Source organism: Narcine bancroftii, chromosome 6 (assembly GCF_036971445.1).
Source record: "Narcine bancroftii isolate sNarBan1 chromosome 6, sNarBan1.hap1, whole genome shotgun sequence".
In the NCBI taxonomy this organism is placed as follows: domain Eukaryota; kingdom Metazoa; phylum Chordata; class Chondrichthyes; order Torpediniformes; family Narcinidae; genus Narcine; species Narcine bancroftii.
Window position 1 is genome coordinate 62,539,887 of NC_091474.1, and position 120,985 is coordinate 62,660,871.

The 120,985-nt window shown below is 40.6% G+C and overlaps 3 protein-coding genes across 9 annotated transcripts in view; 1 reads left to right on the top strand and 2 right to left on the bottom strand.

Moving 5' to 3' along the window:
- The first annotated feature begins 357 nt into the window (after positions 1-357).
- Positions 358-61,520, top strand: tbp (TATA box binding protein). 2 transcript variants are annotated; one of them, XM_069885078.1, is made up of 8 exons: positions 358-464; positions 2,305-2,466; positions 16,364-16,695; positions 40,633-40,720; positions 41,819-41,910; positions 52,583-52,750; positions 54,443-54,537; positions 59,216-61,520. In XM_069885078.1, exons 2-8 carry the CDS (start codon positions 2,410-2,412, stop codon positions 59,293-59,295), a joined length of 912 nt encoding a protein of 303 aa, XP_069741179.1. In that variant the 5' UTR covers positions 358-464; positions 2,305-2,409; the 3' UTR covers positions 59,296-61,520. The 2 variants fall into 2 exon arrangements, with proteins under 2 accessions (XP_069741179.1, XP_069741180.1); XM_069885079.1 differs by lacking the exon at positions 358-464 and adding an exon at positions 478-631.
- On the bottom strand, positions 53,936-105,947 carry epm2a (EPM2A glucan phosphatase, laforin). 5 transcript variants are annotated; one of them, XM_069885074.1, is made up of 5 exons: positions 105,545-105,947; positions 97,046-97,220; positions 70,700-70,941; positions 62,117-62,207; positions 53,936-54,180 (listed from the first exon to the last, which is right to left on the bottom strand). In XM_069885074.1, exons 1-5 carry the CDS (start codon positions 105,783-105,785, stop codon positions 54,165-54,167), a joined length of 765 nt encoding a protein of 254 aa, XP_069741175.1. In that variant the 5' UTR covers positions 105,786-105,947; the 3' UTR covers positions 53,936-54,164. The 5 variants fall into 5 exon arrangements, with proteins under 5 accessions (XP_069741175.1, XP_069741174.1, XP_069741177.1 ...); XM_069885073.1 differs by lacking the exon at positions 53,936-54,180 and adding an exon at positions 57,371-57,962 and having other exon boundaries at positions 105,545-105,946; XM_069885076.1 differs by lacking the exon at positions 53,936-54,180 and having other exon boundaries at positions 62,098-62,207; positions 105,545-105,945.
- A 6,809-nt stretch (positions 105,948-112,756) lies between these two features.
- Positions 112,757-120,985, bottom strand: part of selenol (selenoprotein L) — a 12,741-nt gene continuing 4,512 nt past the window's right edge. For both annotated transcript variants that reach the window (XM_069885081.1, XM_069885080.1), the window contains 5 exons: positions 119,660-119,784; positions 118,985-119,099; positions 117,703-117,825; positions 114,799-114,936; positions 112,757-113,665 (listed from right to left, as the gene is read on the bottom strand). In XM_069885081.1, the coding sequence (XP_069741182.1) occupies positions 119,027-119,099; positions 119,660-119,784 (198 nt within the window). In that variant the 3' untranslated portion in view covers positions 112,757-113,665; positions 114,799-114,936; positions 117,703-117,825; positions 118,985-119,026. The remainder of the gene's footprint in view (positions 113,666-114,798; positions 114,937-117,702; positions 117,826-118,984; positions 119,100-119,659; positions 119,785-120,985) is intronic.

Here is a 120,985-nt window from a genome sequence, read left to right on the forward strand (position 1 = left end):
GAGCTGGAGCAGAGGGGAATCTGAGCACTTGGACTACTTCCCGTATCTCAGGAGCTATCTTTCAGTGAAGGCAACCCTGAAGATGAAATTCATTGTTTTTGACGCCCCTTTAGCCATCTAAAAAAAGGGTGGTCAAAAGGTGAAGACCTCATACCCAGCAAAAAGAAATCTACCAGACAACAGTGATTCTTGGCTCTTCTCATAGCTACAGGACTATGTCGTCCAGCATTTCCTACCCCACCGACGGCACGATCCTCGGACACAGCCTTGAATCCGCCCCCGAAGCAGGGAGAGTGGGATCGAGTTGCAACAGTCAGACCTTCCCGCTCCCGCGGCCAGCTGTGCGCAGGCGCGCACCCGGCATGCCCTGCCGCGCGGTGGCCGCCGGGAATTAATGGAGCGTGCGGGAACGGGAGCGGGTGATTGGTGTCAGGAGGTTGTCTGACGGCGCGGCGGGCGAACCGGTGAGTCGGGCGCGGTTTCCCTCCAGCGGCACATTGTGCCTGCGGCCTGCTCCCTACTGCGTTCGGATAGGCCCCGTCCCGTCCTCGGATCGGAAGTTCGCTGATTGAGGCAGCCTCGCCGTGGGAGGCCGGTGAGGCGAATGGAAGTGGCGCAGGTCGAGTCAACGGTTGGTTGCCTGCTCTGTGCTCTTCAGCATGCCCGGACTCGCCTACTGCAACCTCTGTTCGCCCCCCACCCCCCAGACGACTCTGTTCGCTCCCCCCACGCCCCCCCAGATGCCTCTGTTCGCTCCCCCCGCCCCCCAGATGCCTCTGTTCGATCCCCCGCCCCCCAGATGCCTCTGTTCGCTCCCCCGCCCCCCAGATGCCTCTGTTCGCTCCCCCCCCGCCCCCCAGATGCCTCTGTTCGCTCCCCCCCGCCCCTCAGATGCCTCTGTTCGCTCCCCCCGCCCCCCAGATGCCTCTGTTCGCTCCCCCGCCCCCCAGATGCCTCTTCGCTCCCCCGCCCCCCAGATGCCTCTGTTCGCTCCCCCCCGCCCCCCAGATGCCTCTGTTCGCTCCCCCCCGCCCCTCAGATGCCTCTGTTCGCTCCCCCCGCCCCCCAGATGCCTCTGTTCGCTCCCCCGCCCCCCAGATGCCTCTTCGCTCCCCCGCCCCCCAGATGCCTCTGTTCGCTCCCCCGCCACCCAGATGCCTCTGTTCGCTCCCCCGCCCCCCAGATGCCTCTGTTCTGTTCGCTCCCCCGCCCCCCAGATGCCTCTGTTCTGTTCGCTCCCCCGCCCCCCAGATGCCTCTGTTCGCTCCCCCGCCCCCCAGATGCCTCTGTTCGCTCACCCCCCGCCCCCCAGATGCCTCTGTTCGCTCCCCCCCGCCCCTCAGATGCCTCTGTTCGCTCCCCCCGCCCCACAGATGCCTCTGTTCGCTCCCCCGCCCCCCAGATGCCTCTTCGCTCCCCCGCCCCCCAGATGCCTCTGTTCGCTCCCCCGCCCCCCAGATGCCTCTGTTCGCTCCCCCGCCCCCCAGATGCCTCTGTTCGCTCTCCCGCCCCCCAGATGCCTCTGTTCGCTCCCCCGCCCCCCAGATGCCTCTGTTCGCTCCCCCGCCCCCCAGATGCCTCTGTTCGCTCCCCCGCCCCCCAGATGCCTCTGTTCGCTCCCCCGCCCCCCAGATGCCTCTGTTCGCTCCCCCGCCCCCCAGATGCCTCTGTTCGCTCCCCCGCCCCCCAGATGCCTCTGTTCGCTCCCCCGCCCCCCAGATGCCTCTGTTCGCTCCCCCGCCCCCCAGATGCCTCTGTTCGCTCCCCCGCCCCCCAGATGCCTCTGTTCGCTCCCCCGCCCCCCAGATGCCTCTGTTCGCTCCCCCGCCCCCCAGATGCCTCTGTTCGCTCCCCCGCCCCCCAGATGCCTCTGTTCGCTCCCCCGCCCCCCAGATGCCTCTGTTCGCTCCCCCGCCCCCCAGATGCCTCTGTTCGCTCCCCCGCCCCCCAGATGCCTCTGTTCGCTCCCCCGCCCCCCAGATGCCTCTGTTCGCTCCCCCGCCCCCCAGATGCCTCTGTTCGCTCCCCCGCCCCCCAGATGCCTCGGTTCGCTCCCCCACCCCCAGACGCCTCGGTTCTCTTCCCCCCCCCCGACGCCTCGGTTCTCTTCCCCCCCCCGACGCCTCGGTTCTCTTCCCCCCCCCCCCAGACGCCTCGGTTCGCGCCCCCCCCCCCCCCCCAGACGCCTCGGTTCTCTTCCCCCCCCCCCAGACACCTCGGTTCTCTTCCCCCCCGATGCCTCGGTTTGCCCCATCCCCCCCTACCATTCACTGGCTTATGTTTTCTCTGTGTTCCTTTTCACAGCAGTATGAGGTAGAACTAAAGCTACATTGGAATTATTGGGACGTGTTATTAAGGTGAAAATAAGGGGATCGACCTCTCCAGGAGTGTCAGCAACTAGCGTCAGCCATGGATCAGTCTAACAATGGCCTGCCCCCCTATGCTCAAGGCTTATCATCACCACAAGTAGGTTCATTAATTTACATTCCTCTTTCTCCTTTCTTCCAATACCAAGTTTATAATAAGATGAACAAAAAATAGATTTTGAAAGTGGGGTAGGAATGATTTTGGCACTATGGATGAAGATGAGGAGAAAGTTAGTAAATTTACAAAATCAGAGCAAGAAATAAAGGTGTTGGTAGAATGTATATCAGTTGAAGATTATGGTGAATAGAAACCATAAAGGAATTTGAGGATGAAACAAATATTTTGAGCTTGAGAAAGGTTATGCAATTTAGCAGTGCCATAGCAAACAAAATTGGAAACGTTCCATTCCCTTTGATGGATGCTGCCTGATCTGCTGATTTCTTCAGCAGTTTTTTTAAATAGGGACATTGTTTGGGATTCAATGGAGGTCACAAGATGTTATTTCCAGGATGAATTCTGATAAGTCAATTGGTAAAGCATGGAAGATGCTAAATCATTGTGCACACATTCTGTATTTTTTTTGCATTATACTTGAAGCTCACTCTTTGCTGTGGTCTATTCAGTGGGATTCTTTCACCTGAGTCTTCAGAAATTGGTACTCAAAATCCTGAAGTGATAGTTTACTACAGTTCTGAGGGAGATATATTCATACTTATTTTGAATTGTTAATTTGCATTGTTAGATAGTAAGATTTAAAGATACAGAATAAAACACGAAAACCTGCAGATGCCATGATTGAAGTAAAAACACAATGATGGAGAAACTTTTCAGTAAAGATACGTAACCAATGGTTTGGGTCAAAGTCTTTTATCAAGGTATAAGAAAAATGTTGGCAGGAACCTGAATAAAATGGTGGGTGAGGGGCAGGTGGTGGAGCACAGGCAAGAAGTAATAGGTGGATGAGAGAGGGCACAGCAGCAAACAGGGAAGGGAAGATGGTTCTGTGAATGCAGAGGGAAGGGGGTGGAGAGCTGAAGGAAAGGAGACAGTGGGATGGGGAAGAGGGAGAATGCGGAGTGGTCTAGTAGAAATTGAAGAAGTTGATTTTAATGCCATCTGGTTGGAGAGTGCCCAGACAGAATATTAGGTGTTGCTACACCAATTTATGGATGCCTTTGGTTTGGCAGTGCATGAAGCCATGGGCAAGAGGTGTTGGAGTGGTGTGCAGAATTGAAATGGTGTTATTGATGCGACAGATCAAAGGTGTTCTCCAACTTGGAGAAGCCCATAACGGGCTTGATTCTCTTGGAAGGGCTGTTTGGGTCCCCAAATAATGATGAGGGAAAAGATGTGGCACTTCTTGCAATCACAAGGGAATGTAAGGCTCTTCAACTCTTCATCCAGCTCATTGACAACTACATTGGTCCTGACTCATGCAACTTTATTCACTTTGCTGCTAACTTTCACCCCGATGTCAAATTCACTTGGTCCATCTCTGGCGACATTCTCCCCTTTCTTCATCTCTCTGTCTCCTTGATCTGTTTCTATCTTGGGAGACAAACTTTATATAGACATTTTTTTACAAACCTACCAACTTGCACACTACCTCGACTACTCTAAGAATTCTAGACCTTTCTCTCAATTCCTTCGTCTTCATTGTATCTGCTCTCAAAGTCTTGCAGTCTAGATCATTCGAGATGTCGTCCTTCATAAAAACATGGATTTTCCTGTATTACCATCAACTCAGCCTTACCCACATCTCCTCCATTTCTGGCACATCAGTCCTGCTTCCTTCTGTTCATAGATGCAACGAAAGCAGGATTTGCCTTGACCTCACCAGCCTCTCCTTCCAACATATTTTTATTGCTTACAACCTGATTCTACCACCAAGCACATAGTCCCCTCTCTGCCTTCCATAGAGAATGCTCCCTCTGTGACTCCCTCATCTACTAATCCCTTGCCATGAATCTCCACCTTGGCACCTTCCCATGTGAATGCAGTTAGTGCCACACTTGCACCCACATGTACTCCTTCCCCATCATTTGGGGACCCAACAGTCCTGGCATTGACATCAGGTTTTCTGGTTTCTGTTAGACAAGTGATTCTGAATCTTTTTCTTTCCATTCACATACCACTTTTTTAAAAAATTTTTTTATTTTTCACACTATAAACCATATTGACCAAGATGCATACAGACATTTTTCTTCTTAAATATATAGTGTCATTTTCTCCCCCTTTTTCCCCCCTCCCTTCCCTCACTCCCTTTCCCATTGATTTAAAGTTCAATCTATAAGATACATTAAACCCGTTAAACAATGTTGTCACTTAATAAAAATAAACAAGAAATTTTACTGAGTCAGTTCTTTTCGTTATCTTCTCCTTCTGTCATTTTAGGTGGTGGAAGTCCACGGTAGGATTTCTCTATTGTGTTTCATGTATGGCTCCCATATTTGTTCAAATATTGTAATGTTATTTCTTAAATTATATGTTAATTTTTCTAATGGAATACATTTATTAATTTCTATATACAATTGTTGTATTCTCAAGTTGTCTTCTAATTTCCAGGTTGACATAATACATTTTTTTGCTACAGCTAGGGCTATCATAACAAATCTTTTTTGTGCTCCATCCAAATCGAGTCCAAATTCTTTGTTTCTTATATTACTTAGGAGGAAGATCTGTCATTTTATTTAATATCTGGCTTAGATCTTCCCAAAATTTTTCTACTTCTCACATGTCCAAATTGCATGAATTGTTGAACCCGTTTCCTTTTTGCAGCGAAAACATGTGTCTGATATGGTTGGGTCCCATTTCTTTAACTTTTGAGGTGTGATGTATAGCCTGTGTATCCAGTTACATAACTGGGTTCTTTAGCATAAATTTATAACCTTTTTTCCATAGGGTCGTTTTTGCTGCATTAAACTCCTTCCTCTTCTTCAGGAGTTCAAAACTTGTATCTGGATAGAAGAAAATTTTTCCTTGTATTCCAGTGGTTTTTTTTTTATCTTCTCTTATTTTCTTCATTGCCTTCTCCAATATATTTTCTCTTGTTGTATATCTTAAGAATTTTACTAGAATGGATCTTGGTTTTTGTTGTGGTTGTGGTTTAGGGGCTAATGTTCTGTGTGCCCTTTCTACTTCCATTTCTTCCTGTAATTCTGGTCTTCCTAGGACCCTGGGGATCTATTCTTTTATAAATTCTTTCATATTTTTGCCTTCTTCGTCTTCCTTAAGGCCCACTATCTTTATATTGTTTCTTCTATTATAATTTTCCATTATATCTATCTTCTGAGCTAACAGCTCCTGTGTCTCTTTAACTTTTTTATCAGATTCTTCTAATTTCTTTTTTAAGTCATCTACTTCCATTTCTATGGCTGTTTCTCGTTCTTCCACCTTGTCTACTCTTTTTCCTATATCTGTCATGATCATCTCTAATCTATTCACTTTTTCTTCTGTACTTTTTATTCTTTTTATTTCACTGAATTCTTGTGTCTGCCATTCTTTTACTGTTTCCATATATTCTTTAAAAAATATATATATCCATGTACTTGCCCTTCCCTTCATCTTCCTTTTCTCTGTGTTCTTCCTCTTCTTCTGAGTCCACTTCAGGATCTGTATCCTTTACCTCTGTCTCTTCTGGTTTTCTTGTCGGGTTGTTTGTTTTATTTTGTTGGGTATTTTTGGTCTTATTTTCATTAGAAGTGTCTTGGTGTTGGTCTTCTTCTGGGTTGGTCATGTGTTGTTTCTTTGATTTCTTATTTTTACTCTCTTCTTTCTTGCTCTCGTTATTTTCTGTTTTCCTCTTGCTGTTGTGTTGTAGTTGTCAGTTTCAGCTGTGGAGATCTACTCCTCAGCTGGTCCCCCCTCCCGTCAGTGTTATTTTTGTCTTGCGCATCGCGCACTTTTGTTTGGCTCGGTGTGCCATTTTTGTAGTCCTGAGTTCGGGGCTTCGACTGACCTCAGGGAGCAGGCTTCTCTCCACGGCGGGCCTCCTCGTACAGGTAAGGCCTTCGCCTTCTTCTTCCGACTTTTCTTCTTCTTTTCTTCCCGTTGTCTTTGGTTTTTCTTTCTTCGCTGCCATTTTCTCCACACTTTTACTTTCACTTTATTTTGGTTTTTATGTTTGTGCCTTTGCTTTTTCTCTCTTTTTTTTAACTTTTCTGGAGAGGGCTGGAGTTCCCCTACCGGCCACTACTCCATCACGTGACTTTCTCCAGTCACATACCACTTTAAATATTCCTTCCCTTTGCCATAGGTGGTCTGTGATTAGTAAGGAATTGCTTAAGATGGGATGTGGGTGGAAAGAAAAAGTTTGAAAGCCACTGTTTTAATCGTCCCTCATTGACTCGTTATGTGCAGGGTTTCATAACTCCAAATGAATTGGGACAATGATGATTTTTCTCAAGCAAAGTATTTCAGTAACAATTGGGTCCAGAGCAGTGATTCTTAACCTTCCCTTTGCACTCATGTCCCACCTTAAGCAATCCCTTACTAATCACAGAGCAATTATGGCTAAGGGATTGCTTAAAGAGGCATGTGAGTGGAAAGAAAAAGGTTAGGAAACACTGTGCTAGACCACTCCCCATTCTCTCTCTTTTCCCCATTCCTCTGTCTCCTCCAGCTCTCCACCCCCTCATCCTCCATTCACAGAGCTATCCTCATACCCTGTATGTTGTTTCCCCTCCCCCTCCCCCCTCCCCCTCTCCCATTCACCTTTTATTTTTTGCCTGTGGGCCTGTACCCTTCCCTGTCCCCACCATTTTATTCAGGCACTTGCCTACATTTTACTCATACCTTGATGAAGGGCTCAGGCTGGAAATATTGGTTATGTATCTTTATTGTATAAAGTAAGCTGTGTGCTGAGCTTTTTCAGCATTGTGTTTTTAAAGATACAGAACCTATATATAGTAGATATTGGGATAAATTATTGACAGTATTTACAGTGTTAATAATGGTAATGAAAAATACATATGTTGATTGGTTTTCTATCTAAATGATATTTTGTCTAGATGAGGTCTTTGATTTTAAATTTAAATTTAGATATGCAGCACACTAACAGGCCATTTCGGCCATGAGTCTGTGCCGCCTAATTTACAGCCAATTAGCCTACACCTCTGGTATGTTTTGAACAGTTGGAGGAAACCAGAGCCCCCGGGGAAAACCTATGCAGCCACATGGAAAACGTACCAACTCCTTACAGATAGTGTTGGATTTGAACCCCGGTCCCGATCGCTGGTTCTGTAACAGCATTGCGCCAACTGCTGCACCTACCGAGCGGCCCTGTGGTTAGCATAGCAGTTAGTATTTATTATGTCATTGTATGTGTAGTGAATTAGGCCTAAAATTAACATAGTAATGACTAACAATGCATTAACTAAAGGATACAAATATTCAGGACAGGTTTACATTTTGGGTTGTAAAGCAAAGGTGAGGACATTGCAGAACCCTTAATTAAGAACTACCTTTTCAGAGCAACTTTTAAGCACTGGAGGTCTAAAGTAACTTGGCATCAATTGAATGTAAATCATCAAAAAGTCATGAGTCCTATTGAAAAGTCAGGTGGGGAGTGGTGGTGGAGGTGATTCTTTTAGTTAAAAAAAATGAAATCAAATCCTTGGCAATAAGGGACCTAGGATCAGAGGATGTAGAATCCTTATGAGTAGAGTTGAGAAACTACAAATGTAAAAAGACCCTGATGAAAGTTATATACAGGCCTCCAAAGAGCAGCTAGGATGTAGCAATGTAATAAAGGCATTGGGGGACTTCAATATGCAGGTAGACTGGGAAAATCAGGTTGGTGGAATGCCTACGAAATGCCTTTTTGTCTCAGTTTGTGCTCGCCCACAAAAGAAAAGGTAATTCTGGATTGGGTGTTGTGCAGTGAACTAGACTTGATAAGGGAGCTCAAGGTAAAGGAACCCTGAGGAAGTAATATAATGATCGCATTCACTCTGCAGTATGAGAGGGGAAAGCTAAAGTCAGATTCAGATTTATTGTCAGAGTACATACATGACATCACATACAACCTGAAGATTCTTTTTCCTTCGGGCAAGGCAGAATTACTACTTATTGGTAGTGTAAAAAAAAAACCTGACTCAAACAAATAAAGAAATGTAAACCAACTGTGCAATTCAGAGACGAAAAAAAAATCAATAAAGTGCAAAAGTAAGTCTTTAAATATGTCCTTAATTAGTTTGTTGAGGAGTCTGATGATGGAGGGATAACAGCTGTTACTGAACCTGGTGGTGCAAGTCTTGTGGCACCTATGGTAGAACCAAGAACATGTCGTGTGCTGGTTGGTGTGGATCCTTGATGATTGCTGCTGCTCTCTGATGACAATGTTCCCTGTAGATATTCTTGATGATGAGGGGGTGTGTCCACTATCTTTTGCACTATCTTAAAATGAATATTTTCTGCGGATACATTATTTTTTTCAAACTTTACTATTGTTTCCACAAAAAAAATTTCAAGAATTAAATAAACATCAGAACATTTCTTTGAAAAGGTAAAATATCAAGAATATCTATATAAAGATTAACATGGAAATATGAATTTGGAGGTTTGCAAGTTCCTAACTTTAAGAATTATTATCAAGTGTCTCTATTGAGATTTCCTACTTCCTTATTTGAGGGATCAGGAAAACAGGCATGGGTCAAAATAGAGATGGATAAAATAGAGGAGAGAAATTAGCAGAGGAATTTCCACCTGCATTGAATTCGCCCATCGTTATTGAATGAAGATCTACCGGGACCAATGCCTGAAGAGGGCGCATAAAATCAGTGAACCGGTGCGGACTCGAAAGGCCAACATGGCCTGTTTCCGCTCCGTAAATGGTTATATGGAATTTAAAGTTAATAACCAGCATGAAAGAAGCACCTTTGCTTAAACATTTGATTATTATCTGGAACAGGATTAATAATACAATGGGAACAAAAGGAAGTATATCACCAAGACACCTTTGATTCAAAATAATCTTAAACCTTTTACTAAAGACAACCAATTTTAAAATATTTGATTTCATAATGGTATTAAAATGTAGAAGATTGTTATGAATAAGGTCAATTAATGTCATTTCAACAATTAAGAAATAAAAATGGGATAACTCTGAATACACTTTTTCGTTATCTTGAGAGGATACTTGCAGGAAAAATTAGGTTTAACAGTGTACTTACCGGCTTGTTGTGAGCTGGAAGTTCTTATTAGGAGAGGTTATACTAAGAAATTTATTTCTGCAATGTATCTTTTATTGCAAGCAGGGTGTTCATAAAGATGGGCAGATCTTTGTCATGTTACAAGATCAAACCAGCAACCACAAAGAAGGCATATCACACAGTGGTAGAGATGAACAATTACTTCATTTACAAAAATTCACCTTGAAACTAATTCAAAATCCCCCCTTTTATAACAATGCCCACTGGTTACTATGCAAATTTCTATAACAGTGTAAAACTAATAAATTCCCCAGCCTTAATATAACATATGTAATTAAAGTCTAAGTTACATTTCCAACCAGCCCACAGAAAAACTTGGACACAAAACACACAAGACTCACAAAACTTCGATCTCAACTGATACAAAGATTATAAACAAAATTCAGTTTGTTTGGTAAACTGAAACCAAAAGATCTTTGAGAGAGAGCGCACAAAATTCGAAGTTGTCGTGTTGCTTGCAGAGAGAGGAACAACTGGCTTGGTCCAGATCCTTCTGCCTGCCTTTGGAATGTTCATCCTTTTTGAAATCCCAACATTCTAAACTGTCCTCCAGACCATGACTCATGCTCTGGACCTTCTTCCACTCCACAGCACACCCAGTGGTGGTTTATCATCCAAGTCCAGAAATTTTTAGATTATTTTCTGCAAATGCTCAATCCGTCTCCCACTCTCAGCAGTCCACCTTCACCTTGGCTCTCTAAGACAAATTCTCACTTTTCAACACAAAACCACACAACACATAAGCCAATGACTGTAACAGTCATGACAAGTATGATAAATGTTAGGTACATTTTAGTTCAATATAATTACATCCGTTATATTTAATGATGCAAAAATTGCATAAAATGAAATTGGATTTATCAGATAAATGTTTTGGATGTAGTGAAGAGATAGGAACCTTTTCTATTTGACCATGTTCTAAAGTTAGCACCTTCTGGGAAGATTTAGGGAAGTTTTTAGAACAGATTACTGGTGTTTTTATTGAAGAAACAAGACCTAAATTAAAATGATAATTTTATCAAGTGAAATTTATTTAAATAGCATTAGAGGTGACAAGGAAATGCATTGCAGTGACTTGGAAATCAGATGCATATTTAGGTATGTAAAGATGGAACACAGAAATTCAAAGTTGTATATCTTTGGAGAAAATTGCATAAAATTTAAGAAATAAATAAACTTTTTTTTACAAATTTGGACCCTGTATAGGTAAAAATATGTAAAAATGTATTTCTGGCCTCTTAAGACCTGTAATAATCTTCTTCCCTAAAATGGCTATATAAATACTGTAAGATCCCAATCTTACAGTGTGAGCTGATCCTTGGCGCAATCCAGAATAACATTCTTTTTCTTCTTTTAAAATTTTTCATATAACTATTATATGTATTTATATGTATTTTTTTTTAGTGGGAGGATGCAAGAGGGAGGGAGAGGAGGGTAAAGGGATTAAACCTTCATGTAATCATTGTAATTTTAAATTTAATCAAATTTTGCTCATGTAAAGTATATAATTGCTTGGATGGAAACATTTTAAATAAAATATTCAAAAAATCTGATGGCAGAGAAGCTATTTTTGTAATGTGTACATTCCTAATGGTAGCAGTGAGAAAGGAGCATGGCCTGAATAGTGAAGTTCCTTGATGATGGAGGCTGCTTTCATCAGACACCATCTCTAAAGATGTCCTTAATAGATTGAAGATTAATGCCCATGATAGCACTTGTCTTTTCGCGTTCTGTGTATTGGCACTTCCATAGCAGTGATGCAGCCAATCAGAATGCTCTCCTTGGTACACCTGTAGAAATTTTTGAGTGTCTTTGGTAACATACCAAATCTCAAACTCCTCATGAAATAAAGCTGTTGGTGAGCCTTAATTATGATTGCATCGACATGATGGCCCCAGTTCAGATCTTCAGAGATGTTGACACCCAGGAATTTGAAGTTATTTATCCTCTCCATTGAGGACTGGTTTGTGTTCTGGTTTCCCCTTCCTGAAGTCAATCAATTCCTTAATTTTGCTAATGATGAGTGCAAGGTTGTTGATGTGTCACCATTCAACTAACTGATCTACCTCACTCCTGTACACTTCCTCTTTGCCATCTGTGATTCTGCCGACAAGCGTGGTGTAATCAGCAAATCATTTGAATTGTACTAGCCCCCCCAGTCATGGGTGGGTGGAGAGTGAATAGAGCAGTGGGCCAAGCACTTAGCCTTAAGGTGCACCTGGGTCTTTTTACCTTTGTATCAGTGAGGAGAAAACGTTACTGATCTGCCTGAATGTGGTTTTCCAATGAGGAAATCGAGGATCCTGTTGCACAGGGAAGTGCAGAGGCCCAGGTTTTGAAGCTTACTGACCAGTACTGAGAGAGTGATAGTATTAAAACCTGCACTGAAATTGATGAAAAGCAGCCTGATGTGTGTATTGCTGTTCTGGTGATCCAGGGCTGAGAGGAGAGCATCTGCTATGGATTGATTATGGCAGTAGACAAAATTGCAGTGCATTCAGGTCTTTTCCTGGGTACTAGTTAATTTTGGCCATGACCAATCTCTCAAAGCAATTCATTACAGCAGATGTGAGTGCTACTGGGTGATCGTCTGTTCTGCCATTCAAATTATGACTGATGTATTCTGCCTTTCAACTCATTTTCCTGCATTCTCCCCATAACCTTCAACACCCTTACTAATCAAGAACCTATACAACCTCATTCCTGACCTGAACCCAAAACATTTATGGCCTTTTACTTCCTTTAGGTGCTTCATGAACATCTTAGTTTCTTTAACACTTTTTGCACTAGATCCCAGGCTCTGCAAATTTTCTTATTTAATACCTATCAACCTCAGCTTTAGGTCTACTAAATGATGGCTTCCATAACCATCTGTAGCAACAAATTCCACAGATTCTCCATTCTCTGGCAGAAGAAATTTCCCTTCTCTGTTCTAAAGGGATGTGCTTGGATTCTGAGGTTGTGCCCTCCGATCTTAGACTATCCCACTACTGGAAATACCTTTTCCACATACATTCTATCCTTTCAGTGTTCGGTATATTTTAATGAGATAACCTCCTCATCCTTCAAAACGCGAGTGAGTATAAGTTCAGAGCATCAAACTGTCCTTGTATGTTAACCCTCTCATCCCAGGATCATTCTTGTAATCCTGGACAATATCCAATGGTAGCACATTCTTCTGTTCATAAGCAGTAGAATGAGGGGTAAAAGGGAGGAGGAAAGTAGCATTACTAATCAGGGATTGTATCACGGCTGTAGAGGGAGTGTCTACTGAGTTGGTGTGCGTGGAAGTCGAAATAGAAAGGGAGTATTCACTCTGTTGGGAATGGTCTGTAGGCTCACAAATAGCCCTCGGGATATGAGGAACAGATTAGGAGGCAGATTTTGGAATGGAACAGAAATAACAGTCTTGTTGTTATGGGAGACTTCAACTTCCTAATTATTTACTGGAACTTCCTGACTGCAAGAGGGATAGATGGTGCAGAATTTATCATGAGTGTCTAAGAAAAATTCCTGACACAGTATGTGGACCAGCTGACTAGAAAAGAGGCCATACTGAATCTAGTACTGGGAAATGAACTTGTTCATGTGACAGACCTCTTGATGGGGAGCATTTCTATGATTGCATAGCTATGGATAAGGATAAAAGCATACAAAATGGGAAAGTGTTTAATTGGGGAAGGGCTAATTACGATGGGATGAGGCAGGAACTAGGGGTTTTTTTTGTAAGTAGGGAACAGATATTTTTGGGTAAAAACAGAAATAATGTGGAGGACCACTTATGCAGGGTTTTGGATTGGTTTGTCCCACTGACATAGACAAGATGATAGGAAAAGGAAACCGTGGTTGACAAAACAGGTGAGGGATCTAGTTAAGAAGAAGAAGGCAGCATAGATTAGATTTAGGATGCAAAATATAGGAAGGGCTCATGAGAATTGTATGGTAGCTAGGAAGGAACTTAAGAAAGGATTTAGGAGAGCTAGGTGGGGACATGAGAAAGCCTTGGCAAGTAGGATTAAGGAAAATTCTACGGCATTCTACGTATACATGAAGAATAGAAGGATGACAAGAGTGAATGTAGGATCGCTTGAGGATAAAGGAAGCAACATGTGCTTGGAGGCAGACGAGGTTAGGGAGGTCCTAAATTAATTATTTGCTTCAGTATTCACCAGCAAGACTCATCTTAGTGAACATGAGGCCAGAATAGAGCAAGCCTATGTGTTGGACCATGTTGAGATTAAAAAGATCCAGAACCACCTCTTAAATCCAATAACTCCACTGCTGAGTTATTGACATGTAGTGGAGGGTGGTGTTCCTGGACGTCCTGAAGTCCAGGACCATTTCCTTCATCTTGTCCACATTGATACTCGGGTTGTTATTTATCAGATTTTTCCCCCTCTTTATAGTGTGATTCATCGTTATTGCTGATAAGGCCAACTGGTGATGTGTCATCTGCAAACTTATTGACTCTGTTGGTGATGCAGTCATGGGTCAGTAGCGTGAACAGGAGCGGGCTGAGCGTGACATTCGACTTTCTGTTGCGGACAAATTGTGTCTTTCCTTGAGGTAATAGGGAGCATCCAGGGAATTATAGACAAAAGAGTTTTGAGCAGGTGGTAGGCATACTATTGGAGAGGATTCTTAAGGATAGGATTTACAAGCATTTAGAGAATGTCTTTTCAGGGATAGTTAGCATAGATTTGTGTAGGTATCGACGTGCCTCACAAGCCTTAATGAGGTTTTTGAGGAGGTAACAAAAAGAAAATGATGAAGGTAGGGTGGTAGATAATGTTTATATGGATTTTAGATAGGCATTTAACAAGGTCCCCCATGGGAGACTCGTTCAGAAACTCATGAGGCATGGAACATTGGTAGTGTGGATGCAGAATTGACTTCCTTGCAGAAAGCAGAGAATCGTAGTGGATAGAAGGTCTTCTGCCTGGAGGTAGGTGACTAGTGGAGTTCTGCAGGGATCTGTTCTGGGACCCTTGCTCTGTGATTTTCTTTCAATAAATGACCTGAACAAAGAAGTAGAAGGTTGGGTCAGTAAGTTTGCAGATGATATGAGGGTTGAAGGTGTTGTGGATAGTGTTGAAGGCTGCTATAGGTTACAACAAGATATAGACAGAATATAGTTAGACAGAAAAGTGGCAGGTGGAATTCATTCAGGATTAGTGTGGTGATGTATTTTGGTAGGTCAAACGAAGTTAATGGTAGGATACTTAATAGTGTGGATGAACAGAGGAACCTTGGGGTCCAAATCCATAGATCTCTTAAGGTTGCCGTGCAGGTTGATAGGACAGTTAAGAAGGCTTATGTATGCTGGGCTTCATTAATTGGGGGATTGAATACAGAAGTCATGAGGTAACTTTGCAGAGTATAAATTTTGTTCATTTATTTCTTTTTTTTTTGCCGGTTGTTTGAGTTTCAAGTTGATTGAATGCAGGATAATGGGGGTTCCCTATATCTGCAAAGCCATAAATTCTATCATCTAAATAATTTATATACAATGTGGTCATTGGCAGCCAGCCAGTAAAGATCCCATTATTTTCCACTTTATGCCTTCTGTCAGTTTGCCAGAACTCGTTCTCGTAAACCTTTTTGGAAGTTAGAGAAAATTATGTCTGATGAAATATTGGCCTTTACTTAGATGACCAGAATACAAGGACACAGAAGTCATTCAACAGGTAGACAAAGACCAGGTTCTGTAAAATTGAAATATCTATATTCTTGTTTTAGCAAATACCAGCACACCTTGGGGAGAATATATTGGCTTCAGGAAGACTGTGGTGTATATCTGTATTTGTACATCTAATTGTAAGCTCCTCATTATCATCTACCAGCTGTAATCTTTCATCCCTTCATGACTACTTCTGCCCAGGCAAAACAATTTCCTCATTAGCTTAGCGCCTTGTTTCTGGAATCAATCCAGTGAACTTCCTGTGCATTGGCTCCAATATCACTATATCCCTTCTCAGGTAAAGAGATCAGAATTGCACATAATACTTCAGGTGTCCCCCCACCAATAATCATACAAATGCAGTCAAATCTCCTTTCTCTTAAATACAATCACTCTTTATTAAATGTTCTGTGAATTTTACCATCATCTTACCATTGAGAAATTCTGAAAATTAGATCAGTCAGCTATGGTTAAGCTAGGAGAGTTCAAAAGCAGAACTCCACCTGATTCCCTTGTAATCAAAAATCAATGAGAGTATTCCTTGTCAAGCTGATTTATGAATAATGATCACAGGGTAACTTAGTGGAGGATGGCTTGTTATATGAAAATACCTCAGCAAACAGTTTGCACATTCAAAAGATTAGAGAACAAAGAATTAAAACAATGCGTTCAGCCTGATTTTTTTTTGGTCTAAAATAAAATGCTAGAAGAAATCTTTGGGTTAAGCAGTGCTTGTGGGGGAAAAAAAGGTGCAAGTTGATGCCTTGGGACGCCCCTCACAAGGTACTTCTATATACTGACAATCTTTCCTGTTCCATCCCTGTCCTGAGGTAGGATCACAATCCAAACATCAACCTGCATCTTTTATTTCTACAGATACTGTTTGGCTCACTGATCATCATTCTTGTATCAATTGGTCATAGCCTATAAAAGCATCTATGGTCTGCATTTCCCTTTTAGCAGTGTGCAAGAGACCATTGCCTTCTGTCAAGTTTGTCAGGTAGTTCTATCGTGATCCAGATTTTAGCTTCAACATAGCTGTGCTAAATTTTATAATTTGCCTGCAATAACAGTAAGTTTAATTCTCAGTTATCTTTCCACCTAGGGTATCATGACACCTGGAAACACCATATTTAGTCCGATGATGCCATATGGCACTGGCTTGACTCCACAGCCTGTCCAAAGCTCTAATAGCATATCTCTTTTGGAAGAGCAGCAAAGGCAGCAACAACAACAAGCAGCACAGCAGTCCACAACAACTCAACTCGCAACACAGGTTTCTTCCAATCAACCGCCACAGCTCTTTCATTCACAGACAATGACCACCACAAATTTGCCCGGCATCACATCTCACTATGCTTCACCAATGACTCCCATGACGCCTATAACTCCAGCTACTCCTGCTTCTGAAAGTTCTGGAATTGTTCCGCAGCTACAGTAAGTACATTTCATTACCTTTTTTTGTAGAAGGAATTTTCTCATCAACTTCGTTTATTTATCAACTGATGGCACAAGACAACCTGACGAAACAGTGAACTCGCAAAAACACGCAAACGCACAAGACATAGCACACATACAGTCAAGTGATACATATGCAGAACAAATATACATATATAAATAAATATTGTTAAAGAATTAGAATTTTCAAGGGTTAATGTGAGCAGTTCAATCAGTTGTTCAGTGGTCTCAATGTCTGTGGGAAGAAGATGTTTCTCACCCAGTGATACTGGCTCTGATACTACTGTATCTCTTTCCCAATGAGATCAGCTGAAATGCAATGTGCGGGGTGAAAGGGGTCCTCAACGATTTGTATGCCCTCTTCAGACAACGATCCTGGAAGATTACGTCACTGGGGAGGCAGGGAGATCCCAATGATGCTTTCAGCCGCTCTTGTGGTCCTGTGGACTGACTTCCAATCCAATTCTCTACAGCAACTGTACCACACTGTGATGCAGTCAGCCAGGACACTCTCAATAGAGTTCCTGTAGAAAGTTGACATGATTGTGGCTGGAAACTTTGCTCACTTCATTCTTCTCAGAAAGTGCAGCTGCTGATGCACCTTCCTAACAAGTGAGGAGATGCTGTGTGTCCAGAATAGGTTACTTGTTAAGTAGAATCCGAGGAACTTGGTGCTCTCTATTCTCTCCACTGCTGAGTTATTGACATGTAGTGGAGGGTGGTGTTCCTGGATGTCCTGAAGTCCAGGGCTATTTCCTTCATCTTGTCCACATTGATACTCGGGTTGTTATTTATCAGATTTTTCCCCCTCTTTATAGTGTGATTCATCGTTATTGCTGATAAGGCCAACTGGTGATGTGTCATCTGCAAACTTATTGACTCTGTTGGTGATGCAGTCATGGGTCAGTAGCGTGAACAGGAGCGGGCTGAGCGTGACATTCGACTTTCTGTTGCGGACAAATTGTGTCTTTCCTTGAGGAAGTTCAGAATACAGTTACAGAGCGGGGTGTTGAGTCCCAGTGAAAACAGCTTCTTCACCAGCCTCTGGGAAATGATTGTATTAAATGCCTAGCTTAAGTCAATGAACAGTAGCCTGGCATATGAGGCATCATTCTCTGGGATGTTCAAGATGGAGTGGAAGGACAAGGTGATAGGCAATTTGAAATGGGTCCAGTGTCTCTACATCTTGGATTCGTTCCATCACCGAATGCTCAAAGCATTTGGTGAAGGTCAGTCCCATGGGGCCATAGTCATTAAGCCCTTTCAAATTGCTATGTAAAATGGGGTTAACCAGACAATTTGCTCAGTTGATGACCCAGGCTATTTGAAAGGGTCCAACCGGGTCAACCTAGTCAAAGACCTACCTCAGAGGTGGTCAGGGGACCCAGTAAAACTTAGCTGGGCATCCTGCTCTGGTGAATTGAAAGTGGAAATGGCCAACCTGGTGATGTCAGATCTTGTGTGCATGTGTCATGGGGAAACCCCTGGCTGAAGTGCCACTGCTGCGAAGTGGAATGGGGAGCAGTTGCTTCTGCGATGGGGCTGGAGTCCATGATGCTCCGCTGCCGTAAACAGGGGAAGAGTGGTTGCTGCCATGATCAGTGGGAGGGGGGTGCGCAATGTGCCGCTACCGCGAATGCCGCTCCAGTTCACGGCGATGGCTGAATGCGGATGTGTGGGAACAAAGGCCATCTTCCTTATCCATACAGCCCTATGCCTCTAGAACCTCTCTGGCATATGGGTGGTATGGGTAAAGAAGAAAGCCATTGCGTCAGCAACCACTCCCTCCCTCCCCCCCACATCCCGTTTGTGGCAGCGGCACATTAGCACATCATTGAGGTGGAGGAGAAACTGATGGCCAGGGGGGTGGAGTGGTCATAAAAGTGAAATTATGCCATTAATGGAAGGGGACTATGCTCAATGCTAAAGTTTAAATAGCCGAAAGATGGCAATCCATGCAGGTAATAATTTGAAGAATTTGTATCAATTGAGCTATTGTTACTTTAAAAGGTTGAGGAAGATTTTAAAATTGATTAATTTACCTATAACTTTAGTAGGAAGAGTTAATTGTGTTAAGATGAATATGTTCCCAAGAATACAGTATCTTTTTCAAATATTGCGCATTTCAATACCTCAAAAATGTTTTTAAGAATTGAATAAATATGTAAGGAAATTCCTCCAGAAAGGTAAAATGTTAAGAGTTGCTATAAAAAGGTTAACATGGACATATGAATTAGGCAATTTGCAGCTTCTAATTTCAAAAATTATTACTATGCGGCCCAAATGAAGGTTTGTTTTGTAAGAAGAAAAATCAGCATGGGTTAAAATAGAAATGAATAAAATTGGAGAGAGAAAAGCAGAAGAATTTATATATAAATGGGATACAAAATTATTGGTTGGAGAAAAAGAAACATCATTGTTAAAAAATCTGATTTATATATGGAATAAAATAAATGATGAAATTGGTGTAAGAAGACATTTATCGCCTAAGATGTATTTGACCCAAAATTCCCTTATATCTTTTTCAAAAGACAATCAATTTTTAGATATTTGGTTTTGTAAGGGGATTATAAATGTTGAAGATTGTTATGAAAGAGGTCAATTATTGACATTTGAACAATTGAGAAATAAATACAGAATACCCCAAAATACTCTTTTTTTATCATTTCCAATTGAGAGCATATTTGAGAGACATTTGGGACCAACTGTGTTGCTACCTGGTTGTAGTGAAGTAGAATTTTTTATTGGGAGAGGAATTGTTAAGAAATTTACTTTTACAATATATTCTTTATTACAATTAGGAACTCCAGAACGTCAAGTTCATAAATCTAGACAGAGGTAGGAACTGGATTTAAATATCACAATTGAGGAGCAAAGATGAGCAGATCTCTGTAGAGATTGTATGACTAACACTATTAATGTAGGATATAGATTAGTCCAGTATAATTTTTTGCATCAGTTCTATCTTACACCACAAAAATAGGAACTTTTACATTCAACTTGGTCCTGTTCCAAGGTAAGATGTTTTTGGTTGGACTTGGGAAACTTTTTGGAACAAGTTAAAGTATTTCAACAAAACCCAGATTTTTTTTTAGAAAATATTGTAGGAACAAGATCTAAACTAAAATTGTCAATACACCAATTAGAATTTGTTAAAATTGCATTAGCAGTGGCAAGGAAATTTATTGCATTTACTTGGAAATCAGATACACATTTTGGTATGGGACGATGGAATGCAGAAGTGCAGTTGTATTTCTTTGGAAAAAAATTACATATAATTTAAGAAATGAATGCTGTTTTTACAAATTTGGCACCCGTATACTCAAATGTTAGGTTTAAATTTCTAATATTGTATTTCTTGTGTCTTTAAACCTGCGAGAATCTCCTCTGAAATATATTAAAGGATTTTGTTTAAGTATGTATGTTAGATGATATTTCTCTGTGCAATCCTGAAAGTTTTGTTTTTCTTTAATTTTATATAACTACCTTATTTTCATATTAACTATTCTGAGTTTTAGGTTGTTTTTCTATTTGTAATTTGTATTAATATGTTAAATTTGAATACTACATGTATGGAGAAAATTTTAAGTATATTCAAAAAAGAACAGAGGAGGAACTGACTGCGTGATGTGTAACACGTCAGCACAGGGCCAGGATCCCCCTTAAATTGCCAGCATGGTGACTTAATAGGAAGGTCTGGCTGTGATTTGAAAGGTGCATCCTGCACTCGGGTCCCAGGAGGGCTACTCAGGTGCTGCAATTGGAAAGTACGTATTGAGGCCTGTTACTGAGGCCCTCTTTGTTACCAGGATGACATGTGAAACACAAAAGTCTGCAGACACTCTGATGTAGTAATAACACAGAGATGGTAGAGGACCTCAGCCAGTCTCACAGCATCCATTGCTGGTCAAGATACATTACCACCGTTTTGGGCCCGAGGCCTTCCTCAAGGTGTGTGTAAATTTTTTTTTAAAAGAGAGAGACATGTGTTTTTATTCTAAGGCTGGGGGGTAAGGGGAAGAATGGTAGGGGGAAGAGTACAGAACAACAGACAAAAGACATTATTTGGATATGGTAAGAGGACAGGAATGAGGAAAGTTGAGAATTGATTTTGACTCTGAAAGGAGAGAGAGGGAAAAGGAAAGGGAGTTATGATTTTTTTTTACACAGACTTTGTGAGATTTTACCATTATGAAGAGTCTCCAAATTCCTGGTATTGATTGTTCACACAGGAATGACCAAAACTGCAAATCTCCGTTCTGTCCACTATTTTAGATAGCATTCTACGAACAAAAGGAGTGGGATGTGTAACTCAACAGGATCTACGTCTGATGTCACGTATAGCATACCTTATTTGACGTGTAACGGTAGCTACAGAGAGGGGAGCAAAAGAATGAGACTACACACTGTGGGTCAGTTTCGCTTCTAATGGTTTAATTTGAAAAACCCGCGTTGCGCCTTAAAAGGTGGCTGGAAAGTCCCGCCTCTGCGTTGGCGGTGACGTAACGACGCAGCCAAGTGTGCGGCCCCTCTGACCACGAGAGAAGCAAAACCCAGGGGCGCCATCTCGACGCGGTTGCTCTGCTGCTGCGGCCGTGACAAACGCTGAGCTGGTTCGCGCGCTGCCCACTTGTTTTTCCCAAAAAATGGCTCAAAAATATTTCCCTGGTTTTGTGCCAAGTTGAAATTAGGGTGATAATGGTGAGTAATGCCAACAGTAACGCTGTTGGTCCCTGCACTGGTCATTGTTATTGTCAGGTCCATGAGAGATTAACCTCAACACAAGGGTTTGCTATTAAAACACAACAATTAAGAGAAGAGCATGGGAATAAAACACATGCCCACATGATATGAAAGAATGTGGAGAAGAATGCACACAATATAATAAGACATAAGCACACAATGTGTAAAGGAGAGCGGGGAAAACGTGAACAATTTAATAAAACAGGCACACAATGTATAAGAGAGTATGGGAAAATACACGGTCAAGTAAATACAAGCACAATTTATGAAAGAGTGTGGAAAAATCAAAAGAAGTGGATGTTAAACTTTCTTTCCTCTCGCATAACACCTTAAGTAATCCTTTACTAATCACCATTATCTATCATTGGGGACTGGTGGCAGGCTATCGGTGGGGGAGCTGGGCAATGGGCTTCAGACTGTTCAAAGAGGACATACCCACAGAGCAACTTGCTCACAATCTGGCAGACCAAGTGTCAAATCTCGGGTTATGGTTCAGGTTAGCTTGTCAATTTTGCAGGCAGCAGAATAATCACCCCTCTTGTGTTCACTGGTCTTCTATATCCGAGGTTTTGTGACACCACGGGTATACAATCCTTTATCCGGACATCTAAAATAGAAAGCTCTAAAATCTGGCAAGTGGGGAGAGAGACGGCAGCACGAATCAGGCGGGTAAGAGACTGGTGGGCGTGAGTCAGTCGGGCGAGGGGGAGAGACGAGCAGCGCTGGACGGGCGGGCGAGGGAGATGGGCAGCGCGAGTCGGGCGGGCGAGGGGGAGATGGGCAGCGCGAGTCGGGCGGGCGAGGGGGAGAGAATACCTTTTTTCCTTCCCAGGAAATAGGTGACGGGAGTATCACTGCTGACATGGCTGACGTCTCTGCCACCAGTCCTCCTCCATAAACGCACGAGGACTCACAAATCTGACCCCCTGGTCGAGCAGGTGCAGTCCCTCCATGCCAACCCACATTATGCCTATGTGGTGTTCGCCAATGGACACAAGGACACAGTCTCGACTCGGGACCTGGAACCGACAGGAGCCCAGCTCCCCCAATTCCATGTACGCCTGGCACCTCCAGAACCCTCCTGGAGCTGACATCCTCCCTCTGTCCACCATCAACCATGGGACCCCACAGCCCACGGATCCACCCCTGCCCCAGGCAATCTCGCTGCCATGCACCACCCCACCCACCCTGCTGGCCACACCTGACCCAACCAACCTTCAGGTGGCCTCATCTCCACCACTGACCAGGAGCTGTCCTGCGACAGTTCCAGAGGCAGTGGCAGCCACCAGATCGGCTGAGTTTGTAAACTTGAAAATGATTTACAACCACTGGACTGTGATTGCCTGTGCCTGTCTGCACTCCTGCACTGCCTACTACAAAGAGCAACCCATTGTACCTGCAGGGAGGTAACCTGGGGGAATGGCTCCACTTACTCCCCTACCAATCACTGGCTCCATATAAAGGCTCTTGCTGGTCCTTGGGCAGAAGCAGAGCACCCAGAGCCAGAAAGGATACAGAACATTTTCGATAGAGGAGTGCCCATCTCTGAGCCATAGAGGGTTCAGGAGAAAAAGGCCTCAGGTCTGCTCCTTTGGTTGAGGGTGGCAGTGAGGGCAATGTCAGAGGAATTGGCACGCCTTGTGGCGTTGGTGATATCCTTTTTTATGCAGGCAAAGGCCGCTTGCACCTCTGCTTGGAGGGGGGAAGGTGATGGCTTGAGCCAGTGGGTTAACCCTATCTGAGAACTGGGGGACCCACTGAGAACAGTAAGAAAACCTGCACAGGGCCTTGAGCGTGTGAGGGAGGGGAAGTTCCAACAGAGGGTGTGTGCATTTGGGGTCAGGACCGATGACACACTGATCCATGATGCACCCAAGAATGGTGAGGCGGGTGGTACTGAACATGCACTTCTCCCTATTGTAGGAAAGATGTAGTGCATCTGCCTTCCGGAGGAATTTCTCTCAGGTTAGCATCGTGGTCCGGCTGGTCGTGGCCGTAGATGGAGACATTGTCCAGGTATGGGAAGGTTGCTCTTAGATTGTGTCTGTCTACCATATGATCCATCTCCCTTTGGAACACAGACTCCATTTGTGACCCCAAAAGGGACTGGCGGAACTGGTAAAGTTCCCGTCAGCCTCGATGGCGATATAGGGCTTATCCCAGGCATGGAAGGGGAGCTGATGATAGATTAACTTTAGGTCAGTGGTGGAGAAAGCTCTGTACTGGGCTCTCGTTGACCATGTCGGCAATACGGGGTAGTGGGTAGGCATCCAGCTGGGTGTACCGGTTGATGGTCTGACTATAGTCAATTACTATCCTCGGTTTACTGCCCCCTTTGACCACCCAGAATCTGGGCTCGCTAGGGGCTACTGCTGGGCTCTATTACCCTTTCTGCCAGAATCTGTTGCACCTCCGCCTTGATGAAGGCCCTGTCAGCTGCACAGCAACACTTGCTCTTGGCCGCAATGGGCTTGCAGTCTGGCATCAGGTGGTTGAAGAGGGAAGGATGGGATGCCCAGAGGGTAAACAGTCTGCAGGTGGAGCAGTGGCGGTCGCTAGGTTTTGCATTGTGGATGGTAAATGGGGGGAGTGGACCTCCGAAAGCCAGAGTGACACTGCGCCAATGGCACTGGAGATCAAGATCTAAGGTAATCAGGGCACAGAGCTCTGGCATAATCAGGAGCCTGAACCCTTTGTACATTTTCCCCTCCCACAGTCGAATTTACAGAACAGCACCCTAACGCTGTGAATGAGTGGTCCTGGGCCTCAGAGGCAATGGAAAAGTTCACTGGGTGTACTTTGAGCATCAGCGTATGGACCACGTGTGGGTGCACAAAGTTCTCTACTACCTCTATCAAACAGGCATTTTATTACCTTCCCGTTGACACCGATATTCATCACTGAGTGCCCGAGTCCATGGGGGATGTTGTCTGACAGCGTGGTGGACGCCAGGACCGACTCTAGGTCTGAGTCGGTGCTCCAAGCTAGCGGCAGCAAGTAGTGGTTTGTAGATGCTGTCCCAATTAGCCAGGGTGGTGGAGGCATCATCATCTGTGCAACGTGGTAGGTCCGGTACGCTGTGTGTGCTGGCGTGGGGTACGATGAGTGCACAGTCCGGGGCTAGCTGTACACACATGCGTTGACCACGTTGTTGGGTCATTGGGACAGGAGTGATGTGTTCGATGCGGGCAGAAGTCGGCTGGTCCAAGATGGCGGTGCCCATGGAGATCATATGGCGGCAATGTGGTTCGTTGACCGGGCCAGAAGTGATGTTACTGGTGCAGGTGGAAGTAACGAGCGGAGCAGTGATGCTGCCCAGTACTCACGTGGAAGCACCTGGAGGGTCAAAGGGGGCTTATGACTAGTCACAGAGGGCCGCGCTGCACTCCCGGTGGGTTTGGAGAGGCACACTTTGGTAAGGTGGCCTTTCTTACTTCATTGGGAGCAATTCACGTTCCTCACAGGGCAGTTCTTCCAGGAGTGTCTATCAGACCCACACCAGGTTCCAATCGCTTCTCCATAGAAGGGACTCTCGGTGGCGGCGGACATTTGTGTTGGCTAAGCTGAGGTGGGGGTGCAGCAGGTGAGCATCAAAAGTTTATGCGTGGTAGGTTGCTGCTTCCAGGGAGTGGACCACATCAATGACCCTCATAAGGGAAGCATTGCTTTCTTCCAGCAGTCTGTCGGGTCACTCGATTGCAGGCCTTGCGCGCACACACATCCCGGATGAGTCATTCCACTTTCCCAGTGGTCACACCAGTCTTGACCATGCATGGACCGCTAGTTCACACAATCCCCCAAGGTAGGCCTTTACTGTCTCACCCAGATGTAGCCTGATACTAAGCAGGTACCTGGAGCAGAGTAAGTTTGCTGGAGGCTGGTATATGCTTTCCAGGATGGCCATCGCCGGTTTGTACACGGGGCAGTCACAGATCACCTAGAACGCGAAAAGGCCCAGTTTTGTGCACTATCAAGAGTTTCTTTTGGTCTGTGTTGATGACCTCAGCCTGAGTGCAGATGATTGCCCTGATCGCATACTTCCAGATCTCAAAGTGTGCTGGGAGTGGGGGTGGGGGGGGGGGGGTTCGATGTCCATTTTTTCTATGCTGAGAAACTTCTCCATGGTTCTTTAAGATTAAGCTAATTGTGGTGCACTGCAGTGTAAACAAAACAAGCACAAACTAGGAAAGCTGTAGTATAGGCTTTAATTAACTTAAAACTTGCACACAAGGTTCTGTATCCCTTCTTGCTCTGTGTACTCTGTTCCTGCCCAAGGGCTGGCTGTAATGGAAGATTTAAACCGTGTTTCTTACTTTTGCAGCCTTTGCTTCTGCAAGGCTGAGAGCCTGCTTGGTGTTTTTAGAATCAGCAGACATAATCTAATTTACACCATGAGGCCCAGGATGCATATGAATGAAGTAGCACACCTAAATTCCACTACTACTGGGTCCAGGATGCAGTTGAATCAGAAGACAATGATCTAATTTACACTATGGGGCCCAGGGATGCATATGAATCAGTAGACTTCCACCATGAGGCCCAGAGATGCAGTTGTCTTTTGTTGGTCGCAGACTGTCAGGAGACCTTGAAGATAATTAAATCATTTGTTCAAAGAGATAAGATCTGAAGTAAACAACTTAGACTCTCCAAGAGGTAGCAACATCTCTCAACAAGAAGAACTTCAAGAGTCCAGCTGCTACTAGCGCCCTGACAACCTACTAAAAGTGTGCAGTCATTGCCTCACTTCGGCAGTTGGGACCAGTCCAGGCGTTGATAAGTATAATTGGGAAGGGCTTGCATATTGTAGTGTGAATTTAGATTTAGTAATAAAGACTTGTATAAACTGAACTGCTCTCGGTGTGTGTGTCTATTTTCTTTCGGTAGCTCAAACACTGTGACCAATCTAAAACTAACAAAATGAGAGGTATAAGTTTACCCAAGACACTGGCTTAAGCCTTTATATGAGGTTGGTGATTGGCGGGGAGTAGGTGGAGCCAGTCTCCCAGGTTACCTTCTTGCAGGTACAATGGGTTGCCCCCTGCATTAGACAGTGCAGGAGTGTGGACAGGTGCAGGCAGTCATTGACAGTCCAATGGTGTGTCACTGCAGTGACCTTGTATTCACATGTTAGGTGTGGGATTTGGGATAGGGTATATTATATTATGGATTGGGTTAATAAATTTATGATTTTTTTAAATGATATAGATTGTGGGGGTATAGTTTAAGTACACTTCACAAACAGACATTAACATTTCACAAAAGACATCTAATTTAAAATGCAAGAGCTATGGCTAAGATGGAGCCTACAAGTCTACAGTGTCCTTGCAGGGACAATGGAACTGCTTTGGAGAAGGACTTCACATGTTGATGGTAATTGGGCTGATGTTGTGGAATAAATGGACTATTGTCTTTAAAGGAAAAATATATCCAGGCTCAGAAACTGATTCCAGTGCCAGCGATCCAAGTCAGGTTGAAATTTGCAGTTCTAATAGGGATCATGTGGTTTTTGGAAACTAAGAGAGGAATAAACAAACGTGATTCTCTTTGGAGAGAGGGAGAGAAGTCAGTTTACAGCAGGAGTTGGTGTGGAGGCTGCAAATTTTGCACTCCTGCATTTGAAGATGGTTTTGAATTCTGAATTCAGCCTATTCTAAACGCTTGTGGTTAATTACAAGAGGAAGTGGCTGGTTAATGTGTTTCTCCTGAAATAGGGGAAAAAGAAGAATTCTGTGGTGACCTGGAAGAAGTTATCTTTTGGAAAACCCATGAGGGAGGTGTTTCTTTGGCAAGACACTGAAGTGGCTGATTGAAGGAGATTAGTTTGTTTGTGGGTCCAACAAACAATGAATAGCTCTCTCTCTCTCTCTGAAACCAGCAAAGACTTTCCTCGGCAGTAACAAATTAAAGCACCAGAGTCTGGTGAAGATCATAAATGTTAAATTCTGTGCACAGTATGAAAATTACCTGATACCAGTGAATTTAGAGAAGTGAATGACTGGTCAGTGAAACAAGATTGATCCTATTATGTTTGAAGAAAATTAAAAACAACTTTTGTTTAAGTAACCATTGTCTTGGTGAATTTCTGTTCCTGCTGGTTTTTGGAGTCCTCTGGGCTCATAACAGTCATTACTTACATGCTTTAGTAAATTCACAGGGTATAAACAATCTGCATAAGAGTGAACTATTACCACTAAAAGGTCCTCATACTCTATATACTAATTTTCCTTTCAAAATAGTGAGAGATCAATTTAAATATCTAGGTATTATGATAACTAAAAATTTTAAATATCTCTTTAAAGAAAACTAGTTTTATTTAATCAAACTAAGACAATACTCTCTGATGGTCACCACTTTCTCTAACTATGATAGGGTATATTAATGCAATTAAAATGAATATTTCACCAAAATGTTTATTTTTATTTCTAAGTCTTCCTTTGATACATTAGAATCATCTATTATGTCATATATTTGGCAATGAAAGAAAAGTTATCTCCAGAACACAAGAAATGATGGAGGACTGTCATTATATAATTTTAGATTGTATTATTGGGCAATGAACATAAGGTTACTGGATATTATATCCTTTCTAAGTTTGGAAAAATCAAACATAATGTTAGGAAGATTAAGATCTCTTTCAATGAGCTTACTTTCATAATTGGAACGATCAAGGTGTGGGTAAGCAGTAAATGGGCATGTTTCGTTGGATCTCCGGAGGCCATGCTCGATTTCGTCTGCTTGAATACTAATTTCAACCTTGGTGGATGGCGTTAGATCTTTATAATCAACCCTTTTTCTGTTTTTTTTTCTTTTTCCTTTTTATTTACTATTCACTATATGTTTAGATTGGAGTATGAGTCCATGTATTATTATTTTGATATGATACCATATAGCAATTACAGCACTGAAACAAACCAACTTGGCCCTTCTTGTTCATGCCGAACATTTTCTCCCACCTAACCCCACTGACCTACATTCAACCCATAACCCTCCATTCCTTTCTCGTCCATATATGTATCCAACTTCTTCTTAAATGCTAATACGAGCCTGCCTCCAACACTTCATCCGGAAGCTCATTCCACACTGTGACAGAGTATATAGATATGTTTTTGGGAGATAAATTTGGAAAGGTTTGTTAGACTAGGTTACATACAAACATTTTAAAACTAATCTTATTTGAAATACTGGAGCTCTGCCCCATGCTAGGCACATCAGCTCCACAGCTTTTCAAAAAACTTTGAAAAGTGCTCAAGCGACTTCACTAATAGATGGTTGTTTACAAAAGGCAACAGATGAGAGATCTTGTTGGAGCCACAGATTGCCTGGAAGAGAACTTGTTTTTCTAAGAGGGTCATGTGGTGAGGAGTCACGTGATGGAGTAGTAGCTGGTCGAGTAGAACCAGTCCTCTCCAGAGAAAAGGAAAAAAAGTCCGAAAAAAAAAATCCTAATAGACACAAAACACAGGAAAAAGAAGATAAAGTTACAAGGAAGATCCAGGAGATGGCGCCGAAAAGAGAGAAAGCAAGAATGACAGAGAAAAGAGAAGAAAGAAAATCCCCGAAAAGGAAAGAAGACTGCCTAACCTGCACATGGGAGCAGAGACCCACCGTGAAGAGGATTGACTAACCCCAGAAGCTGGTAGGTGCCCGGAAGAGCAGTGACCTCCCAACCGGCGGACTACAAAAATGGGTCACGGGGCCAGACAAAGATGCGCAGTATGCAAACAAAAGAAAAAGAAAATGCTGGCGGAAGGGGGGCCCAGCTGAGATGAGAGATGGACAGCAGCGGGGCACCCAGCTGGGGGACACCCAGAGTCAGGAAGAGCAGGAGAGGACAGAATAAGGGGACAAAGAGCTGGAAGGGGGCGATCGGTGGCAGGGCGTCCAGCAACGGGATGTCCTGTGGCAGGAGACCCAGCAGTGAAAGGCCCTGCAACTGGAGGCCTAACAAAGAGACAGAAGTGGCTCACCAGAAAGAGCGGAAGAGACACAGAGATGAGAGGAAGAAGACAGAAAAAGAGAAGGAAGAAGACCAAGATCTACACAGGAAAGAAGGTGGTAAAGCAAATAGACTAAAAGACTTTTTTGAAGACCAAATGAGCCCTTTAAGAGAAATGCTAACACTTGAATTTAATACAATTTTAAAAAAAATGGAAAGAGCAGAAGACAAAATGCAAGGTTTCGAGTTGGCCATGACAGAAATAGGGAAAAGAGTAGAAAATGTGGAAGAATGAGAAACAGCTGTAAAAATGGAAATAAATGAATTGAGGAAAATTGGAAGAAAGAGACAAAGAAATCAAGGAGTCACAAGAAAATTGACATGTTGGAAAACTACAGTAGGTGCAATAACATAAAAATAGTGGGCCTGAAAGAAAGTGAAGAAGGGACAGACATGAAGGAATTTATAAAAAGATGGATCCCGAAGGTGTTGGGAGCGACAGACCTACAAGAAGAAATAGAAAGAGCAACCACACCAAAAGCAGAGATCCATTTTAATAAAGCTAATTGATCTAGTTAATAACAAGAGAGAACATACTGGAGCAGGCAAGAAATAAAAAGTAAGAGAAAACAAGCAGCCGTTGGAATATAAGGGACAAAAAAAATCATTTTTTTTACAAGGATATAAGTTTTGAACTTATTAAGAAGGGGAAGGAATTTAATACAGCGAAAACGGTTTTATGGAAGAAAGGCTATAACTTTGTGCTGTGACATCCAGCAATACTTAAAATATTCATCCCTGGGGAACAGAATAGACTGTTCTTGGATCCAAAGTAAGTCCAAGGATTCGCAGAACGTTTGCAGGACAAGAGACGAGATGAGGAGGAGTAACTAAAAAGAAGACTGGCAAGAAAATGTATAAAAATATTTAATAATATAAAAGACAATGTATATACAGAGGTTTAAAGATGAAAAAGAGAAGGAAAAGGAAGGAAAGAAGCAACAAAAAAGAGCTTATAGGTACAGAAAATGAATAGTGTTTCTGTAGGGGGGGGCTGGAGACGGAGGGGGGGGAGAACCGTCACTGCAAAATCGCTTGACGGTTGCAAGTATTATTGCAAACCAAATGGAGAGGGGAGTTGTGGTTGCCCAGCAAGTGACTCGGGGCCACCCAAAGAGGGGGGATTTGTCATTTGGGATAAAAATGTTATTGGTTGTGGGGATTTTTGGGGTATTTTATGTTTTAAGCGTGCTGTCATATATTGAGATAAATAAGGAAAACTTAAAAAACAATAATGGAAGAAAGGGGATGGGGTGTTGAGGAGGCAAAAAAGAAGTGAAAATAAAGATATAAGATGGCTATGTTGAATTATATGACCATAAACATTAATGGAATACATAACCAAATTAAAAGGAAGAGGCTACTAACACTACTCAAAAAGGAAAAAATAGATATAGCATATGTCCAGGAAATGCATCTAGCTGAGGCGGAACATAGCAAATTGAAGAGAGACTGGGTTGAACACTTAGTGGCACCATCATATAATTCAAAAGATAGGGGTGTAGCCATTAGAGTTAATAAAAATGTACTAATTAAGATAAAGGAGGAAATAGCAGACCTAGCGGGAAGGTATGTAATGATAAAGTGTCAGATATACTCAGAATTTTGGAATTTGCTCGATTATATATGCGCCTAATGATGAAGATTAAGAGTTTATGCAAGATATTTTTTTTGAAGATAGCAGTACACAGGGAAACATTCCGATAGGGGGAGATTTAAACCTTAATTTGGATCCAGTGCTGAATAAAACTGGAAAGATAACAAACAAAAAGAATAAAGTATCTAAATTTATGGTTAAATCGATGCAAGAAATGAAACTAATGGATATATAGAGGAGGCAACATCCAAAAGAGAGGGAATATTCTTACTACTCAAGTAGGCACAGGACATACTCAAGGATTGATATGTTTTTGTTGTTGGCCCAAATTCAAGGGAGAGTCAGGAAAACTGAGTATAAAGCTAGACTACTTTCAGATCATTCAATCCTGCTATTAGCAGTAGAACTGGAGGACATCCCATCAAGAGCATTTAGATGGAGGTTAAACCCCATGCTACTTAAAAGACAGGAATTAAGGGAATTTATTGAATGCCAAATTAAAACATTCTTTGAGATAAGCACAGAGTCCATAAAAAATGTTTATACTATGAGATGCAATGAAAGCCTTCATTAGAGGCAGACAATAAGCTATGTAACCAAGATGAAAAAGGAATACAACCGTGAAGTAGAACAGTTTGAAAGGGAGATAGCAATTACAGAAAAGGAATTAGTGAAAAGGGAGGATATAAAGGAAAAGAGAGTTGACGGACAAAAAAACAAAATACAAAATATTACAAACGTACAAGGTGGAGAAGAACATAATGAAAACAAAACAAAGGTATTACGAATTGGGAGAAAAAATGCATAAAATATTGGCCTGGCAACTTAAAACTGAGCAAGCTAAAAGATCTTTATTGACGACAAGGAAAAAGGATAAACAAATCACATACAACCCAATAGAGATCAATGAAAACTTTAAAGAATTTTATAAGCAACTATACCAAACCAAGAATGAAGGAAAAAATGATAAAATAGATGAGTTTTTAAGCTAAAATTGAATTGCCGCAACTGCAAGTAAAGGACCAAAGTAAACTGATAAAATTGTTTGAAATAGAGGAAGTACAGGACAAATTAAGAAAGCTACCAAACAATAAAACACCAGGGGGGGAGGATAGATTTCCAATAGAATTTTATAAAACATTTAAAGAGTTATTAAACCCACCCCTTCTGGAAGTAATGAAGCAGGTGGAAGAAGCATAAAACTTGCAAGAAAGCAATAATCACAGTAATACCAAAAGCGGGGGAGGACACATTAACACCAGCATCATACAGACCAATATCCTTACTAAATGCAGATTATAAGATAATAGCAAAATTATTAGCAAACAGATTGACCGACTGTGTACTAAAATTAGTAAAACAAGAACAAACTGGATTTGTCAAGAAAAGATGAAAGCAGATAATGTTTGTAAATTTATTAATTTAATTCATGCAGCTCAAGGGATTAAAAGACCAATGGTGGCGTTTGCATTAGACGCTGAAAAAGCCTTTGACAGGGTAGAGTGGAACTACTTATTTAAAGTGTTACAGAAATTTAATCTTCTGGAAAAATATATTAATTGGATTAGGGCATTATATAATGAGCCGTTGGCAAAAGTAGTGGTAAATGGATATGTATCAAGCCAGTTCAAACTAAGCAGATCAACTAGGCAGGGATTCCCATTGTCTCCCTCATTGTTTGCCTTGGCAATAGAACACAATAAGCACAAGGCTATGTATGATACAATATAATTGGTTACACAGGCTATATATTACCCCTCAGAAATTAAAGGAGTGAGACCCAACAATATCAGATAGATGCTTTCGCTGTAAACAAGAAATTGGAACAACAATACACACAATTTGTGCATGCACAAAAGTGAATACTTATTGGGAAGAACTAAATCAGATATTAAGCAAAAATTACAAAAAAAAACAACATACCAAAAAGTCCAGAAAATTTTCTTTTAAATAATATGAGGTAAAGAACTAGTTCTCAAATTGGATAGAGCCCAATAAAGATTCATTATGATAGCCCTAGCAGTAGCAAAAAAACATATAATTTCAACCTGGAAAATGGAAGAGAGCTTGAAAATACAACAATGGTACATGGAAATGAAGAAGTGTATTCCATTGGAACAAAATACATTGTTCAAACAAATTTGGGAACCTACATGAAATATAACAGAAAATGCTGGCCTCGGACCTCCATCTCCTAAAGTAATAAGAAGATAAACATGATCAGATTTAATGTGTAAAAGTAGATGACACGTCTTTCATTTTTGTTTTTATTTTGTATGAAGATGTTGTTTTATTGTATTTTATATGTATAATATTGGTTTTGGAGGGGATGGGAAGGGGGGAGAAAAGAGGGAAAATATCACTGTTTATTTAATGAGAAACATTTATACATATTTTGGTTGATATGGTTCAATATGCATTAAGTAAAAAGTTACCAAAAAGAATGATAGTCATGTGGTTTGGCAAACAAAAAGGGTTAAACAGGCTTTTTCTCTGTGTGAGAGAGAGACACACAGAAATCACTTGTACAGTGTTACAGCCAGTAACAGCAGCTGGGACTGGAACAGGACAAGCTGGCAAGCTTGTGGAAAGCCCCATTTGGAAGACTGGTTTGTAAGTGCTTTGTTCAGCCTGGTCAAAGCCCTTGTGATTCATGCAAGAGAAAAGGACTGGCCGTCTAATGTTTCACTTGAAATAAGAGAAATAAAAAGGAACTCTGTGGTGACCTGAAAGAAAGAGGAGAACCCTGAAGGGGGAAAGTTTTGTCAGCAAGACACTGGAGTGGCTGATTAAAAAGGAATTAGTTGTGGATGTCCTGGAACAACAAATCTCTCTGTAAACCGACAAGAACCTTTCTGAGCGGTAACCATTTACCTGTCAAGCACCAAAGCCTGGTGAACTTTATAAATGTTAAATTCTGTGCACAGTTTTAGAATTGCCTGCAACCAGTGAACTTGGAAAAATGAGAAGTGAGATTGAACTGTGAACCAAAGAACTTTCCTGAACTTACACACACATTACATACACGGTGCTTCGGATGTGGGGGGGGTTAAGTTAGGTTAGTTAAGTAAAAGTGTGATTCTGTTGTCATGTTTAAAGATAATTAAAAGCAACTTTTGTTTAAGTAACCATTTGTCTTGTTGAATACCTATTGCTGCTGGATTTTGGGGTTCTCTGGCCTCGTAACAATACATCCACCACTCTCTGAGTAAAGAAGTCCCCCGTCCTGTTTCCCCTAAACTTTTGCCCCCTAACTCTCAGTTCATGTCCTCTTGTTTGAATCTCCCCCTTTCTTAAAAAGCCTCTCCACGCCAACTCCACTATACTCCTAATACCAATGCAAATGTATGTCAAATTAAAATTGAAAAGAAAGGATTTGGTATATGATTATGGTTGTGGTTAGGCTTGAGGTTCAGGTTTGGGTTAGGTATGGGGTTGGGTTAGGGCAGGAGTGGCCAACCCTTTAATTTTTAATTTAGACATACAGCACAGTAGCAGGCTATTTCAGTCCACGAGTCTGTGCCGCCCAATTAACCTACACCCCCTTACTTGTGGGCCGAAATGGCCTGTTACTGTGCTGTATGTCTAAATTAAAAGGTTGGCCACTGCTGGGTTAGGGTTAGCAGTCCACAGCCATAGAGCAAGCCACAGTCCAGCAGGACAGCAGACCGGAGGAGAGAGCAGTCAGTGGGAAGCACTAAAAAAAAACTACAGTACACAATACATTTTGATCTGAGTTGGTCCCAGAATATCTGCAGTGTGGTTTAAACTACAGACGTTCTGGGAAAATGACAAGGGGTCTAGGTGGAAAAAAGTCAGAACTAGAATAGTGGCCCCATTTACGGGAAAATGGTAACAATTTCCAGGAAGGAAGGGAACAGTTGAGTAAAAAAAAACACAAGTTGGAGGACAGGACAGTTGGGGGTATGATCTAACAGAAAGTGGAGAAGTCAGTGTTAATGCCATCATGTTGGAAGGTGCCCAGGCAGTTTGTTCCTCCAATTTGTGAGTGGTCTCTGCCTGGCAGTGCATGAGGCCATGGACAGACCTGCAAGGGAATAGGTCAGAGAATTGAAATGGGTGGCCACTGGGTGATCCTCGCAATTGTGGCGGACAGAGCAAAGGGGGTTAATGAAGCAATCTCTCAGTCTACATCAGATTCTCTGATGGAGAGGAGACCACAATGGGAGCACCCAATAAAGTAGATGACCCATGAAGATTCATAAGTGAAGCAACACTTGGAAGGATTGTTTGGGGCCCCAAATGATGGTGGGGGCGGAAGTATGAGCGCAAGTGGAGCATCTCCTGCAGTCACAGGGTCATTGCCAAGGGAGCAATTCGTGGGGAGGGAGGAGTAGACAAGGAAGTCATGGAAGGAGCAGTCCCTACAGAATGGGGAGAGGCAAGGGGAATGTTTTGGTCATGAGATCGCAAGGTAGGTGGCAGAAATAGCAGAGGTTGATATGTTGGATGTGGAGACTGGTGGGGTTATAGGTGAGGAGAGGAATCCTGTCCTTGTTGTGCTTGGGGGCGGAGAGGGCCAGGGCAGATGTCCAGGTAATGGAGGATACACTGGTGAGGGCTTAGTTGGTGGTGGTAGAAGGGAAGCCATGTTATTTGAAGAAGGAGCACATTTAAGTCCAGAGATCCAGATCACTGCAGAAAGAGAAGGTATGTCCTGCGAAAAGCCATCTCCAGGGTGAAGTGGACTTTCCGGATGAAAATGGAATCCACAGCAGATACCCGACAGCTGTGGCAGGACCTAAATGACATCCCATTGAAGATCCTCTCCTGTCAAAATCTGAGGATGGTGTATGAGTGAATCCAAGGAAAGCATCTGATTCGGTCTGTGTACCCAGCTGAGTATTAAAAATCTGTGCTGACCATTTTACCAACATATTCACAGATATCTTCAACATCTCACTCGGGAAGGGTGTGGTTTCAAACAGAGTGTGGTAATCTGCCTGAAATACTATCAACCAGTTTCACTCACGTTAACAATGAAGAAATGTTTTGAAAAGCTGGTGTTGAACCATATCAGCTGCTGTCTGAGCAGTGAAATGGTTTTGTTCCAAATTGCATATCGTAGCAACAGGTCTACAGTGGATACTATCTAACTGGCTCTACACAAATCCCTGGAACACTTGGAGAGCAAAGATGCATACATCAGAATGCACTTTATCGACTACAGTTTGGCATTTAACACCATCGTCCCCTCAAAAATGATCAGCAAATTCTAAGGCCTGGAACTTAACGCCCCACTGTGTAATTGGATCCTTGATTTCCTCACCTCCAGACCAGAATCAGTGAGGACTGGTATGAATATCTCCACAATCTTCTCTACCGGAGCACCACAGGGCTTCATTCTTAGCTCCCTCCTCTACTCACTTTATACCTACGACTGTGTGGCTCAGTACGACAACACCAACACCATCGTCTACAAATTTGCTGATGATACCGTGGCAGTGGGTTGTATAAAAACGGGTGATAAATGAGCATACAGGAGGAAGTTTGAAAACTTGGCTGAATGATGTATTGCATTCAACGACTCCAAAACCAAGGAGCTGATTGTTGATTTCAGGAATGGAAGGGCAGATGTGTTCAATCCAGTTATCATTACATGATCATAGGTGGAGAGGGTAAGCAAATTTAAGTTCTCGGAGGACCCAACACACTAATGGCATCTTGAAGAAAGCATGTCCGTGCTTCTCAGGAGTTTTCGGAGGTTTGGTATGACACCAGAAACCCTGACAAATTTCTACAGATGTGTAGTGGAAAGTGTGCTGACCGGCTGCATCACGGTCTGGAATGGGGTCACCAGTACCCCCGAGCATAAATCCCTGCAAAAGTAGTGGACACAGCCCAGAACATCAAATCAAGTTGTCCCCCCAGCACCACCAACGAGAACATTTAAGGGGGTTGCTTCTATTGGAGAGCAGCAGCCATCATCAAAGATCCACACCACCCAGCATATGCTCTGTTCTCGCTGCTGCCAGTGGGAAAGAGGTACCGGTGCCACAAGACTCAGACCACCAGGTTACTTGTGAACTTTATTGTTTGTTTTTTCCTCTCTGTATTGCATAGTCTGTTGTTTACAAGGGTACATTGTATACAGTTTTTATTGCACTACCAATAAGTGGTAATTCTGCCTCATCACAGGAAAAAGAATCTTAGGGTTGTATGTGATGACATGTATGTACCCTGACAATAAATCTGAAAATCTAATAATCTGGCATGGCTGCCTCTTCACACCCTGTCCCCTGTAAAGATTCCATTCCTTTCTCTCGATTGCATTTGCTCCAAGGACAAGGACTTCCCTGCCAGTTTATTAGTGATGCACTCCTCCCCCTCCCATTCATCCTTTTTTACCTCAGCCATTGAATAAAGATGTCTGTCTCTTTGTTTTTACACATACCTTGAGGAAGGGCTCAGGCCCAAAACGTCAGTAATGTATCTCTATCTCCTATGGATGTTCCTCCAGTATCTTGGATTTTACTGGGATGATGTTGACTGAATTGAAACCCTTGGGGATGCTGGACTGCTGTAGATGTGTTGAAGATATCAATTAGTCTGCGCAGTCTTTCAGTACCCAACCAGGTATGTTGCCCAGTCCCACTAACTTGTGTGGGTTCACTTTGGATCAGGTTCTCCTCACCTTGGCCAAGGTTATGCAGGGGGCCCATTCATCAGGGAGATGCAAAGCTTTCTTCAGTCTGTACTTCTCATTGAACCGTGCATAAAAGGTGTTTTATCTATCCGGAAAGGAGGCGTCGTCATCTTTAACTCACAAGTTTGTCTTGTGGTCTGTGGTGGTCTCGATGCCTTGCCGCATGCGCTTTGTTTTGCCAGTGTCACACAGCTATCTGTGGATCTTCTGTGCTTACCCATGCTTAGCGTTCCAAGTTGCATGGGAGAGTTCAGCCCTTGCTGATCTTAGTGCCTTCTTGTCTCCTGTCCTGAAGGCAACATCATGAGCTTTGAGAGGTGCCTGGACCTCTGCATTCAACCATGTTTCTGGCTAACCTTAGTTATGAAGCATTTGATCTCAGTGTCACTGAGCTTATGTACTTGATGTTTACATGGCCATGATAGGTGGCCACCTCCATGAAACAGTGGTGGTCTCAAAGCATTCCTGTAGCACTGCTGTGGCCCCCACCCCATCCATGTCCTGATCTCCATGCGAACTGGCTTAGTTCTGAATGATGGGATTACCAGAATGGATATATGATCTGAGTAACTAAGGTGGGGAACCGGAGGGGCAGTCTTGTACGCACCAGGGACATCAGTGTATACCCGATCCAGGGTGTTCTCTCTAGTGGTAAAGTTAAAATGCTACATCTACTGATTCAATTGTTAACATTAAGTAGTCTGAGATGGTGCATAAGAATTGTTAAATACCCACACATTAGTAAAGATTTCTTTATCTCGAGTAATGGATGTGCTTTAATCGGTCTTTGAAGAGAACTTTTAACTTTAGTGCTGTGATCTCACTGATGCGTTTATAGCACTAATATGTGCTGAATATTACTATCTGTGATTACATATTGTGGATTGCTGCATAAGTAATATCCATAATTGCTTAGCATTTTAAAACTCAAATTATAAGTTAAACATGTATGCATCTCTAACTTGAATTTTCAGAATCCCTGACTTTTGAAAATCTGATTTGAATTTGTTACAGTGATGGATTTTAACCACACTATCATGGATTTGCTCCTATATTTTTATATAGTAAATCTTTGATGACTTCATTTAAGTTTTATTTTATGATGGAACACATTTAAAGTAACTTTGCAATAAGGAATCGGGTTTATTCAGAGCAATTACTGTTAAACTCTGTGGGGGGGGGGAGATTAAGTGTGTGGAACTACTTTAATATTTCAAAAGGCCTTTGAGGTGTTAGATTAGAACCATAGAACATTACAGCACAGAAACCGGCCTCTTCGGTCCTTCTAGTCTGTGCTGAACCATTTTTTTGCCTAGTCCCACTGCCCTGCACCCAGTCCATAGACCCCCCCCCATACCTCTCCCATCCATGTACCTGTTCAAATTCCTCTTAAATGTTAAAATTGAGCACACATTCGCCACTTCAGCTGGAAGCTCATTCCACCACTCTCTGTGTGAAGAAGTTCCCCCTAAACTTTACCCCTTTCACTCTTGTCCTCTGGTTTGTATCTCACCTTCCCTCAGTGGAAAAGCCTATCTAGATTTACTCTGTCTATCCCCCTCAAATTTAAATACCTCTATCAGATCTCCCCTCATTCTTCTATGCTCCAGGGAATAAAGTCCTAACCTGTTTAACCTTGCCCTGTAACTCAGTTCCTAAAGTCTGGGCAACATCCTAGTAAATCTGCACTTTTTCTATCTTATTGATATCTTTCTTGTACACTGCACACAATGCTCCAAATTTTGCCTCACCAATGTCATATATAACTTTAACATAACATCCCAACTCTTGTACTCAATACTTTGATGTATTCAGGCCAATATGCCAAAAGCTCTCTTTAACCCTATCCACCTGTGAAGCCACTTTCAGGGAATTATATATCTGTATTCCCCAATTCCGCTGTTCTGCCACATTATTTAGTGCCCTACCATTTACCGTGTCTGACCTTTCTTGGTTTGTCTTTCCAAAATGCAACACCTCACACTTTAAATTCCACCTGCCATTTCTCAGCCCAGTTTTCCAGCTGGTCCAGATCCCTCTGCAACCTTGTTCGCTGTCCACCACGCCTCCAATCTTGGTGTCATTTACAAACTTGCTGATCCAATTTACCACATTGTCATCCAGATCATTGATATAGATGACAAACAACAATGGTCCCAGCACTGATCCCTGAGGCACACCACTAGTCGCAGACCTCCAGTCTGAGGAGCAATCGTCCACCACCACTCTCTGACTTCTCCCATCCAGTCATTGTTAAATCCAATTCACTACTTCTCCATGAATACCTAGCATCTGAACCTTCCTGGCTAATCTCCCATGTGAGACCTTGTCAAAGGCCTTACTAAAGTCCATGTAGACAATATCCACAGCCTTGCCTTCATCAACTTTTTTGGTAACCTCCTTGGAAAGCTCTATAAGATTGGTTAAACACTACCTACCACACATAAAGCCATGTTGACTATCCCTAATCAGTCCTTGGCTATCCAAATAATTGTATATCCAATCTCATAAAACACCTTCCAATAATTTACTTACTACTGCCATAATTTCCAGGGTTATTTTTGGGGCCTTTTTTAATCAATGTGAGCTACCCTCCAATCCTTTGGCACCACACTCGTGGCCACATTTTGTCTGATAATGATCTGAGAAGAACCTCAGGAAGTTTTTATTGATTATGTAATAGAAATGTAAAATGTTAAAATAACTAGAATTATTAAATCTAATAAATGGTTGGGTGATTTTTGTACTTGAAAGAATCATATTTCACTGAGCTGCTCTTCCTTCAAGCATATTTCCTTAGAATATAGTTAAATCTTAAGTATACTATCAGTATTCTTGTCATTTTCAAAGTGGTGCTAAGTTAATAAATTGCTCTGGCTTCCATAAAAATGTAAAATACTTTTTTGTGTCTAGAAATATTGTGTCCACGGTCAATCTGGGTTGCAAACTGGATCTGAAGACGATAGCTCTTCGAGCAAGGAATGCTGAATATAATCCAAAGGTGAGTGTTATGTCAATTCATTGGATGGGATACTACTTCCAGTGTAATGTGGGTTGATAATGATTTTGTTGTATTAAGTTATTTCACTGAACCTCAAGATTTTGGTTGAATCATTGCAGTTGAGAGAAAGCCATCTCTTTTTAAATATTTCTTTGTGTTAAGTGAAAATGTTTATTATTTCATCAATGTATGTGGGTAGGTGGGATTAAGAGAGCCAAGAATAACTGTTTTGACTACTTTTTCCACCCTGCGTTTGAAAGTTCTGGTTTTGTATCTTTATTCTTTTCACATTTCATCTCAAGTTGATACAATGCCACAGTTGGTAGAGCTGCTGCTTCATAGCTCCAGCAATTTAGTTTTGATCTTGACTTTTGTTCCTGAATCTGCATCCTCTCTGGTATTCCAATTTCCTCCTACATCAAAAGAGTATCTGGGTTTTTGGGTTAATTGGCCCCAGTAACTTATTCCTAATGTGTATATGATCAATAGAATCATGAAAATGGGTGAGGGGTAGTTGATGGGAAGTGTGGCAAGAACAAAATGGGTTAACATAGGATTAGTGGAAATTCATGGATTGCTAAGGAGGCAGTGAGTCAAAGGCCCTGTTTCCTTGTTAGATCTCTATAATTCTGAGGCCAGTTCGCATTTATATCATGGGGACCAGGTACAATTTGGCTTGGGATCTACAAAATGTGAAGTTCTGGCAAAGAAATTCATGATTTTACATAACTCATCAATTAAGCACTCTCATACCTCCCCCACAAATGGTATTTTGGAATATAAAAGATATATTTGAAGGTGAAGGTTATTGTGAATGGAACAATTTTAACTTGAAGTTGTCCAATTTTAGTATAAAGTGCTCAATGACCAGAAAAATGTGAAAGAATCTCAGGGTTGTATGTGATGTCATGCATGTACACCGACAATAAATTTGAGCTTGATCAATGAAATCAAGTTACCCTGAACTCTGCTCCTTATCCTCTATCTTTTCTAGGTCTGTCTAACATTCTGCCATATCCTGAGATTCTCAGTAATAATAGACCATATAAGAAAGTTGTAGTATTGGCATCAATGTAACAGTGTTTAAATCTTTTTTAGCGATTTGCTGCTGTCATCATGAGAATTCGGGAACCTCGCACAACTGCGCTTATTTTCAGCTCAGGGAAAATGGTGTGTACAGGTGCAAAAAGGTATGGTCATTGGTTTTAATCATATTATTGACAAAGGTATTGATTTGCAAAAATAGTAGTCCCATTGTGAATCTTTTCAGTGCTTTTAAAGTTTTTTCTCCGACTTGCTAATCAAATGAACATTAATGTGTGTTTTGGGAGGAGTCACGTGATGGAGTAGTGGCCGGACGGTGAACTCCAGCCCTCTCCAGAAAAGTCGGGAAAAACGAGAGAAAATACAAAGGCACAGAAATACAAGTTAAAGAAAAGTGAATATAAAGGTGGAAAGAAGATGGAGACAAAAGGAGAAAAATCAAAATCAACGGAAAGAAGAGAGGAAGAGAAGACAACAGAGGAAAAAGGTGAAGGCCTTACCTGTCCGAAGAGGCCCGCTGCGGAGAGAAGACCCCACTACCTCAGGTCGGTAGAAAGAGAACTACAACAATGGCTCACAGAGCCGAGTAAAAGTGCGCAACCGCGCATGCGCGACTCCTCGCGCATGCGCGATGCGCATACAAAAAAACACACCGACGGGAGGGGGGACCAGCTGGGGAGTCGATCTCCACAGCCGGCAACGACAGCTGCAGAACACCTGCAGCAAGAAGACACCACAGAAGACAATGGAAACAAGAAAGAAGAGGAGGAAAGGGCAGCAAAGAAACAACAGATGGTCAACCTAGAGGAAGAAGAAGAGGAAGAGGAAGAGTACAGGGAAATAGAAGAAGAAAAGATAGGCAAGGTAAAGGAGGTACTTGCTCTTGTTAGAGGATACATGGAGTCATTTAAAGAATGGCAAACACAGGAATTCAATGATTTAAGAAGAAGAATAAACAACACAGAAAAGAAAATAAATAAAATGGATATGACCTTAACAGAAATGGGGAAAAAAATGGACAAGATGGAAGAACGGGCAATAGCAGCAGAAATGGAGGTAGAAGACTTAAAAAAGAAATTGGAGGAATCTAATAAAAAAACTAAAGAGACACAAGAATTACTAGCCCAAAAAATAGATATAATGGAAAATTATAACAGAAGAAATAACATAAAGATAGTGGGCCTTAAGGAAGATGTAGAAGGCAAGAATATGAGGGAGTTTATAAAAGAATGGATCCCTAAGGCCCTAGGATGTCCAGAACTACAGCAAGAAATGGAAATAGAAAGGGCACATAGAGCATTGGCCCCTAAACCACAACCACAACAAAAACCAAGATCTATTGTAGTAAAATTCCTAAGATATACTACAAGAGAAAAGGTGCTGGAGAAGACAATGGAAAAAGTAAGAGAGGGCAACAAACCACTGGAGTATAAAGGGCAAAAAATCTTCATTTATCCAGATATAAGCTTTGAACTCCTAAAGAAGAGAAAAGAGTTCAATGCAGCAAAAGCGATTTTATGGAAGAAAGGATATAAATTTACACTGAAGCATCCTGCGGTATTGAAAATATTTATTCCAGGACAACAAAACAGACTATTCTCGGATCCAGAAGAAGCACGAAAATTTGCAGAACAATTACAAAAATAGACTGAGGGATGAAGACGGGTAATGAGAGCAAAAATTATCACGATTGATATGTATGTGGGTAAAGACAAAAATAGACTGAGGGATGAAGACGGGTAAGGAGGGTAAAAATGACCACGATTGATATGTATGCGGGTAAAGAGGTATAAGAGTGAATAGAGACAACGGGCATATGTGAAAGTATCTGTAATTAGAGGAAAACATAGAAAGTATAGACAAGAATTAATAAGGGAAGGTAATGGAATAGAGAGAATAAGGAGGGAACTAAAAGAGTGACCTTTGTGACATATAAAAAACGAAATCTTTTCTGGGGGGGGCTGGGTGGGGGGAAAAGAGCGGTCACTGCAAAATCAGTTGACGCTTGCGAGTGGATTCGCAAATCCAAATGGAGAGGGGAGATGTGGTTGTCCGACAAGGGATAAAGGGCAACTCAGGAGGGGAAGGGGAGATTGGGGATAAAGAAGATAGAAATAGGAGAATAAGGAAAATGTTGGATGTTGTAGGAATGTTGTCTGGTAAAGAGTTGAAAATAAGAAAACAGAAATGGAAAAGGAGGAAAGGTAATGATGGAAAAACGGAAAGAGAAGATAAACAAAATATAAAATGGCTACGCTGAACTATATGACTCTAAATATTAATGGAATACATAACCAAATTAAAAGGAAGAAACTACTAAATTTACTGAAAAAGGAAAAAATAGATATAGCATTTGTCCAAGAAACACATTTAACTGAATTGGAGCACAAGAAATTAAAGAGAGATTGGGTAGGACATGTAACAGCAGCATCGTATAATTCAAAAGCAAGAGGAGTGGCTATATTAATTAGCAAAAATGTGCCATTTAAAATAGAAGAGGAAATAATAGATCCAGCAGGGAGATATGTTATGATAAAATGTCAGATATATTCAGAGCTTTGGAATCTACTTAATATATATTCACCTAACGAAGAAGATCAAAAGTTTATGCAAGATATCTTTTTGAAGGTAGCTAATACGCAAGGGAACATACTAATAGGAGGGGATTTCAATCTGAATTTGGATCCAAATATGGATAAAACGGGGAAAAAAATTAACAGGAAGAACAAAGTAACCAAATTTATAATTAAATCAATGCAAGAAATGAAACTTGTGGACATATGGAGGAAACAAAACCCAAAAGAAAAGGAATACTCATACTACTCGACTAGACATAAAACATACTCAAGGATAGACCTATTCCTGTTATCAGCCCACATACAAGGGAGAGTTAGGAAAACGGAATATAAAGCTAGACTATTATCGGACCACTCACCCCTGTTATTGGCAATAGAGCTAGAAGACATCCCTCCAAGAATGTATAGATGGAGATTAAACCCCATGCTACTTAAAAGACAGGATTTTAGAGAATTTATTGAAAAACAATTAAAAATGTACTTTGAAGTAAATACGGAATCAGTGGAAGATAAGTTTATACTATGGGACGCAATGAAAGCATTCATTAGAGGGCAAATAATAAGTTATGCAACCAAGATGAAGAAGGACTATAATCAGGAAACAGAGCAGTTGGAAAGGGAAATAATAAACATAGAAAAAAAATTAGCAATAAAGGAAGATACAACCAAAAGAAGAGAATTGGCGGATAAAAAAATAAAATATGAAACATTACAAACATATAAGGTGGAGAAGAATATAATGAAGACAAAACAGAAATATTATGAACTAGGGGAAAAAACACACAAAATCCTAGCATGGCAGCTTAAGACAGAGCAAACTAAGAAAACGGTATTGGCAACAAGGAAAAAAGACAAACAAATTACATATAATCCAAAAGAAATTAAGGAAAACTTCAGAGAATTCTATGAACAATTATACCGAACCGAAAACGAAGGGAAAGAAGGGAAAATAGATGAATTTTTGACTAAAATTGAACTACCAAAACTACAAATAGAGGAACAAAATAAATTAACAGAACCATTTGGAACAGTAGAAATACAAGAGATAATAAAAAATTTACCAAATAATAAGACACCAGGAGAGGATGGACTCCCAATAGAATTCTACAAAACATTTAAAGACCTAATAATACCGCCCCTCCTGGATGTAATCAACCAGATTGATGAGACACAAAACTTACCAGATTCATGTAAAACAGCAATAATTACAGTGATACTAAAACAAGGGAAAGATCCACTCTCACCAGCGTCATATAGACCAATATCTTTGCTAAACACAGATTATAAGATAATAGCTAAACTATTAGCGAACAGATTAGCAGAACAGGTACCGAAAATGGTAAATTTAGACCAAACTGGATTTATCAAAAAAAGACGCACAACAGACAATATTTGTAAATTTATTAACTTAATTCATGCAGTAGAAGGAAATAAAGCACCGGCAGTAGCAGTTGCTTTAGACGCAGAGAAGGCCTTCGACAGAGTAGAATGGAATTACTTGTTCAAAGTATTGCAAAAATTCAGTTTACCGGAGAAGTATATTAATTGGATTAAAGCATTATATAAGGGACCGTTAGCGAAAGTGACAGTAAATGGACATGTATCAAAGCAATTTAACTTAAGCAGGTCAACGCGGCAGGGATGCCCACTATCACCATTATTGTTTGCGCTAGCTATAGAACCACTAGCAGAATCGATAAGAAGAGATAATAATATAAAAGGAATAAAAATAAAAGACAGGGAATATAAAATCAGTCTGTTTGCGGATGATGTGATAGTGTACTTAACAGAACCAGAACTATCAATAAAAGAACTATATAAGAAATTGAAGGAATATGGAGAAGTGTCGGGATACAAGATAAACGTAAATAAAAGTGAAGCAATGCCTATGAATAACGCGGATTTCTCAAAATTTAAGGAGGAATCCCCATTCAGATGGCAAACGCAGGCAATAAGATACCTAGGTGTGCAAATAAACAAAAATCTAGGCCAATTATATAAACTCAATTACAATCCACTAATGAAAAAACTACAGGATGATTTAGAGCATTGGAAAGAGCTACCACTAACACTGATAGGAAGGATAAACTGTATTAAAATGAACATTTTTCCAAGGATACTATACTTATTTCAGGCATTGCCAATACAACTGACAGAAAAATTCTTCAAAGAGTTAAAGAAAATAATAAGGAGATTTTTATGGAGAGGGGGGAAACCGAGGATAGCACTAGACAAATTAACAGAATGGTATAAACAAGGAGGCTTACAATTGCCAAACTTCAAAAATTATTATAGAGCCGCACAATTAAGGTACCTATCAGATTTTTATCAAACAAGGGAAAAACCAGACTGGACGAGACTAGAATTAGATAAAATAGGGGAAAAGATACCTGAACACATATTATATAAATGGGACGAAAAATTGGTACAACATAGAACTTCTCCAGTATTACACCATCTCCTCAATATATGGAAGAAGATACATGTAGAAAGAAATAAAATAAATTACCAAATACCAAAACTAATATTGACGCAAAATAAGCTACTCCCTTTTACAATAGACAACCTTGCCTTTAGAAAATGGGAAAAAAAAGGGATTAAAAGAATAGAAAATTGTTTTTCAGGAAGTAGATTCTTATCCTTTGAACAAATGAGAGATAAGTACAATATAACGGGAGATACAGCGCTGGCATATTACCAACTGAGATCCTACTTGAAAGATAAATTAGGAAGCAACTTGAGTTTACCAGAGGGAAGTAACCTTGAATATGTGATTACAGATACAATGTTAATCAAAAGATTTATAAAAAATATGTATATTAAACTGCAAGAAAAGGAAAATGAGGAAACAAATGGTAAAACTAAACAAAAATGGGAACAAGATTTAAATATAAAGATAAAAAAGGAAACATGGGAGAAGTTATGCTCTGGAACGATGAGAAATACAATAAATACGAGGCTGCGTATGATACAATATAATTGGTTACACAGACTATACATTACACCGCAAAAGTTAAATAAATGGGACCCAACAGTATCTGATAGATGTTTTCGATGTAAAAAAGAAAGGGGAACAACAATTCATGCAATCTGGACATGTGAGAGAGTAGAAAAATTTTGGGATGATCTCAATCAGATATTAAATAAAATAACAGAAAACAATATACCAAAGAATCCAGAGATCTTTCTCCTAAGTAACATAAAAAATAAAGAATTTGGAATTGACTTGGAGGATGCACAAAAAAGATTTGTTAAGATAGCCCTAGCTGTAGCAAAAAAATGTATTATGTCAACCTGGAAATTGGAAGATAATTTGAAAATACAACAATGGTATATAGAAATGAATAAATGTATTCCATTAGAAAAAATAACATATAGTTTAAGAAATAATATCGAAATATTCGAACAAGTATGGGAGCCTTACATTAAATACAATAGCGAAAACCTACCGGGAACAAACATTACCTAAGTTGATGGAAGGAGAAGAGAAGAAAAAAATGGACTCAGTAGAATTTCTGGTGTATTTTTGTTGAATGACAACATTGTCTAACTGAATTAATGCAACCTAGATTGTATAACTAAAATGGATGAGAGGGGGGAGGGATGGGGGGGTGGCTTGGGAGGAGGGAGGGGGGAGGGAGAAAAAGTCACTGTAAATGTGTGGAAAAGAAAAAGTGTATATCATGGCTATTGTGATTTATGGTGTGAAAAATAAAAAATTAAAAAAAAAAAAAAAAAAAAAAAAAAAAAAAAATGTGTGTTTTGGAACTAAATGGAAGTAGTCTACCCATTCCTTTTACTGCACATTCTTCCTGCATAATCTTATAAGTGGCAATAACTGTGTTTTAGGCATTAATCCTTTCAAACTTGATGATCTTAATTTTCCCAGAATCCTTGCTCAAAACAATCCAAGCTTCCATAATCTCTCTGCGTCACCAAGTTCCACTTGCTTGTGAATTTATTTCTTTCACTTTTTAACTCTACACTATCATTCCTATTCAAAACAGCTTTGAGTCACAGTTTTACAGCACTGAAACAGGTCTTTTATCCAACTTGCCCGTGCAAACCAAGTTGTTTAAAATAATCAATGGGAAGTCGGTTATCTGAAATTAGCGCAGAATCTAGATGAACGAGGAATGTGGGCCAAATAATGGCAGATGGGATTTACTTTGAGACAGTTGTGAAGTAAATAGTAATCGACCTTTTCCCGGGATAGTGAAATCTAAAACTAGAGGATGTAGATTTCAGGTGAAGGAGAAAAATTTAAAAGAGACCTGAAGATCACCTTTTTTTCACACTGAGATTTATATGTTTGTTGAATGAGTTTCCAGAGAAAGTGGTAGAGGTACTTATAGTTGTAATGTTTAAAAGGCATTTAGACAGTTAAATCTGCAGTAGGGGAAATGAATGAGACTACCCTTAAGGAAGAAAATAGTACGGCATCTGGAGATAAATTGTCTTTTTAGGTCAACATATCATGGATTCAGGAAATGAAGGTCATGTTTGAGAAATTTACTGCAGTTCTGAGTATGTAATGAGCATAATGGATGGAAGTGACAGGTGGATGTTGTGTGCTTGGATTTTTCAAAAGGTGTTCCATAAGGTGCCACATAAAAGACATTAAAGTTTATAATCATATAACCATTTACAGCACAGAAACAGGCCATGTTGGCCCTTCAAGTCCGCGCCAGTTCACTTGAACAACTCCACTAGCTCCTCCCCCCCGCACCCCCCTCGCTCTCCACCCATAACCTTCCAACCCCCTCACATCCATGTACACATCCAACCTTCTCTTAAATGACAGAAGGGACCCTGCCACAACTATATCTTCTGGAAGATCATTCCATTCTGCCTCCACTCTCTGAGTGAAAAAGCATCCTCTAACATTTCTCCTAAAATTTTGCCCCCTTACTCTTAACTTATGCCCTCTTGTTCCAACCTCCCCTGCCCTCAGGGGAGTCTATTTGCATCTAGTCTATCCCTTTCATAATTTTAAATACCTCTATCAAATCCCCTCTTAGCAGTCTACGTTCCAATGAATAAAGTCCCAGTCTCCTTAATCTTTCTCCGTACTCCAGATGCTGTAAGCCAGGCAACATCCTTGTAAATCTTCTCTGCACCCTCTCCACCTTAGCTATATCCTTTCTATAATTTGAAGACCAGAACTGAACACAATACTCTAAACCTGGTCTCACCAAAGCCTTAAACAGCGGCAGCATCACTTCCAGCTCCTTTATATTATGATTTATGAAGGCCAGCATACCATATGCCTTCTTAACCACTCTGTCTACATGGGAATCCACCTTCAATGAACTCTGTACCAGAACCCCCTCCCAGGTCCCTCTTCTGCGTACCTCAATGCCCTCCCCTTAACTGCATATGCCCTATTTTGGTTAATTTTTCCAAAATGCAGCACCTTGCACTTGTCTACATTAAATTCCATCTGCCATCTTTCAGCCCTCTGAAGGATTCAAACCAAATCCTTCTGTAATCCAAGAAAACCTTGCTCACTATCCACCACTCCCTCTATTTTTGTATCATCTGCATATTTGCTTACCCGTTAACCACACCCAAATCATTAATATAAATGATAAAACAACAAGGGACCCAGCACCGACCGATCCTTGAGGCACCCTGCTTGTCATAGCCTTCCAACCTGACAGACAGTTGTCCACCATGACTCTCTGCTGTCCATCTTCCAGCCATCTCTGAACCCATGTCACTATCTCTCTATTAATCCCTAGTAACTGAACCTTCCTTAACCTTTCGTGTGGAACCTTATCAAAAGCCTTACTAAAATCCAAATAGATCACATCAACTGTCCTACCCTTATCCACTTTTTGTCACCTCCTCAAAAAACTCAACAAGGTTCATCAAACATGACTTTCCCTTTACAAAACCATGCTGGGTGCCCCTAACCAATCCCTGCCTATCCAGATATGGGTATATATTATCTTGGAGAATACCTTCCATAACTTTCCCCACAACTGAAGTCAAATTTACTGGCCGATAATTATTTGGCCTGCACCATATGCCTTTTTTAAACAATGGAACAACATTTGCAACCCTCTAATCCCACGGCACCACACCCTCACTCTCAAAGCCCCCGCTATTTGCTCCCTGGCCTCCCTTAATGTCCTGGGAAAAATCCCATCAGGACCAGGAAACATCCACCTAGGAAACATCCCTAGAACCTCCAAAACCCTCACTTTACTAATCCCTATCCTCTCCATAACTAAGCCACTTGCCTCACTTATCTCATATAGCCCAATGTCCCTTTTTCTCGCGAATACAGACGAGAGAAAAAAAATCGTTCAATATCTCGCCCATCTCATACAGTTCCTCACATAGTCCACTGGTCCCATCATCCAGTGGACCTACTCTATCCTTAACCCTCCTTTTACTGTTCACGTATCTAAAAACCTTTTAGATTTACTTTCACCTTATTAGCTATGGAGTCCTCATATCTTCTTTTTGCCTTTTTAATTTCCCTCTTAACATTCTTCTTGCAATCTAAATAATGATCATACATCTCCTCAATCCTCTGTTACTTATATTTAAGATAGGCCTCCCTCTTGTCCCGAACCAACTTCCTAATTTTTCTAGAAAAGTTCAGCTCCCTTAAACTTTTGATCTTGCCTTTCAGCCGGACTGGAACATAAAAATCCTGTACTCTCAAAATCTCACCCTTATATCCCCTCCAATTTTCCTCTACATCCTTTCTGGCAAAAAGATCAGCCCACACAACTCTCTGCAAATCCCTTCTCATTTCTTCAAATCCGGCCTTCCCTCACTTGAAGACCTTTGACTTCAGGCCCGACCTATCCCTTTCCATAATTAAGCTAAAGGACCCGTGATCACTGGATCCGAAGTTCTCCCCAACGCTCACCTCCGTCACCTGCCCTATTTTTGTTCCCAAACAACAGATCTTACACTGCTCCTCCTCTAGTGGGCATCTCAACATATTGCTGCAAAAAGCAGTCCTGAACATATTGTACAAATACTAAGCCATCCTGCCCTCTTACTGACTGCTTCCCAATCTATGTTTGGACAATTGAAATCCCCAACCAACACCACCCTATTTCTACTGCGCATCTCAGCTATTTCCTTGCACATTTACTCTTCTAGTTCCCTTTCCCCATTTGGAGGCCTATAATATAACCCTATAATAGTAACCTCACCCTTCTTATTCTTTAGTTCTACAAACACTGCCTCCCTCGATAAGCCCTCCAGTCTATCTTGCCTCAGCACCGCTGTAATATCTTACCTGACAAGTAATGCTACACCCCCCCCCCCTCCTTTCTCCACCAATTTGTCACATTTAAAGCAGCAAAATCCTGGAATATTTAACTGCCAGTCACAACCCTCCTTCAACCACGTCTCGCTAATGGCCACAACATCATAATGCCACATGTCAATCCACACCTTTAGCTCATCCAACTTCCTTACAACACTCCTTGCATTGAAATAAATACATCTCTGAGATCTCCCACATCCTACCTTCTGCCTATCACCCTTTCTACCATTCTTACAATTGTCATTATAGCATCTATTTCTTCCTGACCTTCCACCCTCAAATTATTTAAATATGCCCCTTTCCTCTGCCTACAAACTCTCTCCCTGCTGTCAAATTATAATTGTAGTCAACAATTTTGCTATTTCTATTATAAATAGTTATTCTGTAAGTTGATCTCACAAAAATAATATGGAATCAACTGTTAAGAATTTGATAGAAATACAATTATGAAATCAAAATTAGTGCCTTGTTGAGTAGAATCATTGTCAATGTGCGAAAGGGCTTTTCAATCCATTGCACTTCTTTGCATTTTACTTTTTTTTAATTTGCATTTGATTTGCCTCTGTCATTTGCTCTAATTCTGATAATCTTGCTCTTTTATGTTTCCATGTTCTTTAGAATTGTGAATATCCTGAGAAAGTATTCTGCTTGCATCGATTTAGAATAGTGAGTTGAATTAGCATTAAAAATTGTACTTCCCTTTTCCAAATTAGGAACTTTCAAAGAAGTGCATGAAAAGTCATTGGTTCCCAGATTTTAAGAGTGTTACTTTTATCTGTTTAGAAAATTAAACAAAAGAAAAAGGTTGTAAAGTTTCGCCAGCTCGCCACTTTTATATCAGTGATTTTAAAAAAAGAAAACGCTGGAAGTATCTTGGACAGAATCTACATGTGGATATTTATCACCATTAGCTCAATTAGTATTCATCCTTGTGTTTTGTTCCAGTGAAGAACAGTCTCGATTGGCTGCAAGAAAATATGCCAGAGTTGTCCAGAAGTTGGGATTTCCAGCCAAGTTTCTGGATTTTAAAATTCAAAACATGGTCGGCAGCTGTGATGTGAAATTTCCCATTCGCCTCGAAGGGCTGGTACTCACTCATCAGCAGTTTAGCAGGTAGGAAACAGGGTAGATGTTTAATCTGTAACCCAAAGGCAAATCCTAAAATTGTTTTTGTGAAGATCAGTGGGTGCTATTCATGCCTTAAATCAGAAGTTTATTTTTATCCCCTTCTATCAACCTATTGAAATAGTCTAACTACCAACAATCAGGATTGTTACATTCTGAGAGGTGCCTTCCTTATATTGTCTTATTAATTTTTCTCTTTTCATTTGACCTCGATTTGTTTCAATATTTACTGCAGCCAAATAAGTTTTCTAAGAAAAATTAAGCACTGGTGATCAGGGGCAATTTGGAAAACAATTAGCCATTTATTCCTCTCACAATCTTCGCGAACAATTCTCTTGGCTTGGCTTCGCGGACGAAGATTTATAGAGGGGGTAAAAGTCCACGTCAGCTGCAGGCTCGTTTGTGGCTGACAAGTCCGATGTGGGACAGGCAGACACAGTTGCAGCGGTTGCAGGGGAAAATTGGTGGGTTGGGGTTGGGTGTTGGGTTTTTCCTCCTTTGTCTTTTGTCAGTGAGGTGGGCTCTGCGGTCTTCTTCAAAGGAGATTGCTGCCCGCTGAACTGTGAGGCGCCAAGATGCACGGTTTGAGGCGAGATCAGCCCACTGGCGGTGGTCAATGTGGCAGGCACCAAGAGATTTCCTTAGGCAGTCCTTGTACCTCTTTGGTGCACCTCTGTCACGGTGGCCAGCGGAGAGCTCGCCATAGAACACGATCTTGGGAAGGCGATGGTCCTCCATTCTGGAGACGTGACCCACCACACAATTACACTTGAATTAATTTGCTAAATTAATTGTGCTCACTTTGAAGTGAATGCCTTCCTTTCACTCAACATTAATGAAGATGCAATAGATGTCATTTTTGCAGTACAGCTTCAGAGTATTTAGCTGGGAATCATTTATAGAATTTATACACTTTCTGTGGTTGAACATGAGAATCTAATCAAGTAAACAAGAAACCTTCAAAATGTCCTTTAAATCACCAACCTTGTGTTTAAGTTGGACCTGAGGATAAAATCATAATACTTGGAATGAGGGTACTTGTAATCTTTTAGATTTAATAAGTAATCTTTATCTTGCTTGACATCATATAGCTATATAATTACATCACTATACCACTTAATCCATGATTAAAAAGGACAAAGCAGAAAATACAAATTCCACCAGAATGCTTTGTATGATATATGTATGACATTTAATTAAGGGAGGAACATGAAGCAATTACACTGTTGTCAAAAGCCAACTGGTTCATTTACAATATGTTCTTTTGATGAATTGCTGTCCTTGCCTTATCTGAACTACAGGTGACCTCAGTCCCATCAGTATGATTGCCTGTCAGGTTATTCGGTTGCTTCAGTCCTCTTTAGCACAATAACAGTTGCCAAAATTGCTGAACTTGATATCATTACTCCTGTAGTGGTCTAGTAACATAAACACTACAATTAAAACAAAAAGCAAGCATATATATTGAGCAAGTGTTTTTTGTGTAGTTATGTCATGCAGAATGAATAGTTTATTGTCATACACATTGTACAATTCACTAGTGCACTGAAATTCTTACTTGCTGCAGCCAAACCTATAATAGTAAACTAAATTAATTAAGTTAAAAGAGTCAATAAATATAGATAATACATGAGATAGATGTTCAAAAAGATAATTATCAAACTTTTCTCATCTTTGCAGTTATGAACCAGAGCTGTTTCCTGGATTAATCTATCGTATGATCAAGCCAAGAATTGTATTGTTAATATTTGTGTCTGGAAAGGTTGTATTAACAGGTAAGTTACATCACTTCATTGTTAATTTGATTGTCTCTCATGATTTATAGTTGCTCTTTATTTCAGCATCTGGTTATGATTTTCTTGCCTATTTCTTCTCAACATCTAATCTTTCAATCGAAATTTTGTGGTTAACTAACTTGAACTACTATCATTTTGTAGTATTCTCAGCATTTTAAAGAATACCCCAGATCAACCTTTTCCTTTGCCTTTTAACGATTGTACACCTTAGAATATTTTTTCTAAAGCTATCCAGTTCTTGCCAGTCTTGATTTGCAATTTAATGGCAAATATTAACTGAGTGGCTCTTCTCTACAATTCTTTTCAAGTACTTAAGTGACGATAATTGTGTTTAGGATTTATTGTCATTGTACATTCTGAGAGCTATTGGTTTTATTTGGTTTGGAAGTGTGGAAATCCATTCACCGTGTGTATTCAAAGTAGGTATTGATAGCTTTCTGGATATCGAAGGGCATTATTACTGCAGTGAAGTGGCACTGAGGTAACAGATCAGCATAATCTTATTGAACAGTGGAGAAGGCAGGGGCTGAATAGTCCTTTTTATTTTCAGTCATCTGATCTTTCTTTTACTCTTTTGCTTGCATTTTCTTCTGCTTTTGATCGTTGGCTTTCTTCTCAATATTTTTATTGAAATTTCCACATTGAAATATACAGAGCACAAAGACATTAAAAGTTTTTTTAAAAATACATTATAGTTAGATCATACCAGTTCATCCAAGATACCCCGCATTCTCAATTAAACAAATTATATTACAGTAATATAAAAAGATCTAAACCCACTACCAAAAATAAATGACCTTATTAGTCAACACCTGCACTCGTATCAAGTCAGAGGTTTTGAAAATAATTCATAAAAGGTCCTCATGGTGTTTGAAAATTGGGCATCTAATCTTCTCTAAATTTAAACATGATGTGACATGACATAGCCATTGAGCACGAATAGGCAGAGCAATTTCCTTCTATCTGAGCATCAGTGCCTGCCTGGCCATAAGTAAAAGATAATACATGCAAATCAATTGCCATTAGAGTTATGCCACTCTCTCCTGCAATACCAAACAAGGAAGTTAAAGGATTACAGTGACTTTAAAAAGTACAGAAAAAGTTTGAAATACTTAATTCCAGTGTTTCTCAATACTCTGGCATGTCCAAACGTATGAGTTAATGAAGCATCTCCATTGTTGCATCAACCACAACAAGGAAATACATCCGCATAAAAAGAGATAATTTGACTTTGGACATGTGAGCTCTAAGGACTACTTTAAATTGTAGGAGGGAGGGCAGGCACACAAAGATGAGGTATTAACCAATTTGAAAATTGCATTCCAAGTTTCTTCAGAGATTAAAAGCTCTAGGTCCTACTCCCAGGCTTTTTAAATTTTATCTAAAGGAGCCCAACAACATACCATAAATGTTAAATATTGAACCATTATAAAAATGCTGTAAATTAAAAATTACATCTATTAAATTCTTATCAGTGCTCATAGGGAATGTATGCGACTGAGATAGCAAAAAAAATCTAATCTGTAAATAGCAAAAAAATTAGTATTTGGTAATCTATATTTAATTGACAGTTATTCAAAAGAAGCAAAATGTCCTTCAATAAATAAATCTTTAAAACATTTAATGCCTAACCTATACCATTCTTTAAAAGCTATGTCAATCATGGCAGGTTTAAAGCAGTGGTTCTCAACCTTTTTCTTTCCACTCACATCCCACTTTAAGTGATTAGTATGGGATTGCTTAAGGTGAGATGTGGGTGGAAAGAAAAAGTTTGAAAACTACTGTTTTAATTGTCCCTAATTGACTCGTTATGTGCACGGTTTCATAACTCCAGAGGAAATGCGCCAATGACAATTTTTCTCAAGCAAAATATTTCAGTAACAATTGGTTCTGGAGCAGTGATTCTCAACCATATACCACCTTAAGCAATCCCTTACTGATCACAGAGCACAGATGGTATGGGGATTACTTAAAGTGGTATGTGAATGGAAAGAAAAAGGTTGAGTACCACTGTTTTAAAGAAATAATTAGAAAAAAATAAGGACTAGAAAGAGAAAATCTCAATAAGCCAAAATGTTTTCTAAATTGTATCCAAGTCCTCAAAGTATCTTTAACCACCAAATTATCTGTTAATTTATTTAAATATACAGGAAGTGAAATAATAGAAAATTTTGTAACAGAATTAGTTTTCAAAGAAACCCATATTGGACAGTCTTCATGGTTAATTTAATATGACCAAAATGTAAGATTTTGTGTATTGATTGTCCAATAATAGAACCTAAAGTTTGGTAAGGTTAAACCTCGATTCTTTTTAAGTTTTTGTAAATGGACTTTGTTTAGGTGAGGGTCTTTATTCTTCCATATACAAGATGAGATTGGGACAAGGGAATCAAAAAAATACTTGGGAATAAAAACAGGCAAAGCCTGAGAAAGGTTATATAAATTTAGGTAATATATTCATTTTCGGCCAACCAACAATAAAGGGGCAACCAATTTGATAACGCCCTCACGTATTTGATTAAAGTGAGAAAACTTTCTTTGAAAAGGTTTTTATAGTTGGTGATTGTTACACCCAAATAGGTAAATTGATTTCTTAAAATTTTAACAGGAATGTTAGTATTCATTGGTGCCAAATTATTCAAAAGAAAAAGTTCACTCTTCTGTAGATTTAACTTAGAACCTGAAAATTGACTAAAATGAGAAATTAAAGAAAGTATAGAAGGTAATGAAGTCTCAATGTTAGAAATAAATAGCAATAAATAAATAATCAGCCATAAAGCAAAACTTTGTGGGCTGTTCCCCTTCCTTAAAATACCAGTAAATATCATTAGATTCTTTAAAAGGGACAGCTAAGGGTTCCAAAACCAAGTCAAAAAACAATAGACTTGTCTGGTTCCATGCTGAAGTTTAAATGGTTTGGAATTCTGAAAATTAGTAAGAACACTGGCAGAAGGTGATAGATATAGTAACTTAATCCATTGAATTGTTGGTTTTCAATTTTTCTTTACTGGCATTAAGCTGTGAAGTTGAATAAGAGGACATCAGAACATATAAGCAAAAGTAGATTTATTTATCAATCCATGGTATAGAACTGAATCATTAAGGCCCTCTTTCTTCAAGGTAACTAGATTGATATCAAAAAGCATTTTGCCAAGATGGTAATGTAATTAATATAAAGTTTCACTAGAATTAAAGTACTGTAGTTGTAAAAGGGAATCCCTTATGGAAGACAATCTTTTGCTTACAATAAGGGAATCTTCCAGATCTGCTGTCAGGTTTAAAGTTCTAAAATTCATTTAGCAATGGGCACCAGTTTAAATTTGGCATAAGACAGGGCTCTTCTGCCACTTCTTTTGCAGATGTTGCAGCTGAGTGCTGATTTAAGTCATATCGTTCTTTTATTTCTGCAAGGAATGAACAAAGAACTTCAACTATTCATTTATCAAGATTCTTAAATATTTCTCCTGCTTTGTAACCACTTTGAATCACCTTCTTACTCTACATCATTGAAAAAAAATTCTTTTCAATGTTTTCTTTTAATTTATACATGCAGCACGGTAATAGGCTCTTTTGGCCTTCGAGTTCATGACGCCTAATTACACTCAATTGGCCTACACCCTGGTACGTTTTTGAACGGTGGGAGGAAACCGAAGCACCCAGAGGAAACCCAGACAAACCTGGGGAGAATGTACAAACTCCATACAAACAGCCTGGGTTTCGAGACCCAGTCGCTGGCACTGTGACAGCATTGTGCTAACCATGCCATTCCAATACAATGAGTATATACTAATCTGTGTAAAATTCCATCTCTCATATTTTCCCATTAACTGACAATGTGTGGGTGGTCAATTTCGGTGCTTTAATTATGTAATAATTGCATCACATTGTCTGCTTCATCGATTGTGCTTCACTTCATTTGATTTCTTGATAAGATAACACAAATTTCTCTCAAAACATGTTACCCTTAAATTTCACTAATTTTATTAAAGCTAACATTTGGACTACTCCAGCATAAGACAGAGCATCTTTTATTAAATGTATATTTTAACTAAATGATTCATTGCATTCATCATTGTCTTGCATATTAATTCAATAGCAATATTGACATGTTTCCTGAATTGATTTTGATGGAGCCAGAATTCAATTGCATTTTAGTTTTTGTACTTTATGGTTTTGCAAATTTATAATGCAAACTATCAGTTGATTGCACATCTGTGTGATGAAAGTATACCACTAGGTAATTTAGACATGTGACTATATTTCAGTTCACAATAAGGCTGGTAACAGGTAGAATAAATTGATATAGAAAGTGTTTTTTGGTACCCAAACATTTTATTCTTTGCTCATGTTCTATAATTCATACCAACTCTGTCCATAATTATTTCTGATCTGATTTATCATTGTTTCAGCAGTCTGCAGGATTGCGTAACATTACATAGAAAGAGGCCAGTCAAGCTATATTGCTAATGGTCCAAGCGAGCTACCTCGTCTACCTATTCCTACCAACAATTGCTTTCTCCTTTGTTTATCTAACTGCACTCTGTACACCTTGATTATTCACCTCAACTATTGTTCCTTCTGTAATGTTTGCTTCAAAACAAAAACACTCCTCTTTTTGATGCAAAATATTAATGGATGTGCAATTTGTGTTTTGAAGGTGCGAAAGTTCGTGCAGAAATTTATGAAGCTTTTGAAAACATCTATCCAATTTTAAAAGGTTTCAGAAAGACAACGTAACTTTATTCTCAAGTACATTCTACTCTGAAGGACCGTTTCTAATGCCTGCTGCCTTGTATAGCCTGTACAGTTGAAGACATTTCCTACTGGTGTTCGAATGCAGCATCTACCTGAAGTGATTCAGAATTGTGTGCAATGATTTTGGAGGAAAAAAAATCAATACATTTTAACTATAGTACCAATCTAGTCACCCTGTGACAACATTTTTTTTATTCAAAATCGTTGTAAATCCTGAGTTCTCTATTACTTGGAATTTTATCAACCAGTAGAACATTTTGTTTTGCATATTATTTATATTGAACTTTTTATAAAACATAAGCCATGTAAATGTAGATTAAAATATTTGAAGCTTAATTTTTAATTCAATTTTACTTGAAAATATCCTGCTTTTTCAAGCATGATTAAAGATTGTGTACTGAATTGTCAAGCAAATTACATCTGAGATTTTTAGGTTAATTTTTTCCCCCAGACAATACATTGAAAATTTACCAATGATAAACTTGAGTCAAAACTGACTATTCGATGAGGTGATGATAGTTTATTTGAAGATAAATGAAAAGTTTCACAACAAACAGCGAAAGCTATCCTTTTCTATCAGAGGAGGTATGTCCAAACCTTTTATCATCCATCTTTTTAAGTAGTGGAGTGGCTCAGAGGGGAGTATTCTGTCCTCCACATCAGAAGCTCAGTAGGATACTTGGATGTGCATGAAAGATCCAATGGCATTAATTCAGAGAAAAGGAGGAATGTTCTCCATGCTGTACTAGTCGACAGATACCCCAAAACAAATTAGCTTGTTACATTGTTTTTGGAAGCTATTGTTTACATTGACTGCAACTGTATGTCAGTTACTTCTTTAGCTGTAAAATACTTTCTTCACCTCAAAAAAAAGTCTGAGTTTAGCAACTTGTTAGAAAGCTAGTACTTCTGACATTGCATCCTTCTTTTAATATATTTATCCACAATCTTTAGGTTTTATCACAAGTATACCACCACCAATTTAGGGGAGTGGAAGGTATCATTATTTACAGGGTGTATCTGTTTAATTTGTTGTTAATTTTATCCAGATTTATGAAAATAACTCTTTAGTCCTGGGGCTGTCAATTATTTACAGAATTTCACAAGGCCTCTGTACCTGTAGATGCGGAGGTCCTAATGTGAAGAATATTTGCTTTATGGCCCAAGTGTTTATGGATTGCTGGGCTGCCTCTGTGCCTTTATCTTTGACCTGTTTGGATCTTCCTTTGAAAGTACAAATTCTGAAGAGAATAGTGGGCACTATTTCACGGAGATGAGAGTGAAAATCTGTCCCAGACTTTAACTTTAAATAGGGGGAAATGTTCAGTATTCCATTAATATTTTGAAATAACTAGAGGAGATCAAATGGCCCATCATCGCAAAGATGGGGCAAAATGTCCAGCCGGTTCAGAGCAACAATGAGCATTCCGTAGCTTGTGTCATCCATGGTAATGTTGAATCGGATAAGTATATTTTCATATTGCAGTACAGATACTTGGCACCTAAATTAGGCTAGCACTATATAAATACAAGTTACTTCTTTCTCTTTTCACAGTTGAAACGGTAGAATGCAAGTTAGCAGAAGTTGACTTTAAATCACTGCTGTAGTGAGCACCTTGAAAACAGTATTCACTTCTAATCAAAAATTGAAATTAGTGCAAAGAAAAATCAACAATCATTAAAACAGCAATGTAAGAATAGATTGGAGAAATTTTTCAGCTGTGAGATTTCTGTGATCATGTGGGAAAGGTAAAACTGAAAAATTACTACAAGTTACATTTTCTTTGTCTCCCTTAAAACCGTGACTTGGATTTTATCTGAATGATCTATCCCAGGGGTGAGCAACCTTTTTTAAAACTCACATTCCACCTTAAGTAATCCCTATGCCATAAGTACTCTGATTAGTAAGGGATTGCTTAAGGTGGTATGTAGATGGAAAGAAAAAGGTTGAAAACCACTATTTTAATTGTACCTAATTGACTCGATATGTGCACAGTTTCATAACTCCAAAGGAAATGGGCCAATGACAATTTTTCTCAAGCAAAATATTTTGGTAATGATTGGATCTCAAGCAATGGTTCTCAACCTTCCCGTCCTACTCACATACCACCTTAAGCAATCCCTTACTAATCAGAGCATTTATGGCATAGAGATTACTTAAGGTGGAATGTGAGTTTTAAAAAAAGGTTGCTCACCCCTGGGATAGATCATTCAGATAAAATCCAAGTCACAGTTTTAAGGGAGACAAAAAAAAATTGTAATTTGTAGTAATTTTTCAGTTTGACCTTTCCCACATGATCACAGAAATCTCACAGCTGAAAAATTTCTCCAATCTATTCTTACCTTACTGTTTTAATGATTGTTGATTTTTCTTTGCACTAATTTCAGAGTACGTACAGAGTACAGAATGCTTAAGGAGTAATGTGAGTTTTTTTTAAAAAGGTTGCCCACCCCTGATCTATCCTGTTACCATTACACCAAATAGGTTTTTACGACATCCCGATCTGTTACTTCTGCTTATGAAATCATCATCTGCTTTGTGTGGAAGATGCATGAAGGAAGAATTTCTGCATTTTAATACTTGTAGAGATTAACACCAGCCAAAACAATATTTTTCTGACAAAAAGGAAGCAAAGGGGAGCCATAAGACCATAACTCACTTAGGTTTTTGTCGCAGAGGATTAAGCAAAATATTGGCTCTCGCAGTAAGGATTAATTCACTGCAAGTGATCAGATTGGGCTGATATAACATGATTACAAAACAATTGGTGTGTTTGGTGATGTGTTATGCAGTCACTGTCACCTGAATTTGTTCTGATTGCTGTAGGAAGTAGAAGATTTCTCCATTTGGCCCAATGCTTCTTTAATTCTCTCACTTGGGAGTTTACTTGGGTCTTGATAAACAGAAACATGAGGGTTAGTTCAGGAAGATGGATATTACCTTCATTGCAGCATGTCTGAATGATAAAAGCTCAATGAAACATCGGTCTAGGATTTTGTAGGTTTGTATATTCTGTTTCAAATCATAATGATTCTGTAATATAACTGCCTCTGTTTTAGTAAACATGGCCTCAAAAAGATTGCTGCCTGTGTCCTAACTTGCAAAGTTTCTTATTTGATTGATCACCTCCTGTACCAGTGACAAATATTGATTCCCATTCTGGCTGTGCTTTGGTGCTTGGGAAGGCAGCTGATATGTATCAATTCCAAATTACCAGTGCATTCAGTGTCATGAGATTAATTTTATCTTCAAGATCTGTAATAATAAGAGATCAAAACAAATACCTGCATGCTTTTGATAACTTTTAGGGATAATGGGGGAATTGACTCAAATTTTAGAAAATATTCCACTCTACGGAACTCTGGACTGATGGCACTCCACCAACTTTGGCTGTTTGAACCTTGCTGATTATCACTGTTCCCTATTGCTTGCTGCACTATAATTTTCAACTATTTCTGCCCTAGAATTCTTCTACTTTCTCTGCCCTTTCAACAAATTTTATCCGTTGTCCTAATGCTTTTGTAAACTTTAAAACGTCATTTAATGTGTTTCTTGATGCTTTGTGTCCAATTTGTTCTATTGATTAGCCCAGTTTTACAGACATAATGGACTAAAACTGTCCTATTTTCAGTTATGGTAAATATAATCCAAGAGCTTGAAGTGGAACTTTATACCAGGTTAATGAGTGAGATTTAAACTTTGTAGAATAATTTGTTTTGGCCACAAATTCATCAAATTAATACCATACTTGGGGTGGTTGAAAATGCAGACTATCGTCTTCATTTGTCTATAGTTAGTTAAGGATTATAAATATGAAGCAAATATAATGCACAGTACACCTAACCAGTTCCAATCAAATGTGATCAAACTAAACTATTTGGACTGCTTTTGTCTACAAATGTCTGACCTGTTATTTTCCACCTTTATTTCAATGTACTACATCACCCTTTTAAATAAAATAATTTCCAATCTACATATTTAATTGGTCATTAAAATGGTAAATTTGAGAATAGAAGCACCAATGCTTTGATGTGTTCAGCAACAGCATATTTTATGTATAGCAGGGAATAAGGACCCAGCCTATCCAGGCTCCTAATCAAGCCCTCAAGTCCTAGTAATATTCTGGTAAGACTCTTCTGCACCCTTTCCAACATTATGACATCTTTCCTAAAAGGTAGGTGACCATGTTGTTTTCTACAGTGCAGCATAGCATTGTCTTCTGTGATTTTTATATAAGGTAAGCAGTTATCTGGTGATGCTGTTCACTGTCCATTTTGTGCTTCCTGAATTGGCTGTGCCACTCTGAGTGAAGTCAGGATATTTTCCCAATGAAAAACTTTCTTAAAAATAAACCCAAATCATTTGTTATCAAGTAGGATTAATTCAGGAATAACATCTGTCCCCATAATCATCTTGTAGGTATGAAAACAATAAAGTTTGAGAAATTTGTTACCAATAAGCAATTTCCATCCTAGTCAAAAAAACTTTTTTTTTAAAATCGGCCAACTTAAAACGGCTCCAAGATATTTCATAGCCCAGATAGGATGCATGTTTAAAATGTTATCTGATTTTTTTTACAAGAAATTACTTGCACATGATGACACAAAATAAGTGTTGCATCCCCATTTATTATAAAGCAACAACACAGCTCATGTCCTACAAAGAGTAGTGTTTTCTAGATATACTTTTAACAGTTGTGACACACAGAAGAACGGAGATGTCCAAATTTTTGATGAAATTCATTCTTGGCACGGATCAAAGCCTCTTCATCTATGTATACTGCAGGTCGTTTGGAAGTTACATAGTATTGAACTTTCCTTAGACTCCATCCAATGACATACATCAAGAATCCACATACAGCGGCTGTTGATCTTCCTACCCCTGCATTACAATGTACGTACACAGTGTGGCCGTTCTCTAATAAGCCATGAAGTAAATAAACTGCTTGAGGAAGCATCTTCACCCTGCCTGTGGCGGAGAAAAAGTCAGAACAAAGCATACAACTTTACACTCGTGAAATTTTAGAGAACAAAAATACTATCTAACAATGAAGAAAGTTTCTCATGTTACACTGGACAAGTGAAGAAGGAAATTATAGTACAGGGAAGGTGATTGGGGCACTAGTCATTCCTAATGCCTGCTGTCGGTTTTAAGATAACAGAGGTCATTACTTTGAGAGATCTGGCTGCTACACACTCAGACACAGTATACTAATACGGGTAGTAGGCTAATTGTTCAATATGTGTGGATACAAATTGCTTTGCCTGGGATGGTGATCAATGTAGGTATAGTCAAAGCTAAATTCAAATAGACATTTAGAGAAAATTAACTTGATTGAACTTCCAAATTCAACATTTATTTGGAATAGAATCAGCAACCGATGATCTGTTCATGTATTTACTTGGGCTGTTAAGTTTTGGTTTAGTGTTACCATAACATTGGTGGTGAGGTTTAGTGATAGTAAGTGATTGACGAATGTGGCTGGTCCATTAATCATGACCTGTGCAAACTGCATTGTTCTCTGAGTGAAGTTGGTTAAACAGGAAAGTGCAGACAGTGGGGTTGAGTGACATACACAAAAGTGGTGGAGAAACTCAGCAGGTCATGCAGCATCGATAGGAAGTAATTACACACCCCATTTCCACAGCAACATGTATCCATGGCCTCGTGCTCTGCCAAACCAAAGCTACCTGAAAACTGGAAGAACTACACCACATTCCAACCAGCTGCATCTTGGTTGGTGGTGCATGAAGCCATGGATGGTGTGTGGAATTAGTTGGTTGCCTTTCACTTCCTAAAGGCACTGCATGACCTGAGTTTCTCCAGCACTTTTGTGTATTGTCCTATATTTGAAATTATTGTCCTCCAATGTTATGTTAGAAATTACTGCAGGCACTACAGTGTTTTCCCTTGATTCCAGTTGAAAGATTACTACAGGAGATGCTCCACTTGTACCCACAGTCCTCCACCACCATTTGGAGCCCCAAAACAGTCCTTCCAAGTGAAGCAACATTTCACTTGTGAATCAGTAGAGGTCTTCTACTGCATCCAGTGCTCCTGATATGGTCTCCTCTACTGGGAGACTGGGCGTAGACCAGGATATTGCTTCGTTGAACACCTCAGCTCTGTCTGCTGCAATGGTGTGGACCTCCTAGTGGCCACCCATTTCAATTCCCTGCCCCATTCCTTTACTGACATGTCTGTCCATGGTTTCATGCACTGCCAGATTGAGACCTCCTGCAAATTGGAGGAACAACACCTCATATTCCATCTAGGGCACCTTCAACTGAATGGCATTAACCTCGACTTCTCCAACTTCTGTTTAAACCCCCCTCCCCCTTCTTCCCCTGTCAATTTTCCCCCATCTCTTTCTCTTTTTCTTCTGTCTCCTTTCACAGAGCTAAAATCAATTCTCACCTCTACTCTTAATATATCCAATTAACACCTTTTGTTGGCCTGGACTCCTTCCCCAGCTCTCTTTATTCTGACACCTTCCTTTTCTTTGTTTATTCCTGAGGACGCTGTGAGACCATCTGAGTTCTTCCACCATTTCTGTGTGTTTTAACTGCTGTTTAGTATGTATGTGCATGTGTGCTATTAGATGAAACATAATCTCTTCTGAACTTTATTAAACCATATTAGACCCTTGGGTTGATAGGAATAACAGTGAGAAGCCAGTCAGGCCATGAGTCCACAGATTGTGACATTTCAGTTTCGTGAAGGTTTTGAAAGATTATACTCTGACCATTCATTTTCAAAAAGACAATACAGTGCTATCACCTATTGATAGATTGGTGAGGACATGGTCAAAGTCATTCTTCCCTACTTAGTTCCTCACACCTTCAAAACCCAGACTGACACCTATGACTTGATCAATAGTGGGATTGCTACCATGATGGTTTTGGTGATGAGCACACAAGTTCTCCACCTGAGGTACCTTGTACATCCTTATTTTGATCAAAGTTTTTACCAAGTAGGATACAACATTGTGGAGTGCTGATTCATCAACCAAGAGATAGTAGTATTTAGTAATTATGGAACATGTCTTTGCCCAGACTGGACCTGATGTTTTATAACATTTAGTGGAGTCATCATATTCCAGAGACAATGTTGAGGGCACCCAGGAGCACTCTTTCCCAAATCCATACCAGAAGTGGTGATGACAGAGTTTGGGATGTTGTAAGATTAAGGAGAATCCTAAGAGATTCTAAAAGAATATTAAAGGCAAAAAATTAATCAGGAAAAGAATACGGCCCCTTAAAGGTCAACAGATTGTCCATGTATGGATCCATAGGAGATGGGTGAGAACCTTAATGAGCATTTCTTATCTGTATTTACAGGAAATAAATTCTGAGGTCTAAAAGAGTATCCATATTACAGAAAAGAATGTCCTAGAGGTCTTGAGATGCTAAAGGTACATAATACCCAGTTCCTGATCAAATGAATCCTAGGGTGTTATGGGAAGATAGGGAGTAAATTAGTAGAGATATTTCCATCGTCTTTGAGCACAGGAGAGATGCCAGAAGACTAGAGGATGACTTTATTTCAAAAAGAAATGGTTTGGGTTAGAGGAATAACTAAATTTTAAAGATCTTAAACTTACTCAGGATTTGACAGTAATGAGAAAGACAAGTTGAAATATTTTAATGACAATGGCATCCTTTAATCTACAATTTTGATTGGCCTCTGTCCTTGGAAGGGAGGTAAAAATAATTGCAGAGAAGTGTCTTTACTACACTCTCTTGTAGATAAAGCAAGAGTGCTCCCCATGCACCCCTTTGTCTTTAGTTTCCTCTTGTCTTTCATTAAGAATTCTCCTAGCCTAACCCAACATTTCCCCATGTCTGCGTGGGCTTTCTCCAGGTGGTCTGGTTTCCTCCCAATTCCTTAGATGTTCTGGGGTAGTAAGTTAGTTGGTAACATGGGTGTATTTGGGTTGTGTGGGCTTGTGAGCTAGAAGAACCTATTTCAGTGCTGCATCTCCAAACTGAACATTGCGGTGGTAGTTGTGATTTCCCTGCCTGGGAAATTGGATTAATCTAGAATGCTTTAGGTCTTAATAGATACCAAGACTAGCAATTAGACTTCTAAGGTTTCCAGTTTTAAAAGGAAAACTATATGGAGTTAAAACTTTGCAAGATTTCTGTGTTCATAATTCGTCTAATGCACTCTCCAATAATGGTAGCTGTGCCTTCAACTGTCTGGGCCCTAAGCTCTCAAATTCTGTGCCCAAATCTCTTAAGGTACTTTTAAAATCTGCCTCTTTATTCTTTGCTCTCGTTCACATTTCACATAAAAGTCAAGTGCAAAGGAGGCAAAGATGACCAGATTTTAAAAGCACAATGGGTAGAAGGGCACTTGATCTGAATCCCCGTAATATTCAAAGCAAGGTACAAAAGGGTATGTTTTAATAGCCATTATAGAAATGTGGTTGCAGGGTGGAAAGGATTGGGAATTAAATATCCATGTAACGGGTAATAAGGAAGGACAAGTAGAAAGGTAAGTAAAGTGGGGTAGCGCTCTTAGTTAAGGATGAGATCAGGGCAATAGTGAAAGATGCTGTAAGATCTAAGGAGCAAAATGTTAAAACAATTTGGGTGAAATGTAGGAATGGTAAAGGGAAAATATCACTGGTGGGAGTTGTCTATAGGCCACCCAATAAAAACATTGCAGTGGCACAGGCAATAAATCAAGAAATATTAGGCATGTAAGGGTGAAATATCAGTTAACGTGGGGGACTTTAACATGCACGTGGACGGGGTGAATCGGGTTGGTCGAGGCAACCTTGAGAACACGGTACTGCAGGCATGTCCTCACTGGGCTGGGCTGGGCAGGCTCGCCCTCCTGTACCTGTAGTGTGGACATAAGCCAGCAGCATGTAAAGCATGTCTAGATTTTCTGATTCATAAAGCCTTTGACTACTTGCTTCATGTCTGTGAGTGGTCATTGATCGCGCTACAGAATGCATACAGAATGGCTTTTTTGAACAGAATGTTACTGAACCTATATGGAAAAAGCAATCTTGGATCTCATCCTGTGCAATGAGACAGGTAAAATTAGCAAACTTGTAGTTAGGGATCCTCTTGGAAAGAGTGATCACAGTACGATTACGTTTATCATACAAATGGGGAGGGTAAAAATAGTTTGGTCTAAAACCAGTGTATACTGTCTAAACAAGGGGATGAGGAAGGAGTTGGTCAGGGTAGACTTGGAATGTAGGCTATATGGAGGGATGGTTCAGAAACAGTGGAGGACGTTCAAAGACATATTTCACTGTGCTCAACAAAACTATATTCCAGTTAAAAGCAAGGACAGTAAGGGTGGGGACAGCCTGACTTGGATAATTAAGGGGATCAAGAAAGGCATCAAACTAAAAACTCATGCATACAAAGTCACCAAGAGCCTTGGGAAACCTTTAAGAAGCAAAAAGAACCGCAAAGCAAGCAATAAAGAAGAGGAAGGTAGTCTATGAAAAAAGGTTAGCACAAAATATAAAAACAGGCAGTAAAAGTTTTTATAATTATATGAAGTGCAAAAGGGTGGCTAAAGTGAATATTGAACTCTTGGAAGATGAGGAGAAAATGATATTGGGAAATGAGGAAATGGCTGACGCTTTGTATGACTTTTGTGTTGGTCTTCATGGTGGATAACATAACATGTCGAACGTGCCAAAGACAGATGTTATGGATGTGATGAGAGGTGAGAACTTGGATGCAATAGCTATCACTAAAGAGGCTGAACTTAGAAAACTTGAAGTCAAATCCCCTGGTCCTGATGGAATGCATCCCAGAGTACTGAAAGAAATGGCAGAAGCTAGTCGAGGCTTTGGTGATAATTTGCTAAAATTCTCTGGACAGGCCCTGGTGGATTGGAAGACAGCGAATGTCACGCCACTATTCAAAAAATGATGTAGGCAAAATGCAGGGAACTATAGGCCAGTTCGTTTAACATCTTTAGTTGGGAAAATGCTTGAAGCCATCATTAAAGAAGAAATAGTGAGGCAAATGTTGTTTATCTAGATTTCCAGAAGGCATTCGATAAGGTGCCACATAAAAGACATACAGAAGGTGAGGATGCATGGAGTTAGGGGTGATATATTAGCATGGATAGAGGATTGCGTAACCAATAGAAACCAGAGTTGGGATACAAGGATGATTTTCTGGTTGGCAATCGGTGGTGAGCAGTGTGCTGCAGGGGTTGCTGCTGGGCCCATCACTGTTCACAATATACATAAACAATCTGGAAGAGGGGACAGAGTGTAGTATATTTAAGTTTGCAGATGATACTAAATTGAGTGGAACAGCAAATTGTGCAGAGGATACGGAAAGTCTGCAGAGAAATAGAGATAGGTTAAGTAAATGGGTATGGGTCTGGCAGATGGAGATGTTGGTATATGTGAGGTTATCCACTTTGGAAGGAAAAATGAAAGATCAGAGTATTATTTAAATGGCAAGTGATTGCAGCCTGCTGCCGTGTAGAAGGCCTCAGAATGCTTGTGCATGAATCACAAAAGGTAGGTTTGCAGGTGCAGCAGGCTATCAAGAGGACAAATGGAATGTTGGCCTTCATTGCTGGACGGATTGGATTTAGGAACAAGGAGGTTATGTTGCAACTGTACAAGGCACTGATGAAACCCCATCAGGAGTACTGCATATAGTTCTGGTCTCCTTACTGAGCAAGGATGTACTGGCTTTGGAGGTGGTATAGAGGAGATTCACCAGGTTGATTCCAGAGATGAGGGGGTTATCCTTTCAGGAAAGATTGGGTAATCTGACACTGTACTCGCTGGTATTTAGAAGAATGAGAGGGGATCATATATAAAATTATGAAAGGCATAGATAAAATAAAGGTCAGTAAGTTGTTTCCAATGGTGGGGGAGACTAGATCTAAGGGACATCGCCTCAAGATTCAGGGTAGTAGATTTAGGAGAGAGATGAGGAAGAACTGCTTTTTCCAGAGGGTGGTGAATCTGGAATTCGCTGTCCATTGAAGCTATGGAACCTACCTCAGTAAATATATTTAAGACAAGACTGAATAGATTTTTACATAGTAAGAGAATTAAGGGATATGGGGAAAGGCAGGTAGGTGGAGATGAGCCTATCATCAGATCAGCCATGATCTCATTGAATGGCGGAGCAGGCTCGATGGGCCAGATGGCCTATTCCTGCTCCATTTTCTTTTGTTCCCGATATCTTTTTGGCTGGTCAGTGTCATTATATTTAGTAGTGCTACTTGGGCAGTTTTATCATACTAAAGGGAGCTATACAATCACAAGTTGTTGATTACATGCGAGTTTATTTTTATGTTTCTCTTTTTTATTGTGCAGGGTATGGTAGGCTCTATAACGTTTTTGGCAAAAAGTAACAAAAATCAATAATTTTTCACCTTCTGTACTCATATCCTGAGTTGGCAACCATACATATGCTAAGTCAGCATCTTTGTATAATTCCATCATGAATTCAGGTTTCATTGGTTCTGGTTTGTGGTTGCATCCAGCTGAGTTTTGCACAACATCCCATTCTGTTTGAAAATTCATTACTGCAGTCACCCCCAACTTTTGCTTGAGTGTGATAGTCACTTGCTCTTTTTGTCGTGGACAACTGCCAAGCCAAATCCTGGGTAGAATCCTGGAGATTTAAGCACCAAATCATAATTACATCACATTTTTGGTTACAGTTAGTTGCAAAAAGAAAGTCACTCTAAAAAAAAAAGAAGCAAAGCAAGTTTACTTTTATGTCTAACAATATAAAATGGAAGCATAAAATATTCCAGGACAAATTTTTGTTTTAATTTAGACGTACATCACAGTAACAGGCCAGTTCGGCCCATGAGCCCATGCCGCGAAATTACACCCAATTGACTTACACCCTTGGTACGTTTTGAATGGTGGGAGGAAACCAGAGTCCCTGGAGAAAATCCAGGAAGATACAGGGAGAACATATAAACTCCGTAAGGACAGCACAGGATTTGAACCGCAGTCCCAATTGCTGGTGTTGTAATCACGTTGCACTAACTGCTATGCCAACTGTCTCTTCTCTTTGGCTTGGCTTCGCGGACGAAGATTTATGGAGGGGGTAAATGTCCACGTCAGCTGCAGGCTCGTTTGTGGCTGACAAGTCCGATGCGGGACAGGCAGACACGGTTGCAGCGGTTGCAGGGGAAAATTGGTTGGTTGGGGTTGGGTGTTGGGTTTTTCCTCCTTTGTCTTTTGTCAGTGAGGTTGGATCTGCGGTCTTCTTCCAAGGAAGTTGCTACCCGCCGAACTGTGAGGCGCCAAGATGCACGGTTTGAGGCGATATCAGCCCACTGGCAGTGGTCAATGTGGCAGGCACCAAGAGATTTCTTTAGGCAGTCCTTGTACCTCTTCTTTGGTGCACCTCTGTCACGGTGGCCAGTGGAGAGCTTGCCATATAACACGATCTTGGGAAGGCGATGGTCCTCCATTCTGGAGACGTGACCCACCCAGCGCAGCTGGATCTTCAGCAGCGTGGACTCGATGCTGTCGACCTCTGCCATCTCGAGTACTTCGACGTTAGGGATGAAGGCGCTCCAATGAATGTTGAGGATGGAGCGGAGACAACGCTGGTGGAAGCGTTCTAGGAGCCGTAGGTGATGCCGGTAGAGGACCCATGATTCGGAGCCGAACAGGAGTGTGGGTATGACAACGCCTCTGTATACGCTTGTCTTTGTGAGGTTTTTCAGTTGGTTGTTTTTCCAGACTCTTTTGTGTAGTCTTCCAAAGGCACTATTTGCCTTGGCGAGTCTGTTGTCTATCTCGTTGTTGATCCTTGCATCTGATGAAATGGTGCAGCCGAGATAGGTAAACTGGTTGATCGTTTTGAGTTTTGTGTGCCCGATGGAGATGTGGGGGGGCTGGTAGTCATGGTGGGGAGCTGGCTGATGGAGGACCTCAGTTTTCTTCAGGCAGACTTCCAGGCCAAACATTTTGGCAGTTTCCGCAAAACAGGACGTCAAGCGCTGAAGAGCTGGCTCTGAATGGGCAACTAAAGCAGCATCGTCTGCAAAGAGTAGTTCACAGACAAGTTTCTCTTGTGTCTTGGTGTGAGCTTGCAGGCGCCTCAGATTGAAGAGACTGCCATCTGTGCGGTACCGGATGTAAACAGCGTCTTCATTGTTTAGGTCTTTCATGGCTTGGTTCAGCATCATGCTGAAGAAGATTGAAAAGAGGGTTGGTGCGAGAACACAGCCTTGCTTCACGCCATTGTTAATGGAGAAGGGTTCAGAGAGCTCATTGCTGTATCTGACCCGACCTTGTTGGTTTACGTGCAGTTGGATAACCATGTTGAGGAACTTTGGGGGGCATCCGATGCGCTCTAGTATTTGCCAAAGTCCTTTCCTGCTCACGGTGTCGAAGGCTTTGGTGAGGTCAACAAAGGTTATGTAGAGTCCTTTGTTTTGTTCTCTGCACTTTTCTTGGAGCTCTCTGAGGGCAAAGACCATGTCAGTAGTTCCTCTGTTTGCGCGAAAGCCGCACTGTGATTCTGAGAGAATATTCTCGGCGACACTAGGTATTATTCTATTTAGGAGAATCCTAGCGAAGATTTTGCCTGCAATGGAGAGCAGCGTGATTCCCCTGTAGTTTGAGCAGTCTGATTTCTCGCCTTTGTTTTTGTACAGGGTGATGATGGTGGCATCACGAAAGTCCTGAGGCAACTGTACTGCCTAAAAAATGTCTGTACAATATGAACATCACCTTTTCTCTTGCATGACCTGCAACAGTGAATATTTATTATCTCTCTTTTTCAATCTTTTTATTAATCATATTATAGGGAAACAATACATGAGAATAGGGGAACATCATCAAGAAGGAAAAATCACTATTTGCCATCATATGATATAACATATTGCATTACTCCACAATTAATGCATATGTTCTTAGCTCCTCAAACTGAAATCTTCAAAATAAATTTTAAAAATTATGTTTAGTGGCACACTAACTGGGACATGACCTGGTACACAAAATGGCCAATAAACACAGTATCTCTGCGGGGTCAATGACCTTCGTCCTAGGTGATCACCCACATGGCAGGAAACAGCGAGCAACAGTGGGAATGCCACCCAGTCAGAGATCGGTGCTGCCGTGATGTCACTCCCAACATCAGCAATGAGGAGTGAATATAAGAGAGCTGCCAGTCTTTGACTTTGACTCCTCTTGTGTGTGTATGTGTCTTTCCACACTCTGTGGTAGCACATATGCAATATTGGTGACCCGGCAGTTGGACCCAAAGATGACGGAACAAGCAGCTCTTCACGCAGTTTTGTTGAAGCTGCCAACTTTCTGGGCGTCGCAACCACATCTGTGGTTTGAACAGGCCAAGGCCCAGTTCCACGTGTGAACACTATGTGGTGAACTTGCGTGTCCAGGAGACGGCAGCAAGGGTTGTCGATTTCCTACGGCGGTCTCCGGAGCAAGGCAAATATGATGCCCTCAAGGAGCTATTAACTCACACCTTCTGGCACGAGCGTGCTGCCCGATTGCTGCATTTGGACCGTTTAGGAGACAGGGCCCCGACCACCCTCATGAGTGAAATGCTTGCCTTTGCTGAGGGACACAGGCCTTCCCTGTTCTTTGATCAGATTTTCCTGGAGCAGCTGCCCAATGATATCCAACTCTTGCTCACTGACAAAGACTTCAGCAACTCCAGTAAAGTCACAGCCAAGGCGGACATGTTCTGGAGAGTAAAGAAAGAAAACGGCGCCTCGGTGGAACAGGTCGCTAGTCCCCGCACACAGCTGGCAACAAAGCCACAGCAAACACAGAGGCAAGTGGACACCCCCCTGTCCACCGCCAACCCAACAGTATTGCTATTATCATCAGCGATGGGATGCGGGGGCCTGTTGATGCCGCCCACCCTGCGTGTTTCAGGGAAACGCCATGGCCAACCGTCGTTGATGGCTGCAGCAGTTGGCCAGTGTGACAGCCTCCTCTACATCTGGGACTCTTTGACAGGAAGGCACTTCCTCATTTACACTGGTGCCGAAACAAGTGTCCTCCCCCTCGACCTATGACACCCAGAACAGCACACCGGGCCCGGCACTGAGGTTTGTAACCCGCACCATTTCCCTCCACTTTGGCAGCAATTGCCTCATGTGGACATTCATGGCATTATTGCAGCTGTGGCGCAATCACTCCTGGGAGCAGATTTTGTGCGAGCCCACTGCCTGCTGGTGGACCTTAAGGGTGGTGATTGATGCACACCAGGACTTTTCAAACCACGCCCCTGGGGGAAGCCAAGTTACCTGCCCCGCCCCCCCACCTCAACTCTGTTACGCTATCTGACAATGCATTCATGCAGATCCTAGTGGAGTTCACTTTGATCGTGGTGCCACAGTTTTATGCCACTGAGCTAAAGCACCACATCCTCACCAAGGGTCCCCTGCTCCATGCCAGGGTGCTCTGCCCGCCTCCCCTCCAAGAAGCTCACCCTCGCCAAGGGGAAGTTTTTAAAAAATGGAAGAGCTAGGGATAGTGCGTCATTCCGACAGCCCCTGGGCCTCCCCCCTGCACATGGTCTGAAGGCAGCTGGAGGGTGGCCATGTGGTGACTATCGCTACCTCAGTGAGGCTACCACACCCAACAGGTACCCTGTGCCCCACATTCAAGACTTTACCTCTAACTTACAATGGGTACGGCTGTTTTCATCAGGGGCTGTCATGAGATCCCAGTCCATCCCGAAGACATCCCCAAAATCGCCATCATTATCCCTTTCAGACTCTGAATTCCCAAGAATACCCTTTGGACTTAAGAACGCAACTCAGAACTTCCAAAGGCTGATGGATGCGGTAGGTTGGGACGATATTCACATTTCCAGGGCAATGACACAGAGCATGCAGCCCACCTGTGGCAACTGTGTCCTCGATGGCAGGAACTCGGGCAAAATATAAACCCTGCTAAGTGCCAGTTGTTAGGTCTGCTTTGTTCATGAATGAGTGAGTCAAACACCAGACTGAGTCGAAATCAAGGTTCTTTGTTCTTTATTGTCAGATTGTAACACTTGCAACTAACAGTGTTAGTTGGAGAAGGCGCATTCTGCCGTTATCAGCAAGTGGTGTTTTTTTTATACCTCAGGATACGTACTTAGTAAATTATCATACCATGACATTGTCCAATGAATAAACTGTTGCTATCCTTCTCTGTTAGTCTGCTGCACATCATTCTTGTTAGTGCAAAGCTTATCTTGAGTGTACAAGGTCACATCTGCATTCTGTTACTCCTTAGTACTGGGTGACTCCTTCTCCGGTCCCATCTCATGATGTTTTTACCTTACACAGTTCAAGTTGGAAACTATTAAATTTCTGGGGCATTGGATCAACAACTCCAAGTGAAACCCCTGCCTGAAAAAGTAGAGGCCATTTGGCGTTTCACCGAGCCCTGTGCAGTAAAGGGGTTGCAAGAATTCGCCAATATTATTAACTTTTATCACCGATTCATACTAGCATCATGAGTCACCTTTTCGCACGCGTGGCAGGGAAGGGTAAGGGCATTACCTGGGACAATGAGGCCTTGGAGGCATTCCAGAAGGCCAAAGACGCTCTTGCCAACGCCACTCTCCTGGTACACCCCAGACCAGAGGTGCCAATGTAAACGCCTCCAGCACAGTGGTAGGGAGCGTACTGGAACAATTCATTGAAGGGCAATGGCAGCCCCTGGCCTTTTATAGTAGGCACCTCCAGCCACCCAAACTCAAATACATCACCTTTTACTGGGAGCTATTGGCGATATACCTGGCAGTCAGGCACTTCTGGTATTTTCTGGAAGGCAGGCAATTTAAGGTCTTCATGGATCATAAACTGTTGACCTTTGCCTTCCACAAAATATCTGACCCGTAGTTGGCCAGGTAGTAGCAACACCTCTTATACGTGTCTGAATTTACATGGACATTCAACACATCGCGGGTAAGACCAATGTGGTAGCCGACGCACCGTCCCACCCCGCGATCAAGTCCGTCCAGGCCGTGTCCCAGGGAATAGACCCACCCTAGCCAAGGCACAGCAGGAGGACCCTGAAATCCCAACATACAGAACAGCAGTGTCCAGTCTTAGGCTGGAGGATGTTACCGTCGGTCCCGGCAACTAGACTCTCTTCTATTATGTCTCCACTGGCAAACCCCGCCCCATCATGGAGGCGGCAGGTCTTTGATGTGGTGCACAACCTGACACACACCCATCAGGACTTCTGTTAAAATGGTGGCTGGTAGGTTTGTCAGGCACGACCTCCGGAAACAGGTCAGCCAGTCAGCCAAGACCTCCATGCTCTGCCAGACGACCAAAGTGCAGATGCACATCAAGGTACCCCACCCCCATACTTTCGAGCCAGTGCGACATCAGTTCAGCCACATCCATATTGACATTGTAGGGCCGCTGTTGGTCTCCTGTGGAGTGAGATATCTCCTCACCATGATTGACCCCAGTCCCGCTGGCCGATACAACCATTGAGACCTGCGCCAGGGCATTGATTAACACCTGGGTATCAAGGTTTGGAGTCCCGGAGCTCATGCCCTCTGATAGAGGTACACAGTTCAATTCGGGGCTGAACACAATACTCCAAGGTGGTCTCACCAGAGATTTGTAGAGTTGTAAGATGATCTCTCAACTGCTGAACTCAATCCCCATATTAATGAAGCCCAAATCCCATCGGCCTTAACAACCTGGATGGTGACTTTGAAGGATGTATGGATTTGGTCCCCAAGGTCCCTCTGTTCATCCACTCTCTTAAGTAACTGACCAGTAACCCTGTACTCAGCTTTCTGGTTTGTCTGTCCAAAATGCATCACCTCACTCTTATCTGGATCGAATCCCATCTGCCACTTTTCAGTCCAACTCTGCATCCTGTTTATATCCTTTCGTAACCTACGATAATCTTCAGCCCCATCCACAACTCCTCCAACACTCATATCATCTGCAAATTTACTGACCCATCCTTCCACCTCTCCATTTCTTTTCTTTTTAAAATTTTTTATTGAGTTTAACATAATCCATATACAAATTATTAATATGGTGAATATAAAAACATATAAATAGGATATAACTAAAGTAAATACACAATACAACAAATTTGAAATTTCATCCCTAATTGTTAAATTGTGATTGTTTGTTATAAGTGATAAGAAACTTATGAAAGAAAATTTTGTAGTATTACTGAATCAGATTAAAATATTATTATCGGGATGGTCGCTACTTTCAATTACAATGATTAGACATATTCTTCTTGGCTTGGCTTCGCAGACGAAGATTTATGGAGGGGTAAATGTCCACGTCAGCTGCAGGCTCGTTTGTGGCTGACAAGTCCGATGCGGGACAGGCAGACACGGTTGCAGCGGTTGCAGGGCAAAATTGGTTGGTTGGGGTTGGGTGTTGGGTTTTTCCTCCTTTGTCTTTTGTCAGTGAGGTGGGCTCTGCAGTCTTCTTCCAAGGAGGTTGCTGCCCGCCGAACTGTGAGGCGCCAAGATGCATGGTTTGAGGCGATATCAGCCCACTGGCGGTGGTCAATGTGGCAGGCACCAAGAGATTTCTTTAGGCAGTCCTTGTACCTCTTCTTTGGTGCACCTCTGACACGATGGCCAGTGGAGAGCTCGCCATATAACATGATCTTGGGGGAGGCGATGGTCCTCCATTCTGGAGACGTGACCTACCCAGCTCAGTTGAATTTGATTAAAATGAACATTCTACAATTTTTATTTTTAAATCCTTTTTAATTAATTAGTTTCAGTCATTTCCTCATATATATTGGCAAGGAAAGCAACCACGTATAAGTAAACCCCATCTTCAGAAATCTATTAGGAATAGGGGAATGTCACTTCCAATTTTTCAATTTTACTATTGGGTGATTAAAATACACAATTTACTTTTATTATTAAAATTTGCTAAATTAGAAAGTCGCCCTTCTTGGCAGAAATGGAACTGAACTTTTCTAAGAAATCGTCTTATGTTGGCAATTTTAGGTTCCATTTTACTCTTTTCATTTTCTGATTTCATCCGATAATGAGAATTAGATTGAGAATATGGGCTCAATTTCGGAAATCTTTTGGTTATAAGAAATTTTTCTCTGGCGAGTTCTATTATAGAAAACCATTTATTCCCACCTTCAGTATTAGGTGAAAGCTTAAAGGAATGGTATAGATTTGGTATTTAAAAATTTTTAAGATTTATTTATTTGAAATAACTTTTCTTCTTTTGAGCAATGGTCAGCTAAATTTAAACTCTCTAATATACATTTTTTTTTAGAGACTTGCAAGTTAGGAATTTTGCTCAGTCTAAATTGAATGCTTTTCCTAGAATTGCAGACTGAAATATTCTTTTTTTTTTTTTTTTAATTTTTTATTTTTCACACCATAAATCACAATAGCCATGATATACACTTTTTCTTTTCCACACATTTACAGTGACTTTTTCTCCCTCCCCCCTCCCTCCTCCCAAGCCACCCCCCCATCCCTCCCCCCTCTCATCCATTTTAGTTATACACTCTAGGTTGCATTAATTCAGTTAGACAATGTTGTCATTCAACAAAAATACACCAGAAATTCTACTGAGTCCATTTTTTTCTTCTCTTCTCCTTCCATCAACTTAGGTAATGTTTGTTCCCGGTAGGTTTTCGCTATTGTATTTAATGTAAGGCTCCCATACTTGTTCGAATATTTCAATATTATTTCTTAAACTATATGTTATTTTTTCTAATGGAATACATTTATTCATTTCTATATACCATTGTTGTATTTTCAAATTATCTTCCAATTTCCAGGTTGACATAATACATTTTTTTGCTACAGCTAGGGCTATCTTAACAAATCTTTTTTGTGCATCCTCCAAGTCAATTCCAAATTCTTTATTTTTTATGTTACTTAGGAGAAAGATCTCTGGATTCTTTGGTATATTGTTTTCTGTTATTTTATTTAATATCTGATTGAGATCATCCCAAAATTTTTCTACTCTCTCACATGTCCAGATTGCATGAATTGTTGTTCCCCTTTCTTTTTTACATCGAAAACATCTATCAGATACTGTTGGGTCCCATTTATTTAACTTTTGCGGTGTAATGTATAGTCTGTGTAACCAATTATATTGTATCATACGCAGCCTCGTATTTATTGTATTTCTCATCGTTCCAGAGCATAACTTCTCCCATGTTTCCTTTTTTATCTTTATATTTAAATCTTGTTCCCATTTTTGTTTAGTTTTACCATTTGTTTCCTCATTTTCCTTTTCTTGCAGTTTAATATACATATTTTTTATAAATCTTTTGATTAACATTGTATCTGTAATCACATATTCAAGGTTACTTCCCTCTGGTAAACTCAAGTTGCTTCCTAATTTATCTTTCAAGTAGGATCTCAGTTGGTAATATGCCAGCGCTGTATCTCCCGTTATATTGTACTTATCTCTCATTTGTTCAAAGGATAAGAATCTACTTCCTGAAAAACAATTTTCTATTCTTTTAATCCCTTTTTTTCCCCATTTTCTAAAGGCAAGGTTGTCTATTGTAAAAGGGAGTAGCTTATTTTGCGTCAATATTAGTTTTGGTATTTGGTAATTTATTTTATTTCTTTCTACATGTATCTTCTTCCATATATTGAGGAGATGGTGTAATACTGGAGAAGTTCTATGTTGTACCAATTTTTCGTCCCATTTATATAATATGTGTTCAGGTATCTTTTCCCCTATTTTATCTAATTCTAGTCTCGTCCAGTCTGGTTTTTCCCTTGTTTGATAAAAATCTGATAGGTACCTTAATTGTGCGGCTCTATAATAATTTTTGAAGTTTGGCAATTGTAAGCCTCCTTGTTTATACCATTCTGTTAATTTGTCTAGTGCTATCCTCGGTTTCCCCCCTCTCCATAAAAATCTCCTTATTATTTTCTTTAACTCTTTGAAGAATTTTTCTGTCAGTTGTATTGGCAATGCCTGAAATAAGTATAGTATCCTTGGAAAAATGTTCATTTTAATACAGTTTATCCTTCCTATCAGTGTTAGTGGTAGCTCTTTCCAATGCTCTAAATCGTCCTGTAATTTTTTCATTAGTGGATTGTAATTGAGTTTATATAATTGGCCTAGATTTTTGTTTATTTGCACACCTAGGTATCTTATTGCCTGCGTTTGCCATCTGAATGGGGATTCCTCCTTAAATTTTGAGAAATCCGCGTTATTCATAGGCATTGCTTCACTTTTATTTACGTTTATCTTGTATCCCGACACTTCTCCATATTCCTTCAATTTCTTATATAGTTCTTTTATTGATAGTTCTGGTTCTGTTAAGTACACTATCACATCATCCGCAAACAGACTGATTTTATATTCCCTGTCTTTTATTTTTATTCCTTTTATATTATTATCTCTTCTTATCGATTCTGCTAGTGGTTCTATAGCTAGCGCAAACAATAATGGTGATAGTGGGCATCCCTGCCGCGTTGACCTGCTTAAGTTAAATTGCTTTGATACATGTCCATTTACTGTCACTTTCGCTAACGGTCCCTTATATAATGCTTTAATCCAATTAATATACTTCTCCGGTAAACTGAATTTTTGCAATACTTTGAACAAGTAATTCCATTCTACTCTGTCAAAGGCCTTCTCTGCATCTAAAGCAACTGCTACTGCCGGTGCTTTATTTCCTTCTACTGCATGAATTAAGTTAATAAATTTACAAATATTGTCTGTTGTGCGTCTTTTTTTGATAAATCCAGTTTGGTCTAAATTTACCATTTTCGGTACCTGTTCTGCTAATCTGTTCGCTAATAGTTTAGCTATTATCTTATAATCTGTGTTTAGCAAAGATATTGGTCTATATGACGCTGGTGAGAGTGGATCTTTCCCTTGTTTTAGTATCACTGTAATTATTGCTGTTTTACATGAATCTGGTAAGTTTTGTGTCTCATCAATCTGGTTGATTACATCCAGGAGGGGCGGTATTATTAGGTCTTTAAATGTTTTGTAGAATTCTATTGGGAGTCCATCCTCTCCTGGTGTCTTATTATTTGGTAAATTTTTTATTATCTCTTGTATTTCTACTGTTCCAAATGGTTCTGTTAATTTATTTTGTTCCTCTATTTGTAGTTTTGGTAGTTCAATTTTAGTCAAAAATTCATCTATTTTCCCTTTCCCTTCGTTTTCGGTTCGGTATAATTGTTCATAGAATTCTCTGAAGTTTTCCTTAATTTCTTTTGGATTATATGTAATTTGTTTGTCTTTTTTCCTTGTTGCCAATACCATTTTCTTAGTTTGCTCTGTCTTAAGCTGCCATGCTAGGATTTTGTGTGTTTTTTCCCCTAGTTCATAATATTTCTGTTTTGTCTTCATTATATTCTTCTCCACCTTATATGTTTGTAATGTTTCATATTTTATTTTTTTATCCGCCAATTCTCTTCTTTTGGTTGTATCTTCCTTTATTGCTAATTTTTTTTCTATGTTTATTATTTCCCTTTCCAACTGCTCTGTTTCCTGATTATAGTCCTTCTTCATCTTGGTTGCATAACTTATTATTTGCCCTCTAATGAATGCTTTCATTGCGTCCCATAGTATAAACTTATCTTCCACTGATTCCGTATTTACTTCAAAGTACATTTTTAATTGTTTTTCAATAAATTCTCTAAAATCCTGTCTTTTAAGTAGCATGGGGTTTAATCTCCATCTATACATTCTTGGAGGGATGTCTTCTAGCTCTATTGCCAATAACAGGGGTGAGTGGTCCGATAATAGTCTAGCTTTATATTCCGTTTTCCTAACTCTCCCTTGTATGTGGGCTGATAACAGGAATAGGTCTATCCTTGAGTATGTTTTATGTCTAGTCGAGTAGTATGAGTATTCCTTTTCTTTTGGGTTTTGTTTCCTCCATATGTCCACAAGTTTCATTTCTTGCATTGATTTAATTATAAATTTGGTTACTTTGTTCTTCCTGTTAATTTTTTTCCCCGTTTTATCCATATTTGGATCCAAATTCAGATTGAAATCCCCTCCTATTAGTATGTTCCCTTGCGTATTAGCTACCTTCAAAAAGATATCTTGCATAAACTTTTGATCTTCTTCGTTAGGTGAATATATATTAAGTAGATTCCAAAGCTCTGAATATATCTGACATTTTATCATAACATATCTCCCTGCTGGATCCATTATTTCCTCTTCTATTTTAAATGGCACATTTTTGCTAATTAATATAGCCACTCCTCTTGCTTTTGAATTATACGATGCTGCTGTTACATGTCCTACCCAATCTCTCTTTAATTTCTTGTGCTCCAATTCAGTTAAATGTGTTTCTTGGACAAATGCTATATCTATTTTTTCCTTTTTCAGTAAATTTAGTAGTTTCTTCCTTTTAATTTGGTTATGTATTCCATTAATATTTAGAGTCATATAGTTCAGCGTAGCCATTTTATATTTTGTTTATCTTCTCTTTCCGTTTTTCCATCATTACCTTTCCTCCTTTTCCATTTCTGTTTTCTTATTTTCAACTCTTTACCAGACAACATTCCTACAACATCCAACATTTTCCTTATTCTCCTATTTCTATCTTCTTTATCCCCAATCTCCCCTTCCCCTCCTGAGTTGCCCTTTATCCCTTGTCGGACAACCACATCTCCCCTCTCCATTTGGATTTGCGAATCCACTCGCAAGCGTCAACTGATTTTGCAGTGACCGCTCTTTTCCCCCCACCCAGCCCCCCCCAGAAAAGATTTCGTTTTTTATATGTCACAAAGGTCACTCTTTTAGTTCCCTCCTTATTCTCTCTATTCCATTACCTTCCCTTATTAATTCTTGTCTATACTTTCTATGTTTTCCTCTAATTACAGATACTTTCACATATGCCCGTTGTCTCTATTCACTCTTATACCTCTTTACCCGCATACATATCAATCGTGGTCATTTTTACCCTCCTTACCCGTCTTCATCCCTCAGTCTATTTTTGTCTTTACCCACATACATATCAATCGTGATAATTTTTGCTCTCATTACCCGTCTTCATCCCTCAGTCTATTTTTGTAATTGTTCTGCAAATTTTCGTGCTTCTTCTGGATCCGAGAATAGTCTGTTTTGTTGTCCTGGAATAAATATTTTCAATACCGCAGGATGCTTCAGTGTAAATTTATATCCTTTCTTCCATAAAATCGCTTTTGCTGCATTGAACTCTTTTCTCTTCTTTAGGAGTTCAAAGCTTATATCTGGATAAATGAAGATTTTTTGCCCTTTATACTCCAGTGGTTTGTTGCCCTCTCTTACTTTTTCCATTGTCTTCTCCAGCACCTTTTCTCTTGTAGTATATCTTAGGAATTTTACTACAATAGATCTTGGTTTTTGTTGTGGTTGTGGTTTAGGGGCCAATGCTCTATGTGCCCTTTCTATTTCCATTTCTTGCTGTAGTTCTGGACATCCTAGGGCCTTAGGGATCCATTCTTTTATAAACTCCCTCATATTCTTGCCTTCTACATCTTCCTTAAGGCCCACTATCTTTATGTTATTTCTTCTGTTATAATTTTCCATTATATCTATTTTTTGGGCTAGTAATTCTTGTGTCTCTTTAGTTTTTTTATTAGATTCCTCCAATTTCTTTTTTAAGTCTTCTACCTCCATTTCTGCTGCTATTGCCCGTTCTTCCATCTTGTCCATTTTTTTCCCCATTTCTGTTAAGGTCATATCCATTTTATTTATTTTCTTTTCTGTGTTGTTTATTCTTCTTCTTAAATCATTGAATTCCTGTGTTTGCCATTCTTTAAATGACTCCATGTATCCTCTAACAAGAGCAAGTACCTCCTTTACCTTGCCTATCTTTTCTTCTTCTATTTCCCTGTACTCTTCCTCTTCCTCTTCTTCTTCCTCTAGGTTGACCATCTGTTGTTTCTTTGCTGCCCTTTCCTCCTCTTCTTTCTTGTTTCTATTGTCTTCTGTGGTCTCTTCTTGCTGCAGGTGTTCTGCAGCTGTCGTTGCCGGCTGTGGAGATCGACTCCCCAGCTGGTCCCCCCTCCCGTCGGTGTGTTTTTTTGTATGCGCATCGCGCATGCGCGAGGAGTTGCGCACTTTTACTCGGCTCTGTGAGCCATTGTTGTAGTTCTCTTTCTACCGACCTGAGGTAGTGGGGTCTTCTCTCCACAGCGGGCCTCTTCGGACAGGTAAGGCCTTCACCTTTTTCCTCCGTTGTCTTCTCTTCCTCTCTTCTTTCCGTTGATTTTGATTTTTCTCCTTTTGTCTCCATCTTCTTTCCACCTTTATATTCACTTTTCTTTAACTTGTATTTCTGTGCCTTTGTATTTTCTCTTGTTTTTCCCGACTTTTCTGGAGAGGGCTGGAGTTCACCGTCCGGCCACTACTCCATCACGTGACTCCTCTCCAGACTGAAATATTCTTGATATACTTTTTGATCTACAATTTTTTCACAGTGAATTGATATCATATATTTATATTGATTGATTGGATTTATGGCTGATTAAAAATGATAACGTTTTCAGATGAGGTATGGTATTCCACTCTTAGTTCGATCAATGATACTTAATTTTGTATATTACAATTTAAGGTGGTACACAGAAAACACATCTCTAAACTCAAATTATCCCATTTCTATGCAGATGTCGATCCATTTTGTGAAAAATATAAAATTTTTGAGGCCCCATTGATTCATACATTTTGGGAATGTCCTAAATTAGGAGGATATTGGCAGAATATTTTTCAGTCTTTATCAACAATTTTCAAGATTAAATTAGATCCACGCCCTTTAATTACCCTGTTTGGTTTTTCGCGTGAACCTGATAAACTTTTATTGGCACCTCAAGAGAAGTTTTAGCTTTGTCCACATTGATAGCTGGACGAGCAGTTTTAATGAAATGGAAAGATGAACTCTCACCAACTCAACTAAGTTCAGAGAAAATTAGGTATAATATTAAAGATTAAAAGTTTCAGTTTGAAAATATATGGGCCCATTTATAGAATACTACCATAATTGGCCATTTTCAGTGTTATGGTGCTCTAGTCTGATCTGTCTGTCTTCTGAAGGTCATGACTTGATCCATCTTTGTATTTTTCTTGTAACCTTGGTTAGAGGGAGCGGTTAATATTAGTTTTAGATTTCTTTTTCTTTTTGATAAATGGATTTATGGAGTTTAATTATGATTATCCTAGATGATATGTTTTTAGATTCTATAATAAGATATAATGAGGTTTGTTATAATTTTTTAACAACCTCTTAATTTATACATCATAATAAAGATCACAAGGAGCAGGGGTCCCAGAACAGATCCTTGTGGAGCTCCACAAGTCACTGACCTCCAGGCAGAATACTTTCCTTCCACTACTACTCTCTGCTTTCTACAGGCAAGCCAATTTTTTAATCTACACAGCCAAGGTTCCATGGATCCCATGCCTCATGACTTTCTGAACAAGTCTCTCATCGTTTTAGGTATTATTTAAGTGAGTTAAAATATGTTTTTCTCATCACACTTGCTTCACACTTTTTCTGTCTTTTTTTTTAGAATGTAGATATACAGCATGGTAACAAGCCCTTTCGGTCCACGAATCTGTGCCGCCCAATTACACCCAATTAACCTTCAAACCCCACCCCCCCCCCATACAACTCAAATGGTGGGAGGAAACAGGAGCACCTGAAGGAAACGCACATACACAGGGAGTGCATACAAGCTCCTTACATACAGCCCAGGATTTGATCTCCAATCCCGATCGCTGGTGTTGAAACAATGTTGTGTTAACTGCTACGCTAACCGTACTGCTCCAAAATTTGTAGTTGAAGCTATTTACATAGTGGCCATTAGTTTTCCTTTATTTGGACCCTTCTATAGGCCCCTCTTCATTATCCAGGATAGGATCAAAGGAAGGAGCAGTGTAGTCCTCAACCATTCACTTCCTTGAGGTGACTTTAGGTGCCATAAGACCTGGGCCTCAAAACCCTATGGTGTAATCTGCATTATGAAAATTGAAACAGAGAAATAACAAAGAAATGCTGGAGAAATTCAGCAGATCTCAGAGAATCCATAGGAGCTAAAAAATATATGACCGATGTTTTGGGCCTGAACCCTTCTTTAAGCTATGTCGCTGCTGCACAGATAGTAACTGATATGCTTCAACACCAGCCTCTCAAAACACTTCATCGCTGTGGATGTGAGTGCCACTGGTTGGTAGTCAGTTAGCAGGTTACCACACTCTTCTTGGGGCCCTGGTACGATTAAGGCCTGTTTGAAACAGGTGGGTATTACTCCCTGTCGGAGTGATGTTTAAGATATCTGTGAATATATTGGCTAGTTGGTCAGCACAGGTTTTCAGTTCTGAGCCGGGTTCTCCATCCAGACCGTATTATAATATGACAATAAAAGGAACCTTGTTCATGGAGGAGAAACAATCACTGATTAATAGTGTCAAATATTTAAGCAGGTAAAATATTTAAATAGAAGTGTGTGCTGAAGGAGACTTGGTGCAGCTGAGGCAAGGGTGCTGTGGGGAAAGACCACAGCCCAGAGTTCTTCCATTAACACATATTAAGGGGCTTTCCCTCAGTCTCAGCCCCTCAACAGCAGAGGGGGTAGTAACAACAAGGTGCCACAAGTGATGGAAATGGTGTAAATAGAGAGCATATGTAATAATGTACAGCGATGGGAATGTATGGATGTGACACTAAGGGTGCAAAGGGAATTTGAACGGTTTTCCTTTTTGTAAATAATTTATCGTGAATAATGTCTGTTTTTGAAAAAAATGTTAGCCAGATCCTGTACAGTTAACCTATAAGTGGATAGAATTCTACTTGCCACTAAAATGTCTTATTATTTGCAGTACCAATTTCCAGGTTAAAATTTTACAACTATGGGTGACAATTTATCCAAGATAGGCTAAAAAATGAAAAACAGATCTTTGCATTGACAAAGCAAAATTTTTTGCTGTTTGTTCAGGACTCTGTATCTCAAATAATACCGTAATGATCAACAATGAAAAACAAGTAGGCTTGGTTCATTGTCAATGAACAGCAGGGTGGAGTTGATCTAACAAGTGTGCATTGTGTATGTCAATGGTTGTATATGAAGAGAATAAACATCAATAACAAAAAAGATTGATTGGAAAAAATAGTAAATTGTATTGGTTATAAAATTACAAATTAAATGCTTGCACTGCCAGCACTGCTTTGCAGGATCCTACTGTCCAGTCATGATGCTGAGACAGCTCCGCACAGGCTTTAAAATGCCTGTTAAAGGAGTCAATAATTTTCCTTTTAAATCTTGCAACATTGGAGGACAGTGCCAAAGATGGCAATGCCTATGCAGGGCAACATTCATGGAGGGGTTGCAAACACCAGGGGAGCAGCAGACCAGCTCAAAGCACCAGAAATGGGCAGAACATCCCCGTTGAGAAGGAGAGGCATGGGAGACAACCTGCAGGGAAGATGTCCATGGTAGCAGACCAGCAAGGGGCTCAGCGACTGAAGGACCTATATAGGCTCTCAACGTGTGGAGCTGTGAGTTTTCTCTTTGGAGCATAGAAGGATGAGAAGAGACAATAGAGGTCAACAAGATTATGAGAGGCATAGATAGGATGGACAGCCAGTGCCTTTTTCCCAGGGCAGGAATAGCAAATACCATTGGACATATATACAAAGTGAAAGGAGGGAATTTTAGGGGAGATATCAGGGGTAAGTATTTTTTTAGGAGAGTTGGTGGTCACGTGATGGAGTAGTGGCCGGTCAGGGAGCTCCAGCCCTCTCCGGAAAAGTTTAAAAAAATACACTAAACACAAAGGCACAAGAAAAAAAATTAAAACAAAGTGAAAGTAAAGGTGGGAAGAAAATGGCAGCGAAGAAAGAAAAGTCGAAAGCAACAGGATGAAGAGAAGAAGAAAGAACGTCAGAAGAAGAAGGTGAAGGCCTTACCTATCCGAGGAGGCCCACCCCCCCCGGAGAGAGAAGCCCGTTCCCTAAGGTCAGTGGAAGTCCCGAGCTCAGGACTACAAAAATGGCTCGCGAAGCCAAGTAAAAGTGCGCAACCGCGCATGCGCGAGGAGTCGCGCATGCACGATGTGCATGAAAAAAAAAACACTGACGGGAGGGGGGACCAGCTGAGGAGTCGATCTCCACACCTGAGGATGACAGCTGCACCACAACAACAGAACACAGAAAACAATGAGAACAAGAAAGAAGAGAGTAAAGAGAAAACAAGGAAATAACAGATGACCAACCCAGAGGAAGAAGAAGAACATAGAGAAATTGAAGAAGAAGGGAAAGGCAACACAATGGATATATTTTTTTAAAGAATATATGGAAACAGTAAAAGAATGGCAATTACAAGAATTTAGTGAAATAAAAAGAAGAATTAAAAGTGCAGAAGAAAAAATGAATAGAATAGAGATGGTCATGTCAGATATAGGAAAAAGAGTGGACAAGGTGCAAGAACGAGAAACAGCCGTAGAAATGGAAGTAGAGGACTTAAAAAAGAAATTAGAAGAATCTAATAAAAAAGTTAAAGAAACACAAGAGCTGTTAGCTCAGAAGATAGATATAATGGAAAATTATAATAGAAGAAGTAATATAAAGATAGTGGGCCTTAAGGAAGATCAAGAAGGCAAGAATATGAGAGAATTTATAAAAGATTGGATCCCCAGGGTCCTAGGAAGACCAGAATTACAGGAAGAGATGGAAATAGAAAGGGTACATAGAACATTAGCCCCGAAACCACAGCCACAACAAAAACCAAGATCCATTTCAGTAAAATTCTTAAGATATACAACAAGAGAAAATATATTGGAGAAAGCAATGAAGAAAATAAGAGAAGACAAAAAGCCACTGGAATACAAAGGTCAAAAAATTTTTTTCTATCCAGACATAAGCTTTGAACTCCTGAAGAAGAGAAAGGAGTTTAATACAGCAAAAGCGATCCTATGGAAAAAAGGATATAAATTTATGCTAAAGTACCCAGCGGTACTTAAAATAGTTATTCCAGGGCAGCAAAACAGACTATTCTCGGATCCGGAGGAAGCACGAAAATTTGCAGAACAACTACAAAACAGACAGAGAGATGAAGATATGTAACGAGAGTAAAAATGACCACGAAATATATGTATGTGTGTATATGGGTATATATATATATATATATATATATGTGTATGTATATATGTGTGTACATGAGTGTATCCGTATTTAAAGGAAAATATATACAGTATAGATAAGAATTATTAAGGGAATGAAAGGGAAGAGAGGAAGTAAGGAGGGAATTAAGAGAGTGACCTTTGTTATATATGAAAATTGAAATCTTTTCTGGGGGGGCTGGGTGGGGAGGAGTTACGGTCACTGCGAAATCAGTTGACGCTTGCGAGTGAATTCGCAAATCCAAATGGAGAGGGGAGATGTGGTTGCCCGACAAGGGATAAAGGGCAACTCAGGAAGGGGAGGGGATAGTGGGGTTAAAGAAATTTTAGATAGGAGAATAAGGAAAATGTTTGATGTTTTAGAAATGTTGTCTTATAAAGTGTTCAAAACAAGAAAGCAGAAATGGATAAGAAGGAAAGGTGATGATGAGGAAACGGAAAGGAAAGATAAACAAAGTATGAAATGGCTACGTTGAACTATATGACTTTAAATATTAATGGAATACATAACCAAATCAAAAGGAAGAAACTGCTAAATTTACTGAAAAAGGAAAAAATTGATATAGCATTTATCCAAGAAACACACTTAACTGAATTGGAGCACAAGAAATTAAAGAGAGATTGGATAGGACATGTAACAGCAGCGTCATATAATTCAAAAGTTAGAGGAGTAGCTATATTAATCAGTAAAAATGTACCAATTAAAATAGAAGAGGAAATAATAGATCCATCAGGGAGATATGTAATGATAAAATGTCAGATACATTCGGAGTTTTGGAATCTACTCAATGTATATTCACCTAACGAAGAAGATCAAAAATTTATGCAAGATATTTTTTTGAAGATAGCAGACACGCAAGGGAAAATACTAATAGGAGGGGATTTCAACCTTAATTTGGATTCAAACATGGATAAAACTGGGAAAAAAAATTAACAGAAAGAACAAAGTAACCAAATTTATAATTAAATTGATGCAAGAAATGCAACTTTTGGATATGTGGAGGAAACAACACCCAAAGGAAAAGGAATATTCATATTATTCGGGTAGACATAAAACATACTCAAGAATAGACCTATTCCTGTTATCAGCTCGTATGCAAGACAGAGTAAGAAAAACAGAATATAAAGATAGAATATTATCGGACCACTCACCCCTGATATTGACAATAGAGTTAGAGGAAATCCCTCCAAGAATGTATAGATGGAGATTAAATTCCATGCTACTTAAAAGGCAGGATTTTAGAGAATTCATTGAAAGACAAATTAAAATGTACTTTGAAATAAATACGGAATCAGTGAAAGATAAGTTTATACTATGGGATGCAATGAAAGCGTTCATCAGAGAGCAAATAATAAGTTATGTAACCAAGATGAAGAAGGACTACAATCAGGAAACAGAGCAGTTGGAAAGGGAAATAGTAAACATAGAAAAAGAATTAGCAATGAAGGAAGACACAACTAAAAGAAGAGAATTGGCAGATAAAAAAATAAAATATGAAACACTATTAACATATAAGGTGGAGAAGAACATAATGAAGACAAAACAGAAATATTATGAACCAGGAGAAAAAACACACAAAATTCTAGCATGGCAGCTTAAGACAGAACAAACTAAGAGAATGGTATTGGCATCAAGGAAAAAAGACAAACAAATCACAAATAATCCAACGGAGATTAATGAAAACTTCAGAGAATTCTACGAACAATTATACCAAACTGAAAACGAAGGGAAAGAAGACAAAATAGATGAATTTTTAACTAAAATTGAACTACCAAAATTACAAATAGAGGAACAAAATAAATTAACAGAACCATTTGAAATAGTAGAAATACAAGAGATAATAAAAAAACTACTGAATAATAAAACACCAGGAGAGGATGGATTCCCAATAGAATTCTATAAAACATTTAAAGATTTATTAATTCCTCCCCTCCTGGAAGTAATCAACCTGATTGATAAAACACAAAGCTTACCAGATTCACGCAAAACAGCAATAATTACAGTAATACCGAAGACAGGGAAAGATCCACTCGCACCAGCGTCATATAGACCAATAACTTTACTTAACACAGATTATAAGATAATAGCTAAACTATTAGCAAACAGATTAGCCGACTATGTACCTAAAATAGTAAATCTAGACCAAACTGGATTTATTAAAAAAAGACGAACAACAGACAATATTTGTAAATTTATTAACTTAATTCATGCAGTGTAAGGGAATAAAGCTCCAACAGTAGCAGTTGCTTTAGACGCAGAGAAGGCCTTTGACAGAGTAGAATGGAATTATTTATTCAAAGTATTACAAAAATTCAATTTACCAGAGAAGTATATTAATTGGATTAAAGCATTATATAAGGGGCCATTGGCGAAAGTGACAGTAAATGGATATATATCAAAACAATTTAACTTAAGCAGGTCAACAAGGCAGGGATGCCCACTATCACCCTTATTGTTCGCGTTAGCTATAGAACCACTAGCAGAATTGATAAGAACAGAAAATAAAATAAAAGGGATAAAAATAAAAGACAAGGAATATAAAATCAGTTTATTTGCAGATGATGTTATAGTATACTTAACAGAACCAGAAATATCAATAAAAGAATTACATAAGAAATTGAAGAAATATGGAGAAGTGTCGGGATACAAGATTAACGCAAATAAAAGTGAAGCAATGCAATAAAAAATGCGGATTTCTCAAAATTTAAGAAAGAATCACCATTCAGATGGCAAATGCAAGCAATACGATACCTAGGTATACAAATAAATAAAAACCTCGGCCATCTATATAAACTCAATTATTATCCACTAATGAAAAAATTACAGGACGACTTAGAGCATTGGAAAGACTTACCACTAACACTAATAGGAAGGATAAACTGTATTAAAATGAAAATTTTCCCAAGTATACAATACCTATTTCAGGCATTGCCAATACACTTGACGGAGAAATTCTTCAAGGAGTTAAAGAAAATAATAAGGAAATTTTTATGGAAAGGGGGGGAAACCGAGGATAGGAAACAAATGGTAAAACCAAACAAAAATGGGAACAAGATCTAAGCATAAAGATAAAGAATGAAACATGGGAGAAACTATGCTCCGGAACCATGAGAAATACAATAAACACAAGGATACGTATGATACAATATAACTGGATACACAGGCTATACATTACACCTTAAAAGTTAAATAAATGGGACCCAACAGTATCTGACAGATGTTTTCATTGTAAAAAAGAAATGGGAACAACAATTCATGCAATCTGGACGTGTGAGAAAGTGAAAAAATTTTGAGAAGATCTAAACCAGATATTAAATAAAATCACAGAAAGCAATATACCAAAAAACCCAGAGATCTTCCTCCTAAGTAACATAAAAAACAAAGAATTTGGACTTGATTTGGATGGTGCACAGAAAAGATTTGTTAGGATAGCCCTAGCCGTAGCAAAAAAATGTATTATGTCAGCCTGGAAATTAGAAGATAACTTGAGAATTCAACAATGGTATATAGAAATGAATAAATGTATTCCATTAGAAAAAATAACATATAATTTAAGAAATAATATTACAATATTTGAACAAATATGGGAGCCATACATGAAACACAACAGAGAAAACCTACCGGGGACATCTACCACCTAATATGACAGAAGGAGAAGGAAATGAAAAGAATTGACTCAGTGGAATTTCTTGTTTATTTTTATTGAGTGACAACATTGTTTGACGGGTTTAATGTATCTTAGATTCTGTACTTTAAATGAATGGGAGGGGAGGTAGGGAGGGTGGGATGGGAAGAGGGAGGGGGGGAGAAAACGACACTGTATATATTTGAAAAGAAAAATTTATGTATCTTGATCAATGTGGTTTATAGTGTGAAAAATAAAAATTTTTAAAAAAAAGTTGTGGGTGCCTGGAATGCCTTGCCAGGAATGGTAGTGGAGGCGGAAACTTCAGGGGGATATTTAAGAGACTCTTAGACAGGCACATGGATGGATTAAAAATAGAGGGTTACAGTGTAAGGAAGGTTTAGTACTTTTTTTAAGGAATATACGAGTCGGCACAACATTGAGGGCTGAAGGGTCTGTACTGTGCTGTTGTCTTCTATGAAGGATCCCCACACAGGCTGCAGGCTGGCTCATAGGAACCAGGTATTGGAACCAAAATTCAAGAGGGTGCTGAGGGCAAGAAGGGCGCCTGAAAGGCTTCGGGTGCCAAAGGATTCCTAATCATATTGGGGGTTTGAACCTGGAGCCTGGGGTGCCAATGGTTTGAACAGGAGATTGTGCAGCTGCAGAGGCCACGGGAGGGCTGGGGGTGAATCCACGGACAGTCAGTATCTCTGAGGGGGATATCTTTTACTTCTCTTTCTCTTATTGCTGGGGGCGCCTGGCAATGCAAATGGTGACTTAAGGCAGACAAAAAGTGTATCATGTATGTGACATTTTTGTGTATTATTACGTGACAATAAAAGGAATATTGAACAATAAAAAAGGAACCTTGTACATGCAGGAGAAACAATCACTGACCAATAGTGTCAAATATTTAAACAGGTAAAATATTTAAATAGATAAATAAAGGCAAAAAATCAGATGAAAGAACACAACTCCACAAATCTATGGTAGACCACACTTGGAGTATTGTTTTCAGTTCTGGTCACCTCATTTATAGGAAGGATGTGGAAGTTATGGAGAGGGGGCAGAGGAGATTTACCAGGATGTTGCCTGGATTGGAAAATAACTTGTATGATAGAAGGTTAGCAGAGGTGGGACTTTTCTCTTTGGAGTGTAGAAGGATCAGAGGGGACTGCAAGATTATGAGAGGCAGCACCTGATCCAGCACCTGTTTGGAATCAGCAGTTTTTTTACACAGAGAGTTGCGGGTGCCTGGAATGCCTTGCCAGGGGTGATGGTTCAGGCTGGAACAAAAGAGGCATTCAAGAGACCCTTGGACAGGTATATAGATGGAGGGTTACAGGGTAGGGAGGGTTTAGTATTTTTTTAAGGAATATATGGGTCGTCACAACCTTGAGGGCTGAAGGGCCTGTACTGCTCTGGAATGTTCTATATTATAATACATATCAAGTATATCCTAGTGAGGAAGCAAGGAATTATGTGGAAATCTACAACTTCATGTTTAAACAGAGAGGTTAAAACAAATTTGAAAGTTTTTATACAGCTAACCAACACACAAGAGAGTAAAAAACCATGAGGAAAATAACAACAGGCAACCAAAATAAAATGTTATTGATGTACGCAAGCCAGGCCAGTGATGATGGAAGAATGGCCTTGTGTAATTTCACACCACTACCTTCACAAATAAAGTAAGAATGGTTTGGGATAGTAAATATTTTAAGAGAGAAAGATATTTTAAAAAAGTTTAAGACAGAGCTAATAGAACATAGAGTATATTATGAGGAAATATAAAAGAAATCTGTTAAATTTCAAATTTGGAATAAGAGATCACCTGGGTCCATAAAAGGCAGTGACATGAGAAATTATGAATAAGTCTGTTTATTATCATCTGAACATGTACAACCCGTCAAAACAGCATCTCCCCAGACCATGGTGCACAGGACATAAAGATCACAAAAATAATCAAAATATATATATGAATATTTGGAATGATTATCACAGTTACTGTTCATCAGTCTCACAGCCTGTGGAAAGAAATTATTCCCTAGCCTAGCTGTCCTGATGTTCCTGTGCACTGGTTGATGGTAGTGGGTTGAAAATACTGTGCACTGCTTGAGAGGGGTCTTTCATAATTCCTTGAGTCAATGTTGTCAAAAGAGAAAAGGGTGACTCCAGTGATCCTCTCAGCTGTTTAAATGATCCTCTGTGTTGACTTCTGGTTTGATGCTTTGCTGCTACCTTACCACTCAATGATGCAGCCAGACAAGCACATTCTTAATTATGCTCCTATAAAAGGATGTCAAGTTGGGTCCAGTAGCCTTGCCCTCCTCAACCTCCTCAGGAAGTGAGGGTGCTGTTGTGCCTTCCTGACTAATCAGGAGGCATTGTAAGTCCAGAATAGATCATCTTTTACATGCACACCAAAGCTCTCCACTATTTCCATGATGGAACTGTTGATGAATAGTGGAGAGTGGTTGACATTTGTCCTCTTGAAATTCACAATGATCTCCATTGTCTTGTTGACATTGAGAGTCAGGTTGTTTTCACTCCATTTTATTTGAGCCTTTCAACCAACCCCTTCTCCGTAATGCAACTTCATCATTGTTGCCGATGAAGCCACAACTACTGATGTCTCATCTGCAAATTTGATGATTCGGTTTGCAGTACAGTTGTGAGTAGTATCGTGAACAGTAGCGGACTGAGCACACAGACCTGAGGGGCACCAGTGCTCTGCCTGATGGGGCTTGAGGTTTTGCTGCCATCCCGGACTGACTGGTCTTTCGGTCAAGAAATCCAGGATCCAGTTGCAGAGAGGCCTACTGAGTCCCAGTGAGGATAGTTTAGCCATCAGCCTCTGAGGTATTATTGTGTAAGACACCAGGCTGAAGTCAATGTAGCCTGGCGTATGAGGCATTGTTTTCTAGGTGGGTCAGGAAGGAGTGGAGGATCTAGGTTATTGCATCATTGCGTAACAAAACTGGCAATTAGACATATATTATGTCTCTGTCTTCACAATAAAAAATGCTAATGAGATACCAGAAATTGTGGGAAATCAAGTCTTCTGAGAGGAATGAAGAGGATGTAGCAACAGGGCATTAATTTACATAGGGAACTCACAACTGGTGAAAACTAAAAGTTGATCTGCAAAAATTAATATCAAAATATTGTTGTCTTCAGACTTGATAAACAAACCACCTGAGAATTCAGTACAGGCCATTCTTCCCAGAGAATTAACTCACCATCACACTAAGCAGATGAGGTGAATGGCTTTGTTGCATAAACTCACGTGGGGGAAAGGAATGAAAAGGGTTAGAAATGATGGTAAGAAGAGTTGTGTGGAACATGATCCAGCTGGGACAAAAGGCGGCACAGTTAGCTTAGCACCATCCTATTACGGCGCCAGCAATTCGAGTTTCAATTCATCGCTGTCTGTAGAGTTTGTATGTTCTCCCCATGTTTGCGTGGGTTTCCTCTGGGTGCCCTAGCTTCTTTGCACCCTTCAAAAAATGTATAGGAGGTTTGTAGGTTAATTGGTGTCTTTGGGCCGGATGGGCTCATTGGCCAGAAGGGCCTGTAACCACGCTCTATCTCTAAATTAAAAGGCCTGTTTGTTTGCTGTAAATATACATTGTTCTCAGTCTTCACAATGGCACGGTGATTAGCCTCATCGTCAGAGACCCAGTTTGATTCTGACCTTAGGTGCTTTTCTGGGTAAGTTTGCATGTTCTCCCAGTAACCATCTGAATTTCCTCGAGGAGCTCTGGTTTCCTCCAATATGCAAAGATGTGACTAAATTTCCCCTACTACAGCTGGATGGAAGGAGAATTGGAAAATTGGGAGGAGGGAGTTGGTGGAGGTACAAAGGGAACATGAACATTGACACTAAAAGCATATCACAGATGCTCTGAGTCAGAGGTGTGTTTTGGTGCTGTGTGAATCCATGATAATCCCCAACCTCTTAACAACCTTTTGAAATCAGCAGCACTGTTGGACAGTGTTTTAAGTCTGGACATCCCAGATCCTTTACCTGGAATAGTGCATGGCTTGGTGATCAGCGATATGAAAGTAGAAATCAGTTGTATGCTTCATCTCATTAGTACACCCACTTTCCTCCATATAATGTCCGACAGGGTGACAATAAACATCATCCAGTAGGTTGCTGGCATCATATTCACAGCAGCGATCGTGTAACGGACCATTTCCTAAAATGGATAAGAGATTGACAACATTTCAGCAATCAGCTCATTTTCCAGAAGAGGTCACGTCTGCTGGAGAAAAAGAGATTACGAAGCTGAATTAATCAGAAGAGGAGGGGGGGTAAGTTCCCTCAAATTTTCCCACTAATCGTCATACAAGTCTATTATTTCACTGGCAATGTAAACACTGCATTCCTAATGGGTGGCATTTGGAATTTTTAAAAATGTAATTGGCTCTAAAATTCCTCTCGAACATCCTGTGGTTGTAAAAGGGTACCACATCAACACCAGTCTTCGTGTCCCTCACATCCTGTGATGACAGTTATTAGATGTTATAATTGTAATACAGGTTGAGTACCCCTGATCCAAAATGCATGGAACCAGAAGTATTTTTCAGATTTTGGAACACCATTTAAAAAATGCACTCATTCACTCAGACTTAAAGATACATGTATTCACATTACAAATATTTACATCTGCACCAATTAATTGGAAAATACATTGAGAAATCTACACTCAATAATGCACTACTTACGTTGCTACGTCCCATTCTCTGATCGAGATTTCTGAACTCTATTGCATATTACCTTATGGGACCACAGGCAAAAAAAGTTTTGGATTCTGGATTGTTTCTGATTTTGGGTATTCAGATAAGGGGTACTCAACCTGCAATGGGTCTATTAGGCAGATCAACCAGAGAGCTACCCTCACAGACCCTGAGATGCTGTATTTGCATGGCTGTTATCACCAAACCTGTAAAGTTCCCACTAATCCTTTATGGTTTTGTGCAGAGAAGGTAATCTTTTACAATTTGATTGGGGTTTTTTTTGAAGAGGCGACAAAGGTAGGATGTTGTACACATGGACTTGCAAAGGCATTTGACAAGGTCCCTCATGAGAGGCTGATCCAGAATATATAGATACACAGGATCCACAGTAAATTGATAGTTTGGATTCAGAATTGGGTGACCCATAGAAGTCAGGGGGTTGTTGTGGAAACATGTTATTCTAGCTGGAGGCTGTGACCAATGATATTCTGCAGGGATCAGTGTTGGAAGCCCTATTGTTTTTGATATTTTAATACAGGCAAACGTCACTTTACGCAATTGATTTGTCCCAATTTTTACTCGTGTTAAGTGATTAATAGAATCAATGGGAATAATTACAGAGATTGTCCATCAAGACATAAAAATGTGTTTTAAAAACAACTTTTAGCTGCATAAAATGCAAAATTGTTAAGGTTAATAAAATAATGATGATATTTTTCATTTATTTCATAATTATACCTTAATTAAACTGCCCTAAACAAAATAATGCAACAGCAAAAATGATCAATGTATTAAAAATATGTTGAAAGTCAAAATTAATGATCTGAACACACAAAGTATTTGTTACAAGATAGATGAACTGATAGCATAAAGACAATCGAGTCTGATCTAATTGCCATTACAGAGATGTTTAGTTGCTTGGTGACCCAGAATATTGCAGGGTACTTCATGTACCTGATGTTTCAAAATTATGGCAACCAGGTACTGCTAAATGGGATTAGTGGGAATGTAGGGCCTGGTTTTGTTTGTACGCTATGCAGAATGAAAGTGGAAGTTAATAGTTTGTTCAATAATAATGGGAGAAATATGTGAGATATAGAATGGTACAAAATCAGACTCTTTCGAATTTATGTTTTAGGAAAATGGTACAATTTTTCATTATACTTGGCAATGTCCTAAAGTTAAACCTTTTTGGTTAGAAATAGGCAAATTATTGGAACGAATATTGGGGATTAAATTCCCACAGGATCCAATTTTATTTTTGTTGAGTGATATTAAGGGTGTTAAACTTAAACTGAAATTGAACATGCATTAAAAAAATTACCACTTATTGGTAGTGCAAAAAAAACTGTACACAGCATATATATGTAAACAGATAGTGAATGTAAACAAACTGCAATACAGAGAGAATAAAACAAACAGTAAAGGGCACAAGTCAGTGTCCTTAAATGAGTCCCTGATTGAGTTTGTTGTTGAGGAGTCTGAAGGTGGAGGGTAGCAGCTGTTACTGAACCTGGTGGTGCGAGTCTTGTGGCACCTGTACCTCTTTCCTGATGGCAGCAGTGAGAACAGAGCATGTGCTGGGTGGTGTGGATCCTTGATGATTGCTGTTGCTCTCCAATGGCAGTGTTCCCTATAGATGTTCTCAATAGTGGCGAGGGTTTTGCCTGTGATGTCCTCGATTGTGTCCACTACCTTTTGGAGGGCTTTATACTCAGAGATATTGGTGTCCCCATACCAGACTGTGATCTCGGCGGTCAGCAGACTTTCCACCACACAAATGTAAAAATTTGTCAGGGTTTCTGGTGTCGTACCAAACCTCTGCAAACTCCTGAGAATATAGAGGTACTGACATCCTTTCTTCACAATGCCACTGGTGTGTTGGGTCCAGGAAAGATCCTCCGAGATAGTGACTCCCTAGAACCTAACTTTGTTTGCCCCCTCTCCACCTCTGATCCCCCAATGATCACTGGATTGTAAACCTCTGGCTTTCCTTTCCTGAAGTCCACAATCAGTTCCTTAGTTTTGGTGACATTGTTGTTGGTGCACCAGTCAGTTTTGCTGGAATATGAAGAACGTCCAGCAAGAGAGCAGACCATTTTGGATCTGGCTATGTGTAATAAAGGCAGGGTTATCAAGGGAAAGGTAAATATAAAACAACAGAATTCTATAAACAGGTTTTAAATTCAAAATTAGAGTCTGAAATTTAAATAAGGCCATTGTCTAGATATGTTTTAAGCTGTTTGAGATATTACACTAAAGACCAAGGAACTGATTGTGGACCATAGGGGAAAATCAGAACACAAATCAGTTTTTATTAAGGGCTCAGCATTGGAAAGGGTTAAGAACTTAAAATTCCTGGGTGTCAACATCTCTGAAAATCTACCCTGTGGCTTCCATGTCGACGCCATTGTGAAGAAGGCTCGCCAGCAGCTGTGCTTTGTGAGGAGTTTGAGCAGATTTACGTCAAAGACTTACAGATTGCTACAGGTGTACCGTGGAGAGCCTTCCGACTGGTTGCATCACTGTCTGGTACGGACAGGACAGGAAAAGACTACAGAGTGTTGTGAACTCGGCCAGCGCCACCATGAGCATCAGTCTCTACCCCACTGAGGATATCTGCGAGAGACAGTGTCTCAGGAAAGCAGCCTTTATCCTCAAGGACCCCCATCTCCCAGGTGTTTCTCACTGCTATGATGAGGAAGGAGGTGCAGGAGGCTGAAGATGAGTACCCAACAGTACAAAGACAGCTTCTTCCCCTCTGCCATCAAATTTATGAATAGCCAATGAAACACAGACTATCTCACTTTTCTTTTGCACTCATTTACTTTTTAATTTTTTTTTAAATTAAAAAAATTACAGCAGTTTTGCACCTGTAGTGCTACCCCAAAACAACGAACTTTGTGACATATGTTCATGACAATAAATTCTGATTGTGATGTAGATAAGCAGTGGTGGACATTTAAAGAAAGATCTCATTGTTCATAAGAGTGATGGGTCTAAGAATTAGGAGAACTTAGAAACCAGCAAAGCATTACTAATGTACTAGTAAAGAGGGAGAAAATTAAATACGTCCCCTTCAACAGATGTGTAAAATGTGCTGGACCAGTTGCATCACAACCTGGTATGGGGTACCAATACCTTTTGAGTAAAAAATCCTGCAAAAGGTAGTGGATTCAGCCCAGGACATCCACACTATCGAGAACATCTTCAGAGAGTAGCAGCAATCATCAAGGATCCACACCATCCAGGATATGCTTTGTTCCCACCACTGCCATCAGGAATGAGGTACAGGTGGCACAGTACACGTAACACCAGGTTCAGGAATAGTTGCTAATCCTCAATTATCAGACTCTTCAACAATAGACTAATTCAGAGACTCATTTAAGGACTTGTATTTTGTTATTACTGAATTTTTATACTTGCATCTGCATTTACAGAGTCCGTTTCTTGTGTTCCTGATGAGTACAGTTTATAGTTAATGGTATAGAAGTTATTAAGTGTGGCCCACAGGAGAATCTTATGGTTATATGTGATGTCATGCATGTACTCTGACAATAAATTTGAACTTTGAACGAGCTCGGTTTGTTAAAGTTGTCTTCAACATTCTTTAATTCATATTGGTGTCAATGAAAACAATTTATTGCTAGAAGGTTACGTACATTAGAAGACTCAAATGAGAAGAAACAAGTTGACATTCAGATGGGGAACTGTCTTGAGTAAACTTGTACCTCTCATTTTGTTCATTTTAGATTGGTCAGTGTTTGAGCTACTGAAAGTAAATAGACACACACACCGAGAGCAGTTCAGTTTATACAAGGCTTTATTACTAAATTTAAAGCTGAATTCACACTTAAAAATGAAAGCCCTTCCCAATTATACTTATCAACACCTGGACTGGTCCCAACTGCCAAAGTGAGTCAACGACTGCACACTTGTAGTAGGTTGTCGGGGCGCGCGGGTAGTAGCTTCTCTACCTCTCTCGACCGGGACTGTGTCTTGGTGTGAGCTTGCAGGCGCCTCAGATTGAAGAGACTGCCATCCGTGCGGTACCGGATGTAAACAGCGTCTTCAATGTTGGGGTCTTTCATGGCTTGGTTCAGCATCATGCTGAAGAAGATTGAAAAGAGGGTTGGTGCGAGAACACAGCCTTGCTTCACGCCATTGTTAATGGAGAAGGGTTCAGAGAGCTCATTGCTGTATCTGACCCGACCTTGTTGGTTTTCGTGCAGTTGGATAATCATGTTGAGGAACTTTGGGGGACATCCGATGCGCTCTAGTATTTGCCAAAGCCCTTTCCTGCTCACGGTGTCGAAGGCTTTGGTGAGGTCAACAAAGGTGATGTAGAGTCCTTTGTTTTGTTCTCTGCACTTTTCTTGGAGCTGTCTGAGGGCAAAGACCATGTCAGTAGTTCCTCTGTTTGCGCGAAAGCTGCACTGTGATTCTGGGAGAATATTCTCGGCGACACTAGGTATTATTCTATTTAGTAGAATCCTAGCGAAGATTTTGCCTGCAATGGAGAGCAACGTGATTCCCCTGTAGTTTGAGCAGTCTGATTTCTCGCCTTTGTTTTTGTACAGGGTGATGATGGTGGCATCACGAAGATCCTGAGGCAGTTTTCCTTGGTCCCAACAAAGCTTGAAAAACTCATGCAGTTTTGCTTTGCGGAAACTGCCAAAATGTTTGGCCTGGAAGTCAGCCTGAAGAAAACTGAGGTCCTCCATCAGCCAGCTCCCCACCATGACTACCAGCCCCCCCACATCTCCATCGGGCACACAAAACTCAAAATGGTCAACCAGTTTACCTATCTCGGCTGCACCATTTCATCAGATGCAAGGATCGACAATGAGATAGACAACAGACTCGCCAAGGCAAATAGCGCCTTTGAAAGACTACACAAAAGAGTCTGGAAAAACAACCAACTGAAAAACCTCACAAAGATAAGCGTATACAGAGCCGTTGTCATACCCACACTCCTGTTCGGCTCCGAATCATGGGTCCTCTACCGGCACCACCTACGGCTCCTAGAACGCTTCCACCAGCGTTGTCTCCGCTCCATCCTCAACATCCATTGGAGCGCTTTCATCCCTAACGTCGAAGTACTCGAGATGGCAGAGGTCGACAGCATCGAGTCCACGCTGCTGAAGATCCAGCTGCGCTGGATGGGTCACGTCTCCAGAATGGAGGACCATCGCCTTCCCAAGATCGTGTTATATGGCGAGCTCTCCACTGGCCACCGTGACAGAGGTGCACCAAAGAAAAGGTACAAGGACTGCCTAAAGAAATCTCTTGGTGCCTGCCACATTGACCACCGCCAGTGGGCTGATAACGCCTCAAACCGTGCATCTTGGCACCTCACAGTTTGGCGGGCAGCAACCTCCTTTGAAGAAGACCGCAGAGCCCACCTCACTGACAAAAGGCAAAGGAGGAAAAACCCAACACCCAACCCCAACCAACCAATTTTCCCCTGCAACCGCTGCAACCGTGTCTGCCTGTCCCGCATCGGACTTGTCAGCCACAAACGAGCCTGCAGCTGACGTGGACTTTTACCCCCTCCATAAATCTTCGTCCACGAAGCCAAGCCAAAGAAGAAGACTAGATAATAATCTAGGCCATCTCTAAAAATTAAATTATCAACCATTAATGAAGAAATTACAAGATGACTTAGAACATTGGAAAGATTTAGCACTAACGTTGATAGGAAGGGTAAATTGCATTAAAATGAATATCTTCCCAAGGATACAATACCTATTTCAATCGTTACCAATTCACTTTACAGAGAAATTCTTCAATGAGCTAAAGAAAATAATAAGGAAATTCTTATGGAAAGGGGGGGGGAAACCGAGTATAGTGCCTAGATAAATTAACTGAATGGTGCAAACAAGGTGGTTTGCCGCTACAAAACTTTAAGAATTATTATAGAGCAGCACAATTAAGATATCTATCAGATTTTTATCAAACAAGGGAAAAACCAGATTGGACCAGGATAGAGTAGATAAAATAGGGGAGAAGGTACCAGAACATAAGTGGGATGAAAAGCTGGTGCAATATAGAAGTTCACCAGTACTGCACCATCTGCTCAACATTTGGAAGAAGATTCACGTAGAAAGGAAAAAAACAAATTACTAACTACCAAAATTATTATTGACGCAAAATCAACTAATCCCTTTCACAATAGATAACCTTTCCTTTACAGAATGGGAGAGAAAAGGGATTAAAAGAATAGAAAATTTTTTTTGGGAAATAATTTATTATTATTTGAACAAATGAAGTACAAGTATGGAATAACTCACGGTACAATGTTTGCATACCACCAATTGAAAACCTACTTGAAGGACAAATTGGGAAGCAGACTGAGGTTACCAAAAGGAAGCAGCTTTGAATATGTGATTACAGACACAATGATAATTAAAAGATTTATAACAAACATGTACATCAAGCTGCAAGAGAAAGAAAATGATGAAATAAGCTATAAACCCAAACAAAAGTGGGAACAAGATCTAAACATAAAGATAAAAAATGAAATATGGGAAAAGCTATGCTCTGGAACTATGAGAAATATAATAAACAAGAGGTTACGCATGATACAATATAATTGGTTACACAGGCTATATATCATGCCCCAAAAGTTAAATAAATAGGATCCAACATTATGAGATAGATGTTTTCACTGAAAGAAGGAAATGGGAACAACAGGAAATGGGGACGTGAAAAAGTTTTGGGAAGATCTAAATCAGGTATTAAATAAAATCACAAAAAGCAACATACCAAAATATCCAGAGATCGTTCTTCTAATACAAGAAGTAAAGAATTAGGCCTCAAACTGGATGAAGCGCTAAAAAGATTTATTATGATAGCCTTAGCTGTAGCAAAAAAATGTATTATGTCAACTTGGAAATCTGAAGAGAGCCTGAGAGGACAGCGATGGTACATGGAAATGAATAAATGTATTCCACTGGAAAAAATAACATATCATTGAAAAAATAAAGTCACATTATTTGAACCAATTTGGGAACCGAACATGGAACACAACAGAGAGGGCCTACCGCAGACCTCCACCCCCTAAAATGATAGAATGAGAAGACGAAATGAACTGACCCTGTGTGTAAAAGTAGAGGACGCAATTTTCTTGTTTATTTTCATTGTTTAATGGGTTTATTGTATATGTTGAATGTTTAATGGGTTTGGAGGTGGGCGGGAAGGGGGAAAAAGGGGAGAAAATGACACTGTGTATATTCAAGAGGGAAATGTTTGTGTGTATTTTGGTTAATATGGTTCAGTGTGAAAAATTTTTAAAAAGCTAATGGATGACCAGTGACTTTACCCTGTTAAGCAAGTGGCCAGTTACAAGCGATATGTAGCGATGGTCTGTGCTTGAAACCAGACGATGCCCAGTGATATTGATTCCCTCCCCAAAAACCAATTAGTGTCCAGAGAAAGTTGGTGCTGAGTCCCAGTATCCAGTGAGAATGTTTAAGACCCAGAGTGGAGCCCTACGCCAGATCAGCCTTGGTAGAGCAGACAGGACAGGCCAAGTGGCCAAACCCTGCTCCTATTTCTTCTGGGTTCAGTGCTATTGCTCCGTGCCAGTGCAGCAAATGCCAGCGTCCAGTGTCAATCTGAGCCACTGTCCAAGGACTTTCAGTGGCCAGAGACGCTCACCGCCTGGAGCTCGTCGGTCGGCGCACCGTTACCCAGTGACAGACAAGGCTTGGAGCCAATCAGCGCGGGGCCCTAAAGTCGGGGTCAGTCCCGGTGTTTGACGGGAAACGGCGTCCTGTACCTTCCCAGACGAAGTGGCCACGGATCCGCTTGGCAAATTTGAACCAGAACGTTTCGGTGCTGGGTCCCTGCAGCAACACCTCGCCAACCCAGAAGGAAGGCTCGTTCGCCTGGTTGTTGGCCGCCACCATGGGCACGGCCCGCTCAGGGTCCCAGTCCCCCAGCTCCGGCCTCGACCCGCACACGAACAGCTGCACATCGCGCTCTCCCGAGGTCACCACCACGCCGAAGCGCAGCCACATGGTCACGGGCAGCCCCGCCCTCCTCTTCGCTGCGCTTTCAGGGTGATGGCCCTCAGCCAAGAGCGGCGGCGAGAAAGGTCATGGGGACATCCCAAAATAACCGGAGTACACCAGCAGCCCGGGACTTCGCTGCGTGGGCCAGACGTACCCGACTAACTCGGGGCACACTCCTGCATCTCGCCTCCAGCCTTATTTCCCAGCTGTTGCCGACTGCGTGTCCTTTTGAGCTTTAGTTTTCCAAACTCCGATCAGAAGGTCACCTCCAAGTCCCTGTTTCAATATAGTACACTAGACGTTGAACATGGAATGGGGTACCACGGTCCTGTAGGCCAGAGGTAATGGACTCCCTGCTATTTAACCGTGCAAGAATGCCCAGAGCTCATCCTTGTGCATTATCCGGAGTGTACACGCAGATAAAGTGAATTAAATGTACATACCATAAGAAATAGGAAATAAGAAATGTCTGCTTTCTTCCACTAACGTGGCTTCCCTTCTACCACTATCAACTCAGCCCTCACCCGCATCTCCTCTATTCCCCACTCATCTGCCCCTGGGCCCCTCTACCCCCAGAAGCAACCAACATAGAATCCCCCTTATCTTCACCTACCACCCCACCAGCCTCTGCGTCCAACACATCATCCGCCGCAATTTCCGGCCCTTACTACAGGATCCCACCACCAGACACATTTTTCCCCTCTCCTCCCCTCTCGGCCTTTCACAGGGACCACTCTCTCTGTGATTCCCTCGCGGACTCATCCTCCCCACCCCATCACAGTCCCGGCACCTTCCCCTGTACCTGCAGGAGATGCAAAACTTGCACCTACCTCCTCCCTCACCACAGTCCAGGGCCCCAAACAGGCCTTTCATGTGAAGCAACACTTCATCTGTACATCCAGAGGACTGGTTTACTGTATCCAGTGCTCCCTTTGTGGCATTCTCAACATCAGAGACTGATCGCAGACTGGGAGATCGCTTTGCTCTCCACTCTGTTCGCAACCACAGTGACCTCCCAGAGGCCAACCATTTCAATTCCGGGTCACTCTCACATGTCTGTCCATGTTCTTATGTACTGTCCCACCCTGATCACCAGCAGATTGGAGGAACAGCATCTTATTTCCCCTCTGGACTCCCTCCAGCCACATGGCATAAAATTGACTACTGCTTTCCATCAAACCTGCTCACCTTTTCTTTCCCCTCTTCTTTCCTGTCCTTCCAGTTCTTACACCCACATATAGCTCTACCATCCCCCCTCCCCCTCATTGCTGCTGTCCCCTCCCTTCTTTCTCCACCTATTCTGCCTTGCCACCCCTCCTCTTTTGTGCAGATGCTTGCCAGCATTTTCTCACACTTTGATGAAGGGCTCAAGCCCGAAACATTGGCTATGTATCTTTGCCATATAAAGGACACTGTTTGACCTGCTGAGGTTCTCCAGCATTGTGTTTTTTTTTCTTCAGCCACAGTGTCTACAAAATTTTGTGATTTACATAAGAAATAGGGACATCTGGCCTGTGATTCTGCTCCGCTAATCATTAAGATCTAGCTGTGGATTCTGGACCACATATGCCTGTGCCCCATAACCCTTAATTAGAACAGCACAGTTTTTGCCAACCTCATAACCTCCTCTTAGAATTTCCCGACCGCAAAACCCTCCATTTTTAAGAGTGTCTAATAGTCTCTTAAAAGATCCTTTTGGAGCTGCCTCCACCACCATTGCCAGCAGTCCATTCCTTGCACCCACCATTCTCTGTGAAGAACTTGTCTCTTACATCTCCTCTGCATCTACTCCCAAGTACCTTTAAAACTATGACCCCTCCTGTTAGCCATTTCTGCCCTAAGAAAGGCCTCTTTCACAAATCTACCTGCAACTTGAATACATTCAAAAGGAGGCATACTCTGCTGCTTCTTGTGACAGAGAATTCCACAGATATATGCAGGCTTAATGTTTGCTGGAATGTGTCCTCAACTATTGGAGAGCAAACCATGTTGCAAAAGTGAATGATGCATTCAGGGAAGAATCTAAAGCCCTCGATGCCTGATGGGGTGTGCCCTAAATGAGTAAAAGGTCCAAGCTCTTGTTAATCTGTTCTTCAGAACAGCAAATACTGAAGGTGGTAGGTATGAATAAAGAAAAGCAAATATACTACCATCTAAACTGTTCAAAACTTGCAATTGGTTCAAAATTATCTTAAATAATAAATATTTAATATTTACTAAAAAATTGATCTCCTTGCCTTTACAGCTACTTTTTACATTTAAGGATCTGTGACAATCCAAAGTCACGCCTTTCATATTTTTGATATAATATGAATATCAAATGTTTTGAGTGTTTTCTTCTACCTTGGACTTTTCCTCAGCTAATTCCACCTGACATCTATGTACCCATTCTATGATATCCTCCTTATAAAGCTCTTCACAAATAACTGTCCTCATTATTTTTGATTGAGGAACACATAAATGAGGTGTTCAGCCTTCTGAGCCAATTCTGTCATTCAGTGAGACTAATGTAACTCCCTTGGCCCATGTTCCTTGACTTGCAAAGATGGCTGGATTTAATATTTAAAATGAAGCAAACTAATTATCCACTGTTTATGGGATTGAATTCTATCCTCCATCTTCTAAATGAAGTATTTGCTTGCTTCTCTTCTAAATTCTAATGTCCTAAATTCTCACCCTATGAATCTTTCTAAAATCCTAAAAATATTCACTCACTGACCTTCGATATTTCATGAATTACAATCCTTACGTGCTAATTTATCATACACCCCTTGAATTTGTAACATTGGTCAATTTGCACAGTGCTTTTTCCAAACCCAAGGACTACATCTTTTGTAAAACCGAGAATTGTACACAGTAATTCAGAGGTTATCATGCAGCCATACCCCGTTTTCTCATAATTTTATTCCAGCCCTCTAGTTAAAAAGGGTAATATTCCACTGCAATTTTTAATTATTTATTTGAATCAAGATACAGTTCATTGTCATGTAATAAAAAGTGTCATATTAATCTGTAAGGCAGACAGATTAGCTATCGGCAGAAATTGCCTCTTACGACAGAGAAGCAAGAGTCTCCCCCATCCCCCAGAGTCATTGAGTGTCCCTGGATTCGCCTCCTCAGCCACAGAGTCCAGTCCAAACTATCTGCAACCTGAGCTTCAGATCCAAACTTCTGATGTCATTAGGAACCCTTCATCGGCCTCTCCTCTCTCTCTTGCATACCGGTTCCACTACCTAATACCCCTTTAGCCAATCTCAACTCAGACTCCAACAGAGTGAGGCCCTTGACTGCAGTCCCCAGCTTCTGTGGGTTCCTCACCTTGAGTCACCAGCAGCCTGCCACCTGTGTAACCTTCAGCCTCAGCACCCCTTGCGGGTCCCCCACTGGGGACACCAACCCCACTGGGGACACCAACCCCACTGGGGACACCAACCCCACTGGGGACACCAACCCCACTGGGGACACCAACCCCACTGGGGACACCATCCCCACTGGGGACACCATCCCCACTGGGGACACCATCCCCACTGGGGACACCAACCCCACTGGGGACACCAACCCCACTGGGGACACCAACCCCACTGGGGACACCAACCCCACTGGGGACACCAACCCCACTGTGGACACCAACCCCACTGTGGACACCAACCCCACTGTGAACACCATACCGTGAGTCGTCTCCTCTGCTTCTTCTTCTCAGATAGGGGTAGTCTCTCCATTTTCTGCACCAGTTCTCTACTCCCCAGAATCTGGAACCCCTCGTGACTGCTGCCAATCATCTTGGGTGCAGACCCCGCAGTCACGGGATTTAAAAAAAAACCTGTCAGCTCCTTTAATGGGCTGTTCAAAGCCTGTATGGAGCTGACGGCAGACAGACTGGGTGGTTTGACCCTGTGAGGAAGCACTGTGTCTCCACTCCCCGCAGGTTCGCACCAGTGCTGCCATTACAGCAGCTCTAGCAGCGCCACCATTTTTCAATCTCTGCTGTTTCTAGTTGTTCACATTCAAAACAAATGATCTGTTACCCATGCTAAAATCCAACTCTCACTAATTTGTTTACTAAATTAATCTAACTGATTGCTTCAAGCATGGGAATAAAACCTTTTTAAGGGCACATGCATCAAAAGCACCTCTCACAAAATCAAAGCATCTTGCAGCCAGAAAATATACATCTGAGTATTGCCACAGCCAATTTGTGAACAGAATATCCCCACAAAGATAAGATAAATGACCAGATATTCTGCTTTACAGATATAGGCCAGGACACCAAAAGCCCTCTGATCTAATGGTTGGTATGGGTCACATAAAAGATAGAACACAAATTTTTTGAAAGGCAAGTCTGCCAGAGCAGCAGTCTCTCTGCTCTGGCTACATCAGCTTAACGATTTGTTTTTGGAGTGGAGTCTCAAACATGGGACAATCTGATGGGACCTATCTACTAGATCAGGACTGATGTGCCAGCACTGCTCCATATCTTGTCCAAGTGTCAACCTTTAACCAAGTTCTCCAATAAGGGTTTGCACAAGCTCATTTCCAACTTGCTTCATCTGATGCCAAGCACCAATCCTTTTACTCCTTTCATAACATAACATAACAATTACAGCACGGAAACAGGCCATTAGGCCCTTCTAGTCCGCACCGAACCAAACACCCCTCTCTAGTCCCACCTCCCTGCACAATGCCCATAACCCTCCATCTTCCTCTCATCCATATACCTGTCCAACCTTTTCTTAAATAATACAATTGACTCCGCCGCCACTATTTCTCCCGGAAGATTATTCCACACAGCTACCACTCTCTGAATAAAGAAGTTCCCCCTCATGTTACCTCTAAACCTCTGCCCCTTAATTCTTAACTCATGTCCTCTTGTTTTAATCTTTCCTCCTCTTAACGGAAATAGTCTATCCACATCCACTCTGTCTATCCCTTTCATAATCTTAAATACTTCTATCAAATCCCCTCTCAACCTTCTACGCTCCAAAGAATAAAGACCCAATCTGTCCAATCTCTCCCCATACTCCAGATGCTTAAACCCAGGCAACATTCTGGTAAACCTTCTCTGCACTCTCTCCACTCTGTTTATATCCTTCCTATAATTAGGCGACCAGAACTGCACACAGAACTCCAAATTAGGCCGCACCAATGTCTTATACAATCTCAACATCACCTCCCAACTCCTATATTCCATGCAATGATTGATAAAGGCCAGCATACTAAAAGCCTTCTTCACCACCCTATTCACGTGAGTTTCTACCTTCAGGGAACGATGTACCGTCACTCCTAAATCTTTCTGCTCTTCTGTATTCCTCAATGCTCTCCCATTTACCACATATGTCCTATTCTGATTCTTCTTACCAAAATGAAGCACCTCACACTTATCAGCATTAAATTCCATCTGCCATTTTTCAGCCCACTTTTCTAAGCAGCCCAAATCCCTCTGCAATCCTAGAAAACCTTCTTCATTATCCACTATTCCACCTATCTTAGTATCGTCTGCATATTTACTAATCCAATTCACCACCCCATCATCTAGATCATTAATGTATATAACGAACAACAATGGGCCCAATACAGATCCTTGAGGCACACCACTGGTCACCGGCCTCCAACCTGACAGACAATTATCCACTACCACTCTCTGGCCTCTCCCTTTCAGCCAATGTTCAATCCATTTGACTATCTCAAAATTTATACCTAAAGACTGCACCTTCCTAACTAACCTTCCATGTGGTACCTTATCGAAGGCCTTACTGAAGTCCATATAGACAACATCCACTGCGCTACCCTCATCCACATTCCTAGTCACCTCTTCAAAAAATTCAATCAGATTGGTCAAACATGACCTTCCTCCCACAAATCCATGTTGAGTGCTCCTGATCAGACCCTGTCTATCCAGATGTTTATAAGTACTATCTCTAAGAATTTTCTCCATTAATTTACCTACCACAGACGTCAAACTTACAGGCCGATAGTTGCCAGGCTTCCTCCTTAAACCCTTTTTAAATAACGGAACCACATGCGCAATGCGCCAATCCTCCGGCACTATCCCCATATCTAATGACATTCGAAAAATTACCGCCAGAGCCTCTGCTATTTCCTCCTTCACTTCTCTCAATGTCCTGGGGAAGATCCCGTCTGGTCCCGGAGACTTATCCACCTTTATATTCTTCAAAAGCCTTAAAACTACACCTTTTGTAATCTCTATATTCCCCATATTTACCCAATTTGCTTTTTTTATCCCACATCTCCAAATATCCTTCTCCTTAGTGAATACCGAAGAAAAGAAACTGTTCAATATCTCCCCCATTTCTCTAGGTTCCACACACAGTTTTCCACTCTGATTTTCTAAGGGACCAATTTTGTCTCTAGCTTTCCTCTTACCATTAACATATTTGTAGAACTCTTTTGGATTAGTTTTCACCCTGCTTGCCATAGTTTTCTCGTACCTTCTTTTAGCTTTCCTAATTCCTCTCTTAAGATTCCTCTTACATTCAATGTATCTTTCAAACATCTCCTTAACTCCATGCTTCTTATATCTAATGTACGCCTCCCTTTTTCTTCGAACCAAGTTTCCAATATTCCTTGAAAACCACGGCTCTCTCAAACCTTTTGCCCCTCCTTTTAACCTAACAGGAACATAAAGCTTTTGCACTCTCAAAATCTGATCTATGTATATTTACTATTTCCTAACTCTGCTACTTGCCTCAACCATTCTTTCTGATAACGTCCCAAACTCAAGGTAAAGATTTTTCTCCCAGTACCTTATTAGATTCATTAGCAGGCTATTGTACATTTCCAGCCTCCAGTTTTGTACACCATTAAATGTTGAACAATTAGCTCAAATGCTGAATATTGTGCCTGCAGGTCTGAATATAGCACAGAGAGAGGAAAGAGGATAGTTTTGAATACATTTCAGTGATGTAATCCTTATTTCCGACAGTACAGAAAATACATTTGGTTTTCTGCAGCAACATAAATTTAGGATTTATTTGATTTTTATTTAAAAAATATAATTCCATCTTTCAGATATCATTCACAACTTGTGCACTTTCAAGATGAAATATTGTTTTAAAGTAAAGCCTCAGTCTGTCTTACACTTACATCAAGCAGTACTATTCAGATCCCCTGAGTGATGGCACCACCGTCATCTATATAAAACAGGCTGAGACCAGACTCCCTTCTCACTGCAACAGTAAGCATTGCTCAGCACCTCTTTAAACATACACAAAGATCCTGACAACTAATTCAAGAGAGACCAGAGAAAAACTAATTCAACTTCTCCAGGCCATTCTACTGTCTATTTAACCCATCTTTTCCTAGATTAGATCCTGTATAATTTCAACACATTATGTTCTGGATTTATTTTTTGTAAGCACATTTCTTCCTCTTGAATCCTCTGGGTGTAACACAAAATAAATATTCTGAAGATATTTAATTTCAAATTTTTCCTGGCTGGTTGGTATTCATCAAGGGATATGTTATTTCTGTCCATGTCTTCCCCACCCCTCCCCCAAACATTTCCTCAGCTGTGATTTTCCACTTTACCCTGTTTTCCAGTTCCATGCACAATCTTGTCCAGAATATCTATGGATTCCCCAACCCCAATTACAGTCAAACAAGTGAAATTAAGAAAACAAAACTCATTTCGTTAAGGTTTCAGACCCATTAATTATCATTATCCCATAATTTTGTCGTGTGTGGATTACCCAAACAACAATTAAAGATCCCTTCCCCCCCCCGCCATCCCAACTTTTTGTCAGTTTACAGGAACACCTTTATTTCATGGCTTTCAGTATTGCTGCCACAGCAGGACGGTCATTTGGGTTGGTGCTCGGATGGAAGAAAATGACGGTCCCTTGTTGATTCAAACCAAAGTCACCACCAAGCTGTAGAGGGGGAGGGGGGGGTGGGGGAGATAAAAAATCTTCACTCATAAACTACTTCAAAACAACTTGAATATTTGGGCAGGGCAGGGGGTCAGCTCTGCCTATCAATCTTGGCTAAAAACAACAAAGCGATGCTTCAGGATTGCACTAATCTCCAGGCCTAGATTTTTCACATGAGCCCAGTGTTGACCAACTTAGTGCTCACAAATGGGCACTAACGTTAATTTTTTTTTCAAATTTTGATTTAGAGTTACAGCACGGTAACTGCCCTTCCAGTTCATGAGCCTGCGCGGCCCAAATACTCCAACTGCCCTACAAATCCTGTATATTTTTGGAAGAAGGGAGGAAACTCGTGCAGGTTACAAGGAGAACATCCAAACTCCTTACAGACAGCACCAGATTCAAACGTAGGTCGGTGGTGTTGTAACTGCATTGCCAATCCACCTCGCTATTATTAACAAGACATTCTTAGTGGAGGACTGACAGCAAATAAAGCTCATACATTCTGCATGTGTTGTGCGCTGTTTATTGCAGTTGGTCGCCAGAGGTAGACCAAACTGGCACCACCCTCATCAAGAGGTTGAAAGATGCCCATATCTGAAATGCTTGGGACCAAATGTTTTTCAGTTATTGGAACAATGGCTTTAAGGAGCTCAGTAGCATCAGCAGAATACTTGTATCAGCGATTAAACTTCAACAGTTTATCCTTTTTTTTCTTCAGGTCATAGATTCTGGTTGTTCCATTACCTTCTCTTCCATATGACGTCTTACACTTACACCAACAGTATGACTTTCTGCTCTATAAATGCTTCCTCTTCTTTTCACTGACATCCATTGTGCAGGTCTTTCTGCCATTTGCAACTATATCTTTGTTCAGCACACGATAGCTCCGTTGTTATCAAAATGGTGTCATGGGCAAGTCAGGTGATAATTTTTTTTTCAACTTGTGACGTCACATTGGCGCCACAAAGAAGTTCAGTTTTTGGATATTTTTGGTATTCAGAACTTTGGAATGGGGGAACGTACTGTAATATCATTTAGCAAATATTGGTTTAGAATATCTGTGAGGGGAGCAGGGCAAAAGTGTGAATGCAGTCTTTAATTGGGTGGCTAATAACAGCTGCTGAACCTACCTGATGAGGGTCATCAGGAAGGTTTTCATTTCTTTTTGGTAGTTGTCGATTGTTGGCCAATTGTTCTGCATAATAAGTAATCACGTCGATGTTCCAGACCTTTTTGATGGATACTCCCAAACCAAATGCATGATACAACTGAAAGAGAAACATGAGAATATGTACCATCAGCACCCACTTTGGCCCTTTGCTAGTCAACAATGTATATTCTATACACTAATACCTTTCATTTTCTTGTTCAGATCCATTCATGGCTTCTATGAATCTCCTGAAATCAAACCATTTTCTCCAGCTCATCATTAGCTCCAATGGAACTCTTGCCTTCTCTATCACTTTTCTCATTGCCCTTTGGTCAAACTTCCTAACATCAACTCAGTGTCTAGATTTTAGCAAGAACACTCCTGGAGAACTGTGCTGGGATGTTTATATTAATGCAAAGGATTAGTAAACCTGCAGTTTTCTCCTCCCAAGGGCAGGGGTGAAAATTAGCTAAAACCCAGCAAGTGATAACTTTAAACCAGGAGTTTAAATCCTGGATAATAGTATTCAACTCTCCACCATTCTGGCTTTTCAAGGAATTTATAATTGGGAATTTGGAATCTTCAAGGAATATTGTTAGGAGTTTGTCTGTTCTCCCAGAGTCTGCATGGGTTTTCCCCTGGGGACTCTGGTTTTCTCCCACCCTTCAAATACGTACCAGGGGGGTGTAGGTTAATGGGGTGTAAATTGGGCGGCACAGACTCATGGTCAAAATGGCCTGTTACTGTGCTGTATGACTAAACGTTAATTTAAATATTAATTTGAATTCTGAATGAAAAAGGACCAGGAGCTCTACAGGTCAGGGCATGCAAGGAGAAATGGCTGGAATTTTGAGCACCAGATTTTTTTTTTGATCTTAGATTTATATATTGTACCAGGGAATTGGATATCAGTAGAATTCCCTCAAACTATGTTATTCTCTCCATCCTTTCCTTTAAACCCTTCCTTCCACAACTTTTTTCTCTTTCTCTCTCAGGCAATTCATCAAGATAATCCAATTCTGTGAGATCTGGAGGCCAAAATGGGATCTATACTGGCACGGAGGTGGTGGACAGGTCAGGTGAATAATTAGGAAGCCATGGACTCCTTCACCCTCTGCACCAGATGCCTATATGCTCCAAAAGGTACTCAGATTGCTTAGTGGCTTTCTAAATGCTTTGACTCCAGTTTGGGCTGGAGATACCCACAAACTGGAGGCAGTTACATTTTCTCAGGGAGGTTGGCCTCTTCATCCTCTTGTTAATCTCATGCTGTGGCAGAACACAGAGTAGAGTGGGAGTTTCAGGAATCACATGCTAGTGTCAGACTCAAAAACAAAAATGGTACAATTAATGGCTGAAACACAAAAATGGAGAAGGTAAATATACACAACCAATGTTTCAGGTCTGAACCCTACTTCAAGGTTTAGGACCTCAATGCAGGGAATGTTGGCATGGGAGAGGTTATTGATGTTGTTTCATTTATCTTGCCGGTGAATTTGGAGGATGCAGCGTTGGTGGTATATCTCCAGTACTTGGAGGTACCTTCTGCAGGCAGTGGATATCTCTGAAGCGTACAGGAAGGTGGAGACAATGAGTCTTATGCAGTGTTTGAGGACTTGATCTCAAACACAGTTTCCTCCACTGTGCTTGTGTACAGGAGGTGCTGGTGAAATTCATTATTACTATCTGTCATCACAGAGAAATGGTTATTGAGCTGGAAAGGGCGCAGAAATATTCACAAGGAGTGATTGGGTCTGGAGGGCTTGAATTACAAGGATAGGTAGGGAAGCCTGGGATTTTATCCCAGGAGCATTGGAGGCAAAGCTGCGACTTTATAAAGGGTGTGGATAAATAGTCACAGTCTTATTTCCAGTGTAGAGAATGTAAAACTAGAGGGCAAGATTCAAGGTAAGAGGGAAAAAATGTTATGGGGACCTGAGGGGTACATTTTCCAAAAAAGGGTAGCAGGTATGTGGAACGGGTTACCAGAGAAAGTGGGACAGGTAGGGATAATACTATGTGGAACAGGCATTTATAGGTATATGGATAGGAAATGTTTAGGTGGATATGGGCCAAATGCAGGCCAATGGAATTACCTTAGGTAGGCAACTTGATCGGCAGGGACACATTGGGCTGAAGGACCAGATTTTGTTCTGTAAAAGTCAATGACTCTAATTCTTGAGATATGGGAAATGTCCACGTTGTTCATTAACTTGTTGCGGACTTTTGTTTTCAAAGGGTGGGGCTGCAATTTGATAGAAGACTCCTGCTTTAAACAAGTTTTACACAGGGCCCTTGTTTCAGTCAATGATAAATCAGAACTTGACACACAAGTAAGCTTATCTGCATAATGCAGGTCAGTGACTGGCATTAGATTGAACTTAGTTCCGGAGTGGAGCTTCCCTCTTGTCCTTCAAAATATAATATGACGTGCAGCAATGCAGCCAGAAGGATTGCAAGAAAAGGTTGGAGCAATGACACAGCCTTTTTTGACCTATCTGCAATCTCTGACTGTTTATATCTGGTTGTCATCGGATAATTTAATGAACCTCTCATTAGCCATCCTTTCACAGTATTAATGACTTTTTCCTCTGTAACACTATCATCTGTTCTTTTCCTTTACTTGGCACAACAGTTGTAGTTAAGGATAGGTTGAAAAGCAAAGTACATGACAAGAATCAATTAAATTTAATACTGGAATTAAGTGTTTGATGACCCATTGGTTAGAATTAAAGCTCGCATGCACCATGTCAGAAAATGAAGTTGAACATCTGAGGTTGGCAATAGTTTGAGGCTCGGTGCATCAAAAGAACCTCTTCCCTTTTCTAAGCCAATTAGTACTATGTATTTCTTAAACCACTTAAAAACCTAAAGAGTCAAGCACCTGGCGACTAGGATCCAGCAACAAGTCGTAGGGACATTTGGTCTCCTGAAGCCACTGAATAGCTCCATCCCGACACCCAAACGAGATCAGCAGGACTTTCAGGGGCACAGCATCAAGGCAGCTCTGTGTAAAACACAAGCCCAACCACTCAACAATGAAACCACCATGAAACAAACATTTCGCAAGACCTCATAAACATATATTAAGACATGGTTGATTTTAAGGGGTGCCATTACAGGAGCAGAGAGGGAATTCCAGAACTTAGGTCCTATCTCTTTGAAGGCAGAACTGCCATTGTTGAAGCGCGTGCAGGCAATGTGCACCTTTGTGGCTCTCAGTCTACCTCTAGCTTCACTGGGGTGAATAGAATTTGCATTTCTCACTGACACAGTTGTATCACAAACATAGCATTGGCCATTTTCTTATCACCACTCCATCCCAACCTACTTCCAGCTCTGACTTTATTTACAGAGTACTCCAATTCATCAACAACCTCACCTCCTCCTCTCTTCCTGCACCACCGCATTTTTGTGTTCAACCAACTATGGAGCTTTGATTGATTCCCAAATTTAATTACTTCCCCATTGGTGGCTGTATCTTGAACCACCTGGACCTAGTCCACAACTCCACCCATGACTAAGCTTTTGGTTTCCTGACCTGGTGTCTCCTTTTGTCTGACAAAGAGCATGAGGTGCCTTTCCTAGTACACTAAACACCCTGCAGTAAGATGATGTAATATTTGTTTATTACTACACTGTGTTCAGGGGAGCCATCTCTTCCCTTTCAGTTCTTCTGCCACCGAAGTGAAGGACTTGCACAATGATCACAGGAGAGGTGGGGGGGGGGGGGGGGGGAAAACGGGACTGGGGAAGAGGCAGAACTTGTACAAGTAAACCAGAGGCACTGAAGGGCAAACTCTAATTGCTGATTGTCACACACTCATTGAGGAGTCAATGCAGCCAAGAGAATTCAATCAAGTATGGATTTCTGGCTATCAACGATGCTTTGAAATGCAACTTTCATACTCCTGAGAGATCAAATTGAGGCCCATCAGCCAACTGTCCACCCAGTAGTCAGTCCCCCATCACCACTATTCCTTCAGCACGTAGTGATTTCGACAAAAGGAGTGACAAAAATGAGTGGATAGCTAGGGTATCCCGGTACAGACTGCTCACCAAACAGTCTGCTTCTCTAGAAAGAGCCACAGAAGTTAACAGTCTGCACGGTCTTTGCTTGATCTAAAGAATTCTATGTGAGGACGCCAAGAGATGAGAAATTGTACCTGTTGCTCCTGCAGCTGTACCAGGTGATCTCGTCACGGTAATCAGGCAAAATGCCTCAGCAAGACCAGCAGAAGCTTCTCCTGACCTTCCAGGAACTCTCTGAGTTGAACCTCTCTGAAATGGAAGCAAAATGAGATGGTACATAACCATCCTAGGGATTCCTTTTACTAGAGACGGGAAGGACCTCACGGGAAGGAGCTGGGGAGAGTTCGAATGGAAGGGGAGATAGAAGAGCTGATGGGAGTGTTAGAACTAAAGAGATGGGCCACCTTTGGACTAGTAAATGGGAGGCTTTAAAGGACTGAATGGCCTTTGCTGTTTTCAAAATTAGTCTCCTCAACAAAGGGCAGCACAGTTGGCATAGCAGTTAGCACAACGCCAGCGATCAGGACCGGGGTTCAAATCCCACGCTGTATGTTCTCCCCGTGTCAGCTTGGGGTTTCCTCATGGGCTACGGTTTCCTCCCACCATTCAAAGTGTACCCAGGGTTAGTTTAATTAGGTGTCATTGGGCAGCACGGGCTCATGGGCCGAAAGGGCCTGTTACCGTGCTGTACATCTAAATAACTAAAGCTGCCAAGTTGTAAAAGAGATAATGAGGTAACTAATGGACTGGCTGTGCTGGAATGTATCCAGGATTTTTATCTCATGGCAGAAGTCTGTACAATCATTTACCTTCCGTTTCTTACATCAGTGAACACCAGGCATCCAGGAACCTGTGAGCCCAAACTCAGTTCGGCACAGATCGTGCTAGTCTTCATTTGGCCATCCACATCACCAAGGAAATTGTTCCATTCGAGCTAGGATTAAGAGAAATGACAGAGCCAGTCAATGTGTGATTGGAAAATAACATTGCCCTCAGCTCATATATACATTTTTTTTTTAAATACTAGATCTCTAGACCACGAATATCACGAGCATATTTTTTCTAGTCACAGACTTGAATTCCAGGAATTTATTTTTTTACCCGCTCTATGTACACATGAACGCTGATGGTTTTCACAAGTGACACTTCAGTATCTCGGCAAATGGCAACCACTGGAGTGGCAAATTCTCATAGGCACATCATGAGAGCAGCCAGCAGATGCTCTGCAGGATTCATCACCGGATAGATTTCAATTGGCACATGGCAGGCAAACACTGGCAGTCAGTAGCCAGAGGGCAGCACAGGGTGTCCATGGCAAACCAAGCAAGCAAAATCAAACTAATTAGTATAGGCAGCCAAGATCGTAACATTGATTGCAGGCTGTGGGCGGAACTTTGCTTGCAAGGTTCCAGGCAGTTAATTCCTTTCTTTTCCTTTTAAACTATTTTTATATTATGCACAATTGAACAGTACAGTTAGATATTGTACTGTAAAATTCAAAAGAAGAAGAAACACCTTATAATTCAGAACCCCTACCATTAAGCTGACATGTAGGAATCAAGTGACATCCACCTGGAGACGGACAGCGCAGCATCAAAGCTTCAGAACGACCCGAATTCTTTAGGGCAGTGGTTCTCAACCTTTTTCTTTCCACTCACATACACTTTAAGTAATCCCTATGCCATCGGTACTCTGTGATTAGTAAGATGGTATGTGGGTGGAAAGAAAAAGTTTAAAAACCACCGTTTTAATCGTCCCTAATTGACTCGTTATGTGCATGGTTTCATGACTCCAAAGAAAATGGGCCAATGACAATTTTTCTCAAGCAAAATATTTCAGTAACAATTGGGTCTAGAGCAGTGATTCTCAACCTTCCCTTCCCAATCACATCCCATTACTTAATGGGAGTGGAAAGAAAAAGATTGAGAACCACTGCTTTAGGTTATGATAATAGTTCATAAATGGGCCCCATGTCTTTTGAAAATTAATATTTGAATCTTTAATGGCATATCTAATTTTTTCTAAACTTAAACAAGGTATAATATAATTTAACCATTGTGTAGGTGGAGTGATGTCTTTCCATTTAATCAAAATTGCACATCTATCCATCAATGAAGTAAATGATAAAATTCAGT

Coding starts and splice junctions, on each gene's coding strand:
- tbp (XM_069885078.1), top strand. CDS start 2,410: ATGGATCAGTCTAACAATGGCCTGCCCCCCTATGCTCAAGGCTTATCA. Junction 2,467..16,363: donor AAGGCTTATCATCACCACAA/GTAGGTTCATTA, acceptor CTTTCCACCTAG/GGTATCATGACACCTGGAAA. Junction 41,911..52,582: donor GTGTGTACAGGTGCAAAAAG/GTATGGTCATTG, acceptor GTTTTGTTCCAG/TGAAGAACAGTCTCGATTGG.
- epm2a (XM_069885072.1), bottom strand. CDS start 105,785: ATGTGGCTGCGCTTCGGCGTGGTGGTGACCTCGGGAGAGCGCGATGTG. Junction 97,221..105,544: donor TGGCCACTTCGTCTGGGAAG/GTACAGGACGCC, acceptor TATCCATTTTAG/GAAATGGTCCGTTACACGAT. Junction 70,942..97,045: donor CAAGCCATGCACTATTCCAG/GTAAAGGATCTG, acceptor TTAAATCTCCAG/GATTCTACCCAGGATTTGGC.